This window comes from Carassius auratus, chromosome 22 (assembly GCF_003368295.1).
Source record: "Carassius auratus strain Wakin chromosome 22, ASM336829v1, whole genome shotgun sequence".
NCBI lineage: Eukaryota > Metazoa > Chordata > Actinopteri > Cypriniformes > Cyprinidae > Carassius > Carassius auratus.
In genome coordinates, this window is record NC_039264.1 from 32,739,095 (window position 1) to 32,883,273 (window position 144,179).

The 144,179-nt window shown below is 38.9% G+C and overlaps 5 protein-coding genes and 1 pseudogene across 6 annotated transcripts; all 6 read left to right on the forward strand.

Annotated features, from left to right (window-relative positions):
* The first annotated feature begins 39,124 nt into the window (after window positions 1-39,124).
* LOC113040592 (GTPase IMAP family member 8-like) lies at window positions 39,125-41,468 on the forward strand. Its single transcript, XM_026198894.1, has 2 exons — window positions 39,125-39,856; window positions 40,444-41,468. The coding sequence occupies exons 1-2, from the start codon at window positions 39,292-39,294 to the stop codon at window positions 41,466-41,468; spliced, it is 1,590 nt and encodes a 529-aa protein (XP_026054679.1). The 5' UTR covers window positions 39,125-39,291.
* Window positions 41,469-67,412: 25,944 nt separating this feature from the next.
* Window positions 67,413-70,657, forward strand: LOC113040593 (uncharacterized). The gene is made up of 4 exons (XM_026198896.1): window positions 67,413-67,782; window positions 67,822-68,668; window positions 69,386-69,504; window positions 69,699-70,657. Exons 1-4 carry the CDS (start codon window positions 67,413-67,415, stop codon window positions 70,655-70,657), a joined length of 2,295 nt encoding a protein of 764 aa, XP_026054681.1.
* Window positions 70,658-71,613: 956 nt separating this feature from the next.
* On the forward strand, window positions 71,614-73,571 carry LOC113040594 (major histocompatibility complex class I-related gene protein-like). Its single transcript, XM_026198897.1, has 4 exons — window positions 71,614-71,719; window positions 72,459-72,716; window positions 72,801-73,079; window positions 73,267-73,571. Exons 1-4 carry the CDS (start codon window positions 71,674-71,676, stop codon window positions 73,569-73,571), a joined length of 888 nt encoding a protein of 295 aa, XP_026054682.1. The 5' UTR covers window positions 71,614-71,673.
* A 3,332-nt stretch (window positions 73,572-76,903) lies between these two features.
* Window positions 76,904-86,448, forward strand: LOC113040595 (uncharacterized). Its single transcript, XM_026198898.1, has 6 exons — window positions 76,904-77,098; window positions 77,649-77,757; window positions 81,024-81,341; window positions 81,598-81,897; window positions 81,965-82,082; window positions 86,421-86,448. Exons 1-6 carry the CDS (start codon window positions 76,904-76,906, stop codon window positions 86,446-86,448), a joined length of 1,068 nt encoding a protein of 355 aa, XP_026054683.1.
* Window positions 86,449-90,953: 4,505 nt separating this feature from the next.
* LOC113040596 (SLAM family member 9-like) lies at window positions 90,954-92,622 on the forward strand (annotated as a pseudogene).
* A 33,533-nt stretch (window positions 92,623-126,155) lies between these two features.
* On the forward strand, window positions 126,156-138,507 carry LOC113040429 (uncharacterized). 2 transcript variants are annotated; one of them, XM_026198779.1, is made up of 4 exons: window positions 126,156-126,283; window positions 135,103-135,417; window positions 135,715-136,014; window positions 137,829-138,507. In XM_026198779.1, exons 1-4 carry the CDS (start codon window positions 126,226-126,228, stop codon window positions 138,137-138,139), a joined length of 984 nt encoding a protein of 327 aa, XP_026054564.1. In that variant the 5' UTR covers window positions 126,156-126,225; the 3' UTR covers window positions 138,140-138,507. The 2 variants fall into 2 exon arrangements, with proteins under 2 accessions (XP_026054564.1, XP_026054565.1); XM_026198780.1 differs by having other exon boundaries at window positions 126,167-126,283; window positions 135,246-135,417.
* Window positions 138,508-144,179: the final 5,672 nt, after the last annotated feature.

Here is a 144,179-nt window from a genome sequence, read left to right on the forward strand (position 1 = left end):
CTAGAGAACTGTTGAGACAGCTCTTTCAGCAAGCTTATGTGTAAGCTAGCGTGATAGTGATAGTGAAGTGACATTCAGCCTAGTATGGTGACCCATACTCAGAATTTGTGCTCTGCATTTAACCCATCCAAAATGCACACACACACACACTGTGAGCAGTGGGCAGCCATTTATGCTGCGGCGCCCGGGGAGCAGTTTGGGGTTCGATGCCTTGCTCAAGGGCACCTAAGTCATGGTATTGAAGGTGGAGAGAGAGCTGTTCATGCACTACCCCCACCCACAATTCCGTCTGGCCCAAAACTAGAACTCACAACCCTTTGATTGGGAGTCCAACCCTCTAACCATTAGGCCACGACTTCCAGAAGAAATAGCCCCAGCGGTAGCCCCTGTGTGACAGGCAAGACTTGGTTCAAATGCTAGGTTCTTAGCCGTATCCCTTTAAAGAAATCTTTCTTGATTCCAAGCCTTCAGCTCTACCTTGGGCCGAGGCCCTAACAATTAAGTTGGGTATGTAGCTTAGGCCTTTTGGCCGTATGGGGTACTGTTACAGACAGCCATCTAAACGTCCCAGGGGCAACTCCCATGGAAATGGTAGAGTTGGTACTTAGTGCTCGCCATGATTCTGGTCTGCACTCCCCTCAGCATGGCGGTGTGGGTATACTGTTCCCCAAAGTGCCCTCAAGAGGACGCAGTTTGAAGTTCCCTCGAAAGGGAACTCTCTCAGGTTACGTATGGAACCGTAGTTCCCTGAGTAGGGAACGAGACACTGCATCCTCTAGCCCCCTGCCATGCTTTGGGTGCAAGCTTCAGACGAAGAAGATAATGACGTGCTCTCCCGGTGCTGATTTATAGTCACGCCGGTAGTGACGTCGGAGGCTGTCGCCGGCCAACAAGTTGGTGTTTTTTCAATGTATGCTTCAGACACGGGTCACGATGAGGTGTTCCCCAAGGCACCCCCTAGAGGACGCAGTGCCTCGTTCCCAACTCAGGGAACTATAGTTACATACGTAACCTGAGACAGTTATACGGTGTTCTGCCTTGGTTTCTCCAGAGATTTTCGAAGTTACGGTTGAGATGACCTATTATTTTCTCAGGAAAACAACGAAATCGACTCAAGATGCTTATACACATAAAAAAGGATGAATATCCCCAAAATAGCAATAACAAATGTTCGACAAAAATCTAAATTATGGTATTTTGTCTTTGCACGGCAGACTTGTTCAGGTGGTTTCCTGTGCAGTAAACAAAAGTTGGTTCTCGCAAGATTGCGCACTTCTCCACAGACTTAACTGTCGTGCGACAACAGTCTACTCTCTGGACCTTATGTTGCACCTTTCGTTACGTCTACGTCATATGCTCAACCGCCTAGTGGTAAACGTGCCTGCTTGAGTGACAGGAAGCTGGACATTATAGTTTAGAAAGTTTTAAGAATCTACATTTCTTAAACCAACATATCTTTCACTTCAGAATGCCTTTATTAACACCCCGGAGCCATGCGGAGTAGTTTTATGATGGATACACTTTTTTTGGATTCAAAACAAGGGGCACCATTGATTGCCATTATACCGATTAGAACAGACAGGACAATTTTGAATATAACTCTGAATGTGTTCACCTGAAAGAGGAATGTAAGATCCCTTGAGGGTGAGTAAAACACCCCTCAGGAAAAACAAGTATTACTCAGTGGTTGCTTTTCCTAAGCTAATACTCCCTTCAAGACAAGATAAACATGGATATTATCATATTATCATATTAACAAAGACATATTCTAAAAAACACTGAATGTTCTACACAGCTACGTACAGCTATGGACTGTTATATATAATATCCTCTTCCCTTCATTAAACTCTTACTCTGTTTCTGTTACTCTCTCAGTATGAATAGACTTACACATGCTATTTCCCACATTCAAAACTAGATCTCAAAGAATTCAGAGAGAGCTCTCCATATCATGCACTGTTAGTTAGGGCACATTTATCTTTAAGCAAATTTGAACAGCATGACATGGAAAAGACCTTTATCCATTTTGCATATTTACCTGGAGATGTAAATGTTTGTACAGTACATTAAACCTTAAGCAAACATAACATTATCAGAGTGTTTAAATTTGACTATAGCCATAGTATTCACCTATGATGTCGGAGGATCTTTATTACTTCCTTTTTTTCAAAATTCAGCTGCAAGCTTACTCAGAGATTATGGAGAAATTGATGAAGTTGGTCTTATGAGTGACAGATGTTAAATTTCCTGTCACTCTGTTGTGTTATAAACACCCTGACAACAGTGTTAGCTAGTTTAACCATTAGTGGAACCATTCACTTGTGGATTGATGTGAATGCCAGCCAGATAGAATAATGCTCAGAATGCTTGTGGATTAAACATCTCCGATGACATTCATCGCCATTAATTGATTTTATTGGTGTAATAATATAAACTCCATAATCATCGGGAAGAAGGAGGCGGGAACCGGCGGACAATCAAAATGAAACTTTAATAACAAAATAAACACAAAACCCTCACGGATGACTGATGTGCACAAATAAAAAGCAAACACAACTAAAAGCTCAGGCCTGGTCCTCTCTCGTCCTTCACTGTCGTCGCTCCAGTTTTATATCCTTCCATCTTCTCTGTGGGACTCGAGACCAGTGGTGGGTTGCAGGTGTCGCTCATTTCCCAATCACTCCACCGGCCTTGCTCGTTCCCATATCCCTCGGCCCCGCCCCACTCGTCACATACCCCCATTGCCCCTCGCAGTCCGGGGGGTACTCCCTCTTTGGGGGGGGGCCGCTCACGGGGACCTGCGGGAACCTGGGGGTAGGACAGACGAGGCGAGAGAAAAGGAGATGGAAGGAGGAGCGACAGAGATGAGAGAGGGGAGAGAGAAAAAAAAATTCCGGTTCCCAGACGCACTGCTGCTCGGCCCTCACTGGGTGATCTCCACCGCAGTGCCTGGCGGTGGCACTGGATGGCCCTCAGCGGACGGCACGACGCTCCTCCGCCGCCCGGTGGACGGCGACGGCTCCTCCGGTTTTGGGCAGCCGGCAGGAGTCCCCCATTCCCTGCTCCTCCGGATACCTTCACGGAGGCAGCAGGCTCCGGCCCCCTGGCGAACGGCGCAGACTCCTACTCTCTCTCTCACGGATGGCAGCTGCCCCTCCACATCGCGGACAGCCGGCAGCTCGCTCGCTCGTCTCTGGCAACTCACTCCAGCCCACCGCCTCGAGCGTCCATGGCGGCACACTCCTCGCCTGCTCGATGGCACTGCGGATTCACCACAGTGGCGAGGGATCTTCCGCAGGGCATCCCTCCTTCTCCCGGGTTTCGGCACAACTGTAATAATATAAACCTCATAATCATCAGGAAGAAGGAGGCGGGAACTGGCAGACAATCAAAATGAAACTTTAATACAAAAATAAACACATAACAGCTCACGGACGACTGATGTGCACAAATAAAAAGCAAACACAACTAAAAGCCCAGGCCTGGTCCTCTCTCGTCCTTCACTGTCATCGCTCCAGTTTTATATCGTTCCATCTCCTCTGTGGGACTCGAGACCGATGTGGGTCGCAGGTGTCGCTCATTTCCCAATCACTCAACCGGCCTCGCTCGTTCCCACATCACTCGGCCACGCCCCACTCGTCACAAACGGTTTACAAGAAAAGGTAGGATATGGATTTAATTCCAAACTGTTAGTAGGTTCGTGACTTTATGATTGATCATGCTAGCTATGGAATTCGAGTCCACATGCGTTCCTATAAGTGACAACCTGATTAATAATCTGCATTACAGAAAAAAACACGATTTCGTATTGCTGCCAATGTATCTTGTCTTTACAGTGCTTGTCTACACCATAATTAAAATGTAACAGACTTTAATGGACAGTAAAAAAAAGCAGAACACCACATAACTCCAAACAAGCACCATAACATCATCTTGACACGGTTCTCATGAGATTGCGCACTTCTCCCCAGAGTTAACTGTTGTGCGACAACAGTCTACTCTCTGGACCTTACATTGCACCTTTCATTACGTCTATGTCATAATCTCAACCGCCTTGTGGTAAACGTGGCTGCTTGATCAACCAGAAGCTGGACATTATAGTTTAGAAAGTTTTAAGTATCTACATTTTTCTTTAACCAACTTAGAATTTCGCTTCAGAATGCCTTTATTAACACCCCAGAGCCATGCGGAGTAGTTTTATGATGGATACACTTTTTTTGAATTCAGAAACAGGGGCACCATTGATTGCCATTATACAGATTCATAAGTTCCCATCTATGTATATTAATACAGTAAGGTTATGCGTATTTGGCGTGCTGTCAGGGTGGAGGGCTCCGAGCTCGGGATGTGGCCCAAACCCAAAGTACTCCCCCCAAAACAAGAGAGCAAAAGGACAGCCACCAGACTACAAACCCCCCCAAAACGCAGAGATTTGGCGGGCTGACGTTTTTAGAAGCATGGTCGTTTGACCAGGAGATCTCACGTTGCCTCTGGCAGAAGCGGAGGACCAGGCAGGTCCTGTTGGTTAATAGATGAGGAAGAAGCGGTTACGATGTCGGGAAGATAGGCTCCACCGTCTGCCTGCGAGGTGTAAGATGTATTGACTAGATGCGTAATGTGTCCACTGGGAGGCTGAGGCTCGCTGGACGGGTAGAGGAAATAAATAGGTATTTACTGTGTCCGCTGAGAGACTAGTGCTTGCTGCACAGACAGAGGAAACAAATAGGTATGTACAGTGTCTGCTGGGAGACTGAGGCTCGCTGGACAGGTAGAGGAAAAATACATATATACTGCATCTGCTGAGAGACTAGTGCTCGCTGGACAGACAGAGAAACAAATAGATATTACTGTGTCCGCTGGGAGGCTGAGGCTCGCTACACAGACAGGGGAAACCAATAGATATTTCTGTGTCCGCTGGGAGACTAGTGCTCGCTGGACAGGCAGGGGAAAACCGATAGACATTTTCTGTGTCCGCTGGGAGACTAAGGCTCGCTGGACAGACAGAGGAACAAAATAGATGTTTACTGAGTCCACTGTGAGACTAGTGCTCGCTGGACTGATAGAGGAGACAAAAAAGTATTTTCTGTATCCGCTGGGAGACTAAAGCTCGCTGGACAGACAGAGGAAACAAATAGATATTCACTGCGCCCGCTGAGAGACTAGTGCTCACTGGACAGGCAGGGGAACCAAATAGATATTTCTGCGTCCGCTGGGAGACTAGTGCTCGCTGGACTGACAGAGGAGACAAGTAGGTATTTTACTGCGTTCACTGAGAGACTAGTGCTCGCTGGACCGACAGAGGAGACAAAGAGGTATTTTACTGCGTCCGCTGAGAGACTAGTGCTCGCTGGACGGACAGGGGAAATGAAAAGATATATATAATTTTTACGTTATTTTATATATATATATATATATATATATATTTTTTTTTTTTTTTCTCTCCTTTCTCAGGCGATTATGTTTGAAAACGGCAGGTTATGCAGAGCTGAAAGATCGATTAGGAGTTCAGACCCCGGAATTATCCAAGTAGCCGCTCCAGTGGCTAATGCAACTGAGAATGTGGGGCATCGAAGCTGACCATTAACCCTTGTTGAAATTCACTTCGCCTATTTGGGAAAACATTTCAGTGAAATGGCTTAACGTAATGAAAATCAGAAAAAATTTCTACTTTTTTAATATAGGGGGGAGGTACAGAAAAGGCTCCTGTGGGAGCAGACACTGCTGCGGCAATGGAGATATACTGAAAAGGCTCCTGCGGGAGCAGACACTGCTGCGGCAGTGGGGAGATACAGAAAAGGCTCCTGCGGGAGCAGACACTGCTGCGGCAGTGGGGAGATACAGAAAAGGCTCCTGCGGAAGCAGCTCTGCATTTAACCCATCCAAAGTGCACACACACAGAGCAGTGAACACGCACCGTGAACGCACACCTGGATCAGTGGGCAACCATTTATGCTGCGGCAGTTGGGGGCTCGGTGCCTTGCTCAAGGACACCTCAGTCATGGTATTGCCTGCCCGAGATTCGAACCCACAACCCCTAGGGTTAGGAGTAAACTCTCCAGTGGTTGGAGAGTTTACCAGTGGTTGGGCCACAACCAGTGGTTGGGCCACAACTTCCCCCTCCTTGGCTGTGGGAAGAGTAGACAGGTTAGTAACATTTGATGGGGCAACCTAAAAAAATGAATGCATAGCCTACTGTGTTGCCAGCTTAGCAATTGGTCGCCTAATTTGACAAATCCTTAAGCCTTGACCACATTAGTACATTCTTGTTTGGAAAAGCATCACTCCTCTTGTTTTAACCTTCAGGCCTTTTTTAAGCAGCCTCCAAAAATGGATACATTTGGAACACTGGTTTCACATTGTAGTATAGACTGTGGAAACAGAGGCTTCTGAAAACTATGAATATCATTTAGTCTGTAAAACATACCAATGGACATGATTATGGCAATAACATTAATTGCAGTTATGTGCTATTCACTTCCAAGCAGTTCTAAAGATATTTACTTGCATGCTTTTCATATTACAGTCCTAGAAAGACAACAGAATTTTACTCACACTTGCTTTCCTGCGGCAAAACGAGGGTAGTGGTGTATTAGATAAATTCTAAGTGATCAAGCCAGCAGATGGTGAAATATGTCCCTAAATAAATTTGTCCTGCCAGAATAATTGCATGAAACTTATGCCTGTAAAACCTCAGTGAGGTTTAAATATGCACGGTAAGGCAGATGATATCTTTGGACATTTCAGTGTGGATGACGACTCTGGAGAAAAAAAGCCTTGGCTTTGTGGTAAAAAAATAAAAATAAAAATTGCAACGTCATCCGACATTTGGACACGATTGAAGCATTTCTCCCTCTAGCGGCATACGTGCAGAACTTTCAAACTGGTCATGCAGCAACTGTTACCTTGACATGTTCACCATGGTAAAATTAATAATTTTAATGAATATAATGTATATAATGTATGAATACATCGTCACAAATCAGATGACCCCCAAAATAAAAACAGTAGGTTTTATGGGGCTAATGACGTAAATAATGGTTTAATAATTATTTCTCCCATAATTATTATAAAACACCATTTTACATAAATTGTGTTGAAGAATAATGTCAAAGTTAACAAAATATAGGTAATTCTGACCTCGCACCGATAGATCTGATTAGAATACATCACATCCGGTCGGGCATTCGCACACGGTCTAGTCGCAGAAGTTCAAATATTTGAACACATCCGAGGCTCAAATTGGATCTGAAATTTCCACATACGTATGTGATCAGAACTCGCGGCTCCCGCACTACTTTCTAGCCGCAAACCTGTATTTAGCGTCTTCACCTGAAAATGTATTGATTTATGATGCACGGTCTGCGCCGCTAGAGGAGGCAGCGTCAAAAGTCGTGGCCTAATGGTTAGAGGGTTGGACTCCCAATCAAAGGGTTGTGAGTTCTAGTCTCGGGCCGGACGGAATTGTGGGTGGGGGGAGTGCATGAACAGCTCTCTCTCCACCTTCAATACCACGACTTAGGTGCCCTTGCCCTAGAGTAAGGCATCGAACCCCCAACTACTCCCCGGGTGCCGCGGCATAAATGGCTGCCCACTGCTCCGGGTGTGTGCTCACAGTGTGTGTGTTCACTGCTCTGTGTGTGTGCATTTCGGATGGGTTAAATGCAGAGCACAAATTCTGAGTATGGGTCACCATACTTGGCTGAATGTCACTTCACTGCACTTTTAAACTGCGCCTCAGCTGGAAAAGCTGCGGTGAAAGGCTGAGCCACGGCGGGAAGTGAGAGAGGCTTGCTGCAGTAATAACTGAGGTGCGGGCTGGTTGAATGCCTGCTGCTGCTGCGATTCCAGCGCTCAAAGAGAGCCCGGTCTTGATCGGGTCAAGCGAGACGAGCTCGGGCTTTGCACGGTCTATTGGCCACGACGTGTGGCTTGGCGAGAAGAGCAGCTGTCGCGATGACGTTTGATGGTGCTGAACGGCCATGTTAAATGATCATGGGTGTCAGCAAAAGTAGCAGATCTGAAAAATGCTCGGTATGGATCTCCTTGCTGGAAGGAAAATTAGGTCTGTGATAAGATGACAGACAGAGCGAACCGGGATGCTTAAAACTGTCAGTGAACAGAGGTAGGTTCTGCTGTTATTTATACCTTGTCATGAGTTGATTACTGATTGGTCTCCACTAGTGTTAGTTAGGGGTGCTCCGATCACGATCGGCCGATCGTTATGCGCATCTCGTCAGTAAAGCCGGTTCTCTAATCAGCTGTTAATTCCATCAGGTGCGTGATTTCACTAGGGATGTTCCGGTACCAAACTTATCCCCTTGGAGCGGGGACTTTGGAGTGAGTAGTGCATGTGCGTGCCATTAACTAGTCGTTAGGAATGAACTTTGCCAAAGGAGCGACATAATTTCCTCATTATCTTCAGCTGAGATGTTCCCGTGACAGCAGATTCTGATTGAGTGCTGATTGAGAATTAGTGATGAACAGCTGCTGTTAACAAACAGAATCACAGAAGAAAAGAGAAACACAAGAATTACTACAACTGACTTCAGACACAGCCTTAGATGAAATCAACTGAAATAAAATACATGAAATCTCTCAAGATCTGATTAAACAACCCACAAACAGCATCACCAGCTCCACTTATTAATAACCAGACTGACTTTATTTCTGTCAGACGTCTACAGAAGATCTTATTGAGAATTAACTAAGGTTTAGATGTTGATTTATTGTTTCATTTGAAGTAACCATGTTAGAGATCAGTGTTTGCTTTAGTTGGGCTCTTGACCCTTGATTTCTGTCTTTGTCTTTTCTCTGGCTGTTATAACCATGTGTTTCTAAAACATGTTTGTTATAACTCAAAAGCCCAGAAAAAAATATTAACAGATGTTGGTTGTTATGCAGCTTCCTGGTGATGAAAACTGTCAATAATGGAGCTGTTTAGAGTTCAAAAACTGACAAGGTACCTGATGCATGATTAGCTTACTTTATTATAATGGAATATGTTTAAAGAGCCTGTGGTTTCATCGAAATCAGTTTACAAAAAAATGCTGAACATTTTATGCACATTCATCTTTTTTCTATGGCAGTAATTAGTCACACACAGACATCAATAATCAGAATATGAACCTCAACAATGGTGACACACACACACACACACACACAAAAAATAAAAAATAGCAATGCATGCTGGGCATTATTATAGTACAAAACTAATATATGGCTCTCAGCATGCTCTGCTGCATTTTATTGTAATTATGGTCACCATTGTTGAGGTTCATATGCTGATTGTTGATGTCTGTGTGTGACTGTTTGACACTGTAGAAGACCACACTGTTTAGAAAGTCTTTTATATTAAATAATTATCACAGAATTGCATAGCATCACTTTAACTATATTATCTACCTAATTAAACACACATTTCAACAGAAGTTACGCTCAGATCATTTTTATTATTGATGGTTTTCATCAATGGGGTAAGTAAAAATGCTAATGGCATTTCTTCTAGGTTTTTGAGATACAACAAACATGTTTTAGAAACATGTGATTGTAACACCCAGAGAAAACATAAAGACAGAAGACAAGGGTCAAGAGCCCAACTAAAGCAGACACTGATCTCTAACATGGTTACTTCAAATGAAACAATAAATCAACATCTAAACCTTACTTCATTCTCAATAAGATCTTCTGTAGACGTCTGACAGAAATAAAGTCAGTCTGGTTATTAATAAGTGGAGCTGCTGATGCTGTTTGTGGGGTTGTTTAATCAGATCTTGAGAGATTTCATGTATTGTATTTCAGTTGATTTCATCTAAGTCTATGTCTGAAGTCAGTTGTAGAAGTTCTTGTGTTTCTCTTTTCTTCAGTGATTCTGTTTGTTAACAGCAGCTGTTCATCACTAATTCTCAATCAGCACTTAGTTAATCACTTAATTACTTGAATGCAAAGTTTTAAAACTTACATGGTTTAAATCAAGGCAATCTGTTTACTCAAACGGTTTGAGTTAAGTTTACTGGTCAGGTTTTACAGTGTAGCATATTTTTAAAACGTATTTAAATATTAAATGTATGCTTATTTGCAACGGTTATGCTAACAACAATAAAAATAAAATAAAAAAATAAACATTTATAACAGTAAAACAGCGACATCTGCTGACGGACACATGCTGCGCTGTCACGGGAACATCTCAGCTGAAGATAATGAGGAAATTATGTCGCTCCTTTAGCAAAGTGCTTTCCTAACGACTACTTAATGGCACGCACATGCCCCACTCACTTCAAAGTCCTCACTTCAAGGGGATAGGGATGATCACTTCCATTTGGAATTTGTCCAGACTAGTACCGGAACATCCCTAGATTTCACATAGAGCAGCTGTTACTACACAGAGCCGTTGTTAATAGAGAAGATGCGCAAATCCACTTCATTTTCAGGGTTTTTTGGCGCATCTTCTCTATTAACAACGGCTCTGTGTAGTAACAGCGGCTCTATGTGAAATCACGCACCTGATGGAATTAACAGCTGATTAGAGAACCGGCTTTACTGACGAGATGCGCATTAACGATCGGCCGATCGTGATCGGAGCACCCCTAGTGTTAGTCAGGTTAATGAACTGCGACTGCTCCTTCCGAACTTTGTTATAAAACAGCATTTAGAACAGACAGGACAATTTTGAATAAAACTCTGAATGTGTTCACCTGAAAGAGGATTGTCAGACACGCCTAAGATGCCTTGAGGGTGAGTAAAACACCCTACAGGAAAAACAAGTATTGCTCAGTGGTTGCATTCTAAGCTCAGGAGACTTAGATGAGATTCTCATATATCTCTCACTTTTAGTATCAACAGCATCTCAGATGTTTCTCCTAAAATTCCTTTAGAGAAATAGAAGTAGACACAAATGAGACATGAGAAATATTTGAGAAATAAAGAGTCAAAACAAAGAATGTTGTGAGAGAAACATAGAATATCTCTTTAATGTCTTGCTACAAGACAATACATATCCAGACCAGATGGTGGATCAGCACCTAGAAAGGACCTCTACTGCCCTGAAAGACAGCGGAGACGAGGACAACTAGAGCCCCAGATACAGATCCCTTGTAAAGACCTTGTCTCAGAGGAGCACCAGGACAAGACCACAGGAAACAGATGATTCTTCTGCACAATCTGACTTTGCTGCAGCCTGGAATTGAACTACTGGTTTCGTCTGGTCAGAGGAGAACTCGCCCCCCAACTGAGCCTGGTTTCTCCCAAGGTTTTTTTCTCCATTCTGTCACCGATGGAGTTTCGGTTCGTTGCCGCTGTCGCCTCTGGCTTGCTTAGTTGGGGTCACTTCATCTACAGCGATATCGTTTGACTTGATTGCAATGAAATGCACAGACACTATTTAAACTGAACAGAGATGACATCACTGAATTCAATGATGAACTGCCTTTAACTATCATTTTGCATTATTGACACACTGTTTTCCTAATGAATGTTGTTCAGTTGCTTTGACGCAATGTATTTTGTTTAAAGCACTATATAAATAAAGGTGACTTGACCTCTCTATCAAGACTCCATTACAGGAATATTTTATTACTTAGTGTTTGCTCTTTCTATAAGACTTACTTGTGATTATCATGTATTTCTCATTTAAGTCTCAACAGTGTCTCAGATATTTCTCCTAAAAATCCTTAGGAGATATAATAGTGAAAGTGAAGTGACATATGACCCATACTCAGAATTTGTGCTCTGCATTTAACCCATCCAAAGAGCACAGATACTGCAGTGAACGAACGAACACATACACACACACACACACACACACACACACACACACACACACACACACACACACACACACACACACACACACACACACACACCCACCCACCCACCCCCACCCCCACACACACCCGGAGCAGTGGGCAGACATTTCTGCTGTGGTGCCCGGGAGCAGTTTGGGGTTTAGTGCCTTGCTCAAGGGCACCTCAGTCATGGTATTGCTGGCCGAAGTCTCAAACCTGCAACCTTTGGGTTAGGAGTAAAACTTTATAACCATTAGACCGTGACCTCTCTCCAAACATGACTCCACCCCCCCCCCCCCTCCCAGAAGGCCGGTGTCTAAAAGTAGACACAACTGAGACATGAATAATTCTGAAAGAAAGGAATCCATAATGGCAATTGGATATCTTTATGTTGTATTGAAATACTCCTTTTCAGCGGGTATGGGGTTTTTCACCTTGGTCAGGACAGTAGGAGTAGAATATGGTTTTCATGATGTTATGCTTGAATGTGTCAAATATTCTTTTCCCAATAATGTTTGCAGATGACACAACTTTAGTTTATTCTCATTAAAATTTTAATTCTCTGATTAAAAATGTAAATACCCGGTTTAACTGCATATGCTACATGGTTCAGATTAAATAAGTTATTGCTGAATACAAAAAAAAAAAAATCTAATTATATAATTTTTAGTGGAAAAAAATCATATTCCAAGAACCTCTCAAAAGTCAAATTGGAGACTGTGGAGATATCCCAAGTCTCAACATCAAGATTCCTTGGAATTTTTGTTGATGAGAACTTGAATTGGAAAACACAAATTGATTGGGTTAGCAAGAAAATAAATAAATCTATTGGTATAATTAGGAGGATTAGCAATCTCATTACTACAAATTGTCTTCTTACACTCTATTACAGTTTAATTTATCTATATCTTTCATATTGTAATATAGTTTGGGCAAGCACTTTTCCTTCTACACTTCATAGAATTTTGGTTCTTCAGAAAATTTTTGTCAGGATTGCAACCCGATCTGAGTCACATTCTTCATCTGTGCCTCTATTTCAGAATCTTCAGATACTTACTGTGTATGATATTAATATCACTTAAAAGCCCATTTAACTGCTGATCTAAATTTTTAGTATAGATATTATTCAATTTTTATGTTATGATCATATTTTTTGCATATTTTTTTCATTACTGTAATCGTCATTAATATTTGTTGATGTTATGTGTATGTATACATGTATGTGCATGTGTGTTTTGTGTGTGTGTTATGGTTACTTTTATGTAGTATACTGTTTTTATTTAATGTTTGTTATTATTTTTGTCATTTTGTATTTTAAGGTGCAAATATAAAATAAATAAAAAAACAGGAAACAACTGGACAGGTGAGAACTGAACAGAAGCAGGAAAATACCTGTAGCTGGGATTTGATCTAATGTTGTCTGATGTGCAGTTATGCCTTCACATCAATGCACTACACACAAGAATATGGATCTGACAGATGTTTAATCTATGCTCAGGATACTAAGGGTGATTCTCTTATAGGTCTTACTGAGATCTCAGCTTTGTCTTTAAGTTTGTCTTTCATTTTTATCTTAGGAGAAACGTTAAACTTTTACTAATATTGTAAATAATTAAACTATCATGTAAATAGCATTAACATTTCAGAATATCAAGGGCTACTTGTTGAAATGTTTAAATCCATCTTCAATTATTTTCATATTATACACCACATTTTCAAAAACACTAGAAAAGATTTATATGTGCAAAATGTTTAGTATAAAAGCAATGTCTTGAAAACAAAAAAGGAACACTAGTGTACCAGTTTTTTTTTTTAATTAATTTATTTTTATCCTTTGTTTAGCATTAGTCTTGTACAGCCCATTTTTGCATGTATGTAAATATAGTTGCAATAAAACACTGTCTACATAAAACAATACGATTTGAGAATATTTAGATATGAATCCAACTGAGAGAAAAAAAAGCTTTCCTTCATCAAATAGCAAACAGTGGAGCTCTGCAGCCATCAGGTGGTAGAAGTGATATTTGTTTTATTTTTAAAACAACAAAATAGCCTTATCCTCATAAATGAAAGTTAGAAATGTGGGTCTTATATAAAGTTAATTATTATTATTGTTTGTTTGTTTTTTCAGAAACTCATGTAAAATAAACATATCATAAATCCTCCAAAACTGCACAAATGTGGAGTAAAAAATGTAAATACAGTCATTTTTTTTTTAAGTAATTATTTTTTTCTAGAGACTCCAAAGGCTATAATTGTACACACCAAACGAAGACTGCATAATGGTTAAAATAGACACATGTGAGAGATCCAGTATCTGTTATGAGGAGAAATATCTAAGCACAATGTGTGATGTTGTAGAGATCTCTTTTAAAGCTTTAAAGGAGACCATTTTGAGTGTACTAAAGTTTTTGTCTCAAGATACATGTTTGAGAAGCAGGGGACTCAAGCAAATGTCTCCATTCAATCCTACAGTAACCTCATTTCCCTCTAGGAGCTCAAACTCAGTCTCTTAACTTCTACATGACTTCACTTACCAGTAAGTACCAGTAAGTTACTTAATATACTGACATTGCCACTTGCACACAGCACTTTCTATACTTTTTATTCATAGTAAATGCCCTGTACATCCTGTTTGCACATTCCCCTCTTGTACATTCCTGCTCATCTTAACATTTATTAAGTCTACGGTATACTGTCCTGTGCATTTTATTTTATTTTATAAGCGTTTTGTTTTATTCTTTTTTTTTTTTATCTTTTTCCATACCATATTTATATAACATTTTCTTTTGTCTGTATTCTTTAATAATTGCACTGTCAATGGAGCGGATCTGACTTATATTTCACTGCTGGTCATATGCTCTCCATATAACCATGTATGGGACAAATAAACATTTTGAATCTTGAATCATTATAAAGCTTGAAAGTGTCAGGAGAAATGGGCAGGATTCAAATGCGGGTTTACACAAGGCTTTATTTAAAGCAGAGGAGTCAGAGCAGATGAGTCACGTTCACTGGATTACTCGTAGTGACTGGATGAATAGTCGAAGCATATGAATCACAGCCGATGAGTAACGCTCCACGGTAATTCGTGTGACCGCTGAGACCGGAGTGTTGAGGACAGGAAGCTTCCAAGAGCTCTGCGCTTTGTAAGAACAGGGGGCAGAGAAATCAGCTAAACACACTGGAGCCTGAGGACAAGACACGACAAAAGTGAGTGCCAAGAACAGCTAGAAGATCCGAGCTATTGAAACGAGAAACAACAGTCTGACAATAGACAGAGAAACACAGGGAATGATAAAGGGAAAAAATTAGAAGAACATAGAAAAACAGGTGGCGAGCAATTAAGGTTCACAACACAGAAACAAGGAGGGTGGGGAAAACTCAAACAGGTAGACGCGTGAGCTGACAAGTGATACAAACACACACACACACACACACACACACACCAAAAAGGCAGGTGATTAGACCCGAGACCCGACAGTACCCCCCCTCCCAGGACCATCACCTTACGCTCTAGGAAGGGCCCTACCTCGATGCCGCCGGAAGTCCTCAATCAACAAGCGGTCCAGAATGTCCCGGGACGGCACCCAGCACCTCTCCTCTGTACCATACCCCTCCCAGTCCACAAGATACTGAAACCCCCTGCCGCGGCGCCACTCATCGAGTAATCTCTTAACCGTATAGGTAGGAGATCCATCCACAAGACGAGGGGGCGGGGGGGGGTGGGCCGACTACAAGCAGGATTAAGGGGGGAAGAGAACACCGGCTTGACCCTGGAAACATGAAACACCGGGTGAACCCGACCAAAAGTTGGAGGGAGCTTGAGCCTGATCGCCACCGGACTAACCACCTTGGTGATGCGGAATGGCCCAATGAATCTGGGTGCCAGCTTATGAGAAGGCGCCCGGAGAGGCAGATCCTTGGTAGAAAGCCAAACCCGCTGACCACACACATAGGCAGGAGGAGAGGACCGGCGACGATCAGCTGCGGTCTTGGTTCGGCCAGAGGTTTGGATCAGAATCCTCCTGACTTTCTCCCAGGTGTGATGGCAGCGCTGGACGAAAGCCAGGGCGGATGGAACCGCTGCGTCGGGTTCCTGTGACGGGAACAGAGGTGGGTTATAACCAACAGAACACTCAAAAGGAGACATACCTGACGCGGCCACCGGAAGAGTGTGATGAGCGTATTCTGCCCAGGAGAGCTGCTGGCACCAGGAACTCGGATTGTTGGATGCTAGACAGCGGATCATTCTTCCTAGATCCTGGTTGGCCCGCTCACACTGCCCATTGGTCTGGGGATGAAACCCTGAATACAGACTTGCAGAGGCCCCAATCTGTCTACAAAATTCCCTCCAGAACCGGGAGACGAACTGGGGACCCCTATCAGAAACCACATCCACCGGAAACCCATGGAGACGGAAGACGTGGTCCACCACCAGTTGGGCGATCTCCAGGGCGGAGGGCAGCTTGGGCAGGGGGATAAAATGAACAGCTTTGGAAAAGCGATCCACCACCGTGAGAACAACAGTGTTACCCTTCGACGGAGGAAGCCCAGAGACGAAATCAAGGGCAATGTGTGACCAAGGGCGGGCAGGGATAGGGAGAGGGGTTAGCAGTCCATCAGGAGGGTGATTGACCGGCTTACTTTGGGCACATGTGGGGCAGGCCAACACAAACTGTCTAACATCGGCGGCCATAGTAGGCCACCAGAAACACTGTCGGATGGCAGACAACTTTCTCCGAACACCTGGATGGCAGACTAACTTGGATGAGTGACCCCACTTAAGGACCTCAGAGCGCAGTGCAGCCGGCACCGGCAACCTGCCCGCCGGGCACTCTCCTGGCACCTGCACCCCTCGACCGGCCTCCTCAACTCGCTGCTCGATACCCCATGAAAGAGCCCCGACCACCACCCCCTCAGGAAGGATGGCATCGGCCGCAACCCCCCCCCCCCTGGAGCACCGAACAGACGAGAGAGGGCATCGAGTTTGGTGTTCTTAGAGCCCGGCCGGTACGAGAGGGTGAAGTTGAACCTGGCAAAGAAGAGCGCCCAACGGGCCTGGCGCGAGCTCAGCCTCTTGGCCGAACAGACGTATTCCAGGTTCTTGTGATCCGTCCAGACCAAGAAGGGCTGCACTGACCCCTCCAACCAGTGACGCCACTCACCCAAGGCCAATCGTACCGCCAACAGTTCTCTATTGCCGATGTCGTAGTTACGTTCTGCAGGGCTGAGATGACGAGAGAAGAATGCACAAGGGTGGAGCTTCCCATCGTGGAGGGAACGCTGAGATAGCACTGCGCCAACCCCGACGTCCGAAGCATCAACCTCAACAATGAAATGGGCCTCAGGATCTGGAACCAACAGAACAGGTGCAGAGACAAAACGGGACTTTAAAATGTCAAAGGCTACCTGCGCCTCCCGGTTCCATGTGAAGGACACCTTAGTGGAGGTTAAGGCTGTGAGCGGTGCAGCGATCTGACCAAAATTTCTGATGAATCGCCGGTAGAAGTTGGCAAAACCCAGGAATCGCTGCAGAGCCTTCCGGGAGTCAGGGACCGGCCACTGGGCAATCTTAGCGGGATCTGGCTTGATCCCCTCCGTAGAAATAATGTGGCCAAGGAACGTAACTGACTCAGCATGGAATTCGCACTTCTCCGCCTTGACAAACAACTGATTTTCTAGTAACTGCTGGAGAACCCGTCTGACATGCTGGGTGTGTAATTGGAGAGAAGGGGAGAAAATCAAGATATCATCCAAATACACGAAGACAAATTGATTGATCATGTCACCCAACACGCTGTTGACGAGTCCCTGGAAAACGGCTGGAGTATTGGTAAGACCAAACGGAAGAACCAAGTACTCGTAGTGTCCCGAAGGGGTGTTAAACGCCGTCTTCCACTCATCCCCCTCCCGAATGCGCACCAAGTGGTAGGCGTTGCGCAGGTCTAACTTGATGAAGATGCGAGCTCCCTGTAATAATTCAAAAGCAGAAGACATTAAAGGTAGGGGGTTCATGTTCTTAATAGTAATGTCATTCAAACCTCTGTAATCAATACAGGGGCGCAGGGAGCCGTCCTTCTTCTGAACAAAGAAAGAACCTGCATCAGCGGGAGAGGAGGAATGGCGGATGAGCCCAGCTTGAAGTGACTCACGTATATACTTGTCCATGGCCTTTCTTTCAGGACCCAAAAGGGAATATAAACGACCCTTAGGCGGAGAAGAGCCCGGGAGAAGATCAATGGCACAGTCGTAGGGGCGATGCGGGGGTAGCGAGGTGGCCCGGGCCTTACTGAAGACTGCCCGAAGATCATGGTACTCCGCAGGAACACCGGACAGGTGTTCTGTACCAATCAATAATAAACAGCTCAATCAGCTCGCTATGGCTATCAGCAATATGAAGGTTTAACTTGGGGGTGATGTGGGTGATGGTGGTGAGGGGACGGCCAGCTAATGACCATGCTGATACGGGACTAACCAAAGGAATAAGCGGTATTCTCCAACGTTGAGCAGAAGCAGCATCGAGGAAGTTCCCCTCAGCCCCTGAATCCACAAGGGCGAGTCCAGCGTGAGATTGACTCTGGACGGAGAGTTGGAACGGCAGCTGAGTCTGTGCAGCAGGAGAGCTTGAACTAAGAACCGTGCCCACCAGGACGCTCCGCCTCACTGGTGGACCCTGGCCCTTTAACGAACAGTGAAGAGCGAAGTGACCTCCCCCGCCGCAGTATAGACACGCCCCCGACGACGGACGCTCCTGCTTCTGTTGTGGTGTAAGCCGTAAATGACCCAACTGCATGGGCTTCTTCTCTGAGGGCTGTCGGCCGGCTGAACTGGCTGAAGAGGACTCTAGGAGGCGCCATGGGGCGGGAGTTTGCCGTTGTTTGTGGCGGCGGCTGAGACAGCCCTCAATACGGAGCGCAAGACTAATGAGGTTACACACACACACACCAAAAAGGCAGGTGATTAGACCCGAGACCCGACAGGAAGAGCCAGGATAAATTGTATTATGACTCCGACTGTGTTCGTCTGAAAGAAGAATGGCATATACACCTAAAATGGCTTGAGGGGGAGCAAATCATGGGGTCACTTTTTTGGGTGACCTATGCCTTTAAAGCAGGATGACGTAACAGTATAGCCCTTTTTTAATGCAACTCTGAAATTATCTGTGTTTTGAAAGCATTATACAAATACATCGACACAGGCTATGGTCATTTGGATGGGCTCCTAGAACTCAATGCAGCTCCAGGGGCTGAAACTCGGGTCATGTGGGGCTCAAGAAGATGAGTCAAACAAACTCTGTGCTGCCAGGGTGGGCGGTCCGGTTCAGGAGCAAACCCGTCCAAAGGACATAACGTACGGTGGCCATGTTGGCTGTATGAGACTAGCAATAAGCTAGATCAACATTAGAATATCATGATGATATTCTAACATTTCATCGTGTTGAGCTATATAACATTGAATCGTTTTTTGTAAATTTGATCACCTGTCTAATAAAGCACACGCAAGAGCCGTGTCTCTCTCAAGTTTACTTTTGTTTGCAAAGCTCTCGGCATCTCAAAAACTCCACACCGATATTTATCATCTTTTTTTTATTATTTTGTCCCGAAGTCTGCTTACCATGGTCCGTAATGATGGCTAGGGAGAGGACTATTTAAATTTGTGAATTTTACAGAATTTACAAATTCTCGGTAACATAAAGTAAGTACGCAATTGTACAAAATATATTACACTGTGCAAGTGTTTTTTTTTTTTGTTTTGTTTTTTTTTGGATATTCTAATACATCTTACATTTTGTTCCTTTAAAGTAAGATGTGGTGTTTAAGTAACCTGTTTTGAGAAAATTCCTGAACAGTTCAAACTTGTCCAGTCTTGTCCCTTGTGATTGTATTACATTATTGCAAAGGTTTCAATATCATTTCATCTCGGGTACTGGATAGGGACTCTGTCATCACATTGGGGAAACAGAGCACAGCAGCCCTTATATCACTCCTCTCCAACCGTTAATCACTTTTCTAGCAGAGGTTCGTCAAAGATTTCTGTCAGGCTGCCAGAGCAAGAGAAAAAATGGTTGCGGCAAAGTTTTAAAGTCTTATGCACAATTTAGGAGTTTAGAAAAATCACAAACTAGCTTTTATCAGAATTCTATGTGAATAGTGTTTCTTGAGTTGACAGTCCTTATATCACCTGGGTGATCAAGTTTAATCAACCAGAGAAGATTACAATTAAAAGCCACTGCACTTTAACTTGCTGCATAGATATTACACAGGCAGACATCAGATCAGACCACACTGCAGTGATAGCATCGTGCGTTGTATGGAATGTATGCCAAACACGGACTTGAACACAGACTTGTTCAACCTGTTTCTGAGTCGATAAACAGACCTTTTGATTTAACACGAACATACAGCCTTACAGTAATGCGAAAACGATTGTTTCCTGTCATCTGAAGTGCTTCACTGTACAAAAATTACAATTGTGTGAAGATGGCAGACGGGAGTGGATCATCATCACAGTCTGGTGAGTCTGTTTATTTCATATTTTTTATATAGAGCAGTTCTTTGAAAGTGCATATTGTTTATATGGCTTGCTATAATGGACAGCTTGTGTTGCGGTAATATATTTCTTCAAAACATCATTCTGTGTAATAATAATATTTGTTTGTTTATTTTAACAGAAGAAGATGAGGACAGTTCATTCCATAGAAGAGGAAGCAAACATCGACCTCCACACAGTGAGATTTGCATTTAAATAAAGAGAACTTAAAGATGTGACGTTATTTGAACTGCCGTTACTTGTTTTAAAGACGGAGCAGATTTATACAAGACATACTCTGGGTTTAAATGTAAAGCTGGTTCTTTGGTTATGCTTTTATATCAATATACTTTCATGTTGCAAGCAAATCTGAAAAAGAATAGACAAAAATTGAGTTGATATTGGATAAGTGCATGATCCAAGATGTCTTGAGTGGAAGATGTGCTTTATATGAAGCAGTTACTAAATCATAAAGCTGGTGTGCCCTACTCTACCCTTGAAATGTGTAGAAAAAAGGACCGTTTTAGTAACAGTATAGCATTAAAACAATATTTTGAGCCGATAATCCTACTTCTACCACTAAACCTACCCATAAACATTTCTTAAATCTACGTACAGTTATGAAGAAAAGCATAACAGACAGAGAAGCATAGTCAAATAAATTTATTTATTGTGAAAATGTCTAAAGCAGTACCAAAAGTAGTTCAAATGAATATGAGTTGCAGTCGCGATCCTTTCTGGCGATATATTAAACATTTTGTGTGATTAATTGATGAAAATAGGTGTGCATTTCCCATTTCAAATGTACAGTGACTGAAACATGACACGTCTCAATCTGTGACGAAGCAGGCAAGAGCCGATGAGCGTTCACAATCACAAAAATATGTTGTAATGCGGCTTGACCATGCAATTTTTTCATAACTAAATTCATAACGAATGCAGAATTTGACCTTTACGGAGAAGAATTTGATCATTCTTCTCAGCAGCGATTAACTTAACAGACTTGACTGAATTAATTGTAACACATGCATGTGCATCAGATAGACAGAGAGGATTCCCAGCAAACACAGAACGTTGTGAGGACGTCGCCAGTTAGTCGTCATTTGGTCAGCGTGACATTACTTTATGGCAACGTTGTGAGGACGTCGTGGTAAAGTTCCATTTTTTTAAATCTTGGCTAACTTCCCAGAAACGTCGTGGGCACGTACTCAAAAGAGGTCGCTAGTTAGTCCCATTGGGGATGTAGCGACGTGGTCAGCTGGTCTTCAGATAACTTTTAATATTATTGCACTAGATGTATTATTATTATTAAGATACCATTTGAACAGCATATTCTTTGGGAAATATACAAAAAAAATAATCAATCATGTTAAAATAATTATATATATATATATATATATATATATATATATATATATATATATATATATATATATGCCATCAGTTTAAGAACAATAAAATAAACAATTTACTTAGCAAATGGTGATAATGTTTGTTAATGAAAGAGAGTACGGGACAAATTAACATTTAAACCTTAAACTAGCAGCGCACGTCACTTTCTGAGTGAAGTGCGCAACGTGCGCGTGCCCATCATTTTGTAACGGTCAACTTCCAGCGGACGGACACGGAGGAAAGGTAAGTCCTATAAATCTACTTTTATTCATAGATTTTAACTGATATAACGTTAAATGCCATCAAAGAGGAGTAGTGTTTTGTATTTTTGTAGGTTTTCTCTTTCAATTTAATAAATAAATGCTCTGTTTGGTTAATTAGCTCAAAAGCAGTCTCAGAGGTGGTCTAAGGTAACGGTAACGTTAACTGTTAAAATCGAATATAACCTTACCTGTTTTAAATTATTTGAAATTTATCACTATAAACTATACAGTGTTAACTTTCTAATAATTAAATTTTTAACCGTAGTAACGTTAATTAGTTTGTTTGAATACCTGCTGCTCGAGCTTGATGATGCTCATGCTAGCCATGCTGTGAACTTGAATATAAACCGATAGAACGTTAAATATAAAGTTTAACGTTAATTAGACCGAGGCTGCCGAAATCATGTTCAGTGTAAGGTTATGTGGGATTAATAATTTCCCCTTTTCTCCCTCAAGTGGCAGGCTTGTAAATTCTGTCATCTGTTCATTATTGGTGTTGATGGTGTTTTTCACATGCATGCTTTTTAATGCTAGTTTAATTCTCAAATTGATCTGATACTTTCGTTTCACAAAAAGTAAACAAATTGTTCACTTTTTTAGGGCCTGACAACCACCAGTTGAGTCCATGATTCAGTGAGTTCCTTATAAGGAAATATATTTGTTACCACCTAGTAATTTAAATGTATTATTTATTGCTTTAAAATGAACACATATATTTATCATCAGGGGAAGAGACATTCTGGGCAGCAGCAACAAGACAACTATTACAAGTAGAGATGGGTTTCAAGAACTGGTACTAATTTGGTTCCTGACTTGTTCGGTACTGAAAACATTTACATAAGGTACATGATCAAAATCATCTCTGCGTGGATGGCAGCAAGGATCCAGGATCAAGAGATCATTCTTCATGGAGACTGTTCCACAGGAAGCAGTTTCTCCTGGGTGAAAAACTAAACCTGGTTGTTTCAGCATCACTCAGGCAAGACTAAATACTTTGTAAGGCCGTGCTGGAACTACATTTCTCGTTGTTGAAAGATTTGTGCAGCGGTATCCAGACATATAACGCCCCATCACACGGGGCGTCAACGCCTCTCATTTACTTTTAAATGAAGTGACATCAAGGATGGTGAAATTAATTCTAGAAATTAATTCTAAATAGAAGTTGAAGACTTCTCAAGCGCCAATGCAGCCGTCCTCCAGTCAGAACATCTAATGCAAATACCCTAGCGCAGAGGCAAGCCAATCGAGTGCATGCAATACCAGAAAACTAATGTGATTGGCTGTCACTATGAGAAGAGACAGTAATTCTGATCTGATATCAGTGTCGTTTTTTGCAAAAAAAATTTTAAATCAATGTAGAATTTTCTATACTTCTGTGTAGGGATGTCAATTTTCAATCATTTCCATGATCGATCGTCGTTTAAATTAACAATCAAATAATCGATTAATCGTTAACCTTAATGCTGCAAAGTCTATTGCAGTAACACCCAGTCACTGGTATGACAGGATGTGCAAAAGTGTGTGTGTGTGTGTATGTATGTGTATATATATATACATGTGTTAATTCATAGTTTTGATACCTTCAGTGTGAATCTACAATTTTCATAGTCATGAAAATAAAGAAAACTCTTTAAATGAGAAGGTGTGTCCAAACCTTTGGTCTCAAACTGATATATATATATATATATATATATATATATATATATATATATATATATATATATATATATATCAGACAGTTTCATCGGATGCACGCGCCTGGACCCAAGTTAACTTCCAGTCTGTGTTGTGTATATCGGTCTGGCTGCAGTGCCTTCTACAAACGCAGTTAAAGGCAAGGTGATGAGTAGACTGAAGTTGGGCTCAGGTGGTTGTGCTGCGGGATGTTTCCCATACATTTATTTATTTTTGGAGACAATTTTAAAACTGATCGATTTTCAAAAAGGCTTCGTTGAATAAACATGAGTAATGTTACGTACTGCACGTTTAATAATTCCTAACATTTCTATGTTTAAATATCAAAACGAGGCACAGGTGTTTTTATATCGCTGTATTTCTGAAGGAAGACTTGCATGTTATATGCCTGATAAAGCAGCGTGTGAGCGTACCAGCTCTGCTTCGTTTACAGCTGTTACTGGGGAAACCTCTATTTCTCGCACTTTATGTCTATGCTTTAAAACATCTGCTGGCAAAGGATGAATTTGCATTTTCATTAAGTCCGCCTGATCCACGCAGCAAACATATTTTGTTTGTTATCAAAAAATATCTACTCTAGAGGGACTTGGCTGTTGTTATTGATTCTATTTGGAAGTCTACCGGTTAGGTTAGGTCCACAAAAGCGCGCATGTGCAGTAACGTTTGTTTATGTTGTTGCCGTTGAAACCGTCTATATATATATGTGTGTGTGTGTGTATAATGTATGTGTGTGTAAAATACATTTCTTTTAAATTTATAGCACAGTAATGAAGGCAGCAACATGTGGTAGATGGGACAGAACAAGAATCTATCATTGTGCTAATGTATTATAATACGAAAGGGTATGGCTCCTATACAGTGTGCATCGCGTAAACACAACCAGTGCGCAGAATGATGCACTTGAAGCAACACAAAGTCACAGCGTGTAGCATTACTCATAGAAATATTCAAAACACCAAAGGAAGAGATATTGTTGTGTATTATATGTGTGCAATATTTTGAGCCTTTTCTTTTAACAGTTTTAAATATCAGTTATTGTGCGCTCTTGAAGAGAGTTTCATTGTTTTGACTGTAGTAACAAGGGCTGGGATGATACGCTAATCTGCCAATTCAATACTATCCCGATACTTGTGTGCCGATTCAATATATATTTATAATTATATATATATATATATATATATATATATATAATTTAGCATTGTGATTATAGTTATATAACTATTGCAATTCGTGACTTATCCAAATTGTCTGTAAAATGATGTTTGTTTCTGTAGATTTGAGGGAAAGATTAAAAACAAGGAGGTCTGGGAATGACTGAAGGGAACTGACAGCAGTGCGGGAAGGAAGTAATCACCAGAATGTAAGTTCTTTGAGAATGTGTGCATTGTTTATTACAAGTTGAGTTTTCATTTAAATGTGGCAATGTACACAACTGGTCAAAAGTTTTAAATATATTTTAAAAGTTTAATTTATTTCTATAATGCACAGCTATATTTTCAGCATTAATTACTCCAGTCTTCAGTGTCACATGATCTTCAGAAATCATTCTAATATGATGATTTACTGCTCAATACATTTTTCTGATTATTATCAGTGTTGGAAACAGTTGTGCTGCCCAAACATTTTGTCTACACTACAGTTATATTTATTTATTATTTATTTATTTTATTTATTTTATTTGGGGGGGGGGGGGGGGGTGTTTGGCTAATAGCAAGAATGCATAAAATTGAAAACCAGTGGTAGAGAAGACTTTTGTAATTTTACAAAAGATTACCTTTTTTTCAATGTTTTGAACTTTGTGTTTTATAAAATAATAATGAAGAAAAAATTCAACTTTCCAGAAATGCTAAGTTTTCTTCCCCATCATTTCTAATATGGGGTGCGTTTCCCTAAAACCAACTTTGTTCAAAAAGTTCCTTCGTTACCAATAGAGTTCAGTGGAACTAACAACCGTAGTAAGCTAACTGCAGATGTGATTGACATCATGTACGTCATGAGCAGATGCACACTTTGATCATAGCGCCAATAATGTGATTAGGTGCATGTAAATGCACTGATTTGTGATAATCAGCAATGTTTCCCGATCAGCATATCAGTATATGAAAAAGATCATGTGACACTGAAGACTGGAGTAAAGTTACTGAAAAATTCAGCTTTGCATCATAATTATTTCAATAAATATGTTTAAGTATATTCAAAAAAAGAGTATGAAAACTGTTATTTCTTTCTTTCTGTTTTCTTTTTTTTTTTTTTTTTACAATTTAAATTTTCTTTTTTATCAAATTAATCTAGCCTTTGTGAGCAGAAGAGACTTCTCTTGAAAACCATAAAGAAAAGATTCCAGATTTTTGACTGGTTGTGAACATACATGAGCAACATTAACAAGATGATCCTCCCTTTCAGCTCAGAGAAGGATGTTGACAGCAGGCCCAGGATGAAGAAGAGGAGGAAGAACACGTTTAACAATTTTCTATAAGCTTGCCATGTGTTATGATAAAAACAATGAACATGACTACAATAATATGCTAAATGTTATTAAAAGATTCCAGTTTGCAAGAAATCTGAGTGTGTGACTCTACACTAGAGGAACTCTTTCATGAAGAAGATCAGGTGCTGAGAAGAAGCCTTGTTCTACAGCAAAACACTGCATCAAGCCTCCTGTCCTTCCCTCAGAAGAGCCTGTCTTCTGCTGCTGGGGTAAGAAACACCCTCTTCCTCTTCTCTATCAGCTGTCCTGCACCTAACTCTGCCTCCTCAGCACTGTCTGAAAGAGTCTTCTCCACAGTCAGTAATCACAGATCACAGATTCTTCTGAGAAAGTCGATATGCTCATTTTCTTAAAAAACTTTGTTTTTTCGGGTGGGACAAATAATACAGGAGAGATGCTAGAAATCTCTATATTGTTCATTTTTCATATCTTTACGCTTTATGAATGTTTTTCTTCTGAGAAGCTCAAAAATTATGGTTCTTTGGTAATTGTTATATTGTTTAGTTTTATCCTCTGATAGTGAGCACAGAGCCCTGATCATGACATGCAAGAAAAAGAAAGAAATCATGTCCATGATTTACTAATTCGTTCCCTCTATGTACTAAAACATGCACGATTACTTTTACATTTCATTGATTTGCTAAATCGTATGCACAATTTACTAATTTGTTCTCTTGATGTATAAATAGTGTACACGTTTTAGCAAATCGAGGGAATGAAATAGAAAATCGTGCGCATGAATTAGCCTAAATTTTTTCCTGCATGTCGTGTAATTAAAGCACATCACCACCAGACATTTATACCAGAAGCCTCATATACGACGCTCACAGTTTTACTTTGTGCAGTATCTCTGTGCAGTATCTGCTGAATTGTTTCATATCTATTTATCATGTATTTTTTGTTGCACTAAATTATGTTGTATCAATAAGTTTACTGATAATTATTTTTAATTTTCATTAATAACGTCATTAACCATCTCCCCATCTTTAAGACAAAAATGTTCTATTGTTTATATTGTGTAATCTATGAATTGATGTGTTTAGTTTTCTGTGCTCATAACTTAGTAACATTTTGCATGGTTAAAGAACAGGTGCGATGTTCAAAATGTTTTGGCTTCGTATTTGTACAAAGTAGTGCTGAATAAATATTGATTTGTGAATGAATGCAGTGTGTTTTTGTCTATTTTATATTAGAATGTAATGTTTTTGTATTTGTTTGCATTGCATGTATGTAATTAATGTATTAACTATGAATCCCCTATAATTAGATTACAATTAGATTTCATAAGGTTTATTTTTTGCACCAGAGATGGATTGAGTTTATTAGTTCTTTATGTATTTCAAGGTAATGGTGAGGTGAAAATATGAATTACCAATATGATCCTGTAATGTCACGTCCTCATAACGTGCCAGTTTGGTCGTCAGGACATACTCATCACGTGCCAGCGACGTTACACTATAACGTCGCCGCGACGGATATGGGAATCACAAAGTTACGTCACTGGAACGTTATGTGGTACGTCGCTGAGACCAATATGGTATTTTATAGGAACATCCTCATAACGTGGCAGTTTGGTCGTTGGGACGTACTCATCACGTTCCAGCGACGTTCCACTATAACGTCGCCACGACGGATATGGGAATCACAGAGTTACGTCACTGGAACGTTATGTGGTACGTCGCTGAGACCAATATGGTATTTTATAGGAACATCCTCATAACGTGACAGTTTGGTCGTTGGGACGTACTCATCACGTTCCAGCGACGTTCCACTATAATGTCGCCACGACGGATATGGGAATCACAAAGTTACGTCGCTGGAACGTTATTTGGGATGTCGCTGCAACGAATATGGTCTGGTCCAGTTACGTCGTCACAACGTAACTGTGTTAGCTGGGTTATAATGGCAGTGCAGTGATTCAAACGATATCCCACAATATTTTGCTAACATATGCTGTTTTATAACAAAGTTCGGGAGGAACAGTCGCAGTTCATTAACCTGACTAACACAAGTGGAGACCAATCAGTAATCAACTCATGACAAGGTATAAATAACAGCAGAACCTATCTCTGTTCATTGACGGTTTTCAGCATCCCGGTTTGCGCTGTCCGTCATCTTATCACAGACGAAATTTTCCTTCCAACAAGGAGATCCATACCGGCGATTTTTCAGATCTGCTACTTTGCTGACCATGATCATTAAACACGGCCGTTGAGCACCATCAAACGTCATCGCGACAGCTGCTCTTCTTGCCAAGCCACACGTCGTGGCCAATAGACCGTGCAAAGTTCAAGCTCGCCTCGCTTGACACCACAATTGATCCGATCAAGACCGGGCTCTCTTTGAGCGCTGGAATCGCAGCACCAGCAGGCATTCAACCAGCCCGCTCCTCAGTTCTTACTGCAGCAATCCTCTTTCACTTCCCGCAGCGGCTCAGCCTTTCACCGCGGCTTTTTCCTCCTCCTCTAGCGGCACAGACCGTGCGTCATAAATCAATACATTTTCAGATGAAGACGGCAAATACAGGTTTGCGGCCAGAAGTAGTGCGAGAGCCGCGTGGAGTTCCGATCACATATGTATGTGGAAATTCAGATCCAAATTGAGCCTCGGATGCGTTCAAATATTTAAACTTCTGCGACCAGGCCGTGTGCAAACGCCCGACCGGATGTGATCTTTCGGTGCGAGGTCAGAATTACCTATATTTTGTTAACCTTGACATTATTCTTCAACATAATTTATGTAAAATGGTGGTTCATAATAATTATGGCAGAAATAATTATTAAACCATTATTTTTACGTGATTAGCCCCAGAAAACCTACTGTTTTTATTTAGGGGGTAATCTGATTTGTGACGATGTATTCATACATTATACATTACATTCATTCAAATTATTAACTTTACCATGGTGAACATGTCAAGGCAACAGTTAGGGCTACTGCACGACCAGTTTGAAAGTTAAGCACGCCTGCCGCGAGAGGGAGAAATGCGACAATCGTGTACAAATGTCGCGTGCTGTGGAAAGGAGGCTTAAAGTTTGTTAAATCAGGCCATGAGGTAGTCATCATCCACACTGAAATGTCCAAAGATATTATCTGCCTTACCGTGCATGTTTTAACCTCACTGAGGTTTTACAGACAAGTTTCATGCAATTATTCTGGCAGGACCAATTTTCTTGGGGACATATTTCACTATCTACTGGCGTGATCATTATACCCTCGTTTTGCCGCAGGACAGCAGTGTGAGTAAATTCTAAGTTTTTCTAGGACCGTAATATGAAAGCATGCAAGTAAATCTCTTTAGAACTGCTTGTAAGTGAATAGCCCATAACTGCAATTAACGTTATTGCCATAATCACGTCGGTTGGTATGTTTTACAGACATAATGATTTTCATAGCATAATGATTCTCATAGTTTTCAGAAGCCTCTGTTTCCACAGTCTATACTACAACGTGAAACCAGTGTTCCAGATGTATCCATTAGTGCTAGTGATGTGTCGTTCGTAAACAAATCGTTCTTTTTGAACGAATCTTTTAGGCGAACAAATCGTTCATGTTATCCACGGACTCATATTTCTCGTTCAGTAAAGTTCCTCCCTTCATAGCAGCGCGGCGCTTTAAGCAGCGCATGCGCAGCTCAGTGAACCGGGTAACAACCGTTCATCCTGTCAAAGAATTACTCAACATCGAGCCGATAGCCTTCGAGTATGAGATGTGACAGAGTATGTGATTTGTTGAATGTAGTAACGAATACGCCCTTCAATGAACGAGTTTCATATGAGTCTGAACTAGATCTAGAGATCTTATCGTTCGTGAGTGAAATGACTGAACTGGCACACTTGTCATTCGTGAACGAACTGAATGAACGGATACATGTCGTTTGTGAATTAAATGAACTGGCACATAGCTTATCTTGTTCGCGAACATTTGAATTAGAGTAAACTGGGTTAATTTGCTATTTTAGCATGTCAATCTCGAAAATGCAAAGCGCAGTTATAGGTACAGTACTGTGCACATACGCTCATCTTGATATTTAGCAACTCCACGTTTAATCCATAGACCGTAAAAGAAAGGTTAATCCCCGATTTATGGATGTGAATATATAATATACAAACTGTCTGACCAAACAATTAAAATGCTAATTAGGCAAGAAACCCTGTGCTTTGTTCATCTGAACAACTCAATTAGACTTCCTATATCGAACGCGATTATACACACATTTTAATAAAGCCAGATCAGTTTTTGTAACAAGTGAATGCGTTCCTTGACGTAAGACATAACACATAATACACTCTTTTGCCACCTGCTGGCATATTCTGTGTAAAACGAAGAAATTATCTCTGAACTAATCATTTTGGTGAATGAACCGAAAATGAACGAATCTCTAGAAAGAATCATAATTTCCACCACTAATTAGTGCTGTAATGACGCGTCGACGTCATCGTTTACGTCGACTACAAAAATACGTTGACGCGCGTGCAATGCGTGGACGCGTCACACTGTTTACATCTCGCATAATGGCATACGCGAATGAAGAAGTTGCATTCTATCACAAACAGAGACCACTGTTATTAAAAGTATGAGAATACTTTAAACAGAGGACAAATAAAATGTCTCTTTGTTCCCTTTGCAAAACTGATATGGTGTACCACGGCAGCACAACTGCGATGAGCGAGCACCTCAGAGGAACATCTAGGCGCTCTCCGGTGTCTCCATGCAATTCAACTGGTTACCCCGTGATCTGGTGACCAACTTCCAGGTTCCGGTCTGATATTCTTGCGCTGCGGCATCCTGAAAAGTTGAGATGTTTTCAACTCGATGCGGTGCGGACGCGCCTGAGAAGAGAGAAAAAAAAAAAAGGGGTGATAGGTGACCGGCCCCTTTAAAGACAGCGCGCCACGAGACAACAGTCACAAACCACCGAGCTACCCAGAATCAGCTCCAGATCTCTGGAAACCATGCTAAACCTTCCAGAACCATGACTACATTCTATGGTCATGATGCTAAAGAACATTTCATGACGTCTCAGACAATGGTAAATTTATTGCTACCGAGGTTTAATTATAACGCTGTCATAAACTCATATTTACAATAGTAAAATAATTTTTGCCTCTTATTTTATACTGCAAAAAAAAAAAAAAAAAAAACTTCCTCCACATTGGTTGAAAATGAACAAAGGTTGAAAATGTTACTAACCTGTCTACTCTTCCCACAGTCAAGGAGGGGGAACTCAGGGCCCAGTGGTTAGAGAGTGGACTCCTAACCCTAGGGATGTGGGTTTCGAGCCACGGCCCGGCCATGCCATGACTGAGGTGTCCTTGAGTTGGGCACCGAACCCCCAGCTGCTCCCTGGGCGCCGCAGCATAAATGGTTGCCCACTGCTCCGGGTGTGCGTTCACGGTGTGTGCGCGTTCACTGCCGTGTGTGCACTTGGATGGGTTAAATGCAGAGCTGCTTCCACAGGAGCCTTTTCCGTATCTCCTCACTGCCGCAGCAGTGTCTGCTCCCGCAGGAGCCCCTTTCGTATCTCCTCACTGCCGCAGCAGTGTCTGCTCCCGCAGGAGCCTTTTCTGTACCTCCCCCATATAAAAAAAAAAAAAAAAAAAAAAAAAAAAAAAAAAGTCATCATGTTAAGCCATTTCACTGAAATAAGCTGTTCAGTTTTCACAATAAGCGACGTGAATTTCAACAAGGGTTTATGATCAGCTTTGATGCCCCACATTCCCAGTCGCATTAGCCTCTGCATAATATGCCGTTTTCAAACATAAAAAAAAAAAAAAAAAAAAATTAATTTAAAAGTCTCTCAGTGGACGCAGTAAATATTTATCCGTTTCCACTGTCCGTCCAGCGAGCTCGAGTCTCTCAACGGACGCAGTAAATATTCATTCGTTTCCACTGCCCGTCCAGCGAGCACCAGTCTCTCAGCGGACGCAGTAAATATTCATCCGTTTCCACTGCCCGTCCAGCGAGCACCAGTCTCTCAGCGGACGCAGTAAATATTCATCCGTTTCCACTGCCCGTCCAGCGAGCACCAGTCTCTCAGCGGACGCAGTAAATATTTATCCGTTTCCACTGTCCGTCCAGCGAGCACCAGTCTCTCAGCGGACGCAGTAAATATTTATTCGTTTCCACTGCCCGTCCAGCGAGCACCAGTCTCTCAACGGACGCAGTAAATATTTATTCGTTTCCACTGTCCGTCCAGCGAGCACCAGTCTCTCAACGGACGCAGTAAATATTTATTCGTTTCCACTGTCCGTCCAGCGAGCACCAGTCTCTCAGCGGACGCAGTAAATATTTATTTGTTTCCACTGCCCGTCCAGCGAGCACGAGTCTCTCAGCGGACGCAGTAAATATTTATCCGTTTCCACTGTCCGTCCAGCGAGCACCAGTCTCTCAGCGGACGCAGTAAATATTTATTTGTTTCCACTGTCCGTCCAGCGAGCACCAGTCTCTCAGCGGACGCAGTAAATATTTATTCGTTTCCACTGCCCGTCCAGCGAGCACGAGTCTCTCAGCGGACGCAGTAAATATTTATTTGTTTCCACTGTCCGTCCAGCGAGCACCAGTCTCTCAGCGGACGCAGTAAATATTCATTCGTTTCCACTGCCCGTCCAGCGAGCACGAGTCTCTCAGCGGACGCAGTAAATATTTATTCGTTTTCACTGCCCGTCCAGCGAGCACCAGTCTCTCAGCGGACGCAGTAAATATTTATCCGTTTCCACTGTCCGTCCAGCGAGCACGAGTCTCTCAGCGGACGCAGTAAATATTTATTTGTTTCCACTGCCCGTCCAGCGAGCACCAGTCTCTCAGCGGACGCAGTAAATATTTATCCGTTTCCACTGCCCGTCCAGCGAGCACCAGTCTCTCAGCGGACGCAGTAAATATTCATTCGTTTCCACTGCCTGTCCAGCGAGCACCAGTCTCTCAGCGGACGCAGTAAATATTTATTCGTTTCCACTGCCCGTCCAGCGAGCACCAGTCTCTCAGCGGACGCAGTAAATATTTATTAGTTTCCACTGTCCGTCCAGCGAGCACCAGTCTCTCAGCGGACGCAGTAAATATTTATCCGTTTCCACTGCCCGTCCAGCGAGCACCAGTCTCTCAGCGGACGCAGTAAGTCCATCCAGTGAGCACGAGTCTTTCAGCGGACGCAATAAATATTTATTCATTTCCACTGTCCGTCCAGCGAGCACTAGTCTCTCAGCGGATGCAGTAAATATTCATCCATTTCCACTGTCCGTCCAGTGAGCACGAGTCCCTCAGCGGACGCAGTAAATATTTATCCGTTTCCACTGCCCGTCCAGCGAGCACTAGTCTCTCAGCGGACGCAGTAAATATTTATCCGTTTCCACTGCCCGTCCAGCGAGCACCAGTCTCTCAGTGGACGCAGTAAATATTTATTCATTCCACTGTCCGTCCAGCGAGCCTCAGTCTCCCAGCGGACGCAGAAATACCTATTTGTCTCCTCTATCAGTCCGCGAGCACTAGTCTCACAGCGGACTCAATAACATCTATTTTTCCACTGTTTGTCCAGCGAGCACTAGTCTCCCAGCGGACGCAGAAATATCCATTGATTTCCCTGTCCGTCCAGCGAGCACCAGTCTCTCAGTGGATGCAGTAATTATCTAATTCCTTCTAACTGTCCATTGGGCCTCAGTCTCCAAGGGGACACCGTAAATACATATTTTTCCTCTGCCTGTCCAGCGAGCACTAGTCTCTCAGCGGACGCAGTATGCATCCATCTCTTCCTGTTCTTCGTCCAGCAAGCCCAGTCTTCCAGCGGACGCAGGGACATAATTCGTCTCCCATATCTGTCCAGCGAGCCTCAGTCTCCCAGCGGACGCAGTAATATCTATTGGTTTCCTCTGTCTGTCCAACGAGCACTAGTGTCTCAGCGGACGCAGTAAATACCTATTCATTCCTCTACCCGTCCAGCGAGCCTCAGTCTCCCAGTGGACGCAGTGTGCATCCATCTCTTTCTGTTCTTCATCCAGCGAGCCAGTCTTCCAGTGAATGCAGGAATATAATTTGTTTCCTCTATCTGTCCAGCGAGCCTCAGCCTCCCAGCAGATACATTACGCATCTAGTCAATATATCATTACACCTCGCAGGCAGACGGTGGAGCCCGTCTTCCCGACATCGTAACCGCTTCTTCCTCAACTATTAACCAACAGGACCTGCCTGCTCCTCTACTTCTGCCAGAGGCAATGTGAGATCTCCTGGTCAAACGACCATACTTCTAAAAACGTCAGCCCGCCAAATCTCTGCGTTTGGGGGGTTCGTAGTCCGGCGGCTGTCCTTTTGCTCTCTTGTTTTTGGGGGGAGTACTCTGGGTTCGGGCCACATCCCGAGCTCGGAGCCCTCCACCCGGACAGCACGCCAAATACGCATAAACTTACGGTATTAATATACGTAGATGTGAACTCGTGAAATGCTGTTTTATAACAAAGTTCGGGAGGAACAGTCGCAGTTCATTAACCTGACTAACACAAGTGGAGACCAATCAGTAATCAACTCATGACAAGGTATAAATAACAGCAGAACCTATCTCTGTTCAATGACGGTTTTCAGCATCCCTCCTCCACCCCATTTCTCCTCACTTATAGATCCATCTACTCTTACCACAACCGGGGGGGAGTACTCTGGGTTCGGGCCACATCCCGAGCTCGGAGCCCTCCACCCGGACAGCACGCCAAATACGCATAAACTTACGGTATTAATATACGTAGATGTGAACTCGTGAATTGCATCCAAAAATTTAAGCACTTCAAATCTCCTCCCCCAAATTGACAGACTTTTCTTTTATTCTAAGACAGACAAGATTTTTGAGTAAACCATCATTTAATAAGAAAGAAATAATCTTTGTACAGTAATAAAATGTAATTTTTGTGTACCAATATACCCCTAGGAACTGTAATATTACAGTCAACTTACACAAAACCTGTTTGTTTTATTTCAGTGTCTCTGGGCAAAACAAAGATGAGAATAGTTTTGCTGGGGTCATACGCAGATGTTAAAGCCTTCTGTGGGAACACAATACTGGGAGCAAAGGTGTAACAATCCACTTACTCTTCATCAACAATTACAATAAGGGATTTTACAGTACGCTTCAAGGGCATAAGTTGGATCCATTTGTGACTGCAAATATCATTTTGATCAAATCAAAAAGAAAAACAACCAAAAAAAAAAAAACACATCATACTTCATAAATTGCTTAAAGTGCGTGTATTGACCTCATTTCTCATCTTCTAAACACCCTTTTTCATTGTACCCCCACCTAACTTACATTGCACATAACCCCGTACCTTTAAAACAATTACAAATTACATTACATAATCGACAAGGAAATTCAACACCATAACAGCCTTCAGAGTCCATTAGAACAATTCATCAAGTCCGTTTTTCCCAGTCTCTTCCAATTCAGACCACTTTAAAACACGTTCATTTTGCGGCCGTTTGACTCCACAGCGATTAGAAGCAGAACTCAGCGGTTCACACATTTAAATCCCCGCTGCTTACCACACAGGCATTTTGCGACCGCGCAAATCACTCGTGGAAAATATCGTGCTCGGACCAAAAGTCCACCACCGGGCCCATTATTGTCTTCATGCATGAGGAGCAGGAGTATGCAAGCGATGAAGACGTTGAGTCTCTCCAGCAGACCTGCAGATGTCCACACCATCATCTACAGAAGAATGGAGATCAGTCAGAGGTGCAGAAACTTCTGGAGAGCATCGAAAAGATGCTGGAGGAGAACGGAGGCCACCACCTGAAGATTCCTGATGAATCTCTGGTTGCAAAACGTAAATTAGCATGCTAAAAGTTTCTTCTTTAAATAAAAATTTGTAAAAAGTCTGTTTGTATTCCATTGTTATTTAGAGGTTACCGTTATAGTCAATATTCAGGTTAGTTGTACTAGTGAACTTTCTAGCTTACTACACTGGTGCACTTTCTACTCTATTCCGTTGTTGAGTTCTCATATAATAGGAGGGGTTTGACGACTGGGACATGATATGCTGAGAGAATGAAGCAATGATTCTGTTTAATTTGCTCAGTAAAGCATAATAGTTAAAACAGCTCCTGGTTTGAGACGTCATCATTTCCAGACCAGAGAGAAAGGGTTTCTTGCACCATATTTTTGTAGGCGAGTTTCGGTCATAGAGAGATAAAGTCCTGCAGAGTTCAGCTCCAATGCTAATCAAACACACCTGAACAAGCTCATCGAGTTCTTCAGCATTACAAAGGCTACAGTGGGTTTTTTGGGGGGATTGGAGCTAAATTTTGCAGGACAGGTGCTCTCTAGGACCGAACTTGCCAACCCCAGTTCTAGCTGAATGAGCAGGCTTCTACAGATATGTCTTATGCCAAAATAGAAATCCCTGCTCTGCCAGCAAGGAGACAATTTAATGATAATCTCAGCATTGAGAGAGATGTGTCAGCAGAATGCTGTGCTTTGTCATGTGCTTCAAAGCCTGAAATCTGAACAGGGTGTTAAGAGCTGCTCGCCCAAGCTGGGGAATGAGTGCCTGCCCTGGCTTGGAAGAGATACTTGGAGGGGGTGGAAGTCAAGACCAAGGGGGTGGTAATATTATAATAAGATCGCCTTTCTATGTCAGTAGGGGAGTGAATTCTGATTGGTAGGTTTTTGCACATGCTTACAGAAAACACTTACCAAAACAAAGATACTGAGTTGTTATTTTTCATGTTTTTGGGTTGGTAGATGCACTGGTGACCCAATAATAGCACCTAAACAAACAAAAAAAGTAAGATTTTCATGATATGTCTCTTTAAAATTGGTGAACACATTTTGTAAAAAAAAAAAAAAAAAAAATGTTTAGTGTGCTGTTTTGTGTAATTTATTTTATAATAATAAGATCAAATCATGACTTGGATTAAGCCTTTGAATAAACTGCTGCATTTGGATCCGCTCCCTTGCCTGCTCTGCACCCAATCATAACATCTAGTTAGAGTCAAGATGCAGTTCCAAGTCAATGAGAGGAATATTTAAAGAGGTGAATATTTAAGGGATAATTTACAGTTTTGCCATAAACAATTTTGGCTATTAAAGGTGCAATATGTCATTTTTACCTATTCAAATTCAAACAAACATATTCAAAACAAACAAATGCATAGTTAGATGACACAGTGACTTTGTGTGGAATCATGGGAGTTGTCATCGTCATACCCACAGCCAAAGCAACCCAACGGGACAGGGGCAGAAATCATGTTCACGGAAATCAAGGGGTTATGACATCATTGGCAGGTGACAAAATAACACTATGGACATTGTCCATGTCAGTAATTAAAATTGCTTATTTCTCTGGATTTAAACATTGTTCGAAACATTTGGGATAATTTTAGTACACAAGTCAGCAAAATATATAAAACTGTTCTAGTGGTTTTTGGATATTTTACTGCAAAAATCTTACATATACCAATATACGACATACTAATCAGAATCAAGTATTCCACAGAGCTATGTACTAATGGAGTGTTAATTGTGACATTACAAAATACAAGAAAATAGTAAATAGATTTTTAATATGTATATATTTTTTACCTAGTGGATACAGTTTCTGTTTATGTAATATGAATATTAAATTAATATTATTATTAACATTGAGTGGAACTATATTTTATTATGTTTGAAATAAATTGGTAGTGCTGTACCAACTGAATTAGGAAGATCAGGTGTGAGGGATGTCAATCCTACAAAGGCAAAAGACTGTAACTTAGATTTTTGTCAAAGATTAGTTATTTATATTTTTGGGACATTCAAGACATCCTTTATCATGAGTATAAGTATCTTATAAAATAATGGGTCATCTCAACCATAACTTCGAAAAGCCCAGGAGAAACCAAGGCAGAACACAGTATAACACCAGTTACGGCTCTTTCACTTTGTTTGGAGCGCTCAAGTTAAGTTACACCGTCCTGCCTTTTTTTTTTTTTTTTTTTGCCAATATCAATATCAATATGAAGTTACGGTGCCAGTGCAGGGATGTACTAGGATGGAGGGGTAACAGATAAATATAAGGATATTGCACATTTTTATTGCATAAGTGGGGAATATTTAACTGTTCATGAGGTAGATTGCCTGGGGAAAGAAACTGTTCTTCTGCCTGACTGTCCTGGTATTTGCGGCTCTGAGGCGCCGGCCAGAGTGATTTTCTGAGCCCTTTTCCTCACTCTGGATGTATACAGCTCTTGAAGGGTGGGCAGGGGAGCACCAATAATCCTTTTGGCAGTACAAACCATTCTCTGTAGTCTTCTGATGTCCGATTTTGTAGCTGAACCAAACCAGACAGTTATTGAAGTACATAGGACAGCTGAGTAGAACTGTTTCAGCAGCTCCTGTGTCAGGTTAAACTTCCTCAGCTGGAGAAGGAAGTACAACCTTTGTTGGGCCTCTTTAACAATGGAGTTAAACCTACAGGCAAAAACTTAAACCAGAGATGTTTAATCCTCAAGCATTCTTAGCATTATTCCCATTTGTTGGTGTTCACATCAGTCTGTTCTTTTAGATTGTGCTATTTCATACAAATCAATATAAAAGCAATTATGCAATGTCTAGCATTCTTTTACTTTACTGAGCATAGAAAATGAATTGGTATCCACTCATGTTTAACTTTTAGTCTGCTTGTTATAATTAAAAATAAAAAACACGTAATACAGTCACATTGCTAGAGGCAATATATGAGACAGCCCATGATCACTAGATTTTATCCAGGTGTTACTTTAACGATTCTGTAAACGGTGATCAGCAACCAAATATTGATAATGTGGAAGTTACTGCCTTTTGCCGTGGTGTGACTTCTCACATTTTGGAGAGAATATAAATAGTTCCTTAACTTCAAAAGAGGGGTGAAAACCAAGTTTGAGCTCACAATTTTTTATGTAGATAATTTTCATTACCGAAACATCTTATTGTTGAATTTCCAGTGTACTACCTATAATTAATTTGGCTGCAGAATTAAAAAAACTTTAAAGTCGTTTTTCTCAGTTTCACACTCTAGCGAGATAAGGTATTTTGCCTTTGTAGGGCAGAATACATACATGCACTCAAACTGTTCTATTTTGTCTCACACTATGTTAATGTTATTTATTCCTAGGTGGTGGGATAAAAACAGGGGGAACAAACTTAATGCCGAAAGTGTGCTTACATTTGGTCATGCTGGGAAGAACAGGAGCTGGAAAAAGTTCAACGGGAAACACAATACTGGGACGAGAAGCTTTTAGTTCAGTGAAAAGCTACAAATCTGTCACTCGAGAAATTGCTGCAGAAGTTGGTGAAGTTTGTGGATTTGCAGTCATTGTTTATGACACACCAGGATTTTCTGGTACAGAGAGTGAGGAAGAACTTGGGCAATATAAAGAGGTCCTCCAGAACTGTATATCAGGCCTGTGTGTGTTTCTGCTGGTTCTCCAGGGAGACAGATTCACTGAAGAAGACCAGCAAATCGTGGAAAAGATTGAGGAGCTGCTAGAAGAAAAACGCATTGAAAACACCTGGATTCTCTTCACCAGAGTAGATCAGCTGGATAAAGAAAACAAGACCATAAATAAAGTCATTAATGAGACAGAAATCTTGAAGAATCTTACTCAGAAATATGAGGGCAGATTCCACGTGTTCAACAACAAGACAAAAGTTCCAAGTGACCAAGTGAAATCTCTGATAACGAAAGTTTTCCAGAGGGCCTTACAGAGATGTGAGTCTATTATACCTATTTCTGAGGGAGGGTTCACATAAGGCAAAGTGGGATTAGGCTAAAAATAATACTAAAATAATATTTAATTCGTTTTCTCACAGTATCCACAGGTTTCCCAGTATGATAACGTTTAAGAAATGTTTAGCCTCAATAAAAAGAGTGGTCAAAACATAAAAAAATATGTAAAGATACAACAAACAAAAGTTGTTTAAGCATTAGTGATATTGCCTCTTTATCTGTATAGAAACCATAGAGTATGTTAAAGTAGTAATAGGCCTTTATCATACTTCTGCATTCAAATAGTAGCATAAAAATAAATGTTTTTTAAAACTTTGCTGCAGTCTCTATTAATGGCAGTGCCTATAGTAGGGAATTGTAGCAATATTTGTATTGTAACTCCATTTATCTGACATATATATATAAAATATTGATGTTTTGAAGTAACTAGTTAAATTTTCTGGTGCCTGTCCATGATGCATGAAGTAATTTCTTTACACTACTAATCGGAGCCAGATGTGATGACACGCAGGCTGTGATAAAGGTCTATTACGCAAAGACATACATTCCAAAGTGAAATACGTGAATGTTAATAATCTGTTTTATTTTTTTATTTTTTCATACAGTTTCCAAAAATCCTTGGCAAAGTATTCCAGTCAATATCCAGGACATCTCTGCTGACAGTCAGTCATTCAGAAGGATTGTGCTGCTGGGTAGAAGAGGTGTCGGGAAGAGTGCAGCTGGAAACACAATACTGGGACAGGACGTGTTCAAATCTACACGTGCCTCAAATGCAGTAACCCGTGAATGTACAGAGAAGCGCGCCACAGTTTCAGGCAGGAAAGTGTCTGTAGCTGATACACCTCCATTCTTTGGCACAGAGATGAATACAAAGCAGTTAATGACAGAGATAGCCAAAAGCATGTATTTATCCAGTCCTGGACCACACGCTTTTCTCATTGTGTTTAATGTGAATATGAAAATCACTGAACAGGAGCAGAAGATTCCTCAGATGATTGAAACGATGTTTGGAGAGGGAGTGTTGAAATACTCCATCATTCTCTTCACTCACGGAGATCTGCTGAGAGGAGAATCCATGGAGCAAGCCATTGAGAAAAACAATGCATTAAGACGTCTAGTTGATCAGTGTGGAGGCAGATATCACGTCTTCAACAATAAAGATCAGAATAACAGAAAACAGGTCTATGACCTACAGCAGAAGTCTAACACAATGATAGAACAGAATGGAGGAGGACACTACAGAAGTCAGGTGTACGAAGATGCTCACAGATTTAAACAAGAGGAAATAGAGAGGACACTGCGAGATGAGGAGTTGAGACAGAGAGAGGAAGAGGGGAGAAAACCACAAGTGAATTCTTTTCGCAGTGTTTTAATTGCGACTGCTGTCTGTGCTGGAGCTGTTGTTGCTGCCATTGCTGGTGCTGCTCTTGCTGGAGTTCCTGGTGTTACAGCTGCTGTTGGAGCCATTGTTGGATCTGCTGCTGCTGCTGGAGCTTTTGATGGTGTAGCCGTTTGGACAAAGAGGAGGCAGAGAGAGGAAGAGGAGAGAAAACAAGAGGAGGAAAATGAAGAAGAGTGGGACTTAATAGAATGAAAAGGAGACACGTTTATGACCAAGTTAAAAGGTCAAATTTCAAGAATGAAAGAAAGACAGAAGAGGACAGAACTGAGCTGCTACCAACTGCTGATGAAATCAGCCTGTGAGAAACACATCTTTGTTTATGTTTATAATATTCATCATCATCATCCTCACTAACCAAGTTTCCATCCGAGGATTTAAAATGTTTAGTGAAATGGCTGATGGAAATGCCATTTGTCAAACGTTGAAACAATCCTTTTCCGTTCTACATTCATACTTCAAATGTCTCAAAAATTTGTTTGCAAACACTTTTTGTTTAGAAAAAAGGCGTTAATGCAAATGAATGTGGTGTCACACAACAGAATTAGCCAAAACATGCAGTGTCCATGTGTTCGTGTTGCATTCTTTTCAATCTACAATCAGCCGTTGGGCCCTATTTTACCAATCCAAGTGCATGGTCTGAATCCTCTTATGCTAGTTTAACGATTGAAAAAATGATCTGTCCAAAAGGGTTGTACCTCTCTTAATGAGTCATTGGTGTGTCTTGGACATAACATGCATTAAACCAATCAGATTCTCATCTTCCATGCCCTTTAAAATCCAGTTGTGCTTGCACAATGGCCGATTCGCTATTTACACGTCCAAATTTGTAAGAGGAAAGTCTAAAGGCTTCTCTAGAGCAATCCTTTTAATTTTAATATTTAAAAATGTTTATGTGCTGCTGCACATCCTTGTGTGTGTAATAAGCAGAGTGTAAACACAATGTGACCCAACTATACGTAGATACGTATTACTAACGCACTCTTTAAATAACAAATCAAATACTGCACCATAGACATAGAGTTTTTGTTAGTCAAGGGGAAGTCGTTTTCAGTTTCCTCAAAAAAGCATTGCACCAACAAAGCAACTGAACACCTTGTTTTCAGACCTGCACACCCATGGGCGAAAAAGATGGGTGCGAGTGCATTTGCTATTTCAACAATGTGGTGCTGGACGTGAAAATGAAAACTGCGTCAGGCTGAAACTAGCAAATGCACTTGCACCCATCTTTTTCGCCTCCTCTCTGCATTGTGCCAGGTGTATGATAGGGCTCATAGCCTACAATGTATATAACATATTTTTGTTTCAATTGGATGGGGAACATTTAGTGTCATGAAAAAATGAAAATCTCAGCAATTTAACAAAAATAATTAAGGCATCTGTCAAATCAAGAAAAACTTATGGAGTTTGCCAAAAGGAAAGTAAAATCAAATCAATTTCACGCAGCTGTTTTAAGCTATGTGGCAAATGAAAATCACAGACATGACACAAAATATAATTCATAAAATACAATTCATATACAATTCCAAGTTCTGTCATGAAACTCTAGATAGCCCAGGCTGTTGGTACTTAACCCAAACTGATGATATCCACAGTGTTAACTACTTGGCACAAGCTGATTGGTTCATGTTGCATATGCAGCCAATAAGCTTGCTCCAGTGTTGTAATGTAATGAAGTAATATTACTTCATTACAGTATTAAGTATTTTTTTGGTATTACTTTATTTAAGTTTTTATATTATAAAGCCAACTTTTACTTTCAGTCCACTACATTTCATAATTAAAATGTATACATTTACTCCGATACATTTCCCTGAAGCATATTCATTACTCACTATAAATCGGACTATAAATCGCACCTCAGTATAAGTCGTATCAGTCCAAAAATACGTCATGATGAGGAAAAAAACATATATAAGTCACACCGGACTATAAGTCGCATTTATTTAGACCCAAGAACCAAGAGAAAACATTACCGTCTACAGCCGAGAGAGGGCGCTCTATGTTTTCAGTGTAGACTACAGGAGCACTGAGCAGCATAAAGTGCCCTCTCGCGGCTGTAGACAGTAATGTTTTCTGTTAGTTCATTTCTCTTGGTTCATGTCAAATTAATTTTGATAAATAAGTCGCACCTGACTATAAATCGCAGGACCAGCCAAACTATGAAAAAAGGACTGAAAATACGGTAGTCAGAATTCAGAAGAACATGGACTGCAGGAAAGCAGATTTGAAAAAGAAGTGGTCTGGCGTTTGCAAGTTAAGACTCCTAAAAAACACCTTTGCTCATGAGCACACACATGAGTGCACAACCACACAAATATCAGTATTCAACGTTTTTTTTACTGCCGTTTAAATGCATCCCTGTCCCCTCTGAGATACATACACTCTGTAAATACATCTAAATGCTATTTCATATTGCAGATCCCAGAAATGTTTTCTTATGTTGGAATGAAAGACACTAAGTAAGGGATGACATGCTTCTTATTCTTACCCAAAAATACAAAATGCAAGTAAGAGTTAAAGCTACTCAAAATGTGTATTAAGTTCAATAAATATCACATACCTTAAGACTTTTACTCAAGTAATATTCTAAATGGTGACTTCAGATTCTACCAAAGTCATTTTCTGGTAAGATGTCTGTACTTTTACTTGAGTATGGCTTTTGTGTACTTTATACACCACTGCTTGCTCCTTTATGTTTAAATGACTGGTTAGCATTCACTAGAGCAGTTCGCAGCAGTTCCTCTGAAATCCTCCACCTTCCCCAGCTCCACTATGGAGCCAAAAGAGTCTCAATAAAGATAAATGCACACACTACATTCACATATGCACACACAGGATTCATACATGCACACACATGATTCATAAATACACACACAGGATACACAAATGTGCACAAAATTACAAATGCACACACAAAATTTAAAAAGCACAGAAGATTCACAAATGCATACAAAATTCAGAAATGCACACAAAATTCAGAAATACACACACAATTCAGAAATGCAAACAACATTTACAAATGCACTCAAGATTCACAAATGCACAAAACAAGATTCAGAAATGTATTTCTGATGCACACACACATATATCTTGATTTGCAAACTGCTTTCGGTCTGTCAACTTCACTGCAACACACACCTTTTTTTAAAACAGGGAATGATCTGCAACCAATCAGATGTCTCCCTTCTTTTAGCCAATCACAAGAGTTAATTAGTTGATTCAGATGATTAGGTTAATAGCTCGTTTAGAGAACCTTTTCATGATATGCTAATTTTTTGAGATAGGAATTTTGGGTTTTGATGAGCTGTATGCCAAAATCATCAGTATTAAAACAATAAAAGACCTGAAATATTTCAGCTGGTGTGCAATGAATCTAAAATATATGAAATTTAAATTTTTATCATTACATTTTGGAAAATAATGAACTGTTATCACAATATGCTAATTTTTTTAGAAGGACCTGTACATTAACATTGTTATATCCATTCCATTCCATTATATCCATAGATAAAATTTTACTACTGGTGTTCATTTGCTGTCGGTATTTGCTTGCCTTTATCAATAAAGTTTTTTCACTCTAGGTTCAAGAGTCTCCATGTTATATGACATTTGACGTTTTCCCCTGTGTTTGTTTCTCCCGTGTTTGACTTTGGATTGTGTATACCGATAGTGGTAAGGATAGTGTGTTGAGGGAAGTTGGATCTAATCTGTGCAGGACATCGGCTCTCCAGGGCCGAGTTTGGTGAACGCTGTGATAGTGTGTCTGGAAGGGTATCAGAGTGAATCAGACAATTTAAGATTCAATCAGACTGGTGTTAAAAACAACCCAAAAGAGCCAAATTCCACAAAGAGGCCCAGGACAACAACACAATGTCATAAATCTGTCCACGATACCCTAGAGCCAGCCAGTCTGAAGCAAGCCTAAACAACCAAGTCATTCACAGAACAGCTTGCAACATTAAAACAAAAGAACATTTATTGCACTGTAAAAAAATACATATATTGTGAATTGTATATTGTGTATTGTATATTGTTTTACGCAATAAAATTGAGGCAACTATTTGCATCAGCTCTTAAGCAATGGCAACTCTACTTTTTCAATTTACAACCTATAATATTAAGTTAATCAAACATAAACCTTGTTGTTTTTATAGTAGCCTAATATTTACCTATTCATACTTATAAACCACATTTTCTTTATATTAAAAAGTATTTAATCTGTATTTAAACATTTATGCATTTTTCTACAATAGTGTAATGAAACATTTTTAAGTGGCATCTCAAAACAAAACATTTATTCACTTTAAAATGTTACAGCTTATTAGCCTGCACAATGCTAGCATATTGACTGTTTTTAGTACTTATAAAGCACATAGTATTAATGTATTGATATATTAACAACGTACCTAAACTAAGCTGCAGTCCATAACTTTTTTTGGTTAATGATGATCCGAAATCAAAGAGCAAGTACATGATCAGCAAGTGTTCACAACAGTGCAAAGGGTAGGTTTTGAAGGAAAATGAAAAGATTGAAATTCAATTATATTCCAGTCTTAAACATGCTTCTGATTACAGAAACCCTGGGATTACACAAGATTTGTATTTTTAAGACAACAAGTTCGAAGGGAGCACAATTAGCTTTTTGGGCTAAAATAATTTCTTAATATGAAATTCGAATGGTATGACAATTAGACAGTAGCCTGTAAAGAAATTTAAATCTACACGCTAATACAACGCAATGCTGCTGTTTTTAACATTAATAAATTTAGATTAAAGTATAACAATAATTTACAAGGTTTAATGTGATATGAGCTAATCGATCGTTAGATTAAATCACCATTGCTAGCATGATTTATTGTAATGCTTTTTTCCCCAATTGGTCAGAACAAACATGGCAGACTGGTTACTTACTTGTTCAGATGAAAATAACTGGTGAAAATTCTTATTTGGGTCATACTTCCAAGATGTAGGCTAGAATCTGTGAGTGTGAAGTACATTAAATATGGAGACAAACTTACGGACTGCAATTTTTTTTTTTTTTTACTTAAAAACTATTCATTTATTGAGGGAAAACTTAATGGTGAATGTGTCCTCTAATTCTAAAGTGTTACCACACATCCTTTTCAGATGAATGTGTTCCCCTTTACATAAAGCTGTTTATAGGCTTCATAAAAAAATTAAAATAAAAAAAAAACACTTAGTTTATATGAGGGACTCGTTCAGGATAATACTTGAACTATTTAAAACAGTGTTTATAGTGTTTCGAACATCGTTAAAATATCAAATTCAATTTCTTTAAAACATTATATCAGCAATTAAAAACCAATAGCATTCAATAGTGTTTTACAGAGTAAATGCTGAAACTTAAAATGTATTTTCTGCAGTTCACAATATTTAATATACTTATACAACAAACTTTGGTTAGTTCATCCAAAAAAAGAAAATTCTGTCATCGGTTACTGACATCTTCTGCATCCCACAATCAGCAGAAGTGAGAAAAAAGTTTTGAAATCTGGATATTTATCTTACAAAACTGCATGTATTCGCTACAGAGGGTTTTTATTCACCCCACGGACCGTGTGAGGGATGTTTTATTACAGATGCACGCACTTCTGAAATGTTGAAAACAAACATCCGCTTACCCCTATTGAAAGGGTTGGATGAGCAATGACAATATTTAATATAACTCGATTGGATTATTCTAAAAGAGGAAGGTCACATACACATAGGATGCTTTAAGGGTGAGTAGAAGATAGATGAATTTTCCTTCTCGGGTGAACTAATTTCAGCAAAGCGCTCAGTGTGTGTATGTCTTTTTCACCGTTGTCTGTCTAAGTCTAAGACCAAAGGTGGTTATAAAAGTGAACATCATTTTAGGCTTTGTGTTCCTCCGTGCCCTTGTTACAACACGGGCGGATACACAAAGCCTTTGCATTGTTTTCTTTGGGATGAAGCATGTCGAGTCAAGGGAGCTGACCTACCGCATTGTGAGCGCATTTTGCTGGGGACGCTTCGCTTTTAAATTTACTCCAATTTTAGCCTAAAATAAATTTACATACACCCACCATGAAGAAACATGCAGCTATCCTCACAATAGACAGAACACCTGATACTTAGTTTGGGTACATGACACACTAGCTGCACATGACATCCTAGCTCAACAGAAGTTGTAAGCCATACTAGTAAAACCCAGGGAGCTTTGTTCTGTTTTGTTCTTCTTTTACCACCACCCCCACCCCCTTTCTTTAGTAGGTGAAACACCTAGACCCCCTGCAAGGGATAAAGTTATGATATTATAGGAGAATATATTTACTATATTTTGGCTGGAAGGAACCACTGATGATGGTTTTCGATGATTAAAGCCTTTAGAATATAAAGCAATAAAAAAGGAGGATAGAATCAAAGGTTGAGTAATGTAGAGCTGAAATTTAAAAAAAGGAATAACAAATGAGAAAAAAACATACAACTTCTGTGCTCCAGAGTGCCAGAAGAAAAACAAGCTTCAGGTACAAAAGATACTTCCTATTATTGAAATACATTAGATCGAAAATAGTGCTGAATGACACAAAAAAGGGAAATTCATGTCTTTGACTGTGTCACGAACTGCCATGAGACTCGGTTCAACAGACAGAGAAAACAACATCGACAGAAGCTGAAAACCGCAAAGGTCGAACTTAATGAAATAATCCACATGTAGCTGATGATGGTCATTCACATCAACACAATAAATAGGCAGTTCATCTGGCTGACAGTAGAGTTTCTCATGACTTTACTACACATCAGTCTCTCATCAGCTCATCTGTCATTGTATTACTGAACCAGTTCTGAAGAGTTTGTCTTTTCATATGTTTTGTGGACTGAAACCGTTGAAGATGTTCCACATAATTTGGGTCTGTTTGTGGCTCTGGCATCTTGTTGGTGAGCTTGAAATGTGCTTTTTATTTATTTATTTTACTTTCTAAATGTCCTTCATATAAAACATTGCTTCATATAAAACAATGACCTGATTCTCATCTGAAGTTAAAAGAGTTTTCTGTTTGTTTTCTGTTTCTATTATTCATTTAAAAATCTAAATTCCAAACTATTTACTTTAGTAAAGGATCAAGTTATTTTAGTCTTAAACTCTTTCTTTTTGTTCTTCAGGTGTGTTCGGTGAGTCAGTCTCAGTGATGGAGGGATATCCAGTCACTCTACACACTGGTCTTCTTAAAACGATGGTTGATGATGAGATTCAGTGGATGTTCGGATATAAAAGCATAGCTAAAATGTGTGTAACAGATGGAAGAAGCACTGTAAATTATGTTCTCATTTCTCCCGATTCATATTTTATTCACAACAAGGATTAAATTCTTAATCCACCATTTTGCATCTGTGTACGTTTCTCTTCAAATGTAAATTTCAACTGTTTACTGTAAACCATTTTAAAGTTATTTAAAAGTCTTCATTTGTGACCTGTTTCAGATAATTCTTCAAGCATGATTGGTGATATAGATGAAATATCAGTGATGGAGGGATATCAGTCCACTTTAGGCCCTAGTCTTACTGAAACAATGCTGATTCAGTGGAGGTTTATACCTACAAACACTTTAATAGCTGAAATCAATAAACAGACCAACAACATGACTGTATATGATAATGTTCTTGATGGGAGATTCAGAAACAGACTGAAGCTGAACAATCAGACTGGAGCTCTGACCATCACATACATGACAACTAAACACACTGGAGTTTTTGAAGTACAGAGCAACAATGTGAGAAAGATTAATATTTTCACTGTTAACGGTTAGTTAAATATATGAATCATATATATGAATTAATTATCATTGTTTTACTGTTACATGTTTAGATACAGATTATATATAGAGAGAGAGAGAGGTTTTTGTGGTTGGTTGGTTGTTGTAGTCTTTTTTTCTTCTTTTTTTTTTTTTTACTCTGTATATCTGATTGTTTTTAAAATGTCTTGGTTTTTTAGTTTTTTTTTTTTTTTTTTTTTTTTTTTTGTCTGCTTGAATATCTTCATTCATCCTCTTTTATATTCATTTTCTCATGTTTCCAGTTCGTCTGCCTGTTTCTAACATCATCTCAGACTGTCCATCATCATCATCATCAGGATCTCATCCCAATTCCATCATTAACCAGACTCAACATCTGGACATAAGCAAACTCTGTCACACATGTTCAGGTATAGCAGAGCTGATATTAGTTGATGTTGGTGCTGATATTAATATTTATTGACTGAGCTGATCTCAGTTTGATGTTTTTATTCCTCAGACTCTGAACACTGTTGTGGTTGTGGTGTGATCCGATTGGTCCTTTCTGCTCTGGTGGGCGTGGCTACTGTCATTGTTCTGGTTTATGACATCAGATCTAGAAGAGCTGAACCAAATGGGCGTTCGACTCAGTGCCAGCCCGTCCAACAGGTGTTACAGACGGTCGCCTAGGGCTCTGCCATAAGGGAGGGTCCTGTAATTGTGAGGTTTTTAGGTTTGTTTGACTTGAAGAGACTCAGACAGAGTCTTTAAAATACCACAAGAGCTATAGAGAGCAGACGACTCTGCATGCTTGCTGTACTTTGATGTCATGCATTGATCCTTCGGACTCTGCGAGGAATACATTTACTACTGTAGCATGAGTGTATGGGTATTGCATTGGCTTGAGCCTGTTTACAAACCAGTTGTCCAACAAAGAGAACAATTAATCACAAAATCATTATTTAATATAGTATTCTATACAGTGATAAAGGCTATGTTGATTAGCATTACATTATAAATATAGTTTATTCATATAAATATACCCAACATGGCTTGAAGGACAGAGATAAACCATTTACTTGCAATCATATATTTGTTGTCTTCATGTTTCATCGGTTTAAATGTCTCTATCTGTGCTTTATTCAGCTACAGTGAGTTTTACTTATGGATTTACTGTGTAATTGTCCACTCTGGCTACCATTATGAATGAAACAGACATTGCATAACGTGTGTGTTAGGATGTACCAGCAGCCAGGTGTAAATAAGACAGAAGGGAACAAATTGCACAGTTCAGAGTGGTTTTAATCCCCAGGGTGCAAAAATAGTTCTCCAGAGTGTGCAATGTAGCAATAGTCAAAAACAAAGCAAAAAATAACAAAACAAAAAAATTATTTACAATATACTAACAAATGTAAGTTTGGCTATGCCAATATCTAGACCCAAAATTACAGGTGTAATTCAGCCTCTCCATACAACCCTCTTCTCCCCTGAAATGGCTGCCTTTTAAAGCTTTGGCTCCTCCTATATTTGGAACATACCATGTCAAGGGGGGGAATTCTATAATTTACAATCAGGTGATAAGATAAAAAGTCTCAGGTTACAAATGTAACCTTTGTTCCCTGAGAACCGGGAACGAGACAATACGTCATCAATGCAATGGGGGAACGCCTCAGGTGTGACAGGTGTCTGAAATCAAATATCAACTCATCAGCTTGAATGATGAGCGTGCGACCTGGATATAAAAAGGGCGCATTGAAACCATGACAATATCCTTTCGTCTGAAGGGACTGTTTGGCAGGCAGACCCTGAGGCATGGCTGGGAGACGTATTGTCTCGTTCCCTGTTCTCAGGGAACAAAGGCTACATTTGTAACCTGAGACGTTCCCTTTCGAAGGGAACTTCGACAATACGTCATCGATGCTATGGGGAACGAAATACCCACGCCGCCATGCTAAAGGGAGTGCATGCCCAATGGCAGTGACAACTGTCAGAACCAGCAATGAACGCTAGAACCACTCACCCTCAGGTCACACAGGGCTGTCAGTGACAGCACTCCCTACGGTCATAGCCCAGGCTATATTATTTCACAGAAAACCTCCATAAACATAGTTTAGTGAAAGGTCTACCTGGGCCTGCTCAAGGGCCTAGGACTACAACTTCAGCTTCTTAGAAGGGGTCCCTTCTAGGGAATGTGGCCAGGGAACCCGAGGGAACCCCAGCCAGTCACTATTCAGGGGAATGTGCCACCTAAAATGCCACCAGGCAGGCCTGACCTTGTGTCACTACATAAGACACTACAGACTGGCCACTTCCTGTCTGTCCGAAGACAGAGCCTCTGGACACTTGCCTTAAGGAAGGCATCCAACCCGAGGAACTGTGGAGCAGGCAGCGAACCACTCGGCCCGGATCTCAGAGACAGGATATCCTGGAGAGTATGACTCAGCATAGTGCTTTACAACCCTTGCCAGCGAGGGGAGTTTCTCTACTCGACCCACGAATCTACCCAGTGTTTGTGTTTCAAAACACAGAGGAGGCCTGTGAGGGCCTAAGGACTGATCTAACTGGGAGGCCTCATGAGAGGCCTACGACCGACTGACCAGACTCAGGAGACCACATACTCATATTGACCCTCAGTGAGGGGAGCATAAGATCTACCTGGTAGGCAACCAGGCTGCAGCAAGATAAAGAGGTTCCAGGAGGGAACCCGTAGCAGAGAATAAAAACTTGAGCTGAGCCAGGGCGCAAGCTCACCTTCGGTAGCTGCCTGATAAGGTCTGCTAAACTGAAAGTAAGCGGCCACTAGCTTACAAAACCCAGCACCACTGTGAAACTACTCTCAGGGAGACCTGGAGAGGCTTACTACCTGACAACCGCAGTATGTGGGAGTTCACCTACAGAGAGGCCTGGAGAGGCCTACTACCTGTTACCAGATAACCACCTTAAGTGGAAACTGAAAGTAATTTGGAACTCAACTCCAGGGAGGCCTGGTGAGGCCTACTACCTGACAACCACAGTATGTGGGAGCTCACCTTCAGAGAGGCCTGGTGAAGCCTACTACCTGATAACCACAGTATGTGGGAGCTCAACTTCAGGGAGGCCTGGTGAGGCCTACTACCTGACAACCACAGTACATGGGAGCTCAACTTCAGGGAGGCCTAGTGAGGCCTACTACCTGATAAACACAGTGCAGGAAAGCTTACTTTCAGGGAGGCCTGGTGAGGCCTACTACCTGACAACCACAGTATGTGGGAGCTCAACTTCAGGGAGGCCTGGAGAGGCCTACTACCTGAAAACCATAGCTGATAGTGAGCCAGACTGGCAGTCCAGTTGACTGTCTTTGGGGCTTTACCTTCAGGGAGGCCTTATGAGGCCATACTCTGCTCAGCTACTTACCTCAGCTACCAAACTGCATTACTCTATCACCCCTGAATGCAGAGAAAGGGGCAGGCCTTGGCCAACATCTCCCATTTAAGGGAGGATGCTGAAATCTAGGGGAGGAAGCCTAACACATAATGAATGCGGCAGCTATACTTAGCAACACGCCTCCAATATCCCTAGTATAGCCTAGGCCAGCTACAGAGGCGGCCCGGATGAGGGCCGACCTGCAAGCATAGATCTACCTGAGGGCTCGGAGGACCCACAGCCTACTTGATTGAGAGGCTGTGAAACACTCAACCTACTGAAACCTTACAGAGCTCAGGGGAGCGAGTACTCAGGATACCAATGTCACAAACCGATAGGCAGGACATCTATCTGAAGATCTATCTGAACCGCCAGCATTAGTCTAAACCTAAAGCAAAAAAGTTTTTTTTTTTTAGGAAGACCAACTACTCTACCCCTGGGTGGCTAATAGCCCTGAGGCTAAACAGAAATTAGCGGTGGCCCACCATGCATATAAAATGTTATGACAGGAAGGCCATCACATCACAGAAGCCAAATCTTCTTTAAGCTCCTTCCTAATTCGTTCTAGCCACCAACTGGGGGAGGCTTCAGGGCCCTAAAGTCCATACTTTAATTGCTCCTCTAAGAATGACCCCCTAGGTCTATACAGGGAACAAGGTCTGTAGAGAAATACAAATCAGTGTTAGTTATATACACAGAATTTTACAAACCAAAAAGTTCACCTGCGGCGTGCGGAGTGAAGACTCGCCAGAGAGTTCTCCATGAATCTGGGGTCCACCACTTTTACATGCCTAAAAGATGCGTTCACATTAACCAGTTGCTACGGCGGGCCATCAGACCATAGTTCTCATTATAAGGCCCATCCCCAGGGCTGGTGTAACGTAAACGCCTGGGGAGTCAAGAAGAGGGAGAGGGCTGGTAGAAAAGGCCCTCCAGGGAGATCAAACCCTACTTCTGCTGAGCGTTGCTGCGCTTGTGCTGAATGACCTCTCTTAAGTCCCTCTTCTTGCGGGAGGCTTGCCTCCTCTGTGTCCTACTCCTCCATGGAGGGGGCGCACAAGAGGCAACACTAGACCTCTGGTCCTGTCTATGGTCCTCAGACCAAGACGGACCCGGTCCTCCCTCCTGCCTGGGCTGGGGCCTGGATCTCAGCGGTATACAGGTCTTAAATGCGGCTGAGCGCGCCTTCGCTCCCCTAAACTTTCCAACCACCGCCTCAACGGAGGTGCGAAAAAGTTTAGCAGGCGAAACTGGTGAATCAAGCACAAATTTTACCAACTTGTGGTCGGACCACACCATGTCCTAGTACATACCCCAGATATTGGGTCTCAGCCTTGGCCAGGGCACACTTATCTGGGCGAATGGTCAATCCAGCAGTCTTTATCCTTTTTAACACCTCTTGCAAATGCCCTAGGTGTTCTTCCCAGCTCTGGCTAAAAATAATAATATCATCCAAATAGGCTGCAGCAAACATTTCTGTCCCCTGGAGAATCTGATCCATCATTCTCTAAAATGTTGCTGGAGCCCCATGAAGCCCAAATGGAAGAACCTGGTACTGAAAGTGTCCAAACGGGGTCTTAAAGGCTGTAAGCTCCTTGCATTCTGGCTTCAATGGAATTTGCCAATATCCCTTGCAGAGATCAAGAGTGCTGAGGTATTTTGCTCTTCCAAGTCTTTCAACCAGTTCATCCAGTCTTGGCATGGGGTAGGGGTCAAACTTACTGACACTATTGAGCTTACGAAAGTCCAGGCAGAACCGGAGCGTGCCATCCTTCTTAGGTACCAGCACAATAGGGCTGCTCCACTCGCTGGTGGATGGTTCTATTACCCCCAGAGTCTGCATGGTCTCCAACTCCTCTTTCATCACTGTCAGCAGCCTTTCAGGCACACAATAGACGGGCTGTCAGATGGGTTTAGGGGTCATTCAGGATGATAGAATGACAGATCAGGTCTGTCCTACCAGGTGAGTCCATGAAAAGCTGGTCAGGTAAGCATCCCATTAGCTGTTGTCTCTGGTTCTCAGTCAAGTGATCAAGATTCAACTCACTCTTGCCTGGATGTCCAGGAATGTATTGCTCCTCAGCCTCCTCTTCCTCTTCTACTGCTCTCACAAACATAGCATTATCAGCCACTAGGACTGGCGTGCCCTAGGCCATATGACGGAGGTATGCGGGAATGCCATTTTTTTAGCATGTTGATATGGAAGACCTGCAGGGGCTGGCTCCTTGAAGGAATCTCAATTTCGTAGGTCACTGGACCCACTTTCTGCTTCAATTTATAGGGACCTTGCCACTTCGCCAACAACTTGTTTTCTGATGTCCTCGACGGGTCATTTCTCGCTCCTGCCGTTCGTCCCGCTCTTGCTGATACCGCATGAAGGACTCAAACATGTGTGCAAGAGTCGTAATTGCAGAATCCCCTCCAGCTGATGAAACCTCAGCAGGTTGCACACTTGCCTCCAAGGTACCTTCTACAGCACCCTGATCCATGTCCTGAACTGCACCTTCCTCAGGCTGACTCCTTAGTTTGGGAGGCATGTCAGAAGAGGGAAAAAAAATCAATAAAAAAAAATCCCCACTTGTTGCTCAACCGGTACTTAATCCCACTTCTGACACCACTTGTTAGGATGTACCGGCAGCCAGGTGTAAATAAAGTAGGGAACAAATTGCACAGTTCAGAGTGTTGCCCTTGTTACATCACGGGCAGATACTGTACACAAAGCCTTTGCATTGTTTTCTTTGGGACGAAGCACGCCGAGTCAAGGGAGCTGACCTACCGCATTGTGAGCGCATTTTGCTGGGGAGGCTTCGCATTTAAATTTACTCAAATTTTAGCCTAACATAAATTTACATACACCCACCATGAAGAAACATGCAGCTATCCTCACAATAGACAGAACACCTGATACTTAGTTTGGGTACATGACACACTAGCTGCACATGACATCCTAGCTCAACAGAAGTTGTCAGTCATACTAGTAAAACCCACGGCAGCTTTGTTCTGTTTTATTCTTCTTTTACCACCACCCCCACCCCCTTTCTTTAGTAGGTGAAACACCTAGACCCCCTGCAAGGGTTAAAGTTATGATATTATAGGAGAATATATTTACTATATTTTGGCTGGATGGAACCACTGATGATGGTTTTCGATGATTAAAGCCTTTAGAATATAACGTCCCCTTGGAATTATAAGGTTCTATCTGCGTTCTGAGCAGTTTTGAGATATTGAGCTTCAAAGTTTTTTGCATTACATATAGGAAAATGTATATGGGGAACAAGTTTCTTTCAAACATGAAAATAACAGGGACCCTAAATGTATTCTAAATATACAATATCAAAATCCTCTCAAATTTGTAAATGGGGATTTTTGGAATGGGTCAAATACAGATAGAACCTTCTAATTCTAAAAAAAACACTTTTCACTTAGAATTATAAGGTTCTATCTGCCAAAACATTATTTGAACATTTAATATAAACTTAATGTTGTAACAATGTCTCAACATGTGTTAGAAAGTAAAATTGTATCCTTTCTATGACATTTATTTTATATTTTTAGCACTTCCATGTATTTAGGACATTTCAAATTAAGCAAGGTAGGTCTAAATATTTTGTCGAGTGCAGATGTAAATTTTTAGTAACAATTTGGTGGGTTATTAAACACATTATTGCAGAAATTGTTACTTTAATCTTTCTTTTGTTTAGACAGAAAGAAGCTACAGTAATGCATCTGAGCAGGACTTTATTCCACCTATAGTGGGCCAGGTAAAATGGCTTTCTCTCTAGACATCAGTATGGCTGAAATAACATGCTAATGTTTATTGTTGTAATTAAGACCCAATCAATTAAATTGTTGACTATTTGACCTTTAAGGCTTAATATTGACATTTTAAGACTTTAAAAACTGCAACAAAAAAAAGACATGTTTCAGCAAATTAATTCATAAAGTTTAATAATCATTGAAAAATGATTCACTGACTATATATATATATATATATATATATATATATATATATATATATATATATATATAAAAATCACAAAAAAAAATGTCAGACTCATTTTTTAAAACACAGAACTATTATACTCTCTGTGACTCATTTTTTAAAACAGACATATAATACTCTCTGTCTGAGACACTTCTCCCGTTTCTTCTTTTCTGAGTAGCCCCCAGGTCTTTAATTTGTAAACTGGTAGGTGCAGTCACTGGCTCCCCACTGGTTTTTCTGGTAAGACCCTAGGCCCTGCTGCATCTAACTTGTCACCAGCCTGGAGAAAAAAAAAATACATTTGAAAAAATACATATTTAATCATAATATTTAAATACATTATATATATTTAGCATGGTATACCACTGAGTAGCTACACAGTCTACAATCATTCTTAAATCATTTTAATACTGAGGTAACTGCTTTAACGATCTTTCACATGTTCACATAACGATCATAACTTACTGATAACACACTGTTTTGAGTAGGATAGGTTCGCTAGTTTTTTCAGTTATTTATTGTAATTTTTTTTAATCTTAGTGCTTGCCTCTTAATATCAGGAACTATAAAGCTAGCGCTGCTGGCTAGTGTGGTGTCTAACTATGAAAACAATCTTCTCAGCAAGACCTAAAAAAAATTCCACTTGCCTGGAATTCGAGCTGCGGTCCTTGACAAGATCGTCAATAAAATTGTAGATCTTTAGGTTTCTTAAAAAACTTTACCTTGCGTGCCATAATCCTCACACTGCGATCTAAAGCCGGTGACACGACATATAAAGTTGATCCTGATTGGTCCTCTTCTGTGAATTCAAAGTGCTGATTGGCTCACGCAGATGGAACCTTATAGAGCCAAGTTAGAGTTCGTCTTTGTAGATAGAACCTTTTTGTTTTTTCAATAAAAAGTCCCAAAATGTACACAACTTCAAAAAAAACTATCACATAATGTAAATAAGTTGTCACAGAATAAGGATATGTGAATAACTCAATTTTTAGAACCTTATAATTCCAAGGGGACGATAAAGCAATAAAAAAGGAGGATAGAATCAAAAGTTGAGTAATGTAGAGCTTAAATTTTAAAAAAGGAATAACAAATGTGTAAAAAAACAATACAACTTCTGTGCTCCAGAGTGCCAGAAAAAAAAACATGCTTCAGGCACAAAAGATACATCCTATTATTGAAATACATTAGATCGAAAATAGTGCTGAATGACACAAAAAAGGGAAATTCATGTCTTTGACTGTGTCACGAACTGCCATGAGACTCGGTTCAACAGACAGAGTAAACAACATCGACAGAAGCTGAAAACCGCAAAGGTCGAACTTAATGAAATAATCCACATGTAGCTGATGATGGTCATTCACATCAACACAATAAATAGGCAGTTCATCTGGCTGACAGTAGAGTTTCTCATGACTTTACTACACATCAGTCTCTCATCAGCTCATCTGTCATTGTATTACTGAACCAGTTTTGAAGAGTTTGTCTTTTCATATGTTTTGTGGACTGAAACCGTTGGAGATGTTTCACATAATTTGGGTCTGTTTGTGGCTGTGGCATATTGTTGGTGAGCTTGAAATGTGCTTTTTATTTATTTATTTTATTTTCTAAATGTCCTTCATATAAAACACTGATGCTCAGCAGCAGCTTGAGTTTCAGTCGTGACCTGATTCTCATCTGAAGTTAAAAGAGTTTTCTGTTTGTTTTCTGTTTCTATTATTCATTTAAAAATCTCAATTCCAAACTATTTACTTTAGTAAAGGATCAAGTTATTTTAGTCTTAAACTCTTTCTTTTTGTTCTTTAGGTGTGTTCGGTGAGTCAGTCTCAGTGATGGAGGGATATCCAGTCACTCTACACACTGGTCTTCTTAAAACGATGGCTGATGATGAGATTCAGTGGATGTTCGGATATAAAAGCATAGCTAAAATGTGTGTAACAGATGGAAGAAGCACTGTAAATTATATTCTTAACGGGAGATTCAGAGACAGACTGAAGCTGGACAATCAAACTGGATCTCTGACCTTCACAAACACCAGACCTGAACACTCTGGAGTTTATCAACTACAGACCTACTGTCTGAGAAAGAGTTTCATTCTCACTGTACAACGTGAGTTAGCTGTTCATTTCTGCTGATTCATATTTTATTCACAACAAAGATTAAATTCTTAATCCACCATTTTGCATCTGTGTTAATGTTTCTCTTCAAATGTAAATTTAAAATGTTTTCTCTACTAAACCATTTTAAAGTTATTTTAAAGTCTTCATTTTTGACCTGTTTCAGATAATTCTTTAAGCATGATTGGTGATATAGATGAAATATCAGTGATGGAGGATATCAGTCCACTTTAGTCCCCAGTAATACTGGAACAATGCTGATTCAGTGGAGGTTTATACCTACAAACACTTTAATAGCTGAAATCAATAAACAGACCAACAGAATCACTGTATATGATAATGTTCTTGATGGGAGATTCAAAGACAGACTGAAACTGGACAATCAAACTGGATCACTGACCATCACATACACCAAAATTGAAGATACTGGAGTTTATGAAGTGCAGAGCAACAATGTGAGCAAGTGTTATCTATTCACTGTTAACGGTTAGTTAAATTTCCATTTTACCTATTCTCTTTATTCCAGCTTTGTAGTAAATATATTTTTGTTTGTTTGTTTGTTTGTTTATATATTTGATAGTTTTTAAATGCTATACTTTTGATCAGTCTTGGCTCCTCAGGTTTTTTTTTTTTTTTTTTGTCTGCTTGAATATCCTATTTCATCCTCTTTTACATTTATTCTCTCATGTTTCCAGCTCGTCTGCCTGTTTCTAACATCATCTCAGACTGTCCATCATCATCATCATCAGGATCTCATCCCAATTCCATCATTAACCAGACTCAACATCTGGACATAAGCAAACTCTGTCACACATGTTCAGGTATAGCAGAGCTGATATTAGTTGATGTTGGTGCTGATATTAATATTTATTGACTGAGCTGATCTCAGTTTGATGTTTTTATTCCTCAGACTCTGAACACTGTTGTGGTTGTGGTGTGATCCGATTGGTCCTTTCTGCTCTGGTGGGCGTGGCTACTGTCATTGTTCTGGTTTATGACATCAGATCTAGAAGAGCTGAACCAAATGGGCGTTCGACTCAGTGCCAGCCCGTCCAACAGGTGTTACAGACGGTCGCCTAGGCTCTGCCATAAGGGAGGGTCCTGTAATTGTGATGTTTTTAGGTTTGTTTGACTTGAAGAGCCTCAGACAGAGTCTTTAAAATACCACAAGAGCTATAGAGAGCAGACGACTCTGCATGCTTGCTGTACTTTGATGTCATGCATTGATCCTTCAGACTCTGCGAGGAATACATTTACTACTGTAGCATGAGTGTATGGGTATTGCATTGGCTTGAGCCTGTTTACAAACCTGTTGTCCAACAAAGAGAACAATTAATCACAAAATCATTATTTAATATAGTATTCTATACAGTGATAAAGGCTATGTTGATTAGCATTACATTATAAATATAGTTTATTCATATAAATATACCCAACATGGTTTGATGAACAGAGATAAACCATTTACTTGCAATCATATGTTTGTTGTCTTCGTGTTTTATCAGTTTAAATGTCTCTATCTGTGTTTTATTCAGCTACAGCGATAGTGTATGCTTTTGTCCATATTAGGGATTTCCTGGAATATCATGCGATTTATGACTTCTATGAGTTTTACTTATGGATTTACTATGTGATTGTCCACTCTGGCTACCATTATAAATGAAACAGACATTGCATTACATGTGCACTCAATAATGCTGATTTAAAAAAAATTGTAGTAATAATAATAATAAATGTTTTCTCCATTGTAAAGGAGTTTTTGTCTTTCTTAGTGGAGGCATAAGATTTCCTGACAACAATTAAGAATTACTCTCAGATTTTTAATCATAATGTATTCCATAATAAATCCTTCAACTCTGTGTTCTTTATCATTTTTTGGCAAATAAAGAAAGTTTGTATTGTTACAGATTTTGTGTGCAAATTTTGTTGTTACTGTGTAGATTTTGGAAATGACTGGATATTGCCTCTCAGAATAGTCTCTCATAACATCATGAAGTCTTGTTATACTTCAGCGCTATTTTTAAGTAATTTTGAAATGAAAGAATGATTGGGAGCCTCCATTTCTAGTCATGTATGCATTGTTTGTGTTTATTTTGTTTATGCTCTGTTTTTGTTTCATGAATAATTCTTTTATATTTTTATTTTTGTCTGTCTGCTGATGCAGCAGTTTATTTAACAGTCACCAGCATGCATATTTTCACTTACAGTATATTGTCTATTTCTTCTGTCTCCTACTTTGATGTGGGTTCTTTCATATATGTTATACGTGCAGCAGCAGTATTTCTGTATGCTCACTGCCTTACTGTCTGAAACACTTTTTAGTTGCAGTTTTTTGCACAAGACACAACAGATTGACTTGCAGGTTTGGCAAGAGCCAAAGATCAAACAGGATTGATGCTCACATTTCTAAATAACACAGCAGTAGATACAGATAACAAATCCAGTATTTGATTATTCTGATAAGGACAGAATTATTTTGAAAATGTAAGATGAGCAAAAGCTTGATGATATTCATGATGTTAAAGGAGACAGACGTGTGAGTGGAAACTAACAGATGTTGAGGTTGATAATTATTACAGTTCATTCATTAAAATGTTCTGATATTTTTAAGCATCACTATCTAATAGATGAAGAAGATGTTTCAGAAATGTGTTTGGTTCTGTTTGTGTTTGTGGCATCTGTACGGTGAGTTTGAAATGTGTTTTTATGGTTTCAGTTGCTTCTTTTCTGATATCATGTAATAAATTACTGGCTAAATTAGTCAGAGAGGATTAACATTAACAGTTTTTGTCATTGTAACTCCACGCCAGCAGAGGGAGCCCTCACCGGAGTACTGACTGTTCACCACTCCCTCTGCTTCTACAGTCATTTCCTGTTTGGGACTATTTAACGTGTGTTAGCATGACATTTTACTGTGAAGTATGGCCAGTTAACATGCCTTACAGAGTGTTTTCCTTGTGAGTATTCTGACTGCCTGTTTGATCATGATTCTGCCTGTTATCTTGTTCACGTCTCTAGGATTGCCCCTTTGGATATATTGCTTGATTGGACTGATGTTTGTGTTTGACCTGTTCGCCTGCCTACTCGTCTCTGCCTATTGGATAACCCCTGTGTATGTTGAAAGATCGGACTGCCCTTACGGTATTGACAGATTGCCTGGTAACACGACTGATTGTAAGATCTTCCTTTAATAAACTCCTGCAAATGAATTCACATTCTGCCTCAGCCTCTTCGTTACAGTCATATAGAAATGAACAGTGACATCAAGTTTAAATTTAGGGCTAAACTAATTGGTTATGGAATGATTAAATGATATATTAAAAATAAAAAAAGGAAGTTATTTTATGCTTTAATCTCTGAGCTTTTCAGGTGTGTTTGGTGATGCTAAAGTAAGTCAGTGGTAGAGGGAGATTCACAGATTCACTAAACACTGGTCTTACTGAATCTAGAATCCACTGTTCACACATCCGTCAAACAATGAGTTTTATGTGTAAATCTACAATATTCTCCATGTTTTGATGAACATGTCTGTCATTACAGTTCATGAAGACGAGACTCAAGATGCTGTAAAACTCTACAAACACACTGGACTGATGAAGGTTAGAGTCTCTGTGTCATTTTAGTGAAATTTTTCATTTATTCTACAGTTATTTTACAGTTCAAAATAACTGCATGGCACTTAGAAATAGTATAATACAGTTTCACTGCATACTGCAAACCACTTCACTAAACCATTAAACATATATTTGGCATTGAGGGGTAAATTGTGTGTTGAACAGGTTTTGTGGTTTCAACAGTCAATCATGTTGCTTGGTTTTATTTTTTGTTGAGTTCTAAAATGTAATGTAATTTTTAAGACACATATTCCATCATTCTATCCAGTGATACTCCATTTGATGCTCTGGTCCAATGCATTATCAGTCCTCATGATGAATCTGCAGGAAATCTCTGTTATTTATTTAATAAAATAAAATAGACTTTATATTTACTTTAGTTTTACAGTACTTATATGATTGCCATCAATTCGTAGCAGTGAATGAAGAGGTATCATATAGATCACAAGTGCAGTATGGAGTACCTCAAGGCTCAGTACTAGGGCCATTACTCTTCACACTTTACATGTTACCCTTGGAAGATATCATCAGGAAAAATGGTTAGCTTTCACTGTTATGCTGATACTCAGCTGTATATTTCTTCACAGCCCAGCGAACCATACCAATTTGAAAAAACTAACGGACTAACTAACAAAAAAATATCTAACATAGTCGATATAAAAAACTGGATGATGATTTTTTTTTTTTACTGCTAAATTCTGAAAAACAAAAACAAAAAAAAAACGAGGTGTTAATTATGGGACTTTGCATGTAATAAAACTCTGCATGTAATAACCTAGAAAGCTGTCTAAGACTTGATGGCTGCTCTGTCAATTCTTCATCATCAATTAAGGAACCTACAGTTGGTGTGCTATTTGATAGCAATTTTTCCTAAGAATGCCATGTTTCTAGCATTTGTAAAACTGCAGACCAGATGGTGGATCAGCACCTAGAAATGACCTCTACAGCCCTGTTCAGGCGCACTGCTGGTGCATTAATATTTTTAAGGAGCTGAAAATAGACTGCGCCATAGACCAAATCAATCCTGGTCTAAAGTCTAAAATCAATGGCGCAAATATTTAAAAAATGCAAAAAATATATAGAAAATGCACCTCTAGGTGGGTCCACAGTGCGCGTTGACTTTGCTTATTACACACAGGGATGCACTTCACACAAACATGCCAAATATTAAAAACAAAAGGATTACAATGTAAAATTATATTATTGTGTAGGCTACATAAATATAAAAATATCTCACCCTTAAAGGGCATGTGAGATGACACTCTGATTGGTTTATTGAACATTACACCCATTACTTATTAAGAGAATAGGGACAACCCATTCCAAAAATGCGCCCCGGCACACAGACCGTTTTTTACGTCATTAAAATACCAAAAGTGGATCTGGAAATGCCCTGAGCGCACCTGCGCCGTGCGCTTTCGACTTTGTTTTAGATAGTTAAAATAGGGCCCCTATCTCAGACGACAACCGGGACAGGACCACAGGAAACTGACTTTGCTGCAGCCTGGAATTGAACTGCTGGTTTCGTCTGGTCAGAGAAGAACTGGCCCCCGAATGAGCCTGGTTTCTCCCAAGGTTTTTTTTTTCCATTCTGTCACTGATGGAGATTCGGTTCCTTGCCGCTGTCACCTCTGGCTGGGGACAATTAATTTACAATATCGTTGACTTGATTGCAAATAAATGCACAGACACTATTTAAACTGAACAGAGATGACATCACTGAATTCAATGATGAACTGCCTTTAACGGTCATTGTGCATTATTGACAGACTGTTTTCCTAATTAATGATGTTCAGTTGCTTTGACTCAATCCTCTTTGTTTAAAGCGCTATATAAATAAAGGTGACTTGACTTGAATCTGATCATAATAACTGCATCTCATTTTTACAATATAATATATTTGTTCTCATTTGTTGTTGGTTTTTCTGTTTGTCTGTCCATTAGTCAAACAGTTATATATACTGATCACTCCAATAATTAATTTCCAGTACAACATTTTATCTCAGTTTCATTTTTCCCATTTACTGGGTTCTCACAGACAGAAAGTCCTTATAGATGGTAAACTCCCAAAGTGAAGAATAGTACATAATATCAAATACCAAAAGAGAAAAATCTGTGATGGTATTATCACAACTTTCCTAAATAGGAGAAAATGTCATGAGAATGATTTCAGCAGTCAGAAGAGAGAAAGATGTCACATTTTCTCTCACTCCCTCAGAAGCTATATTACAAACTTTGACAGATTTAGGATGTTTATAGCAAAGGAAACCCGTCATCACAGTATGTGAATGTTTCTCTTCTCGACGGTTCATCTGCTCGACACTTCAGATCCATTTTTGTCTTATTTAATTTTTAAGAGTACATTTCCTAAGCCTTGTTAGCCTGCTGTTATAAACATAGTTTACAGTTAAAATATGAGAAAATTATATTGTGCAAGTGCATCGAAACATAACATTTTCTTAGTTTATTACGACAAAACATTTTTTAAAGGGACAGTTCACCCAAAAAAAAAAAAAAAATTATTTCTTTAATTACTCATCCTCATGCCAGTCCAAACCTGTAAGACCTTGCTTCGTTTATCTTTCGATCACGAATTAAGATATTTTTGATGAAATCCAAGAGCTTTCTGACCCTCCATAGACAGCAAGGGTCCTACCAAAGTAAGACACAGAAATGTAGTAAAGATGTAACCTTATGTTTAATTCATTATTTTATTTTACATTTTGTCAATTCATAGGTTATATATATAAAAAAAAGGAAAAGGAAGAATAAGACATTTTGGTGAATTTGTTTAGTAAGATTTTGGTGTATTTTCAAAAGTCTTATGCAAAGTTTTATACATGTTTTGTTAGAAAGCTCCTTTAAGGCAGGGGCGCGCTTGAAAAAAAAAAAAAAACCAAGCGAGTGGAGCGACAGTGTTGTGTGTTCGGCTGTTCATGCTGTTATGCCGATGCTTCTGATTAAAAGAAGAAACGTGAATTATCACCGTTGTAACCCGTGTTTTATTTATGGATCTACGTTGAAGAGACTGGAGTAGGTGCAGACAAAAATAAAGGGTTACAGACTGGTGGCAGCGGTGTTCAAGTTCAAGAGTTTCTGGAAGTTTCTCGGCTGAAGCATTCGATTAGGAAGGCGCATTTTTTTTTTTTATGCACCGTGAAGGGTACTGGTGAGTGCACAGTTGCCAGTCGTTAGATTAATTAAAGTGGATGCCGTTACTAATCGCTTCATTACAAGATCAACAGCAGCTGTGCAGTGAAAATGTCTACCGATTCTCGCGTGCTCCCCGCACGTGCTGCGTCCTCTAATGAGACGGATAGTGATGAAAGTGCACCTACAGCGGAGGGCAGAGAGCACGCAACTTCTGCAAATCGCACTACAAGATTGCTGCACTTTAAAGTCGATCTACCACCGTGTTTTCATGGAGACGGTAGGGACAAAGACAGTTTTTCTTTATGGAAAGCCCTTATGGTGAGTCCGCCATTGCCATGGAAAGATTTAGACGGTTTGTAGCTGGTCTTGATCCCGTCCTTCAAGCAAAATGTCATGAACATGGTGCTACTAGCCTAGAGGAAGCTTTAGCTATTGCTTGCAAGTGGGAACGGGCACAAGAAGTTCTCAGACTTACACCTCTGCCCCCTCTGAGTCAAAAGACCAGCCTGTCACCAAACTCATCTACTACCTTACCCAGTGAATCGCTTTCAGCTATGGTGTCCACAAAGACCACAGCATCTGGGGAAATTTCTTCTGAAATCATGACTGCGGTGAAGCAATTGACGGCTGATGTTAAGGCTCTCAGGATGGAAGTGAGTCAAATGAAGAGGCAACACGCTTTCACCAGTCAGAGAGATTACTCATCTGAACGTGGAAGAGACAAGCAACGTTACTCTCCACTTTCATCTCCTAGGAGATATCCATTGTCGCCGGCGTCTTCTCCACATCGTCAAAATGAGCCTTACTCATTCAGCCACCGAGACCGTGACAGACATCGGGGCTATGGAGAGCATCACGTGAGTCCATCTTCTCCTTACCGAGATTGTCATGTGAGCCCATCTCCACATCATCAAGATCGTCACATCAGTGCTTCTCCACATTACAGAGATCGTCATGTGAGCCCATCTCCACATCATCAAGATCGTCACATCAGTGCTTCTTCATATTACAGAGATTGTCACGTCAGCCCCCCTCAACCTCATCGAGATTATCGCACCAGCATGTCTCCACATTTTGCTGCTCAACATGCCAGCCTTACTCCTATTCGTCGTAACCAGCCTGTCAGCTCGCCCCCACCTCACCGTGATCGTTGTGGCAGTCCAACCTCTGATCATCGAGATCATCGCTTACATCACGAATCCCATCATCAGGATCATCATATGACAGAATGGCCCTCCAACAAGTTCTCTGGTGAGAGATATGGCCCACGATCTTCTACTGACCATCTACCCTCGTCTGGTGATCATCATGTCAGTTTTGTTGGAGAGGATGTTGATCTTCAGGGAAACGGCTGGTAGCAGGTACCTAGGGGCCGGGTATCTGCTGAGACTATGGTTGGGCCCAAACAAACTGAACGGGTAAATCCTGTCATTCCAACGCCTTATGTTTTTGCAATCATTGAGAACATTGCCATGCAAGAATTTTTAGACACAGGTTCAGAAATATCTTTAATCAGTAAAACACTGAGAATGTCAATTCCCTCTTTAACAAAAAAACCTATTCAGAAATCCTTTCTTTTGGCAAAATCAGTAACTGGTGACTATCTTGACACTTTGGGTATGTTGCCCATTACTATTAGGCTGGGTGAGGAAGTGTTCTCACATGATGTTCAGGTGGTTAGAAATGCTACACAACCAGTTATCCTTGGGTGGGATTTTCTTAGCAAACATCATGCTGCAATTGACCTCAGAGAAAATCATTTAAAATTGTGGAACTGGACTGTTCCTCTTTTGTGTTCGCAGGAAATAGTCCCTCTAAGGAGTAGTGCAGTGACTTTAGAGCCCATTCTGATCCCTGCTAGGTCACAGATGAACGTTTTGGTAAAAATTCAGTCCAACATTGGGGAAAAAGAGTACGCATGTAATTATGTTGGACTCTTAGATCCTGAAATTCAGTCAGTACCAGGTCTTTTTGTGGCACGTACAGTAACCTCTGTGAAAGCAGGCGTGACTTGTGTGCGAGCTATGAATCCGACAAACAAGGATTGCCATGTTTCCTGTGGCATAAGGCTAGGTGCGTTTCATTCCTTAGTCATGCAACCAGGGGAAGAATATACAATGCTGGAACCCAAAGTAGCTCAGATACAGACTCAAATTGAGCCCTGTCCAAAACCCAATGTAGACTTCAGTCAGTCTGCATTGGACAGTGCAGAACGGACTCAGCTAGAGACTCTGATTTACAAATATTCAGATGTTTTCAGTGCAAATGAGTATGACTATGGTCGTACTGATTTGGTCAAGCACACCATCCGTACTGGGGATGCACAGCCCATTAGGCAGAGGGCTTACAGAACATCGCCACATGTTCGAGCTGAGATAGACAGGCAAGTTCAGCAGCTCCTTTCCAATGATGTAATTGAGGAAAGTTGTAGTCCCTGGGCTTCTCCTGTTGTCTTAGTGAAGAAGAAAGATGGCAGTTATAGATTCTGCATTGATTTCAGAAAGCTTAATGCAGTCACTGTAAAAGACTCTTACCCCTTACCTCGTGCCTCAGATGGTTTAGACAGCTTGGCAGGTGCACGCTGGTTTAGCACAATGGATCTGTCCAGTGGTTACTGGCAAGTTGAGCTAGACCCCAAGGATAAGGAGAAAACCGCTTTCAATACAGGCAGTGCTTTATATCATTTCAAGGTAATGCCGATGGGTCTTACGAATGCCCCTCCAACTTTTCAACGATTGATGGAGCTGGTGCTTCGTGGACTTCATTGGAAGGTTTGTCTTGTTTACCTTGATGATGTACTGGTGTTCAGTCAAACTTTCAGTGAACATCTTAACAGTCTTGAGGAGGTTTTTAGTCGTTTCCGTTCAGCAGGTCTGAAATTGAAGGTTAACAAATGTCATTTTGCACGCAGTGAAGTTTCCTACTTAGGTCATGTTGTATCCAGCCAGGGTCTGCTACCAGATGAAAAGAATCTGAACAAGGTCCGGTCATGGCCTACCCCCAGGACGGTCACAGAGGTGAGAGCGTTTGTTGGTCTATGCTCCTATTATAGGAGATTTGTCAGGAGTTTCGCTGTAGTGGCCACACCCCTTCATGCACTGACCCAGAAAGGTGCTGTCTTCAATTGGTCAAGTGATTGTGAGGAGGCTTTTAGGTCACTGAAGCAGGCCCTTACTAGTCCTCCCATTGTAGCTCACCCTATATTCACACAACCTTTTCTACTATACACTGATGCTTCTCATGATTGTGTAGGTTCAGTGCATGCTCAGATGCAGGATGGGAAGGAACGCGTAATTGCTTACGCCAGTCATGCTCTCACTCCATCAGAAAAGAGATGGTCAACTTATGACCGTGAACTGTGGGCTGTGGTGTGGTCTGTTCGACATTTTAGACATTTCTTGTCTGGGGTGCCATTCAAGATTATTACAGATCACAAACCATTGTTAAATCTAAAAAAGGCAGCAGTTGATAATGATCCGACTGGTAGAAGAGCACGCTGGATACTTGAAATGGATGTGTATGACTTTACCATTCAATACAGAGAAGGGAAGCATCATAGTAATGCTGATTCCTTGTCGCGGTGTCGAAATCAGTGCAGTGTGTAATTCCCAGCCATACCACTGCTGAAAAGGTCTCCTTTTCATCTGAAGTGCCACTGGGTTGTGGGGTTCTTCCTGACGTGGGTCCGACACTGTCAGTTGATTTGACTGAATTACAAGCTCAGCAAAAGGCTGACTTTTGTCTTAGTACTGTCATGGACTGGAAAGAGAATGGTAATCAAAGGCCCCCACTAGGCAGACTGAAACATTCCCCTGCCACACTGAGGAAACTTTGGCATGAATTTTTCAAATTATCAGTCCAAGAGGGTATACTGTGTCGTAGAGTGAAATCATCTCCTCATAGCCCTTATGTTTACCAAGTAGTCTTGCCTGAGGTACTCATTCTAACAGCTCTTAAGTGTTTTCATGGGGAGAAATTTAGTGGTCATTTGAGTGCTGAGCGTACTTTGTTGAGAGCTAGGAAAATGTGCTATTGGCCTTACATGTCCCGTGATATTCAAAAATTCTGTGCTGAATGTGTATCCTGTCAGTCCTGTGCTTCCACCACTCCTCATGAAAGGGCCCCGTTACAGTCAATTCATGCAGAACGACCATTTCAAAGAATTGCCGCTGACATCACTGAGCTACCTGTTACTTCTCTCGGGAATAGGTATGTTTTACTTGTGATGGATTATTTTACCCGTTTTGTCAATTTGTACCCTCTGAAGGATCAGCGTGCAACAACTGTAGCACAGTGCATTTTTGAGGATTACATTAAGCAGCACGGGGTCCCTGAGATAATCCATACAGACCAAGGTAGACAGTTTGAGTCAGATTTGATTAAACATTTGTGCAGACAATTAGGCATTGAGAAAACCCGCACCTCACCCTACCACGCCCAGTGTGATGGTATGGTCGAAAGACTGAATCAAACCTTGAAAGACCAACTCGCCAAGTACATTTGTGAAAGTGGGGGTGAATGGGATAAATATCTGCCTCAAGTGGAACTGGCATATAACTCCAGTATTCATTCTAGCACGGGGTTCTCTCCTTTTTTTCTTGCACATGGCAGAGAACCACGGCTACCTGCAGATATCATTCTGAACTATAGTCCAGCTGTCACTTCCTATACACCAGGCACCCCTGCAGGCTATGCTCATGATGTGACCATGCGTTTGTCTTATGCTTTCAAAGATGCTGCTGTGCGGTCCACTGCAGCTAAAGTTAACCAGAAATGGCAGTATGACAAAAAGACATTTTTCCATCCGCATAAGCCAGGTGACATTGTATTTTTGGATGACCCAGCTCAAAAGCAGAATAAACTGGCTCCTAAATGGAAAGGGCCATACAAAATTCTGAGGCGAATGGACAAAGATAACTGCCCTGGGGTAACTTATGAAATTACTGATCCAAGAAATCCACAGTCGAGAAGGTGGGTGGTTCATCACAATCGCCTAAAACCTTACAGGGGTCCTTGGGAGTTGCCTGCAACTCCTAGTTCAGGCTGTGATCCTCCTGTGTTTGGTAGTGCTGAGGCCCCTTCTTTAGTTCCCCTCACTGCATTGTCAGGTGCTTTACCCTTTCGACCCTCAACACCGCCGTATGTGCCCAACCAAACTATACAACAGACTACTACCAATGCAAAGACTGAACGTTCAAATCCAACTGCTTTGTTGACTGAACCTGAAAGTGTGCCAAGTCCCAGTGTCCCGGCCTCTATGGCCCCGGAGAGGGCTATATTGCCTTCTGCAGACACACCTCAATTATCCCGTAGTGGCCGTGCGGTTAAAAAACCTGAAAAGTTTAAAGATTTTGTTTGTTAAGGAGTTATGCACTTATTGGTTGTCTGTGCATTGTATTTTTCACTGTATTTTCACTGTAATGGATAATCTATATAGGAGAAACGAGGACATTTCCTTGTTAAGCTAGGAAGACTGTAACCTTATGTTTAATTCATTATTTTATTTTACATTTTGTCAATTCATAGGTTATATATATAAAAAAAAGGAAAAGGAAGAATAAGACATTTTGGTGAATTTGTTTAGTAAGATTTTGGTGTATTTTCAAATGTCTTATGCAAAGTTTTATACATGTTTTGTTAGAAAGATATTTGGTGCGCCGGCTCCTTTAAGGCAGGGGCGCGCTTGAAAAAAAAAAAAAAACCAAGCGAGTGGAGCGACAGTGTTGTGTGTTCGGCTGTTCATGCTGTTATGCCGATGCTTCTGATTAAAAGAAGAAACGTGAATTATCACCGTTGTAACCCGTGTTTTATTTTTGGATCTACGTTGAAGAGACTGGAGTAGGTGCAGACAAAAATAAAGGGTTACAAAGACATCGAAGCTGATGTAAAAGCAAAGTAATGTAAGATTGCGATATATAGTAATCATTTATTCATTTCTTTTTCTTCCTCTTTTAAAAGTTGAACTGAATATTTTTATAGTTTTAAAATGTATAAAATACAATTCAAACTAGTAAAATGTGTTTTTTGGAGACAGTTCAAACAGCTGCAGCCTTAGTTTCAGTCGTGATGTGATTCTCATTTGAGGTTAAAGTGTTTTTTGTGTTACTGAATGGAGAAGTAGGAGGAGAGAAACCACATACGAGTCTATCAATTCCCCAATAACTGGTAATTGCAAAGTTACATGTAGCTAGTACGTATAAAGTGGGCTATCAATGCAAGTAAAAGCCTCGTACCTAAACATCTGTATTGAGACCATATTTTTGGACACTTCTTGAGTAACCACTTCTTCTTTCTTTTGTGCTGAAGTCTGGAGTTTTTGCAGCTCGTTTTTGACAGCTACAATTGTTTGAGAGTCAGTTGCGTGGATGTTTGTCCATAATGAAGTTCATTGTTTTTTTCATCTGCGTACCTTTTGTTTATTCAGGTGAGATTCATTTCATACCATCAATTAAAGGTTAAAACTTCTAGCCATAGAAGCTAACATGGAATTAAAATGGAAATAAAGATTTATCTGTCAACAAAGTCTTGAGCTACTTCTGTGTTGAACACTGTGTTGCTTTAGTTATATCAATATATTGAATGAGATTTTTTATATGTTTAGTTTTAATGTATAGTTTTGTTTATTTTTAGTGATTTCATTGTGATTTGGTAATTGTAATAGCTGTTATATATAATTAACAGAAAATATTATAGTTTTAGTTATTTATAATATCACTGGTTGAACATAGGAAATCATTTTTTGTAAGTTTTCTGAAAAAGAAATAAAAAAATTAAGTTTAGTTTTAGTTTATTTTATATTTTTATCTAGTTATATATGAACGACTAAAGTTATGAACATTGTCATTCACATTTTTCTTTAAAACATAGATCTGAACTTACATGATTGTGCATTTAAATCAGGAATGCTCAAATTGCTGTAAAATTAAAGCCATATGTATAACCAAGTTATATTCCAAATTTGAAGTGGATCCCACAAAAATTTAACCATTTTCACATGGTGAATTTTGAGTTTAAGGCTTTCCAGTGATGCCTAATTCATGATGGAACTGCAAAAGTATTGATTTGAAATTAAAATAATTAAATAAAAATAATCTGTATGACAAGCATTAATTTTAATGTGTAGTTTTAGTATGTTTGAGAGCTTTATGTCTTTGTTTGTTCAGAACTTCACACCTACATAACTTCATACACTGGAATAAATGGACATACAATCCCAGAGTTTTTTGCAGTAACTACTCTGGATGGGCAACAGATTGATTATTATGACAGTGAGATAAAGAAGCTGATTCCCAGACAGGACTGGATAAAGGAGTTGGCATCTACAGACATGTGGAATGAAGACACTGAGATCAGAGAAAGAGTACAGCAGATTTACAAAAACAATATTCATCATCTAATGGAGCGATTCAATCAGTCACGTGGTGAGTTAAAATATGTTATACTACAGTTTCAAATGTCAAAGATATACATTAAAAAGGAGCAGTTCTTATGGCTTTTCTCTTCAGGTGTTCACACGTATCAGAGGATGTATGGATGTGAATGGGATGATCAGACTGAAGACTCACAAGGTTTTGATCAGTACGGTTATGATGGAGATGATTATGTCGCACTAGATGTGAAGAAGCTCAGATACATCACAGCTGTACTGCAGGGAGTAATAACAATGAACAAGTGGAACAATGACAGAGCACAGCTTGAAATACTGAATCAGTACTACAAACATGAGTGTGTTTACTGGATAAAACATTTCTTGATGTTAAGAAAAGTGGATTTGGAAAGAAAAGGTAGCTTTTCTTTCAAAAATGTACTTTTTTTAACAAGTTGACAAATGTTTTATGATAACTAATGAGTTTGTGTTTCTATTTTTTCATAAATTGTGTCATTTAAACAAAATGTAGATGCATTTATTTAACTGATCTTATCTGAAGAAGCAATAACTATTAAGAATATTTATCTATTTCTTTTTTTTAGCACCTGAAGTGTCTCTGTTACAGAAGGATCCCTCTTCTCCAGTGGTTCTGTGTCATGTCACAGGTTTTTACCCATCAGGACTAACTATCACCTGGTTAAAAAATGGACAGGATCATGATGAGGATGTGGATCTTGGAGCGCTACTACCAAATGAAGATGGTACCTTTCAGAGGACATCTGAACTCATTATTGAACCAGAAGAGTGGGAGAAGAACCAGTTTGTTTGTGAGGTAGAGCACATGGGGAGGACCTTCCGGAGGATTCTGACTGAGGATGAGATCAAGAGTAACACCAGTAAGTTTTAATAGTTGTTTTTACACATTTTTAAATGCTTTTTATTCATATTTTATCTAAGTAGCTGACATTAGATTTTTGAGGTACATTTTTTCAACTAAAACTGAAATGACTAAATTGTTTGATGTTATAGAGAGATGATTATTAAAACCCTTTTACTCTGCTAGACACTGAAAATGCATTGAAGCTCTTAATTTTGGGTTTTCAAAGTGCATGGATGTTTGTCCATAATGAAGTTCATTGTTTTTTTTTTTAATCTGCTTACCTTTTGTTTATTCAGGTGAAATTAATTTTATAGCATCAATTAAAGATTAAAACTTCTAGCCATAGAAGCTTACATGGAATTAAAATGGAAGCTCGTTGAAGCTCTTAATTTTGGGTTGTCAAAGTGGTAAGCTCTAGGCTTGTGTAGTTTTAGTTTGTTAAATTGTTGTAAGCTTTATATCCCAATCACTGAACACATAATTCAGCCACACTTCTGCTATTAGCTTTCATCCAGGCTCAGATGTAAATTCTGTTTAAAATCTATTTATTGACTGACCTGATCTCAGTTTGATGATTTTTATTCCTCAGACTCTGTTCACTGTTGTGGTTCTACTGAAGCTGTGATCCGATTGGTCCTCTCTGCTGTGGTGGGCGTGGCTACTGTCATTCTTCTGGTTTATGACATCAGATCCAGAAGAGCTGAACAAGATCAAGCACAAGTTCACACATCAGGTACATGATTGATGATTTAATTTCCTGCATATTGTTTATGTTTTGCATTAATATTTATTAATTTATGCCTTTATTAATTTTTCCAGAAAGTATTGAAGTCTAAAGCAGATGCAGAACTTTAAACTGAAATGTGAAGGTTCTTCAAGTGTGTTTTTGTTCTTCTAGTGTTTTTGTCATAAATACTGATGAATATTTGTGCTTGCGCTCTCTAGTGTCAGATTTTAAAAATTCCAATATTTCTCTCAGATACAGATCTTTCTTTACTGTTGCTGTCAATGTTTCGTCTGTATTTGCCTTTATCAATAAAGTTTTATCACTCTGAGGTTCAAGAGTCTCTACATGATTTTTATTATTATTATTTTGAAGTTAAAGGACCTCAAGGGTGGGAACCGAACTCCGTCACCGTGAGAGCTTTGTAATTAAGTTTAATTGTATGTCGACACACTAACCAGAACAGTCTCTCCATGTTTCATTACATTTATTATGCACCCCCGGGAGGAAATCTAACTTTGTGTATTTTAACTATTTCAGCAGTGTTATCCATATTAAACTTTACATTCTTAAAACGTTATTTAAAATATTAGTTGTAAATTATTACATTATAATTAAGCCAGTTAGTTTTCTATTTGCTTTTCTATCCACAATAATAAACAATTAACTTGCTGTTGTGTGTCCTTTAACCAAAATACTGATCTGTGAAATTTTATAATGTACTGTACTGTACTCAATGTAATAACATAATAACGTCCTCTGACAGGCAACATTAAAGTCTTTGAATATCTGTAGTCTGGTTTGTGTCTGCGTTTCATCTGTGGATCTACAACATCATCTGGTGTCTCTCTCACGGTTCATGAATTCACTGTCTCTTTCTTGGCTTGTTTAGTGTGCAGGTGTGTGTCTGTGGTCTTTGATCACGACTGATTAACAGCACCACCTGGGTCCCATTTTGTGTGTCTATTTAACCCTTGTGTTATGTTGCGGGTCAATTTTACCCGTTTAGATTTTCTAGTTCTTGGAAATACTGGTTATCCTATGTTTTTTTTCTTGATATTTTGTGACTTTTTCTCATTTATCATCATGAACATGCATGCAAAGTTTCAACATGCTGGTGTTTTTTGACATATGCAAAAAAAATTACTATTACGTTCGTGATGTTCGCGGGTCAATTTGACCCGCATATTTTAACGCTCTAAGGAAACTGTACTGACCCATAATAATACAATTTCTGGTTATATTTTGTTATTTTATTTTTTTACTACTTTATAAAGCTAAAAAATGAGGATTTCCAAACTTATTTCAATGCAGAAAAAGAGAAAAATATTTTGTCAACCACATATGGTAAAAATTACCTATTATTTATTTTTTCAAGCTACCTGGAATAATATTAAACCTTTTTTCTTTTCTTGATATTTTATGATTTTTTCTCATTTATCATCATGGACATGCATGCAAAGTTTCAACATGCTGGTGTTTTTTGACATATACAAGCAAAATCACTATTATGTTTGTGATGTTCGCTGGTCAATTTGACTCTCATAGGCAGCTATTCAAAAGAACTGTACAGATACAAAATAAAAACATTTATTTAATGTATGTCAGGGCATCAACTCCAGTTATAAATTGTACATCTATCTAAAAGTGCTCTAACCCTAACCAAACACACTTCAAAAAGCTAAATCATGGTGTTCACAATTAATGGCAAATTACAAATGACAAACCTGAGCTACCCAGAGAGATTGTGAACATGGAGGGCAGAAACATGCATCTGGAGTCAGACCCACAGAAAATAAAGGAGTGAACACAGATGAATGGAAAAAACAAAAGAGATGTGAGGTGTGCCCATCCAAGCGCGACAGCAAAACCAGCACCATGTGTGTGAAGTGCAAGAAATTCATAAACCAAAAGCACACATTTTCTGTGTGCTCATCATGTCTAATGTAACTTCTAGACTTTATGAAATGAGTTTACAAAACAGCCAACTTAAGAAAAGTAAACATTTTCATTATACAGCTACATTTAATTGTTCAGTTATGATGTTCTAAGAAAAAAAAAGTTACACAAATATATATACAAATTAAGTCAGCATATACTGTTTATTTTTGCAAATTTTGTCAAAACAAAACAGTTTTAAAAAAATGTTTAAAAAACGTTTTCATTAAATCATATCTTCAGATATATTTCTGGGGGAATATTTGACAAATGTTGATAATAAAAGTTTACAGTTTGTACCTGAATCTTTATTGTTTTTCATAGTGTGATTTTTGAGGAATTGTATTGAATCCAATTAGGGTCAATTTGACCCGCTCCATAAGGGGTGTGCACAGAAATCGAACAGTGCACAAGGGTTAAGTGCAGTAACTGGTGTCTCGTGTTGTCAGATCGTTGTGGTTCTTCCTTGTGTTCTGTCCTGTTCTCCTGCTGTGTTGGATCACAGAGGATCATCACTGTTGTCCACCGAGGTCCCTGCGTCACCCACCATCAGAGCTTGTGACTGTCGCCACTCTCCTTCTGTGTTGTGGACTACATTACTATCTGTTTGTCTGACCATTTACATATCTTGTCATTAAACTGCCTTGCAGCTGACGCTTCCGCCTGGAATGAGTTCACCTCTTGTAACATGGTGAGGATGAGTCAACAAGAGGAAAGCATCGCCAACACCGGTCACGAGATACAAGCTCTTGTGGTGCAGATGTCTGAGCTCACCCAACAACTTCATTCACTCATGCCCGGTAAAAGGATCAAGCCTGGTAGTAACTATGAGGCTACTATCTGGTGGGATTTCCGCCAAGAAGACCTCATTGACACACCTCCCGGTAAGGTGGTCAACCCACACACATGACACTGGGGCACTACTGGACTCTAGGGCTGAAGGCAATTTTCTGGATTATAAACTGGCACAACAGCTCCACATCTCCATGTTTCCCTTCACTCACAAGATTTCCGTTAATGCGCTAAATGGAGAGCAACTCCCTTTCATTTCCCATATTACCAGTCCCGTAACCCTCATCACCTCTGGCAACCATTCCGAGAACATTACATTCCTCCTTATGGACTCATAACTGGCACCCATAGTCCTTGGTCACCCCTGGCTCACTCTACACAATCCCAGTATCCAGGGGTGCTGCACAAGATCCCGGGCCCTATGCATAGGCAGTTCCCAATGCCCCCCACCCCCTTGAAAATATATATTCCAGACTTTTCAAGGGCCCTCTCTTCCTTTGGGGCCCTGGTAATCAGTACTGGTTTTACCCCCAGTCCGGCGCCCCTGCCAGTATCGATTGGGTACACAATTCTGTGTCTGTGTCACATTCCCATGTCATAAGTCTTGTCTTGTGTCTGCTTGTTCCTCTGTGCCTGTTTCTGTGTTCCAGGAAAGGGCAGTGAATTTGTCTACCGCACCCGAGGAGTACCAGGACCTGAGGGAAGAAGGATGGATCTCTGCGACCGTGTATCGATTACCGGGGGCTGAACAACATCATGGTAAAGAATACTTATCCTTTTCCGTTGATGTTTTCAGCCTTCGAACGGTTACAGGGAGCATTTTCACAAAATTGGATTTACGTAATGCTTATTATTTGGTCCGCATAAGGGAGGGCGATGAATGGAAGACCACTTTTAATACCCCTAGGGGGCACTTTGAATACTTAGTGATGCCCTTCGGGCTGTCCAACTCCACAGCGGTCTTCCAAGCACTCGTTAATGACGTGCTGAGAGATACGGTTGACCAGTTCATATATGTTTACCTGTATGTCATATAGATTTTTTTCCTCTTCTCTCCAGGATCAAGTTCAGCAAGTCAGACGAGTCTAGACTTTTTGTCCAGCTGGAGAAATACGTTTTTCATGCAGAGTCTGTTCCTTTCCTAGGGTACATCGTCTTGTCTAACAGAGTGCGAATGGATCCTGACAAGGTTAGGGCTGTGATAGATTAGCTAAGTCCAGATTCCCGTAAGGCCCTACAGAGATTTCTGAGGTTCGCCAATTTCTATCAGCGTTTTATTCGCAAATACAGCCAACTAGCCGCACCTCTGACTGCATTGACCTCCCCCAGAATGACGTTCAGGTGATCCGATACAGTTGAGGCTTTATTTGCCAAACTGAAGAGTCACTTTGTTTCGGTTCCCACCCTCGCTGCCCCTGATTCATTGCGTCAGCTCGTGGTGGAGGTCGACGCATCAGAGGTGGGGGTAGGAGCAGTACTTTCTCAACATTCTTCCTCAGACGACATCCACAGTTTTGTCTTGGCTTGCTCAGTTTGTGCCACTGGTAAGACTTCCATTCGACCTCCAGATGGGTTACTTCAACCGCTGTCAGTCCCTTCGAGACCCTGGTCCCACATCGCTCTAGATTTTTTTATCACCCTCCCAGGATAAGACAGTCATTTTGACCGCCGTGGACCAGTTCTCGAAGATGGCTCATTTTATTCCCTTGCCTAAATTACCCTCCGCCAAGGAGACAGCGGTTACTGTTGTAGATAACATCTTTCATTTACATGGCCTCCCGATAGACGTGGTTTCTGATAGGGGGGGACCCTGTGTGTCCAATTTGTGTCCACATTTTGGCAAGAATTTTGAAAATTACTGGGGGTGAGTGTCAGTTTATCTTCGGAGTTTCATCCCCAAAGCAATGGACAAAGTGAGAAAGCCAACCAGGATTTGGAGAGAGTGTTGCGATGTTTGGTTTCCAAGAATCCTTCCCCTTGGAGTCAGCAACTCTCGATGGTGGGTACGCCCACAATTCGTTACCAGTGTCATCCACGGGCCTTTCTCCATTTGAATGTAGTTTAGGTTACCAGCCACTAATTTTTCCCAGTATGGAATCCGAAGTCGCGGTCCCCTCCGCTCACGCCTTCATCCAGAGGTGCCGTCACACCTGGAGAAGAGCCTGAGAGACTCTGCTCCAGGGGCGTGGTCTTTGATCATGACTGATTAACAGCACAGCACTGGATCACCAAGGATCATCAATGTTGTCCACCGAGGTCCCTGCGTCACCCACCATCAGAGCTTGTGACCGTCGCCACTCTCCTTCTGTGTTGTGGACAACATTACTGTCTGTTTGTCTGACCATTTACATATCTTGTCATTAAACCGCCTTGCACTTGCATCATGCCTCTGATTCGTTACAGTCTCAGTCTGAATCTGAATCAGAAAATACTTTAATCCACACAATTCTAGCAGGTGATCTGTTCCTGCTCCATAAAGCCATTAGAGAAACTCTGAAATCAGTCTGAAAGGAGAAACAATTGAGACATTTGATAAGAAATGAAGAACAAAAGAGTTGAAGACAGTTACAGGGGAGAGCAGAGCTAAAATGTTGAGTGTAAAATATGATCATTATTGTGTATTCTGTCTATCACAACATACACTGCTCAGTTTCTCCAAAAGAGAAGACAAAGGTTTGTGTTTAATCAAGAGTTTCACGAGTTATTATACTCAGATTCACTAAGATAATAAAGTCATTATGAGAAAAATGAGAAAAACTATACATTTTCATTTATAGTTGACTGTATGTTCTCAGTGATGTTCTCTTGTGAATTTAGTTGTAGCAACACAAGCAAATGTAATAAATGTGAATCCGTGCTGCTTTTGTTTGTTTAGTTTTTTTTTTAGTAAAAATGGACCCTGTGAGAGTTTTTCCTTTAGTTTTATCAGTACAACAATCAATTCATCTGGGTTGATCTGTCAGGGTGGATAAACAGCTTATGTTTGTGGTCACTGTGTGTCAGTAGTTTGTTTGTGAAGCGTTTCTTCATTTTCTCTCTGGCTAACATTAACCTCACTGTTTTCCACACAAAACATCTTTACAGTCAAATAAAGGGGGGCAGGGCAGCCTAGAGAGTCTGACTTGTAACCTGGAGGTTGCAGACTGAACCCCCAACTGCTCCCCAGGAGCCGCAGCAATATGGCCGCCCACTGCTCTGGGTGTGTGTTCATGGTGTGTGTGTGTCCACGGTTTGTGTGTGTTCACTACTGTGTGTGTGCACTTGGATTTGTTAAATGTAGAGCACAAATTCTGAGCATGTGCCACCATACTTGGTCACACGTCACTTCACTTTCACTTTCAAATAAATCCATCAACTGTCAAATAAAGCCAGAAACACACTGCATCGAACTGCTGTTTGTCTCATACTGCCCGACTGTCTTAAACACTTATTAGTTGCAGTTTCATGCACACGACTCAACAGGTTACAAGAGCCAAAGGTCAAAGGTCAAACAGGATTGATGCTCACATCACTAAATAACACAGCAGTAGATACAGATAAATCCGATATTTAATTCTTCTGCTATTAGTTTTCAAACAAGGACAGAATTCATTTGTAATATGAGCAAAGGCTTGTTTATTTTCATGATGTTAAAGGAAACGTGTGAGCGGAAACAGATGCTGAGGCTGATAATTATCACAGTTCAGTCGTGAAAAATTTCTCACATTTTTAATCATCACTATCTATGGGCTATTCAGAGAACAGATGAAGAAAATGTTTCTCAAATGTGTTTGGTTCTGTTTGTGTTTCTGGCGTCTGGATGGTGAGTTTGAAATGTGTTTTTATGACTTCAGTTGTTTCTGTTCTGATATCATGTTATAAATGACTGGATAAATTAATCAGAGAGGATTAACATTAACAGTTTTTGTCATATAGAATTTTAAATTTAAGTCTAAACTCATTGGTTTGGGATAGATTAAATGCAATGTTAAAAATAAATATTCTAAAGTTATTTTCAAGCTTTAATCTCTGAACTCTGTTCTCAGGTGTGTTTGGTGATGCTAAAGTGAAGTCAGTGATAGAGGGAGATTCAGTCAATCTAAACTCTGGTCTTACTGAACTGAATGATGATTGGATTCAATGGTGGTTTATAAATGAAACCAATTTCATTGCTGAACACAATGTTCCGATGGACAGATTCATTGTGTATGATGATGTTCTTGACGGGAGATTCAGAGACAGACTGGAGCTGGATTATCAAACTGGATCTCTGACCATCATGAACATCACAACTCAACATGCTGGATGTTATAAATTAGAGATTAACACTTTCAGCAGGCCTTCTTATTGTCTTTCTGTCTACTGTAAGTTAAATTTCAGTTTCACCTGTTTTATTTATTACTGCTTTAAATATGAAGTAAACAAATATCTTTAGATATTTATATGTATTTTATTTAGTCCTTTTTTCTAAGGCATCTAAGTTTATGTTTAAACCTCTGCTGTATTTCAGATTATTGTTAAAAGCTCTAATTTTGATCAGTCTTGGTTACTCTCAATATTTCTTCTTTGTTTGCTTGAACATCTTCATCTTAATTTCTCTTTATTCTCTCATGTTTTCAGCTCGTCTGCCTGTTCCTGTCATCAGCAGAAATGATTCACAATGTTCATCATCATCATCATCATCACAGCAGAATTGTTCATTGGTGTGTTCAGTGGTGAATGTGGGTCATGTGACTCTCTCCTGGTACAAAGGAAACAGTTTATTGTCCAGCATCAGTGTGTCTGATCTCAGCATCAGTCTCTCTCTACCTCTGGAGGTGGAATATCAGGAGAAAAACAGCTACAGCTGTGTGATCAACAATCCCATCACAAACCAGACCACACATCTGGACATCAGCAAACTCTGTCAACCATGTTCAGGTACAGCAGAGCTGATATTAATGATTATTGACTGAGCTGATCTCAGTTTGACGTTTTTATTCCTCAGACTCTGAACACTGTTGTGGTTCTACTGAAGCTGTGATCCGATTGGTCCTCTCTGCTCTGGTAGGCGTGGCTACTGTCATTATTCTGGTTTATGACATCAGATCAGGAAGAGCTGAACAAGATCAAGCACATCTTCACACATCAGGTACATGACTGATGATGCCATTTCTCACAAACTTTTTTTCATATTTATGCCTTTTTTGTTTTCATCTTTTCAGGAAGTATTGAAATCTAAAGCAGAATGCTGAATTTCAAAGGTTCTTCAAGTGTGTTTTTTTTTCTTCTAGTGTTTTTGTCATAATAAATAGCCTACTGATGATTATTTTTGCTTGCACTCATTTATTGTCATACTTTCAAAAATCCAGTTTGTAATGTTATATTTATATTTCCCTTATAACATAAAACGAATAGAATAATAAAGAGTCACAAATGTCATTTTACTGTTGCTGTCCAGTTGTCATTTGTATTTGCTTGTCTTTATCACTGAAGTCTTTCACTCTGATGTTCAAGAGTCTCACCATGTTTTATAACATTTATTGTGTCTAGCACCTCCTGGCGCAAACTAATTATATGTGTATTTTAATAGTTTCAGAAGTGCATGACATAAAGCTTTGAGTGACATTATAATATACTCTGAGAACACAGGGAAGTAACTAAACGCAACATATTGGTGCTCCGTTTCCACCAACAAGCAATGATAAAGTCTTTAAATATCTATATGAATTGTGTCTGTGTTTCATCTGTGGATCAACAACATCATCTGGTGTCTCAGTCTGAAAACTTGTATATTGTGAACAGTATTTCCCATTTTGGACTCAACAGTGTCTGGAAATCAAGTTCAACTGAGTTGTCAATTGTTTGGTCTTTTCTTGTTCTACTAGAACTTTGTCCTTCTCCTCAACTGTGATTTTCTTATCCTGAGATGGACTGCATGTGATCTCTAATCATGTCTCTTGGTTCGTAGTAAGAATAATACAATTAATAATAATAATAATAGAATAAACAGAGATGTTTTCCACTCAAAACCTGTGAGTGCTGATGTGACTTCATGTTGATTTTGTTCTCTGAATGACAACACACTTGTATTGATATGGCCATATGTACAGCAGATGTTGTGATTCCAACTGTGCTGTGAGCTCCAGTTGATGGAAAACCATTTCAGATTAAGTTGATTTAACACAGTGGAGTCATTCACATCTTGAAGGAGCTCATCTAGAGATTAATTTGGAAGATATCTCATGACAAGTTGAAACTCTTACTTTAAAGGGTTAATTTGATGCGATTTAAATTTTTCCTTTCTCTTTGGAGTGTTACAAGCTCTTGGTGCATGAAGAAGATCTGTAAAGTTGCAAAGACTTAAGTTTCAAATCCAAAGAGATATTCTTTATAAAAGTTAACACTTGTCCCCGCCCCCTAAAACAGCTTGTTCTAAACTATGTTTGGCCTTCCACGATATCTGCTTTGTCATGCCTGTGGCTGATTTGTGGTGGTCGCTGAGGAAATACATCAACTTTGCACTGTGGATCACTGAATCGGTTTTCACTGTGGACAAAGTGAGCCAGCCCAGGTCCAGCCCGGGGTCGTCACATGTGGTTCCTGCAAGCCCAAGGTACACTCCTTCGTAGAATCCCCATCAAGCTGGCCACAGCTCACTCAAGGCCGCACGCTGTTTCATTGAGAAAGCGAACCTACTTTGTTTTTGTCTTCCAAAAGAGGACACAACTAGAAATAATGTTTATATTACATTTATAATGGGTTTTATGTATTTGTCTCATCGCTCTAATTATGTTAAGATTCGTAACATTTCCATCACACGCTTGAGGCATTTGGCCAATCACAATGCACTGGATAGCTGGCCAATCACAGCACATCTCGCTTTTCAGAGCGATGAGCCTTGTAAAAATCGATGTGTTTCAGAAGGTGGGGCATAGAGGAGAAACAATAATGTACAGTACATTATGTGGAAAATAATGTTTTTTGTTGTTGTTGTCGTTGTTGTTTTACCTTAAACCAAATAAACATATTTCATTACACCAATATGACACCTTTAATACATATTTCACATTTTATGGGTCAGTTTATTTCTGTTGAAAACAACGGAGCTCAAAGTGACAATGTTGAGAGTGTGAATTAATTAGCCAAAAAGTGCTAGATGGTCACATGCATTAACACATAAAGATAAGCAGCTATTTTAAATGAAATTGGAGTCTCACATCATTTTAATACAGAGCAGCTTCATATCAGCTCATCTGTCATTTTATTACTGAACAAATGTTCCTCTAAGTAGCAGCTGATTTGCACAGAGAAACTCAATCATGCTTGAGGTGTAATAGAGATTTTCTTGAAGTTGATCCATGTTTAAAAGCATAGATATCTCCAAACCTTTCTCGACTCTTTGTCTATCAACTGTGCCATGCATGTAGTGAGCTCTTTTGACCTAGCATGGTTTTCCAGTGCCCTTTCTGTTCCTAAGATGTGTTTTAATTGGGAACTGGTATAGATTTATTAATTTATCTCCCCACCTCATATGCAAACATTTGCTCAAAATGCCCTTTAGCAGCTGATTATCTTTATCAACTCTGAAGTTACTTTCTTTAGCAGCTTGACTAAAGCGAGTGAGAAACTGCTGAACAGTGTCATGTTGTATTTGTCTCACTAATGCAGGGTTTACTCTTAAGCAAAGTAAGCATTTAGAGCAGGGGTCTTCTACCAGGACAGGCTTCCATTAGAGTGGGTTTTCATTCTCCAGAGGGGCCGATAGATCATTTAAGCTTCCCCTGATTTTCATGTTGAAGGAGAAACTCGGCAGGACTTTATGTCCACGTGATTTATGTTTAGTAGATCTGAATATGGTGCATTTCTAGTCTATTAAAACAGTCTTTTTTAATATGGTCACATCACCTCAGCATTTGCATGTGCTTATTTTGGTGTTGTCTTCACGTGTAGAATGAAATTTGCGTCACATCACTTTCACAGACTTTTACAATTACTGTTCCCTCCTGGTTGAATGCCCCCAACTCAATTCAAGCTACTGAGTACTTAGCCATCTTCAAGAAGCAGCTAAAAGCACATCTCTTCCACTGATACTTGGCCCTCTAACACTAGCACTCTCTATTTTGTGTATATTCTATCTTCTTGTTTTCTTTTAAATTAAAAAATGATCCTCTAACACTAACATTTCTAATTTTTTCTATTCTTTCGACTTTTCTTTCTCTGTTAAAAGAGACCCTCTACGCTAATATTGGCTGTTCTTTTTTCAATTCTATCTACTTATTTTATTTTTTATTAATTACAAAATAGCATCTGCTAAATGCCTATACTGTATGTAAATGTAATAAGGGTCAGACCATGATGACTAAAATCTTCCTCCAAGTTGTCTCACACACTCTAATAGTAGCTGTAAGAAATAATGCAGTGTTTAAACAAAGTAAGCATTTAGAGCATCATATCTGCGTCATAATCAGTAGTTGGTGAATATTAATCATATGAAGATATCAGAGAACACTTTTGTCCTCACATTTCTAGCGGGTGATCTGTTCATGCTCCATTAGAGAAACTCTGAAATCAGTCTGAGAGGAGAAACAATTGAGACGTTTGATAAGAAATGAACAAAAGATGAGCTGAAGACAGTTACAGGAGCCAAGCACACTCAGGATCAAGTTGAAACTCTTGCTTTAAGATACATTTCACATATTATGGGTCAGTTTGTTTCTGTTGAAAACAACATTGATGTACTGGAAGTTGAGGTCTGCTGGAGCTCAAAGTGACAATGATCAGAGTGTGAAATAATCAGCCAAAAAACAGTGCTAGATGGTCACATGCATTAACACTGCACTTGATGAGCAGTTATTTTAGATGTTGGTGGAGTTTCACTTCACTTTACTGCAGATCAGCTTCACATATCAGCTCATCTGTCATTTTATTACTGAAACTGTTTTTTGAAGAATCTGTCTTTTACGATTTGTGGACTGAAACCATTGAAGATGTTTTGGATTGTTTTGTTCGGTTTGTGTTTCTGGCATCTGGATGGTGAGTCTGAAATGTGTTTTAATAACTTCATTTGTTTCTTTTCTTATACTATGTAATAAATGACTTGTTAAATTAATCAGAGAGGATTGACATTCACTGTTACAGGGGGCATTCAAATTCTAAGGGTGGTCAAACACAACACAACAGAAAAATCTAAACTCGGCAGGAGACAAAGTTATTTATATGACCTGTTTATATGAGAAAATCAAGCAATCCTGCAAACCATTTCTATACAGGGGACAACAACAGCGAACATCACGTGTTGTCATCTTTAAACTACAATATGGCGTAAATGCAGCATAATTAAACTAAAAAGAGAAAATGACTGGCATGAAACTAGTTAGAAATTGAACGGTAAAAGTTATAGAAAGTATAAAAAAATGTATAATTTAACTCTTAAGAGTGTGTTGAAAGTCTGTCTTGAGCTCTAGGAAACCAGTAATGATGCAGCTTTGACAGTTAGAGATTAAAAAGGGGGGGGGGGGGGCATAAACCGTAAAGCAAAGAACTATCTCAGCATATAAAAGGTTCTTCAGGATGAGGATACCGTTCTAAAATGAGCTGTTTCTATGTATAAAGAACTTTTAAAGAACCATCTTTTTAAGAGTTTAGCTTTCCAAAGCATTTTATAAAAAAAACATTACACCATCTCAGGCCTCAACTACGTCCTTATAAAGTTTTCCTAAAATGGCTACGAGGAAGTTCTTCCTTTGTTATCTTGAAACATTGTGCCAATGTTTTATTGACAATGTTGTACAATCTGATACCTCAAAAAACATCCTCAAAATGTTGCAGTAAAAATGTTCCAGCTTTGTTAACGTCACATTACAAAAAACGTTTGTAAAGGACATTTTACAAATGTGGCTGAGAGAATGTTCTTCCTTTGTTATCTTGGAACTGCCACAGTATCTGATGGTAGAAATCCCACACGATGAACGAGTAACCAAAATAACTTTTTTACACACATCTTTACACTTTACACTAGGGGTGTCCCCGACTAAGGATTTTCATAGTGAAATCAGAATTTTCGAATCTTGCCGATATTCAACTGATAGTCGAATCATATGTTTTGGGGCGGGGCAAAATACATTAACAAGAGTCAAGTAAGACATTCGACAGCCATAATTACTGATGTTAACAAACAGGGAAAATGTGTAACGAACCTTGCAGATATAAATTAGGTAAATAATGTTTTATGTTTTGATTAACAGACAGCTAACAATTAATGTCGGTGAAACCATAACAATTAGCAATATTTTAGTGTAATAATATGCAATCGATCTCATTATAACATTAGTCTTAAACATTAGAAGTTAATATTCTGCATTTCTGCGCTGAAGATGACCAGTAGAGTGACGCATTTGATTGCAAGTTTTTAATCAATGATATTCAACTCATAAATTCATATAGAATATGCTTTGTATATTAACATAATGTTAATATTAAGACTTATAGGCTATTTGCAAAAAGGGCCCGAATGCACATGAACATATCTGCTGGGCTATGAATGAACTCCTTTTGTGGACGCATCCTTCACGAAACAATGTGTAGAAACACAGCAGCTAAACTCTAAAAATTCATAGCGTTTTAGTATAATGGTCTTCTCATTATAATAGTATGTATATAACAGTCCCAGTCATAGTTATTAATATTCTGCATTGTAATTAGAGTTGCTCGCGCTGTGCGCTGAAGACATATCATCGTAGTACTACAACGAAGCGCGACTCAAAACCAAATGCATTTTATATTAGGTAAATAATATGTCCACAATATATATACACTGGCTGAAATGTTTTGAAATCACGTGTACCCTACTTGGTCAAAAAAATCCAGTCTCTGTCTGTGTCAGTTTGAGTCTTGGTAAAGTTTTGAATCCCTGCCTCCAAGATGCTTATCTGTCAGTCACGGATTATAGAACGTGAAACATAAATCTATAGAGGTGGTTAGATTTATTCACGCACTTTAAAATATTAATTTGAAGCTTCTTTTCAGATTCTTACAGCTTTATAATAATAGGTTGTATATTAAATTATTGGGATAAAACCAGTATGTTCTATGTGAAATCAGACATTTGAGCTCCCTCATATAGACAAAATGGCATAATCAATAACACTCTGCGAATAGTCGACTGTTAGATTGGTAGTCGAATCAGGCTCCTCGAATCAAAGCATCTATTCGTCGACTATTCGGTATCATTTAAGATGGATACCAGCTGCACTCTTTCTTTTACTGTCTATGGCTGCACTGGCCATGGCCACCAAGTAAGGAGAAGAAGAAGTGGAAGAGTATGAAGAAACCAACAGCAAAGACGTTAGATAAAAGAAGCATCTAACGAGTTAAGCAGTAACTTTAGCTGCCATGTTCTTTCTCTCAAAGGAAAACGATTTTGCCACTACATCAAATACTTTTTTCGTTTCAATAATCATACCGTCTCAAAATCACGTACCACAAGGATTTAAGTTAACATATTTCACTGGTAGAAATCATGCAAAACAACTTTATATCTTCATAATTTTAGTCACCGAACATAGTACACGAAGAAAAACTTCCACCATGTGAAATTAAAGGCAACAACTGTATAGTTCTACAATCCAAACAACACACTGAATGCTTTCTTAATAAGCATTCAGGATTTGTTTTAGTTTTTAAATTTGGTTTTAAATAAAAAAAGGTCTTTACCAGTGAGACTAAATAAAAGTAGGCTATATGAATAAAGTATTCCAAAATGTTAAAATCAAATAATGTTGGTGCGAATAAAACAAAGATGCAAAGTGTTTCATTCATCCAATAAAAAAATTAATAAATAAATAGGGTAATGATTCACATCTATATTTTTTTACTTGAGCCAATGAAAACTATTGGCTCAAGTTAAAAAAAATATATGAATTAAACACTTTTTTTTCAGTGTGCTACTGCAGGTAATTTTTTTTATCAAATTAAGTCGATGTGATTTTAGGGTAAAATAAAAATAATCATCCTATACAGAACTGACATTTACCTCTGGCTTTTAAAACATGTATGCAAGTTCTACTTTAAAAAAAAAAAGAGGATATCCGTTTTGTCCCTGCATTGTCTCCTCTTGTACAGGGCTCATGCAGCTTCAGTGAACAGGAAAGGGACTCTTATAATTTGTGCGGTCGGCTGTTTGCTTCCTGCTGAATGGCTGCCCTTGTCCTGCGCACAGATTTCGAAATTCTTCCACACAAATGACATTATAGCGAATGATTACTATGTAGTCTGTGCATGCGGGCACACTTCTGGAAAAATTGGCCGAAAAAAGACCAGGCCGTTCCGATCAAATTGGATCTCTGACCATCACAAACACCACAACTGAAGATACTGGACATTATGCACTCGTGATAGAGAGAGGACTGATAATTCGGTTATTAAAGACTCTCAGTGTTTCTGTCTATGGTGAGTAAAGAGCAGATTCAAAAGAGCTGAAAGCTGCCTGACATCGTGGACCATGGATGGCCACCAGAATCACTGATGGATGGCGGCTAGCGATCTCCAAACCACTGGATGACAGACACAAACAACTGACCCCCCGGACAACCTCTTGGGACCTCTCCCTCTTGCACAGCCCTCCATTCCCGCTGCTCTATATCCCAAAAGAGGGATTCCACCGCCACCCCCTTGGGGAAAATAGTGTCAGGAGCCACATCCCTCACAGGACTCTCAAATAGACAAGAAAGGGCATCAGGCTTGGTGTTATTGGAACCCGGCCGATACGAGAGGGAGATGTTAAACCGCCCAAAGAAGAGTGCCCAGCTGGCCTGGCGAGCATTACAACCTTTCGGTTTGGCCGGATGAATCGCCTATAGAAGTTTGAAAACCCCAGGAACCGCTGCAATGCCTTCCAAGAGTCAGGGGTTGGCCACTCGGCTACGGCCTTACACACTTCTCTGCCTTGACATAAAGCTGGTCCTCCAGCAGCCGTTGTAGCACCTGACGAAAGTGTTGAGTGTGTTTCTGCAAGGAGGGGGAGATGATAAGGATATCATCAAGATACACAAAGACAGATCTGTTTACCATGTCTCTCAACACATCATCGATCAGGGCCTGGAAGACAGCTGGGGCAATGGTAAGCCCAAAGGGTATTCAAAGTGTCCCTTAGGGGTATTGAAGTCTGTCTTCCACTCATCCCCCTCACAGATACAGACCAAATGGTAGGTATTGCGGTGGTCAAATTTAGTAAAGACCTTGGCTACATGTAACAATTTTAAAGCAGATGACGTGAGAGGATGAGGATAATGGTTTTTTTATAATGATGTCATTTAGTCTCCGGTAAGTGTTTAAAAAGATGTGTGAGATCTTAAAGAGAAAATCAATATTTACATGAGACAACAAAATAAAACTAGGAAACCTCAGGCTGTTAAAAGCATAGAGTCCATAACACCTTACCCTATACCAGTCCGAATGAATTCCAGTGTATATACAAACCAAACAATAATCCAAAAGCTTGTGTCTGGTAATGTAAGTAAGAACAGAACCCCACAGTCAAGGACTGGTGATCACAAGCACATTTGTTAGTGTTTGCTTCCCATGCAGCCTCCTTTATGCTGATTTACTTCCTGATTCGTGTCTGGCTCTAGGCTGAAAATTGTTGGGCTCTGGTGATATGAGAATCCATAATTAGCACAGTGCTGTTAAAGCCATGCATCTGCAACCACATCTGCACCCAGCTTGGCTTAGAGGGTTGATCTCCCAAGTGTGAGTTGAGTTTTTGCATACATATTTTAGCTTGTGAGAGTAGTACATGTACTGTGAAAGTGCACTGATATTGCCCTAGATACAGTAGTCTCAGTTTATTTGTTTATACTGACACATACAGTTGCATGCACTCACCAGGAAGTTGATGAGTCATGCAGCAAACACCAACATCTAGGGATTTTGAAGCTTTAACCTCTGTCAAACTCTGTTCTACAGGCATGCGTAATTTTACAAATAAAATACCAGTGATGAGGGGAAGTTCAGTCACTCTGAGCTCTGGTCTTACTAAAATGAAAGATGATGATCAGATTCAGTGGAGGTTTGGAAATGAAAACACGTTACTAGCTGAAATCAATAAACGGACCAACATCATGACTGTGTATGATGATGTTCTTGATGGGAGATTCAGAAACAAACTGAAGCTGGACAAACAAACTGGATCTCTGACCATCACAAACACCAGAACTGAACATGCTGGATATTATGATCTTCGGGCCAAATACATAAAGATCAACTACTTTGTCACTGTCTTTGGTAAGTTGTGGTTTCTCCTGTTTTTTTGATGACAATTCATTCATCTTTTGGTTCTTTTAGCTGTTTTATGATATTATTTCAGTTTTAAATTTGTAACTATTTAGTGTAGTTAATCATTGTCAAGATATTGAACAGTAATAATCTGTTTACTCCTGTTTCTGTTGTTCTTCATGTGTGTGTTTGGTCATACAGATGAAATATCAGTGATGGAGGGAGATACAAAGATCACAACTGAAGATGCTGGAGGTTATGAACTAGAGATAACTGGAACAAAACCGTCATCAATAACATTTGATTATTCTGTCTTTAGTAAGTAGCGACTGTTTTTCCTGTCCTTCAAATATTTTTGATATTAATGTTTAATAATGTTTATTGAATGGGCAGGAGGGTACAGTATTTCAGAAAGCAGGTTAACTGACATAACCACTGGGTATGTTTAAAGTTAAGTAAGTGGATAACCTCAACTTTCGGTTCAATAAATGGAGGTAACTTTCAGTGTATGTACGTTACCATAGCAACTTGCTCTCTGAAGAGAACCTGCTCTGGAGTAGGTTCTGTTTCAGAGTTAGCTTACTTTTAGAGCTAACAGCGCATGCATGCATGACCTATAAAAAAAAAGTCATTAAAATGTTCAGAGATTCTGTCTATGGTGAGTAGACTACTTATTTATTGTTGAATAATTTTATAGTTTCAGATGACTATACACAATCAACACATTTATATAAAAATATGATTGTTGATCTGATTTGTTTATGTTTCTCTTTATTATCTTATGTTTTCAGCTCGTCTGCCCGTTCCTGTCATCAGCAGTAACTCTTCACAATGTTCTTCTTCGTCATCATCTTCATCATCATCATCATCACAGCAGAATTGTTCACTGGTGTGTTCAGTGGTGAATGTGGGTCATGTGACTCTCTCCTGGTACAAAGGAAACAGTTTATTGTCCAGCATCAGTGTGTCTGATCTCAGCATCAGTCTCTCTCTACCTCTGGAGGTGGAATATCAGGAGAAAAACAGCTACAGCTGTGTGATCAACAATCCCATCAGAAACCAGACCACACATCTGGACATCAGCAAACTCTGTCAACCATGTTCAGGTACAGCAGAGCTGATATTAGTTGATGTTGGTGCTGATATTAATGTTTATTGACTGAGCTGATCTCAGTTTGATGTTTTTATTCCTCAGACGGTTGTGGTTCCGCTGAAGCTGTGATCCGATTGGTCCTCTCTGCTCTGGTGGGTGTGGCTACTGTCATTCTTCTGGTGCATGACATCAGATCCAGAAGATCTGAGAAAAAGGATCAAGCACCAGGGCCAGACTCTGGAAACAAATTGGCTCTGGACTTTCTGGCACAGAGCAGCCCACCACACACAACACCATAAACCCACCAGCTCATTATATATATATATATATATATATATATATATATATATATATATATATATATATATATATATCATTGACATGAATGCATAACTGTCATACTTTTTATATTATAATTGGTCTTTCCTTGTGTAAATGACAAACAGTAAATAATTTAGAAGATTTTTTACACATCTCTTTTTGATAGACAGTTTAATATCACCATTTCAATCAATAAATTATGCAACATCCCTGTTAGGGTACATTGGGACTCAATTTGAAAAAAAAAATAAACAAAAAAAAGGCATGAATGAACATGCAAAGGCCAAAAAAAAAAAAAAATAGATTATTATTTGTAATTTTTTTTTTACCAGTCTTTGTACAAAGATGATTCCTAACTATGTTATAATAGAATGATTCAATATACCATTTTCTTTCTGCAAAATGTGTTAAAAATGGCCATAAACCATAAAAAGGTTATCTATAAACTAAATCTAATTTTGCAGCAACATTTAATGAAAAAATAAGTGTAATAATGAGAGTAATAATTGACAAGATTTTTGTAATAATATATAACATGTTATAGGAATATTGAAATATAATTTCTTTCCCTATTCATTTGTTGCAACAAATGAATTATGCACATGAATTATGCACATGTGTCTCCCAAAATGCATAATAAACATGCTTTTAGTCCCGGCATCCTCATATGAGGACATGTATGAAATGTCCTGTTTCACAATAGAAAGTCATGTTTTGATTTGAAAGCCCATAACTTTTCCCTTTGATGTTTATTTTATGACACACAGTTTAAAAATGTTTAGATTTAAATTATAATAACAAAATATTATCATATTTCCATAAGAGTGTCACTACATCAGACATTTTTGAAGACCAAGGAGAGGGAGTGGTCATGGTAAAACATCCAGTCATTTGGTATCTCTGAAAAGCCCCGAATTTGTAGGGGCAGCTGTGGCCTAATATTTAGAGAGCTGGATTAATTACCAGAAGGTCGCCGGTTCAACTTACTAATACTAGCACTTACTTTTTCTTTTCTTGCCTAAATATTCTTGAAAAAAAAAAAGAAACAAAACTGGCTACGTGTTCTGTGCTAGACTAACTGAGACTTGTCATGGCACTTGTATACTGTTGTTGTTCTCTTGTTGACCTGACTGCTTCTAGTGTTCTCATTTGTAAGTCGCTTTGGATAAAATCGTCTGCTAAATGATTAAATGTAATGTTGGGGGTGGTGTTGGCGCAGTAGATAAGACACATGCCTTTGGTGTGAGAGACCCGGGTTCGAATCCACTGTGAGACACCAATGTGTCCCTGAGCAAGACACTTAACCCCTAGTTGCTCCAGAGGCGTGCGACCTCTGACATATATATAGCAATTGTAAGTCGCTTTGGATAAAAGCGTCAGCTAAATGAATAAATGTAATGTAAATGTATTGGTGACTTTGTATTGGTCCTTCAGAAATCATTCTAATATGCTGATTTGCTGCCTATTAAGAAACATTTCTGATTATTATCAACAGTTGCGCTGCTTCATAATTTGGTGGAAAAAATGTTTAAGTGTAATATTTAATAATGTTATCATATTTGCATTTTTTTAATCAAATAAATTCATCCTTCAGCCTTAACAATTGTTTATCGTAAAAAGTTTACTGCAAATATTACTGAATTGTCTCTTCATCTTTAGCTGCTTAGCTGTTTCTCTGAAAGAAAAGAGCCAGGTTAACTCACATGAGCTTCAAACAGTGTTTCTGCAATTAAAAACCACTTACTTCTTATGAACTCATAAAAAAATTTAAAAAAATCATCAAATTTTCCAAATTCAGAAATAAACACATTGATCTCATTTTCAGCTGAATAAATCAGGACACTATTCTCAGTAACATTCACAGCTTTGTATGACTGTTGTGTGAGTGTATGCGTTTGTGAGTCAAAGGAAAATGTTGGTCCAGACTGTTGGTCATGCTATTCTGAAAACAAATCTGAGCTGGTCAATCTAGTTGACCCGTCTGGTTTTTCTTGTGCAAGCAGTGTTGCGGAGACAGCATTTCTTTCTTTTGTGTTTCTAAATTAAATATTGCTGCAATTTTGTCTTCCTTGTGCAAACTGATGTTTCATAAAGTTTTCTCAGTCTTCATAGAATAAAACTGCAGACTGTGTTTTGCAAAATTGTAACAGACAGAAGGTTAGTTAACTCATTATTGACATAGAAGTACGATGGGGCAGAGGGAGAGATGATAGGTGAGTTACTGAGCCAGAAACTTGAGATGAAGTTATAAACTGATGATCGTAATCATCTTACAGGGGATTCAACAAACTGGCAGACTGAGTGATGGGGCACAAACCTCAATGAAGATGCTGGAGGAAGACTTGGAGGAGAATCTGAAAGGATAGAAGCATTCTTCGGGACTGTAGCCTTCCCATTCGATTAAGTATTCCAGATTTTCTTTGACCAAATAGATGGATCCATCCTGCATCAGCAACGGGAGAGGGGGTTCCTCGGTCTGGTCAGGCTCTGTGGAAACAGGAGAGTTAAAGGTTTTTAGTAGTGACACATGCGGGGTAAATCTTATACCGTGGTGGGAGTTGAAGTTTGTAGGTGACGGGATTGATCTGTTTCAAGATGGTGAAGGGACAGATTAATCTGGGACATAGCTTCCTACAGGGAAGGCGCATCCTGATGTCCCGGGTGGACAGCCAGACCTTCTTACGGGGTTGGTATGTGGGGGCGGTCGCTCTGCGAATGTTGGCTGTCATCTCCTGTCTGCGCCCTGCCCATTGAAGGTGATGATGAGCCTCGTCCCAGAATCTTTCACTCTCCCGGAACCAGTAATCAACAGTAGGGACATCTGATGGATCTCCAGACCAGGGAAAGGGGAGAGGGGGCTGGTAACCGAGTACGCATTGAAACAGTGTAAGACCCGTGGATGGCTGGCAGAGGAGTTTTGGGCAAAATCGGCCCAGGCCAGGATCTGGTTCCAGGATTCCTGGTGACCATTATAGAAGGTTCTCAGGAAGCGACCCACTGCCTGTATCTTTAGCAGTGAGAGTCAAGTCAAGTCAAGTCACCTTTATTTATATAGTGCTTTAAAGGGTGGGTGAAATGCTCGTTTTCACTCAATATCTTGTTAATCTTGAGTACCTATAGAGTAGTACTGCATCCTTCATAACTCCAAAAAGTCTTTAGTTTTATTATATTTATAAGAGAAAGATAGCCTGTACGATTTTTCCCGGAAAAAACACGACCGGCTGGAGGCGTGACGTGTGGGCGGAGCTAAAGAATCACGAGCGCGAGTAAGCTTTTTGCGTTGAGAGCGTTTGGAAGTTGTGACATTACCGTGAGGGAAAAACCATCATCCAAAACAAACCATGGCTTACAGTCAGATTCAGCCGTTTATTTATGATCCAGAATCAGATCCCGAGGCTGAAACTGAACGAGAGCAGCAGCAGCAACGACTCGCTCTGCATACTATACTTTGTAAATATGTAAAATCTCATATATTTCATGAATAGGCACATGTTGATTAGGTCAAATGGATAAACCCTGACAAAAGTCCTTGATATTCACAAAATTAATGATATATATTTTTTTTAATATATGATTATTTAAATAAAAATCATGTAAAGGCTACACCTATGATGTTTGTTTATTTGTTTACTTATTATTGAACATGCAGGTATTTTCATTATTTCATGTTAGTTAAATGAAAATAAAGAAATAATTTTTACATCTATATAATAAAATAGGTATACCTGAAAGAAAATTACACATTTTTCAGGCCTATAGTTTTCAATGGTTGACTGTGATTTCATATAATAATGTAAATTCATTACTTCTCTGAATTTCAGCATTATAATGGAATCATAATCTATTAGTCTTAAAATGTATTAGGGTCCTTGACCAATTAGAATGAAACGCAAACTGGATAAAGGGGCCTCAATATTTTGCCCCTTACACGACATAATCTCATAAAATGAAGAAAAAGATGATCTACATCAAGTAATGCCATGTGTTAGCTCTTTATCTTTCCATTCTTCCTTTTGTGTGACTGACTGGAAATTTTGACAGATTTATCCCCTATCAAATTAAGATCTACTGTCAGAGGTGTAAATTACTTGAGTAATTTACTTGATTACTGTACTTAATTATTATTTTGGGGATTTGTACTTTACTCAACTACAATTTAAACTGACTATTTGTACTTTTACTTGATTACATTTCTGAAGAAAAAAAACTGTATTTTTACTCCTTACAATTGTATTTCATCTTGAAAAGTACATTTTATTTTTATTTTATCTTATGCACATTAAATATGGTAAACAGAAGCTCAAACGTGTGGCCTGATGTCGGGAACGAATGATCATTGTTTTCATGTTTAGTGATGTCCTTTTCAGGTGGTGGATAAGTTGTATTTACAATATGTCGTTATATGAATCATTAAGTGGGAATTAGGACTGTCAGTGAATATCTTTTTAATTTTAATAATTACATGCTTTTCTCATTAATTAATCTTATTAGTCACAAATAATTATTTATCAATATCTGCTAAGAAAAAAAAAACTCTAAATGCCCCAAATAAACATTTAAAAGATTAATTGATTTTAGAAAGTGACGTTGAATAGACAACACAAATAAAGTGGCCTTTAAAAACGTTAACGTTGTATGTTTTAAATCTATAACTCTCTTCATTAATTAAACACATTCTTGTATTCTGTCTGGAATATATTTCTAGCCTCTCCATCACATCTTGCTCTTCAAAGGGATAGTTTACCCAAAAATGACAATTCTCTCACCATTTACTGAAGCTCTGTCATGCCCGATGTTTATTACTTTCTCTCTTCACATGAACACAATCAAAGATTTGTAGTCCATATAATGCAAGGGGACAGGACCACTTCAGAAACCACACAAAGTGTACATGACAGTCAAGATTAAAATATTGGTATTTGTATTTTTCTTACATATGCCTATCGTTTCACTTAAGAAGACAGTGATTAATTAACAGGGGTTAAATAAGTTAATGTCATATTCATTTTGTGCATATACACTTATATTATATAGGATAAATAATCCCCCCCCCCCAAAACTCTTAGTTTGTGTTCATCTGATAAATGAAAGTCATATAGGATGGCATGAGGGGTGGAAATGATGGAGTTTCCTTTTAATCCCTTTCCCTTTTTTTTTTTTTTTTTTTGGTGTTCCACTGGGTTTCATTTCAATTGTTGTTGTTGAACTAAATATACATGTTTTACCTGTGTCATTGCATTTTTTTTTCGTTCTCTCCCTTTAACCATTCTTCTGTATTGTCTGTCAGAAAAAAAAAAAATACTTCTACTTATTTAATACTTGAGTACAATTTAAAGTTGTCCTTTTTACTTTTACCCAAGTATGATTTTGACCAGATACTTGTACTTTTAATTGAGTAACATTTTCACTGAGTACTTGTACTTACACTTGAGTAAACTTTTTGAGTACTTTTTACTCTATTATGAAAGCAAAAGTCAGATAACAAGACCAATAAACTTGATTTATTAACTTATTAACACAGTAACAAGGTTAAAATCTCTGTAGTCTGCTTCGTGTCTGTGGATAACAACATCATCTGGTCTCTCAGTCTGAATCTGCATGTTTTCAGGATCCTCTGTCACTAGTTCTGTCTGATTGATTCAGCTGGGTGTCAATTGAATTTGCACTGAAGAATTTCTACACAAAAGTGGTACTTTGACTCTTGACTGCCCCACCAAGAAAAATATTTGTTTGGCTGACCAAGTTTTTGAAAAATTATTAAAAACATACTATAGTTTTTTCATGGCACCAAGTAACATAATTTTGTAAAGTTAGGGCTCTTACGGTATAATATCTACAAAATAAATATGCAAAATTTCACCAAGAAGGGCTCACATGACAGGGGGTGATTTCTTTGTGTCTGACATCCATGTTAGAAGAAGTATTGTGACAAGTGCTGTTGATTTACACTCTGATATATAGTGGATTTTTTTCAGCATAACATACCTCAACCAGATGGTAGAGATGGCTCATTCAACTTGAGTTAAGTTAGGTACTCCTCTCAATAAAATGTAGTGTCTCAAAATGTGCTCAACCATTTGGTCGAGCAGGCAGTTAAAGGGATAATGTGAACAGCATGTTTAATTATCTTGCACAGATCACTCACACAGAAACACAATTTCACATGCTCAATTTATTATTTTTTTTGCCTGCACAATTATCTTGCATTACTGAAAACATTAGTGTCCCCTAGTGGCATTCATCAGTACATCTCTCTTAAAAAAAAAAAAAAAAAAAAAAAAAAAAATTATTTAACTCTCATCACCACAATATTTACATTTTAATTATTTAAGAAGGTCATGCGTTTTTTTTGTATGTGATATTAGAGCTGCAATTCCTAGGAACTATCTGGTCTTTATTTTGTAGCAGATGTTCAGCTGAGGGTAGCTTTGTCCTCAGCTTTTTACCCATTAGCAATTAGCAGTCCTGCTGGAGACTTTTCACACATGTAGCTTAAGATTGCAATGAGAGAGGATCTTGTTCTGCTTCAGCAGATGCTTCCCAATCTGCACTCTTTTCGGCTAACCCATTTAAATGTGGGTAATGTGGACTTGATGCTACGTGTTCAAAACTATACTCCCTTGCAAACTCTTTGAATGTTAGCCCAAAGAAATGAAGTCCATTGTCACTGACTACCGTGACCGGAATTTCATGTCTCACAAAACTTGTTTTCAAATTTGAGATCACGTGCTTTGCAGAAGTGTCTGTCAATAATGCAAACTCTGGATAGTTGGAATAGTAATCATTGACAACCAGGTAATCTTTCCCATTCAGTAGTAACAAATCAGCTCAGACTTTCCTCCATGGTTCTGATGGTTTAAAATGAGGTAAGAATGTTGACAATCTCTGTACTTGTGTCTCTACTCATACTGTATAGGGCCAGTACATCACATCTTGGCCTGACGCTTACATTTCTCAATACCCATATGGCCTTTGTGTATGAGCCCCAGTCATTTGTTGTCTCTTTGTACTAAGGACTACTATCCCATTCCTTTTGGAAGAACTCTGTCAACGAGAGAAAGCTCATCTCTGAAATGCTGATATGGACTTGGCAGCATCTCGTCTCCAGGTGAGTTGATTTTACAAATCACTTCCTGTAAAACGCTGTCACTTGCTGTTGCATCAGCAAATTCAATCCACTTCTGTCTTGACACAGTCCACATGTATTTGAATATAATTTGCTGTGCTTCTTTTTCCAGTGTGACAGAGGCTAGCTCTGCTAAGAGCATTGGCCACTATCAGTAGTTTACCTGGAGTTAACTCAAATGTCAAATAGTACTTCTTAAAGCGCAACAGAAGCTACTGAATGTGTGGTTGTGGGTCACCCAGGGCTTTTTTTTTAAATCGCAGTCAGGCGTTTGTGGTTAGTCTCTTCAATCACTTCCCTGCCGAAAATTATGCCTTATGTAGGTTATGTTTTTCAATCTGTGCGTAATTTCTCTCTGCTGCTGTCATTGTGCGTGATGCATACGCTTTCGGAAAGCACATAGTTCCATGTTTTTGGAGTAAGACTGCTCCTAGTCCATCTTTGGATGCATCGGTTGACACTTTGACTGATTTCTCCGGATCATAAAATTCTAGCAATGGCTACATTTTGAGATTGTTCTTGAACTTTTCCTATTCTTGTGTATGGTGGTGCTACCACTGTCATGCACTCTTTTTCTCCTGTGCATTGCTTTTGTGTTGGCAGAAAGCTTGGGTATGAATTTACTTATGTTATTGACGACCCCCAAATCCTATCTGTAACTCTGTTTTGTCTTTAGGAACTGGTATATCAGCTAAAGATCGTATTTTTTTCCAAGTCTGACTGTATTCCTGCTGTGGAAAGCTTATCTCTGAGGTAAATCTCTGTCACTCCAAATTCAAATTTTTGCCAGTTTAGTTTCAGTCCTGACTTTTTTCGTCATGTTCATTTTGTGTTCTTTCCCATATTATTTTGTCATCCAGGAATACTCCCACACCTTTTCTGTGAAATACCTCTGGTGCTAAATAGATACCAAAAGGTAAGCAAGAAAATAGTGTCACCCAAATGGTGTATTAGGAGACAATTTGGTAGAAACCTGACAATGCATCCAGTTTAGAGAAATAACATGCACCTAACATTGTGCTTGTTATGTCAGTCTTTATTGAAAACTTGTAGTGATCTCTTTAATCCACTTTTCTGAATATCTTGGCTCTAAGCAAAGTCTTAGATCTCCACCATATTCCTTTCCCAATCAAAGATTGGATTTTCAGATCTCAACCTTTCCTAAAGGGCAACTGTTACCTTCCTGGCTTCTGTCATGCACTTTTAGCTTTTTTTCCCCAGTCTATTGAATTTTCTTGCTATCCACTCATCCTTGGTGCAAGCTTCCTCCGCCACGGCCTCCATGAAGAAATTCTCATCCTCACCATTGCTGTTGTTGGTGTACTTGCCTCTTTCTACAACTCAAACTTTTTTAGGTAAAGCAGAATCTTGCAAAATGATTTTTCCACCACATTTGCGACAGTCTTTACTACAAGGCAGGCGTTTCTGTGGTGCATGGTTGTTACCACATCAGTAACAATGCTTGTTGTCCTTACATCTTGGTTTGCAGTGTTTTTCTTTACCAGTTTTCTACGCACATACGCACACAAAATCCACTGATGCTGCAGCCTCGCTTTCTGCATCAAAGGATTTAAGTTGTAAATTTCACTCCTTCTGAAGCTTGGCAGATGTTAATTGCTTTATCCCAAGTCAATTCAGTATCCCTGAGTCTTCTTACTGTCTTATCCAGGATGCCAATAACTATTTGATTCCTGATCATCGAATCAGACAAACTCTCAAAGTTGCGCGATTAGCTTTTCAGATGTAAATCTGTCACATATTGTTAAACGTTCTCTACTTCTTTCTTCATCTAATTATGAAAAACTTAACGTTCGTATGTTTAATTTTTCTTTGGTGCACAATAGTCCTCAAAACGCCCACATTATACTTATCTTGCTCTTCCTCAGAGAACTGGAACGTGTTGAGGTCATCTATTGTAGATTGGCCCCCCACCCGGAAAAGCAGCACAATCGTCCTGCAGTCATTCTCCCTCTGCAGTCCTGTTGCTAATAGGTACAGCTCGAAGCTCTGCTTGAAGGATTTCCAATTAGCATGGACATTTCCACTCAGATTCAGCTTGTTTGACTGTCAGATGCTATTTACATTTATTTTGTAAACTAACGATTTCTCCTGGTATCAAGTTTCATTTATCTTGCACAGATCACCGACACAGATATTTCACATGCTCTGTGTATTGTTTTATTCACCTGCACAATTATCTTGCATTATTTAAAACATTAGTGCCCTCCAGAGGCACTCATCAGTACACAGCATTTCCCTTTTTTGGACACAACAGTGTCTGAAACTCAAGTTCAACTGAGTTGTCAATTTTTTGGTCTTTTCTTATCCTCCCAGAGCTTCATCCTCCACCTCAACTGTGATTTTCTTCCCCTGCGGTGGACTGCATGTGGTCTCTAATCATGTGATAATATCATCAGAGATTTTCTTCATTCCCTCAAAACCTGTGAGTGCTGATGTGACTTCATGTTGATTTCCCTTTTGAATGACGACACACTTGTATTGATGCGTGCCATTATGTACAGCAGATGATGTGGTTCCTCTTGACTGTGCTGTGAGCTCCAGTTGATGGAAAACCATTTCAGATCAAGTTTATTGAACACAGTAGAGTCATTCATACCTTGAAGGAGCTCATCTAGAGATGAACTTGGAACTGGTCTCACCATCTTTATCAACTCTGAAGTCACAGTGTTTAGCAGCTTGACTAAAGTGAGAGAGAAACTGTTGAACAGTGTCATGTTGTATTTGTGTCATTAAGGCAGGGTTCACTCGTAAGCAAAGTAAGCATTTAGAGCAGGGGTGTCAAACTCAGTTCCTGGAGGCCTGCAGCCCTGCAGAGTTAAGTTCCTTCCCTAATCATACAATGGCTGCATCCGTAATCTGAAAAATGATGCCTTCGGAGGATGCATTCCAATGTAGAAAGGCATCAAGGCACATCCAAAATCAATGTTAGCTTCACTTCCTGTCTCCTGAGATTCCTTCATCTGGCCGATTTTTGAAGGCAGCATAGATGTATCCTTCGCTGCCTTTGATATCCCACAATTCTGTGCATTCCATTTCATGAAAGTTAAGCTGGAAAGTTGCGGTCGGTGGTCAGTTTGTGTGTAAATGTATGTTTCTGATCAATGTTTCCACTCATGTAATTTCTAGTGAGAAATTAATATTGCAGTAATTACATTTCCACTTAGTTATTACCAAATCCCTCTATATGTTGCTGTAGATCATTAAACCATTACTCTGTCTCAGAAGCAGGACATGATGTTTAAATAGGGTTGAATCTAAACTCTGCAAGGCTGCGGCTCTCCAGGAACTGACTATAACGACTGATTTAGATCACTGGTTCTTCACCACTAGAGGAGTTTGGTGATCCTAGTACATAACTTCAGCTTCCGCTAATTTTTCTGTCGGAGGAGCAACTTAGCAGAGCTTGTTCCAGTTGTATTGTGGTCAGTAAATCTTTATATGGCATGTTTCCAGTCTGGCTCCTCTGCCTCGGTTGTTGTACGCCCTTTTAATATGGACACATTACCTCAGCATTTGTCTGTGCCCATTTTGAACTGTGCCCATGATGATGTCAGAACACTTTTCTACACACAGTCCTAGCAGGTTCCTGCTCCATAAACCATTAGAGAAACTCTGAAATCAGTTTGATAGAAGAAACAATCGAGACATTTGATAAGAAACAACAAATGAGCTGAAGACAGTCACAGGAGAGAGCAGAGCCAAACACTCTCAGGATCTCAAAACAAGTTGAAACTCTTGCTTTAAATAACCATTTAAAACATTTTGGGGGTCAGTTTATTTCGAAAACAACATCACTGATGTACAGGAAGCTGCGGTCTACTGTAGCTCAAACTGACAATGATCAGAGTTTGAAATAATCAGCCAAAAAACAGTGCTAGATGGTCACGTGCATTAACACTGCACTTGATGAGCAGTTATTTTAGATGTTGGTGGAGTTTCACTTCACTTTACTACAGATCAGCTTCACATCAGCTCATCTGTCAGTTTATTACTGAACCAGTTTTGAAGAATCTGTCTTTTCTTGTGATTTGTGGATTGAAACCGATGAAGATGTTTTGGATTGTTTTGTTCTGTTTGTGTTTCTGGCGTCTGGATGGTGAGTCTGAAATGTGTTTTTATAGCTTCAGTTGTTTCTGTTCTGGTAACTTGTAACAAATGACTGGTTAAATTAATCAGAGACGATTGACATTCACTGTTACAGGGGGCATCCAAATTCTAAAAGGGGGTGGGGGGGGGTGTTCATTACTTACATCCACCAACAATAAACGTAAATCTGCCAGAGACCTAAGAATAACATGTAAATGATCCTTAAACGCAAAGTGTAGTTATACAGCTATGACTGTATAAAATGCATCTCCTACTTCTCTTATAAATTCTTCTGTAATTGAAGTGCTCATTATTTCAGTTCCCTGATTCTGGATTTCATAGCTAGTGTAAGTTGTATTACAATAAATAGTTTGCATATAATTTTTTTCAGTTCAGGATCTTTTTTTTGGGGGGGGGTATACTCAAATACTGATAAAACTAGCCCATTGCTACTATCTGACAAGCTACTAATGGTGCTCTTCCCTTGTGTGGTAAGACTTGGATTCTGGGCGGATCAGTACGGCATGGCACGGCTCAGTTTGCATTACCACGGCAGTATACTACCGCTTCTGAGTGGCAGGGATTATTCACATGCACTTATAGTTGTGCCGCCTCTACTGCTACAATTCCTGAAAAACATTTCAATTACGCCTCGTCCTAAAGCTCTCACTGGATCTGCTCCTCTGCTACCAACAAGAAGAACATCTGTACTTCCTCAACAGACAATGAAACAGACACTTTTTGGTTGTTAAAAAAGGTGCGCTTGTTCAAATGGTGGCGTTCGATCCTTCACTGGCTGTGCTGATTTAAATCTAGCTGTACTTTTGTGTTTGTGTCGCAAGTCCAGTGAGGTAGGTAGTGATTCTCTCCGGCCAATCCATGATCAGCAGAGTTTACATTTTTCATTTTCTTATGTATATTAAATACTGTTAAATATAAGGAAACCTTTTCACGCATAAACATTATTTAACCTATTTAGTTCCTTTCAGTCCACAAAAAAATTCATTACATGTAATGATATTACAGAACAAGAATGACAAAAATAAGCTATGGACGTAAAATGACATAAGTCTTTGAGACAATTTTTTTATTTATTTTTTATTTAAAGAAATACTTTAATAGCAACGTTTCGATCGTATGATCTTCATCAGGCATCTAAATTGTTTTTTTCCATTGTATTTAAAACAACATGACAAATCAGGGCAGGGCAGAGTGAGTTTAACTCCTGATCATCCTGAGGATGTGCGGGTAGAACAACAATCTGGTGTCTGTACTAAGTGGAGAGAACCTTCAGGACATACTTGTGCCTTAGTTTCAGGACAACCATGGAGTCGCCAGGCCTGAACTCAAGAAAAGAGGGGCTCACGGATAGTGCCTGTAAGACTCTTACTCCCATAACTGATGCTAGCACCATTAGCAGAGCGGTTTTCAGTGACAGAGAACATAAGTCGGCAGTCTGAAGTGATTTGAAGGGCGGGTCTGGCTCGGGTTTGGGGTGCCATATCATTCTGTCCACTTAAGAGAGGAGGTCCCGTCTCAAGGGGATCGGCCATTGTTGGCTCCTACACAGACTCTTTTACAACATATGTGAATATGAATTTCTTCCTGCCAACTATTCCCACCACTGCCCCCTGCTCATACCAATCAGGGTTCGTCCAAGGGGCCAGGGTTGCACTTGCCTGGCTCACCTTGATCAAGTGGTGACCTTGTCGCCAGGCATGGTATGTAGAGCAGGCCCAATTGCTCAATCTCAATCAATCAGACACATATTTTATAATTCTAATAAAACCATCAGGGGCAGGGCTTTTTTTCAGTTAATACCACACTTCTGAGGACACTTGCATGTCTTCCAGAAGGCAAAATAAGTGCAATTTACCCTTATATCTAGGGAGGGAGTAGTGCTCTCAAGTCAAGGTCAAGGCTAGATGTGATACAGTTGTGCCCATAAGGGTTTATTGGGCAAGCGCACATTTATATTGCTTCATTTTTGTAATGCTGAACAACAATAATTACTGTATTTGCATTATTGTAAGGTTATGTTTGGGGTTGGGGTAGGTGTAGAACACAATCTAATAGGTAGTACATTTAATTTATTGTTACTTTCTGGCCATAGCTGTATAGCCACAACCTTTTAGTGGGTTAGCAGTTTACCAAGCTAGCTTAGATAGTTTTTTATCTAGGGGAAGAACCAATTCTGATTCCAAAAAATATTCTAGCGTGGTTTATGACAGTGGACAAAAGCATTTCTTTCGTTTGTATTTCTACATTTCATGTTGCTGCAATTTTGTTCTAACTTGTGTTGCATAAAGTGTTCTTAATCTTTGTAGAATATAAATGACAACAGTAATGTACAGCCAGGGCCGACCTTAGCTGATGCAGGGCCCGGTGTGAGGATACGGAGCAGGGCTTCCTTCAGTCCATTTGTGTTCTGGGGGGCGAGTCTGTCTCCCTTTGGGGCCCGGTATGACTGCACCAGTTGCAGCCCCGTAAGGACGGCCCTAAGAACAGCAATCTATTTGACATGCTTGAACTAGACGAAATTACTGGCAACATGGACATTATTTTCTCTAATACATTAGAAGCTGTTGTACCCATCAAATTGAAAAAGGTTAGAGAAAAACATACTGTGCCATGGTATAACAGTAATACTTACTCTCTCAAGAAAGAAACTCGTAGTCTTGAATGCAAATGGAGAAAAACTAACCTGGAAGTTTTTAGAATTGCATGGAAAAACAGTATGTCCAGCAATAGACAGGCTCTAAAAACTGCTAGGGCACTTGTTGTTGTAACCAAAACAATCCAAGGTTTTTATTTAGCACAGTGGCTAAATTAACAAATAAATAGACGCCACCTGATTCAAATATTCCATCAATGTTTAATAGTAATGACTTTATGAATTTCTTCACTGATAAAATAGATAACATTAGAAATACAATAGTGAATGTAGATTCTACAGCGTCTAACACTTCAGTTTCATCCATCGCACCCAAAGATAAACTGCAGTGCTTTACAACCATAGGACAGGAAGAGCTAAATAAACTTATCACTGTATCTAAACCAACAACATGTTTATTAGATCCTGTCCCCACTAAATTACTGAAAGAGTTGTTACCTGTAGCTGAAGAACCGCTTCTCAATATCATTAACTCGTCGTTATCTTTAGGTCATGTCCCAAAACCATTCAAGCTAGCGGTTATTAAGCCTCTTATTAAGAAACCACAACTAGATCCTAGTGTACTGGGCAATTTTAGGCCTATTTAAAATCTTCCATTTATGTCTAAAATTTTTGAAAAAGTTGTGGGTGCTCAATTGAGCTCTTTCCTGCAAAAAAAAATAAAAAATTCAAGGGCAGGCTCTAAGATGGTTTAGATCCTACCTGTCCGAACGCTACCATTTTGTTTATTTGAATGGGGAGTCCTCTCATTTATCACCAGTAAAATATGGAGTGCCACAAGGATCCGTCCTAGGTCCCCTTCTATTTTCAATATACATGTTGCCCCTTGGTAATATTATTAGAAAATACGGGATTAGATTACAATTTGCAACTATACAGATGCACTGCTACTTCCTCTACAGTCAAAAATCTGTGTGTTATATTAGACAGCAACTTGTCTTTTGAAAATCATATTTCCCATGTTACAAAAACTGCATTCTTACATCTTAGAAACATTGCCAAGCTATGAAACATGTTATCTGTTTCTGATGCCGAAAAGCTAGTTCATGCATTCATGACCTCTAGACTGGACTATTGTAATGCACTTCTAGGTGGTTGTCCTGCATCTTCAATAAACAAGCTAAAGGTTTAGTCCAAAATGCAGCAGCTAGAGTCCTTACCAGGTCAAGAAAATATGATCATATTACCCCAATTTTACAGTCTCTGCACTGGCTACCTACAAATTATAATTACTTACCTATAAGGCCCTAAATGGTTTAGCTCCTGCGTACCTTACTAGCCTTAATACAATCGATCACGCTCCCTAAGGTCACAAAACGCTGGACAGTTCCTTTGGTAGTTCCTGGGATGGCAAAGTCCACTAAAGGAGGTAGAACTTTTTCACATTTGGCTCCCAAACTCTGGAATAGTCTTCCTGATGATGTTTGTGATTCAGACACAAAAACGCATCTCTTTCACCAAACATTCAAATAATGTATCTCTTAAATTGTGACTGCAGTTGTATCTGATCAAATGCGCATTCTTATTCTTTAGCTTGGGTTAAACTAATTAATTTTACTTTGTTGGAACAGCAGCTATGCTAATTTCTCTATTTGTTTCTCTGTTTTACCACGGGTAACTTGGATTTACACTAGCTCCAGTCTGGATCCAGAAGACCTGAGAAGAGATGATGCTGACCATCAGAGGACTTCAGATGATGCTAACCTTGAATCAACAAACAGAACTAACAAATATTGCTACAATTGTGACTGCATCATATAATAATTACTGTTAATAATGTTCATCGTCTGGATGACTACGTCTTGTATTCATTTTTTTAAAAATCCTGTCATATGCGCACAAACTGACAGTCACCACTTATAAGCTACTACTAAATATTGTAGAAATGTAATTTTCTGTAAAGTTGCTTTGTAATGATTTGTATTGTAAAAAGCACTATACAAATAAACTTGAATTGAACATGCACACAGTACAGAACATTGCACACACAGAATTATGTTGAATGCTATTTACAGTTAAACACAGCTTGTGGACTCAACACAACATTATATCTTTCTGTATTCCTCTTCCTAAAAGAATGAAATCTGAATCTCATTAGTGCTGAACTGAGTCAGAGAACAAGAGACTGGAGGCTGTTATTATTGTCATTTTATTATTGAGCCAGTTAAGAAGAGTTTTTCTTATATTCACAACACATTTAAATTTCTCAGTAGAAATAATGAAAAAGAAAGAAAGAATGTCATAACGGTTTACTTTTTTTACTATATGATAAATAATACATTTTCAGGAATCAGCACCAATCTCGGTTGAGGCAGTCTGTCATTTCTTACAGTATTACAATTAAGTTATTTAAAAGTATGATAAGACTGTTTCTGTTTGATTTCAAGGTGATGCAGATGCAGATGCAGTGAAGTCAGTGATGGAGGGAGATTCACTTATCCTACACACTCGTCATGGAAAAATAATGGAAAATGATCGGATTCAGTGGTGGTTTGAAAATAAAAACACTTTAATAGCTAAAATCAACGTAACAGCCAACAGAGTCACTGTAAATGATAATTATGACCGGAGATTCAGGGGCAAACTGAAGGTGAATCTTCAAACTGGATGTCTAACCATCACAAACATCAGAACTGAACATGCTGGACTTTATGGAGTACAGAGCAAACGAATGAGAAAAACCTTCACTGTTATTGTCAATGGTGAGTTTTATTTTCAATATGAATGTTTAGTCATTGCACATAAAATTGCATTAAATTATTAAGTACATGACGTACCATTTATCTATTTAATCGTGCATCATTTTTGGTTGAAAAAAACACCCCCAAAAGATTATTTACAGACATTATTGTGTTAAACGAGACATTACAAAAAAGTAGCTTTAGAAAGAAATATTTTGATTTATTGTTGCATAAATAATGATAATAAATGGATAAATAGTAATGCATGATGTAGTCCATAAGTGCAGCTGTGCCACTAAAATTCAATATACTGAGGTTAACATAAATTCTGGTGCCTTGCTTGGTCCTCCTCAATCCGCAATTTGAACTACTTTCCTGATTTCTAACACACACACACACACACACACACACACAGACACACACAGAGAGAGACACATATGACAGCCCTATTTACACACTCTGCTTTCGATCAGTCTTAGATCCTCTGGATTTTTCTGCCACTTCTTGAATATCTTCATTCATCCTAATTTATCTTTATTCTCTCATGTTTTCAGCTCGTCTGCCTGTTCCTGTTATCAGCAGAAACTCTTCACAGTGTTCATCATCATCATCAGGATTCAGTCCCAACAGCAACCAGACTCCACCTACCAACATTAATGAACTCTGTCACACATGTTCAGGTATGTCAGCACTGATATTGAGATGATAAATGCATCTACTTAAAGAAGGCCAAATAAAGTGCTTTTGCTTTCGCCAGCATCTCCCTGACATGACTGCTTCAGCATTAAACTGTGTTACTGAAACCACGCCTTCTTTCTTTTGTGTGAACATTTGGGTGGCTTTATGAAAGAGCCTGTCCTCCAACAAAAAATGACCATATAGGTTGTTTGTGCAAGCACCTTATTAAGACCTATATTTACGTTTTAAAGTTAAGCGGCCTCTAGCAGGCGTAAAAATAATGACAGTATCGTGTTGCGGCTGTCATCATGAAATGACATATAACGTCATTACCAATCAAAAAGCAAGTTTATTTAAATGCAATGTGTGGACTTTTTACACCGATCTCATAGTAATTCGCAGGCTTATTCGTTCGAATGACCACACCTAATCCCACTCCTATACCTAACTCTGACAGAAATCATGCTAAATTATGATTTATTGAGCATACACATTTTACGTGCACGTCTGTTCTCTGGGATCGAAGCCATGATAGCATGATTACATATCAAGGTATAATGCAATAATCTACAAATGCAAATCAGAGTGCAAATAAAAGAGTACAAAACATTAACATGAAAAAGACCTTTTGTCTATAGGGGCGCAATTGTAGTATACGCTCTGATGGGTTGTATTTCAGGGATTTGGACAAATGACCTATACGAGCATATTAGTTGGAGGACAGATTGTTATGCAAATATTTCCATATGGTGATGTAGACATGTGGTGGCATGTTTGAATGAGCTATTTTAGTGGGGAGTGGCAGAGTCTTAACTTTGATAAAGAATATCTCTTTGGATTTGAGACTTTAGTCCTTGTAACTTTACAAATCTTCTTCATGCACCAAGAGCTTATAACACTCCAAAGAGAAAGGAAAAATTTATATGACCCCTCTAAATAATATGCTAATTATTTACAAATATGTCTTATGTTATCTAAAAAAATAGCATATCATGAAATAATCAAACAGTTCCTGAGTAAATGTTTAATAAATAGCGAGTTAATATATTATTGATCAATGAAATGTCAACATTTTAATATCTCAAATATCTGTGCATTTAAACAATGATCAATTGGTACTTAGGGGCCCAAAGTGTACCAAGAAAATATCCCCCACACTATTCTGCTGCTGAAGCCCATCTGTTTCAGGGTTCAACGTGTTGTACATTCAGAGATGGTATTCTGCATACCTTGGTTGTAACCAGGGTTTGAAAATGAAAAAAAAAAAATTCCCCGAGCAGAATCAATATTTTTACGTTTCTGTTCCTGCGTTCCTCTGATATTATTACCATTCTGAAACCGGTTCATGTGGAAGAAATACCAGTTAAAAACATATTTGTTTTTTTAAACAATATTATTTGCCTATAATTTGCCTTATAATAATAATAATAAAATTATAATAATAATAATAATAAAGTACAGCGTTTTCTTTACTCAAAAAGAAAAGGAAAAATCACCGCTTTGGTTTAACCATCGCGCCGACACAACATAATTTTGCTATATTGAAGACTGTTCATTACCAAAATAAAATACAGTAAAAAAATAAATAAATAAATAAATAAAAAGTTACACTGCTTTTTTGTACAAAATGTTGCATTCAGCGTGATCGCACCTCACTTTGCTGATAATGTCGATGTGAAGGATAATGTTTTATGACGATGAAAGTACAAACACTATATAATAAATAATATTTTAGCATCCAGATAAGTCGAGAACATGGAAACATTTGGATTAAGTTTAAGTTTAAGTTTGTTTATTTCTAGAGCACATTTACTTCCGGTTTTTAGCCGACCAAAGTGCTGTACAGTAATCACGACAAAATACATAATAAACCAGCAACATCACTATCAACAATCAAATATAGTGCATTAAAATGTATGTTCAAGTAAATACACATTAAAAGTAATCATGACAAAATAATGAACCAACAACGTCACTATCAACAATCAATTATAGTCCATTAAAAGATAAGTTCAAGTAAATTACACATTAAAAGCTAATCCAAACAAATATGTTTTTAGCGCTGTTTTAAACTCAGATAAAGTGGAAGCCATTTTAAGATGAATAGGAAGATTGTTCCATAAAGTGGGGCCCACCACTTCAAAAGCTCTATTTACCCTCTTTTTCAAGCGGGTTCTAGGAATACGAAGGAGGGATTTGTTTCCTGATCTCAGTTCTCGCTTTGAAGTATATGGGTGGAGTAAATCTGATAAATAAGATGTTGCAAGATTATTTAAGGATTTGTAGACTAATAGTAAAATTGTATAGTCGATTCTATATTGGACAGGTAACCAGTGAAGGTATCTCAAAAGAGGTGTCACATGATCAAATGTTTTGCCACCTTTCAAAAAATGTGCTGCTGCGTTCTGAACAACTTGTAATCTAGAGATTTGATTCTTGGAAATCCCATAATAAAGAGAGTTGCAATAATCTAGCCTGGATATTATAAAGGCGTAACAATGGAAGGCTACATTATGTTTCCTGAAAATGGATCCCAAGGGGAGTAAATATAAAGAAAACAGAGTGGGTGCAAGAATAGATCCCTGTGGTACGCCACAGGATGGCTTGCGTAAAGATAAAGTAAAATTTCCAATTTTAACAGAAAAAGTTCTGTTTGTTAGGAAAGATTGAAACCAGTTTAACACTACTTAACCCACATAGGACTCCAGTCGGGAGATGAGAATTCCGTGATCGACAGTATCAAAAGCTGAAGACAAGTCCAGCATTATTAAAATGACAGAAGCTTCCGGATTAGTAATCATTAAGATGTCATTTAAGACTCTAATAAGGGCCGTTTCAGCACTATGTAATGATTTGAAACCTGATTGAAAGATCTGATATATATGATTTGTGGATAGGAAAGACTGAAGTTGCAGAGAGACAATTTTTTTCCATCACCTTAGAAATAAAGGGAAGAACAGACATGGGGCAAAAATTTGCTAAGACAGATGTATCAAGTGTGGGTTTCTTTAGCACCGGAGTCACAGTGGCCCTTTTTAAGCTATCAAGGATAATCCCTGACTGCAAGCATTTATTAAGTAAAGTTACAAGGCCAGGTCCTACAATATCAATTAATAACTTCAGATAGCGGGGGTGCATAGTGTCAAGGGGACTAGAAGAGGTTTTTAGTTTTAAAACTATTTCTTTTAATGAGTCTAAGGAAATAGAATTAAAAGTAGTCCAAGAAGCCAATGGAGTCATTGAAGTCAATTTATCATCACTGGTATCTTGTATTTGAACTTTTAGATTTATAATTTTAGTAATTTAGAAAATTTTCACATAATGCTTTAGTAGGATTACGGAAAGTCTGTACAGGGGGATGTAATACTGAATTGATAATCGAAAAAGAACTCTAGGAATTTGATGATGCTCCTCGATCAGATTAGAAAAATAAACAGACTTGGCCTTCTTAACTGCACTCTGATATGTCCATAAACATTCTTTAAGTATGGTAAAGGATATTTGAAGTTTGTCTTTCTTCCATTTTCTTTCTGCTTTCCTACATAATTGTCTCAGGGAGCGGATATCTTGATCTAACCAAGGCTCAGTTTTACGTTGCGGCTTTAGCAACCTATAGGGTGCAACAGCTCCAACCATACAATGTATAAGGATTCAAGATGTTGCTCAACATCTAGATCTAATAATAAGGATTCATAGGACACTGAAGAAGTGATTTCATGCCGAATGAGAGAGGCATCAGCTTCGTCTTAAATTAAAATGTATTTGTTTTTGGATTGATGTTTTTGTCACGGTGGGTGCAGTTTTAGTGGGACACCGTGCCGGTTCCAGGGTTTCCCCTCGTGTATTGTGTCTGGGCGCAGTTACTAAATGAAGAGATAAGTGTCAGCTGTGCAATAGGAGGAGAGTTAACGGTGACTGGGATGCGTATCGACTATGTGGATTATAAAAGGGGCATTCTGACACGAAGATGGAAAAAAACGGAGCGGACAGATTCATTCCGCAGGAAGGTGGGGGAACGGAACGGAGCGGAGGGATTAATGCCGCGGGAAGGTGGCGGTGATGGAGCAGACGGATTAATGCTGTGTGAGGTGAAGTGGAGTGAACTTCACTGACAATAACAGCTCATTTGGAACGGCCTGCAAGCGTCATCAAAGAAAGTCAACGATGGTCGCGCAGATTATGATATAACATAAATATATAGGACTACATTCATATTCATAGCGGTCTCATGTGCCTTGTTCCCGCGCACAGCCGTATAGGAAACACTGAGGTAAATAAAGAAAAATGGCAGAGCCTCATCTGCTTCTAGTCGCTTTTACATTAGTAAAGAATTAGCTTTTACATCGTTAGTTGACCGTTCTGACTGGTGATGACTTGCTGCGCGCAATGACAGTTGGGGGATAATCGCTCTCCACTTCCTGTGAAGTGATGTATTGATGTTCCCTCCCTGGGCTGTGCGCAGTGCCCTTCGAACTGAACATGTTTGCTCCCATCGGATTGGAATCTCACTTAAGATGGCGGTATACCTTGTGAAGTCCACTTCGCAGTACACTTACGGTCGAATGGAACGCACCTTTAGTCTCAGATCTATAAAGTGAAAGTGATAAGGATCGAAGAGTGGCTGAGCATCCACATCATCTATGCAGCAGTTAAGTGGCTCTTTGATAGTCTTACGTGCAGTCCTTTATCTTCAATATTCATTGGATGTATCAGTCTGTGCACAGTGTTTCTAAATTGGTCAAGATAGTGACTGAAACCTCTTTGTAATGGGAGAGGATGCTGGCTGGGGCCGCGAGTCGGAGCCTAATTCACTGTGAGATTGCTGTGTACTGCAGTGTTTAGTGTTTAGTGAACACGTGTGACACTGAAGTGATTTACTGTATGCACGAGTGTGGGTGTATAATTCCGTTCCCACCTGTTGGCTCCCTGGGCAAATCTGGCTATGTCACGATCATCAGCTGGAGTGCCCATGAACTCCAATAGAGGGCACTCTACTCAGGACTCTTGTATTTCCATTCCCAACTCCATTTCCCATAATCCCATGCTTGGGGCTAATCACCACCAGGTGTTCCCCATAACCACTCCCCTATATATGTGTTTGGAATCTCAATGATTGCGAAGTCTTTGTTAGTTCTGTCTGGCATTTCCGAGTGTTTTCCCTGTGTTTTTTCTTTCCGTGTTTGATCTTGGATTGTTTGTAGTGATTGTGATTCTCTGCTTAGGCATGTAACGATTACCAGTTTGACGATAAATCATGATAAAAATTCCCCCACGGTTAGTATTACCGTTTCATCTTTTAATTATCATTAAAACCGTATAAGATTACAGAGATTTGGACAACTGGCGATTCAATGAATACTGTCCAGCATAGTTATCAGTATCTAATAGAATTATTAAAATGAATATATTAATTAATTATATGAATGTACCTCAATTCCAGTCCTCGCGCCCCCCCTGCTCTGCACATTTAGTTTGTTTCTCTTATGGATTCAGACATTTATTCAAACGTAATTGCCCTGTAAAGTGAACATAACAGTATATTCCGTCATGATTCCAGTTCGAAGCAAACATACTGTAGGCTAGGCTATATTTTCTATTCAAAGTGCACTGAAGAGTGCGAGACAGAGTATGTGAGCGGAGCGACGTGATTTTGTCTGGAGCTATGAGCGGATTTTCTGAAAGTCGGAGCATTGAGGTTTTCACTTGCTCATAGAACGCTCCACTATCGCTCCATCACGAGCACAAATTATGCCATCTCACGCATTAAACATAATTAAGGACGAGTGTGTGAGGTTAAAGCATGTTGCTGCTCCACTCCGCTCACATACTCTTTATTGCGAGACGTGAATTTAAATGTCCGTGTGAAGATGCTGCGCAGCGCAAATCCATGAATGAATGTTCAGAGGTGAGGTAAACTTAAACAGAGTAGGGAGCAAGGAACTCTGTTCATGCACGGAGCTCACTTCTGATGAGCTGATGATCTGAATCAGGTGTGTTAACAGAGAGATGTGTGAAATATGCAGGGATAGGGGCCAGGAGGAACGGAATTGAAAACTGCTGACATTCTTAAAAGCAATGTTGTTGTGATCACTGAGATTTACTAAGCAATTGTCATTTTGACATCGCTTTCCTTTTATTTAAAGGCTGAAATGTGAGGTTTACTTTTTTTTTTTACTTTTTCAAAGCTTTATTTGAACATTTACATTAGATATCTTGAATGCTATTAAACTGTTGTCAGTCAAGTTGTCATTTAAAATCCGGACATCATTGGTTATGCAAATAAATTATGCAAACAAAGTCATTTTATTTATTCATTTTTAAAAAAAATTAATCTAAAAGTTGGTTAAGTGATTTATGTACTTTTGTTAACTTCTCCAGCACATTATAACAATACTGTGATAATACTGATAAACGTGATAATTTTGGTCACTATAATCGTGATAAGGAATTTTCATACCATTACATCCCTAGTGTATATATTCCTTTTTATGTAAATGTATAGACGGTTTCAACGGCAACAACATAAACAAACGCTGCTGCGCATGCACGCTTTTGTGGCCCTAACTTAACTTCCGGTAGACTTCCAAATAGAATAAAAAAACAACAGCCAAGTCCCTCTAGAGTAGATATTTTTTTGATAACAAACAAAATATGTTTGCTGCATAAATCAGGTGGACTTAATGAAAATGCAAATTCATTCTTTGCCAACAGGAGACGCGTTAAGGAGCGAGAAGGAGATTTCCCCAGTAACAGCTGTAAACAAAGCCGAGCTACGCTCACAAACGCTGCTTTATCAGGCATATAATATGCAATTCCTTCAGAAATACAGTGATATAAAAATACCCGTGCCTCGTTTTGATATTTAAACATATAAATGTAAGAAATTATAATTATTAAATGTACAGTATGTGCTCATGTTTTTTAACAAAGCCTTTTGGAAAACGATCTGTTTTAAAATCGTGGCGAGTCTCCACAAATATATAAAGGTATGGGAAACACATCCCACAGCACAACCACCTGAGCCCAACTTCAGTCTACTCATCACCTTGACTTTAACTGCGTTTGTATACTGCACTGCTAGCCAGACCGATATACGCAACACAGACCGGAAGTTTACTGAATGAAACCATCTATAGGGGTTAATTTTTCTGTTTTCTCCATTTACAGAAGGGCTGCATGTGCGTGTGATCTGTTGAATTCATCTTACACTATCCTCAGATAAATTCTAAGGGCAGTGCATTGCCATTGCGACTTGCCTATGATGAGTTCACAACTGACAGGACATTTCACTCGTTGGCTTCAGCGTCGCATTTGCATATGTTGTACTACTGGAATTCGTGATTGGTTGACAGCATTATATTTCAATAATATTTCAGCATAATATATTTCAAATATTAAATGGAACGATAAAATAACATTATTAACTGGTTAATGGGCATTTAAAATTTTCGATTCTGTTCGGAATTATAACATTTGATTTAGTTTCTGGTTCTGTTCCTGTCAAAATTGTGTTTGTTTTCGTTTCGTTTCCCGTTTTTGTTCGTTTCCATTTAAGTTTCGTTTTTGTTCCTTGAAGCAGTTCAGAGCCCTGGTTGTAACGAGTGGTTATTTGATTTACTGTTGCCTTTCTATCATCTATAACCATTCTGCCCATTCTCCTCTGACCTCTGACATCAACAAGGCATTTTTGTCCACACAACTGCCACTCACTGGATATGTTCTCTTTTAGTATTAGTATTTTTTTTTTCATGTCATTACATTGTTTAAAGAAGTGGTCCCCAATCCGCATTTTAGATGTCTCCCTATTCAAACAGACCTGATTCAACTCAACAGCCCATTAATGAGGACTCCTAGAGAGACTTAGATCTCTGCAGAGCAAAATTGGGCGTTTATCACCTTGTGGGTGTTTTCAAACTGCTGGGTGTTTCTAAATCATGCAATCAAAATGATCCCCCTTACCCAACCCCACCCCTAAACCTAACATCACTATGACGTCAGCCAATCAGGTATCATGGTGTAAAAATACCCTGATCTTTCAAAAAAACTTGCAGTGTTGGGGGTTCTCCAGGACCAGGAATGGGAACCACTGGTTTAGAGCATTTAAAAAAATACAATTATATTTCATTCACAAGTTATGCTATGTCCTTTGTAAAGGACATTGGGACTCAATTTATTTAAATGAAATAAAAAGACATTAATGAACATGGATAGGCAAAAACAATAGATATATTTTTTTAATCAAACTGTGTACAAAGACAATTCTCAACAATGTTACAATAGAATTATTTGATATCCCATTTTTTTCATGCAAAATGTGTGTAAAATGGCCATAAACAGGTTTTCTCATTATATACAGCATAATGTATATATAAACTAAATCTAATTTGCATATTAATGTGATCTTGGGGTAGCTTACAGGACATCCAGACTGTGGCATGTATAGTTTCAGAGAAATTCACTAAAATATAATGTCCTCATATGAGGATGCAGGGTCTCAGGAGGCTATGGGGCACTCTGGAGTAATGAATTTAGTGTGACGGTTCATTAAAAATGGATCTTTCTGCTGCGTTCTGGAATAATTGTAAAGGTTTGACAGAACTGGCTTGAGGAGCTGCCAAGAGAGCACTGCAATAGTCCAGCCTGGACAGAACAAAAGCTTGAACAAGAAGTTGTGCAGCATGTTCTGAAAGAAAGGGCCTGATCTTTCTAATGTTGTACTGTATAAAGCAAATCTGAAGGACTGGGCAGTTTTAGCAATGTGGTATTAATATATCTAATAAATATTAATAAACTGTTAGTAATTATTAGAGGGGAGGTTGACTGCTTTTTTTCTAGGGTTGATTGTGTTTATCGGCAAATATGATGTTCTTGATGGGAGATTCAGAGACAGACTGAACAATCAAACTGGATCTCTGACCATCACAAACATCAGACATGAACATGATGGAGTTTATCAACTACAGACCAACCGTGTCATAAAGAGTTTCATTCTCACTGTCTACAGTGAGATAAATATTGGCCCTATAACCTTTATATTTCAATACCATTTTAGAAATAAAACATCTAAATCATAGGATGACAAATATCTTTAATCTATGACAAATAAAACAAAGATATTTAACATTTCAGTTTGATGTTTTTATTCCACAGACTCTGTCCACTGTTGTGATTCTTTTGAAGCTGTGATCCGATTGGTCCTCTCTGCTCTGGTGGGCGTGGCTGCTGCAACTGCTATCATTGTTCTGGTTTATGACATCAGATCCAAAAGAGCTGAACAGGATTTTTAATTACTCATTTTTAATGTCTTTCTACATTATTCCTTAAAGACTGAAGCTTCTTCAGTGCTGAATAGAGTCAGAAGGAGACTTAGAAGGTTGTTAGTTTGAATCTCAGCAGTAATGTTGATGTCACACATATTCACTCTAGATGTTCTATTCTATTCTATAATAAACATTGATATCATTACAGCAGTATTTTCGGTTCCTGGCATGTTTGTGTACATTGGCTGTGTTTATAAGAATATTAATTATATGAAAATAGTTTTTTAGTGGTTATGAGCACTGTTTGAAAGCTTTCTAGTCTATAATCCATTTACATTGTAGAACCTTTGTCAGCCACACACACATTGCAAAGTTTCAGGAACCTGGGGTGGCCAGCCAAATTTCTGCCACCACGTAGACACCCCTGAGCAGGCACGTGCACAGGTAGGGCTCAACCTGTGCAGAGCACATGCCCTTTTTGCCCTTACACTCCGAAGTGCCCTTTTTTGGTGGTGTTTTTTTTTTTTTTTTAATCAATGCTATTTGGTCACCCTTTACGTCTGTCTGTCTGCTTTACAAATATTTAGCAAATAAAAGATCTTAAAACGAGCTTGTGTAAATCTTATTCGATCCTCAAGCTGTCAGTAAGCTGATAACTCCGCCCCCTCTATATTCACTGAATCAACTGAAGTTGCACAGCAGCCGCACAGTAGACAACAGCTGAGCTGAACAAAGTTTTGCGAAGGGTAAATAAATATCTTGTTGTTTGAATAAGTACTACTAAACACTATGTCTATAAAGGCTCATATTTTATTTATTTGATGTCTGACTGACTCACTGACTGAGACATGTGGGACGTCGCCTGAGAGAGAGGGCTAGCATTTGCCATCTAGTCATAGCCAATACATAGCCAACACTTAAAAAGCCTGTGCATACAGTAGCATTTCGTCTTTAATAAAATGCGATTTTGGCCAAATGAATTTTACCACAGGAAAAACTGAGCGCTCCGTCTATATAACTAGTTTGTAACCTGTAGATGAAAATGTAATGTGATAGCGGCCGGGGCTGTCGCCGTTTTAATGACAGACAAAAAAAAATTAACATTTGCACACATTCGCTGGTTAAAAACTATATATTGATAAGTAATACAACAACATATAATTAGTTTTTACCATCGGAAAATCATAACAGGTGCGCCCCCGCGCTGTTTCCTGTTTCATACTGGAACTTACACAAAGCGACGAGTGATCCTTGTCACCTAGATAACATATATTTTTAAGAAATTTCTTCTTTGATTTATGATTGCTGATACACTTAATTTATTAACATTTAGGATAATCATGTTATGGTATACTCTCCGCTTGTCCTCACATGTATAAAATGTTTACTACAGTAATGTAGTAGTAACTTTTTTTTTTTTTTTTTACAGAAGATCACTGTGAAATCTATATTTTATCATGCAGAATGTAATTCATGATTCATTCCAAGGCTTCATTTATTTGATCCAAAATACAGCAAAAACAGTAATATTGTGTAATATATATTTTTTTATTTTAAATAACTGTTTTCTATTTGAATATATTTTAAAATGTAATTTATTTTTGTGATCAAAGCTGAATTTTCAGCATCATTACTCCAGTTCAGTACTCTTCAGTGTCACGTGATCCTTCAGAAATGCTTTTTACTGCAACTGTACTTTTCACACTATTTTTATTTATTTTTTTCATTGCTGGCTTATTTTAGGGAAAGTGTAGTGAATAAGAGACCTTCAAGAGACCAACATCCCTGGTCCACCACAGAATCAAATTTTTGCCAGGTAGGCGGATACATGTTGGATATTTTATAGCAACGGTATGGCTATAGTTTCTTATAATCTGGAATTGAGTTGGACATAATTACTTAAATTATATTTCAAAAAAGTTTGTCAAAAATACTTGATTCATTGCTCACCTTCCCCTCTTCTCAATGTCATTCATAATCATGTTAACCAAATAATACAAATTAGCTTATAAAACCAAACAGAAAAGCTAAAAAAGAGAATATATATATATATTTTTTTTCTTTGCAGAGTTCATAAAAAAAGTGCATAAAGTTCAATAAAAAAAGATTTTGGTTTCTGTTTGGTTTTATAAGCTAATTTGTATTATTTGGTTAACATGTTTATGTATGAGTCCAGTATTTTTTTTTCTCTATAAATGCAATTTAAAAAAAGAGAGAGTACACAAGAGCTGTTGTAATTAGGTTTAACCTGTTAATTGTCACCCCGTCCCGTATACGGGACGCCTACGTTGACTATACTATATTACAATCAAATCGAATCTAATCTTGACAAACTATATATCGTTGGAAAGCTCTAAGACTCCCAAATATATATTTTACCAATATTTTTTGTTAAAAATTATGTAGGAAAAGTAATAGATGAATTTATGACAAGAGTGCACCCTCAGAAATCTACATTACAAAAGGAGCTTTGACCTTTGTTTAAAAAAAAGACTTCCTCGTTGCCTTTTTCTCTATCACATTTTAGAAATCATCAGAAGTTATATATCACTTGAAAACATAAAATCTCAAAAGTCATCCTTCAAAACCCATTTTAAAATCAGACATTGCATTACCATGTAAATGGTACATCAAAATCATGTTACAAAATGTTTTCAGTCATGAATTATAAAAATTTAGGTTTGTATCATGCACATTAATCTCTATCTTCAAAAACGTGAGTGACAGTTAACAGGTTAAAGAAGCCCTTAAAACCCTGTTTATCTATATTATCTAATTATCTAATATTATTATTATGGTTGTTATTAATCGTGAATAAATCTAAAGCTTTCGAGACTATTATTTTGTGTTAATGAATTTGTCATGAAGATTTGACCATTTCTTCCTTTTATGCAGGCTTACTAAATAATCTTGATATCAAAAAAAGAGAGGGGGGTGCCCTTTTTCAGTTTCAGAACATGCCCCTCAAAAGGTCTGTGCACGGCCCTGCCCCTGAGCTTGTAACGCACATATCACAGCATATCCTGCATGACTAATTCAAATTGACAAACAAATTATTATTATATATTATTATATGGAATTTTATTTCAAACAAATAAGGAAAATTAAGTGAGTTCATTCCAAGCAGCTTTTAGTTTTTTAAGCTTTTAGTTCTTCTTTGCATTCTTTTAAAGCTTGCTTTGTTTTCCACTTAAACAGGTTAATTACACAAATAAATTGTTTAGTGTAGCCTAACTCTGGGCAAAATCAGCAGTTTGATTAGCCTTTTTATTTTATTGTAGACAGTTTTTCTAAGTGAAGCAACTTTTGCTGAAATCTCCATAAGAGCACACGGTTATCTGTCGATCATTTGCGCCTCAGCATTGCTTAATGCGTTAGAGAGTGTTTGAAAAAAACCAAACTCAGTAAACACATTATTAATGAATTATAATACTGTATATCCAGACACGCAGATGAGTCCAACAGGCGAACGCAAAATTTTTCTTATAGCCTATTTCTGTGGGTAAAACGCTTAAATGCATTGAGTTCTTATTATAGGCTTATTTACTTGTCTGTACATAGAATGCTTTATTAATGATGTGTTTACTAAGGGGACATAGGGTGCCCATTTTCCACTAGTTGATATGATTCTTTATGGTCTTAATGAAGTCTGTAACATAGTTGGCAATGTTACCACCACCCCCATCCTTAAATATCCGGAACCCGATCTTCCATTCATAGTGGAGGTGGAGTCTTCTGACTCTGGAATCAGGGTGGTGCTCTCACAACGCCATGACCAACCTGGTAAATTGTATCCCTGTGCATTCTTCACTAGAAAATTAACAGCAGCAGAGAGAAACTGTGATGTCAGAAACAAAGAACTCCTGTCCATGAAAGCAGCCATAGAGCAATGGAGACACTGGCTCGAGGGAGCAGTCCATCCCTTCCAGGTGATTACTGACCAAAAGAACCTGGAATATATCAAAGTTATCGTCTGTAATCATTGCCCTGATTACCTGGGATATCATGGAGGAGACATAGTGAGAACAGCTAAAAAAACAGCCCCTGCTAACTGCCCACAAAATCTTTGGCACCGGGTAATGCAATGGGTCCACACCAGTGATGCACGGGTCAATGTATAAACAAACCGCACCCGACCAATGTTTTCAACTAACCTGACCGCAAAAAAAGAAAAAGAAAATATTGTACCCGATCCGCTTCCTGACCCGCATTTTTTAAAAGTATTAAATGCGTCGCCCTTTATATTAATTTAATTACTTAAATAGACTATAGCTTACAGGATAATAAGCGTTATGACCGCACACATAAGCCTTGCCACAAAGAACCGGTTAAAGTAATGATTATGAATGTGTTTAAATTAGCAAGGACTCATTGTTTAGTAATAAACTGGTGTTTTCTGTGTCGCTGCTAAGATGAAGTTGACGATGCAGACATGCCATGAACACCAGAGAGAAATACACATTTCATATGGATTACATATTCAGAGAGTAGCCTATTTGTTTTGGTTTGAATATGTTCGTTTAAAAGTAGACATTTCAAGCTTTCTGTAATATGTTGCCTATATTTCTTTTTAAACCCACCGACTAAAAGATTAAGACACTACCTTCCCAAAATATCACCCAAAGTCTACAGCTTTTTTCTTAGCTATTTCAGAATCAAGAAAAATGACTGGGACTAACTTGTTCCTGCAGTCGAGCGATATGAATGTGTGTGATGTACAGCATGATAAATGCTCGTCACTTCTGCTGCCCAAACTTTGTCAGCCTGTGGATCATTTGGTTTATTGTAAAACGATTGCGCTGATTTGCATGTTTCTTGATGATGCGCTTTTTTCTGTGGCACTCACATGCACCATGTCGCTTCACGTCGTATTCTCTACCATGTCCCACTGAAAAACTGCTTTTGCATAAAATGCAAAAAGCTCTCTCTGCTTCGCCATCTACAGGTCTTAACCAAGAGTAGGCTATGTAGCGGTCCTTTCGCTATTAAAAGTGCATCTTCTCTTTTTCGTGGCCACACTGGCCATGGCTGCTTAACCTGACCGAACAATTTGAGATTCTTGTGGAGGCGTTCGTGCACCAGTCAACAGTTTGATTGACGTACAACTCAGCCTATCAACTAACGTTTTTTTTTTGCTCTCCTCTGAACTATTGGACCTAGTTAACAGTACGGCTATGGATGTATCCGTGTATTTATTAGGCAGGGTCGAATGAAAAAGCGGGACAGATGCTCAATTTGAATGAGGCGGGACAAAGGGTAAAATTGATGTACAGTACAACGTAAAGTGGGACAGGTGGCCAGTTATTCAGCCAATAAAGTGTAGGCTTATGTATTTCTCAATTGTGTCTAGTACTAAATGAATTACAAAGGTATTTCAAACGACCCGACCGACCGCGACCCGAATATCATTAAAAATATTTTTGGATGACTCGTAATTTCGGATCAACCCACACATCTCTGGTCCACACATCTGTCAGCTCTGGCTACCCTGGAATATCCCGCACATTGCATCTGCTACACAACTCATTCTGGTGGTCCTCAATAACTAAAGATGTCACTGCCTATGTCAAAGCCTGTCAAGTCTGTGCCCAATCCAATACCCCCAAGGAATTGCCATCAGGACAGGTCATGGGTAGCTGCCAGCAACATTCTGGATCCTTCCCGCAAAGAGGCCTGTTACCGAGCCAGACCCGATCGACCGGCACCATGACCACGGGGATATCCTTGCCAAGTGCCAGAAGGCACTCATAGGGAGGGGGATTCTGTTCACCACTCCCTCTGCTTCTACAGTCACTTCCTGTTTGACACTGTTTAACAGAGTCAGGGTGTTCCCACTTTGTGAAGTATTGCCAGTTTACCTGCCTTACCAAGCGTTTTCCCATTGATTATTCTGACTGCCTGTTTGTGTATGATTCTGCCTGTTCTTGCTTCTTGAATTGCCCCATTAGATTAACTGCCTGATTGGGCTGATATTTGTGTTTGATCTTTTTGCCTGCCTACTCGTCTCTGCCTTTTGGATTCCCCTTGTGCATGTTGAAAGATCGGACTGCCATTGCGGTACTGACTCTCTAACTGGTTTAACGAGTCTGTTTATAAGATCTTTCCCTAATAAACTTCTGCAAATGGATTCTAATACTAAGACTTGTTATAGCACTTGTATATCACTGCTCTTTTGTTGATTTCGATTGCTTCCATTATCCCCATTTGTAAGTACATTTGGATAAAAGTGTCTGCTAAATGTAAATTTATAAAATACGAACATATGCATGTATATATTTAATAAAAACATGTTATGTTTATATATGAAATATTTTTTATATAAGATATATAAATATGTATATACATGTAAATATTTTTACTTATATACAGATAATAAATGTGTGTGTGTGTGTGTGTGTGTACTCTGTATGTGTGTGTGTTTACAAAAACTTTTATTTTGGATGCAATAATTGGTGATTAATAATCTGACAGCATTACTATAAATTTGTGTTGTCAGATGATTAATCCCCATTAATCGCATCCAAATTAAAAGTTTTGTAAACATATGTGTGCACTGTGTATATATAAATACAAACATTTATTTATATTCTATATAAATATATTTAATAAAAAAAATATAACATATTTTTCTTAAATATAAACATTCATGTGTTTGTATTTATAGATACATAATAAATATACACCGTATATACACATATTATAATTTTGTTATGGAAAATGTATTATTTTCTGGGCAGCTATAGATGGGGACCCGCCTGACTCCATATTTTGTTTTGTTTTAGCTCATTTAACACTGGTATTGATTCAAACTTTGACCTAAATTGTGTCAGACAAGCTGTTTGCTGATCGTCTGAACTTTGCCTGTTCCTTTTGAGTTTGAAAACACAAGATCAGCAAAACTTTGTTTATTTTCTGTGATGTAAAAGAGGATGGACATCTGAAAGTAAACTGAGATGAAGGTTAGGGGAGGATTCGCACAAAACCAGATAAATATCACAGTTAACTCATATTTAAGACATTCTGAAGGATAATATTGTCAGCTTTTCAGTGAACTGATGAGGGAAATGGCAATAAAATTAGTTTTGTTCTGTTTGTGTTTCTGGCGTCTGGATGGTGAGTTTGAAATGGGTTTTTATTCCTTCACTTGTTTCTGTTCTGATATAATGTAACAAACTAGTGGTTAGATTAGTCAGAGATAATATATATATATTTTTTTTTTTTACCTTTAAATCAATTCAAGTGTGAACTTAGTAATAAAATAAATATGAAGCTCAAATACCCAACAGCATAAATTTTAGTGTGACATTAAAGATTAAAGTAAAATCATCTTCATTTACATTAATGGCCAAAAGTGATGTCTGGAGGGGATTGGTCTGTCTGTTTGTTTATTTGTTTGTTTGTTTGTTTTTCATCTCTGCAAGTGTCAAACTCTGTTCTATGTTTTGTCTATATTTTGCTTTGTGACTGAGTTTCTGTCTCCCGCGTCATTGATTTAATCCCAGGTGTTTCCTGTGTTTCCATTGATTCCAAGTGTGTCTAGTCTTCCCATCGCCCTGTCCTGTACAGAGGTGGGAAGTCCAGGGGCCAAAGAGTAAAAGTCCTGCCATATTTTTGTTCCACCCATGAACTCATCAGCCGATTTCATCAGTGGAGGAACCAAGTCATTCCTTCCAAGTCACAAACGAGTCTTGAGTCAAATCCCAAGTCCTCAAAGAGTTAAAGTTAATGAGATAATTAAGTGACTAATTAAATGAAGATGCATTAATGATTAACACCTGCTGTTATTGAGAATTACAGAGGATCAGATGGTGATGTTTTATGTACCCTATGCCAAGGGTACAAAAGCTGTAACCTTGAGGGTACACTCTCAGAAAATAAAGTGCATAATTGTACCTTTAGGGGTACAATAGCTTGTCACTGGTGCTGTACCCTTGTGATTTTTACCTTAAGAGACCAGTTTTGTACAGAGGTGGGAAGTCCAGGGGCCAAAGAGTAAAAGTCCAGCAGCTGATTTCACCAGAGGAACCAAGTCATTCCTTCCAAGTAGGGCTGGGCGATATATCGAACGATATGATCATGCGCATCTAATCAGTAAAGCTGCTTCCGTGATCACCGCTAAAATCTCCATCACCTGCTTATAATTGGAGTGGCATTTAATAGACAGAGCCGTAGATCGCTGACAAGCCACGCCATATCGCGTTCATTATCGCAGATGAATCGCCTTCGGTAATGAACGCGATATGGCGTGGCTTGTCAGCGATATACGGCTCTGTCTATCAGAGGTGGGACTTTCAAGTCACAAGCAAGTCTTCAAGTCATATTCAAGTCCTCAAAGGGTTAAAGCTAAAGAGATAATTAAGTGACTAATTAAATGATGAGTGTGTATTAGTGATGAACATCTGCTGTTAAAAATCAACATCACTGAAGTAAAGAGAAACACAAGAACTACAACTGAATTTAGCTACAGCCTTCAACTGAAAAAAAAAAGTAAAAGAAAAAAACACTATGCCACCATAATTGTGGTCAAGGTTTGCTTTAAGTAGTGTCTTGACCCTTTTAGTAATTCAAACCAATTTGATTCAAAACAATTGCAATATTGTTTTCTCAACAAACATGTATGCATTGCTGAGTCGAACCTTGCCGTAACAGATGATCTTATGCTTTTTCTGCTTATAGCTCATGATGACTGAACATCATGAAATTGTGTTTATCTTTGGATAGTAGACTGACACTCAGCTATTACTGAACTGAAGTAAAAAAATAAAATAAAAAAAATTCATAATGCTTCAATGTTGAAAGACACAAAAGGAGACAATCAGTTCAGGTTTTTAGACAAACACACTTATCACACGATCCTCAACAGTGGTGACAATTTTTCATACTCCAGTGCATGACGGGAGTTTTTACCCAGCATGCAACATTTTGTTGATTGTCACCACTGTTGAGAGTCATATGCTGGTTCTTGATGTCTGTGTGTGTCTACAGAGTATAGTTTTTCAAATTTTGTATGCACTTAGTAGATTTAAAATTCACTTACTTTATTTTTTTTTACCATAGTGTAGTTTTACTGGGTTGATTATGCTAAACTTAAATAGAGCTAATGTCAATTTGATTGTAATTTGACCACCTATCACATACAGATTAATTTATTCTCTCTGCTTTATAGCACCTCATGCAATGCTACATAAAGAGATCTAACATGACAGTCAAGGGTCAAGAGCCCCACTAAAGCAAACGCTGATCTCCATTATGGTTGCATCACTTTAACCAATAAAACATCAACATCTGATCCTCTGTAATTCTCAAGAACAGCAGGTTTTCATCATTAATGCACAATCATCATTTAATTAGTCACTTAATCACCTCATTAACTTTAACCCTTTGAGGACTTGGGATATGACTTGAAGACTTGCTTGTGAATTGAAAGTCCCAACTCTGGTAAAAGCTGAATGTCAGTCAACAATCCAAAGAAGACTATCTCATGATGTCCAAATCAACATGAGATAAAAGCAGAAAAAGTATAAGATCATCTGTCACTACAAGGTTTGATTCATCAAGGGGGTCTGAGGTCTCACCCTCTATGCAGATCCTCTTGTGGTCCCAAGGGAAATTGTTGTCTCTCAGAGCAACATACATCCCAGGGAATCAGAATCAGGGAGCAGACATCCTGTCGAGGCAGTGGCTGAGGTCCAGGGAATGGAGACTCCATCCCGAGGTGGTGGAGTCAATATGTCAGAGGTTAGGCCCAGTGGAAGTGGATTTATTCGCGTCTCGAGAGATGACTCACTGTCCACTGTGGTTCTCCCTCACAATTCCAGCCCCACTGGGGTTGGATGCCATGGTACAGACATGGCCGATGCTGCGTCTGTATGCCTTTCCACCGATCGCTCTGCTCCCTGGAGTTCTAGAGAGGGTTCGTCGCAACGGCATCAGTTTATTATTGGTAGCCCCATTGTGGCCAGCCCGAGTATGGTTCTCAGACATAATATTACTCCTGGAAGGCCCTCCATGGGAGCTTACCATCAGGAGGGACAGGCAGAGGGCTCAATACTTCACCTTCGGCCCGAACAATGGAAACTGTGGGTCTGGCCCCTGAGGGGGCACAGTACCAAGAGGCCAGCCTGTCAGCAGGAGTAGTGGAGACCATACTCAGCTCTAGAGCTCCCTCCACGAGGAAATTGTATGGCCTAAAATGGAATGTTTTCACTGTTTGGTTCAGAGAGCATGAGGTGGACCCAGTTAACTGCCCAGTGGCTTCAGTGCTGGAATTCCTCCAAGATCGTTTCTCAGATGTTCTTACACCATCCACTCTCAAGGTGTACGTGGCTGCCATTTCGGCTTTCCACGCTCCTCTGAGTGATGGGCCTCTAGGGAGACAGCCGTTGGTCGTACGTTTCCTCCGTGGGGCTTGGAGGATAAGACCTGCGGCTCGTACCAGGGTTCCCACTTGGGACCTGGCAGTGGTTCTCGGAGGTTTGGTTGAGGCCCCCTTCGAACCGCTGGAGTCGGCTGAGGCCAAGAACCTTTCCCTTATGGTGGCTTTCTTGTTGGCCATTACTTCTCTTAGGAGGGTAGGAGATCTCCAGGCACTCTCTATATCTGATGGGTGCCTGGAGTTTGCTCCAGGCGACATCAAAGCCATCCTACTTCCTAGGCCAGGCTATTTGCCCAAGGTGCCCTCTAATGGGGCACGGCCTACAGTTCTGCAGGCTTTTCATCCTCCACCTCACGTGACGACAGATGAGGAGAGACTTCATTTGCTCTGCCCTGTCAGAGCTCTGAAAATATATATCCAGAGTTCCTCCTCATGGCAGAAGTCGGACCAGTTGTTAGTTTGTTTCGGGTCGCCCAAGAAGGGGCTTCCTGCTTCCAAACAGACCATTAGCAACTGGGTGATTCTCACGAAATCGTAGTTTCAAAGATTTCATATATGACATTTAAAAAAATGTTTGTATCAACAAATTTTCTTTTTAAGCATTAAGAGCCGGGTCTGAAGTGTCAGTGACCACAAATTTAAAAAAGTTTTACTGACAATTTAACAACTTTTTGAACATATTTTCCAAACATGTCCTTAAAAATCTCATTACCGTAACACTCTGAAAAGTCCAGTGATGTGGGGAAAATAATACATTTTCACATTTTTAAAAATGGTTTTATAACAGTCATGCACAGTTACTTGAAACTCTGGAATAAAATATATTTTTATAATAACATTTTTATGTGATTTTGAATTATTTCTCTCATTACCGCAACACCTTCTGCATTTTGCAGCCAATTTTTTTTTTTTTTTTTTTTTAGTAAAATCAGAAATATTTTCAAAATGATGTTGCAAACCTGAAAGAACACAATGTATAGATTCTGCACATACATTTAAAAGCAGACTACTATTTTTCAATTTCTTAAATAAATCTTAAAAGAACACATGTTGCGGTAATGATACATAGGTTACGAAAATGAGGTTCATGATTTCGGTAATGATAATAGGCATATTAAGTATGTGGTGTAGTCAAACAAATAATATTTAATGTAGAAAATAAATTAGATAATATTGGCATAAATTATTTTGCAGTGCTTCATAACTAGATAACATAGGGTATAAACACCAGAGGCCATTTAAATGTTGCTCCTAACTCCACATCTTTAGGATTCTTCGACTCTTCTTCAAGTACTTCATAAAGTGTTTTTATGTAAAAATCAGCTTTTAAATCTGTGAAAAGTTAGTGGTAGTCAAGAGGACACCTAAATCACAAAGACCAAATCCTAAACAATCCTAAAATGGCTGTTTCCACAGCAATCCAGTTTGGATTTCTTTTACCTTTGTACTAAATCTTACTGTCATATCAGCCATAATAATTCTAGTCTGTTAATTAAAAGGCTGCTTATACATATAACAATTATTTATAAGATGCAGACATGTAGAAGCTGACAATTAGCTGAACATATGCTTGTTTAATTAGTGACACTCTAGTTCAAACTTTATTTGAATATTGCAACATTTTTATTTTGAAATCTTTATTTGATTATGGCAACATGATATCTCATTCTACAATATTTCTATTATAAAATAACTGACAGAGACCCATCCCTTATCAGCCAATCACTGTGGGTGTAGTTAGTAATCATGCTGACATCATCCATACCAAAAAGGTCATCCTCACTCTTTTTCTTAGCTTAAGATTTCTCCCCATTCCTTAGTAAAATTCTGTCACAGCTGCTTTATGAATAGGTTTTATGAGAAGCAGTTTAAAGGGCACCCTGTGGTTTTCCACAAAAATAAATACTTAATAGTGTAATGTTAGAAAACAAAGAAGACTAATATTAGTTTTGTAATTTTAGTTTTATTATAAAAAAATTATTCACAATACATTATTACAAAATAATGTTTCTTATTTTATTTTATATTTTATGTAATAATCGTATAATTATGTAATAACTATTTATTAATAGTCATTGACAGTGGGAATGTAGTCTTTGATAACTCGAGTGGATTTTTTTCTTTCTACTGAAAGAGTTGGTTCTGGTAAAGAGTATACCCAAGTGTGAACCTAAAGTTTTTCCAAAATCGCTCATTCCTAAAAAGATGATTCACAATATATTTTTCTTTTTTCCTTAAAGATGTTCTCATTCAATTTAACCCTAACCATTCTATAATAATTGTTTTTGAATTAGAATTTCAAACTGCTGCATTTTTTCATATTTAAATACACTGCCATTCAAAAGTTTAGCATCAATGATACAAAATAAAAAAAGTTTTTTTAAAGCCTCTTCTGCTCATTAAGGCTGCATTTATTTGATCAGAACTACAGTAAAAACAGTAATATTATGATAAAGTGATTGTTATCTTTTTAATATACTTTAAACCAGAATTTTATTTTTGTGGTGACAAAGTTGAATTTTCAGCATCATTACTCCAGGTTTCAGTGTCAAATGATCCTTTAGAAATTATTCTAATATGACATACAGCCAAGTATGGTGACCCATACTCAGAATTTGTGCTCTGCATTTAACCCATCCAAAGTGCACACACACAGCAGTAAACACACACACACACACACACACACACACACACACAAAATTCTGTTGCTCAGTATAAAAATCATTACACTTATAGAAAGTCCTCATAATGATAGATGCACCAACATTTGTGTAGGCTTCCCAACAATTTTTGATAACTACTCCTGCTGTAACCTCTAACCCATAATGTCTCTCTCCTTCCTGGGATTTGGAGGGTTGGTATAAACGTTTTCTCTGAAATTGATCACCCTAGCCTTTGCTTAAGCTTTTTTGTTTTGTTATTAAATAATATTTAATTTAATAACTCATTATATACATTTAACAATAGTCTGTATGATTAAATTCTCATTACCGAAAAAGAGGTTCCCTCTACCGCAACTGGCCTTAAATTGTTGCGGTGAGTGAAAATGGTGTTGCGGAGGATGAGGTGTCTTAGCATGTTTTGCTAACAACAGAGAAGCCATGATGATTTACCTAATTTTTACTCTGTGTATATAATCAGTCATTAATGAAGTATATTTTTATAGAAAATTTGTAATCTAATATTTTTCTAAATGTGGAAAACTACCCGTTTCGGTGATGATAATCAATTTGTTTTGTACACGTTCTGACAAGAGAATTTTACACTTTTAACTGGAACAATATGAAGATATCTGCCTACCTTGTTGGTATTTCGAAGGTTCTGCCTCATGTGTTGCTTAATTTAAAATCAAGATTTATATTTAAAAAAATTCGTGTGCGTAAATGACCCTCAAAAAATATTGCGGAGGATGAGAACATTAGTCATGGACACTTTATATTTCCACTATTGTATCATTATTATTATACATGAATATTCAGTCTGTCATTTTTCTGTCATGTGAAAAATTATAGAAGAATATCCATTTATTTTTTCAGAATATTTTAATTGTAATTTGTTTAAATTACAACATAACATAAGTTAAGATACAGCTGGACGCATTGCGTTAATGAGAATTTCAGCAGAAAATGCAATAAAAAGCAAAAATAATTAATTCCTATGTTGAAATTACTCTTTGTGCAAGGCAGAGAACAGTATTGTCTTTATTATGGTGTTTTTATATATTACTAAATTGCATGTTTAATATCTAAAATCACTAGTGACATGGCGTTTCAACTGTTTCGTGAGAATGACCCAACTGGATTGTCCAAGCTATATCTATGGCCTACCAGGTGCGCAATTTGCCTTCACCTCTGGCTGTGAGGGCTCATTCTACCAGAGGCATGGCATCCTCTAGATCCCTCCTCTCAGGGGCCCCCATCCAGGAGGTCTGCGATGCAGCAGGATGGGCCACCCCTCACACTTTTATTAGATTTTACAGCCTGGACATTCCATCGACACCTGGCACCCTTGTGCTCTCGTCCTAAGTGTGCCTGTGCGCAGCTTCACACTAGGACAGGCAGGGCTCATTGTGGCATAGTGGGTACTCGTTCCCCCAAAGTGTCATTCGACGCAGTTCGATGTTCCCTCGAAGGGGAACGTCTCGGGTTACGGCTGTAACCCTTGTTCCCCGAGAAGGGGAACGAGAACTGCGTCCCTTCGCCACACCTCCCCCTGCCTGGGAGCACATGCTTCATCACAGAAGCTGTCTCTGTTGTGTGCCGGCGTCCTTTTTATAGCTTCCGCATATGCCGTCACACATTACGTCATGACGCAACACCAATCTAGATTGGCTCAGTTTCATTCATACTTCAGAGGCGCTACGTTGAGGGGCTTCCCCAAAAGTGTCGTTCGACGCAGTTCTCGTTCCGCTTCTCGGGGAACAATGGTTACAGTCATAACCCGATAAGTTTTCCCTGTGTTCAGTTTAGCTTCTTGTATTGTTCATTTCTAAATGTGCTCTGTGAGTTTTCCTTGTTGTAAATGAACTTCTCTGGATTGATGTACTCTTCGTGTCCCTCCGTTCCCTGCTCCACACTCCACTCAGTAGTGCACCCCTGACAGCAAGCTGGAATGAACCATCAACATATAAGGAAATATATTATATTTTTAAATATGAGGAAAGAAAAAAAAAACTAAAGCATAATCAGATAATAATATTTTGTTGGTTCTCTCTTGTTTATGCATGTATTTCTAATTTCTTTCTATGACAGCCTATGTCCACAAAATTTGGCATGTTTCATTGTATTATCGTTAATAAAATGATTGACTCCAAGAAAAAACACTGAATTTGCATACAAAATCTGTAACCAGTTTTAAGCAATCTTAATAAAGTTTGAAAATGTCATTTTTAGTAGACATGACATGACTTTTGGCCACTACTGTACCTATTGTTATAATACATACAGTATAGACCCAAAGTCTGGACACACCTTCTCATTCAATGAGTTTTCTTTATTTTCATGACTATGAAAATTGTAGATTCACACTGAAGGCATCAAAACTATGAATTAACATGTGGAATTGTATATGGTATTATATACATAACATAAAAGTGTGAAACAACTGAAAGTATGTCATATTCTAGGTTCTTCAAAGTAGCCACCTTTTGCTTTGATTACTGCTTTTCTCTTGATGAGCTTCAAGAGGTAGTCACCTGAAATGGCCTTCCAACAGTCTTGAAGGAGTTGCCAGAGATTCTTAGCACTTGTTGGCTCTTTTGCCTTCTGTCTGCAGTCCAACTCACCCCTAAACCATCTCGATTGGGTTCAGGTCCGGTGACTGTGGAGGCCAGGTCATTCTTGGTCAAATAGCCCTTGTCTTCAGTGTGACTCTACAATTTTCATAATCATGAAAATAAAGAAAACTCTTTGAATGAGAAGGTGTGTCCAAACTTTTGGTCTGTACTGTATATATATATATATATATATATATATATATATGTGTGTGTGTGTGTGTGTGTGTGTGTGTGTGTGTGTGTGTGTTTGTGTGTGTTCACTGCATACACTGTGTTCTGCAGATGTGTCTGGTCAGGAAATTAAGTTATTGAAATCGGGAGATTCAGTCACTCTGAAATCTGGTCTTACTGAAATGAAGGATGATGATGAGATTCAGTGGAGGTTTGCAAAGGAAAAAACTCCACTAGCTGAAATCCTTAAACAGGTCGGCAACCTGACTGTATATGGTGATGTTCTTGATGGGAGATTCAGAGACAGACTCAAACTGGATCATCAGACTGGATCTCTGACCATCACAGACATCAGAATGGAACATACAGGACTTTATGAACTGGAGACCAAGAGTGTGATGAAGAGATTCTTTCTCAATATCTTTGGTGAGTTAAATTTATGGCGCATCATCTATGCACCTGAATAAAAAAACAATCAAAGAGTAAGGGAATACTAGAATAATCAAATATCTAAATTAATAACATTCTGTATTTTAAAGTCATTTGAAATTGGCGTCAGTATAAAAATCAGTCTTTTTTATTAATCCAAACACCATTCCTCTTCTTTTAATTCATTTCAAGTTTACACTTCAAAAGTTTTTCTTCAGTAAACCATCAGATAAGACTCTGAATCTGTGATGAACCCTGTTTCTGTTTGTTCTCTGTGTGTTTTTGATAATGCAGATGAAATATCAATGAAGGATGGAGATTCAGTCACTCTAAACTCTGATCTTACTGAAATGAAGGATGATGATGTGATTCAGTGGAGGTTTGGAAATGAAAACACTTTACTAGCTGAAATCAATAAACAGACCGACAGCATGACTGTATATGAAGATGTTCTTGATGGGAGATTCAGAAACAGACTGAAGCTGAACAATCAAACTGGATCTCTGACCATCACAAACACCACAACTGAACATGCTGGAGCTTATGCACTAGATATCAATAATGAGAGAAAGATGTTCCTTCTCGCTGTCTATGGTGAGTTAAATATTTGTTCCACCAGTTTTATTTTTTTATCACCATATATTTTATTATTCCACACACCGTTTTGCTTTTTTTCTGTCTGTTCTGTTGTTTTCTATTATTATTCTTTTGGAGATTACATTTAAAACTAATTACTTAAAGGGTTAGTTCACCCAATTTGCAAAATTATGTCATTAATAACTTACCCTCAGGTTGTTCCAAACCCGTAAGACCTCCGTTTAACTTTGGAACACAGTTTAAGATATTTTAGATTTAGTCCGAGAGCTCTCAGTCCCTCCATTGAAGCTGTGTGTACGGTATACTGTCCATGTCCAGAAAGGTAAGAAAAACATCATCAAAGTAGTCCATGTGACATCAGAGGCTCAGTTAGAATATTTTGAAGCATCGAAAATACATTTTGGTCCAAAAATAGCAAAAACTATGACTTTATTCAGCATTGTCTTCTCTTCCGTGTCTGTTGTAAGAAAGTTCAAAACAAATCAGTTTGTCATATCAGGTTTGCGAACTAATCATTAGATGTAACCGGATCTTTTTGAACCAGTTCACCGAATCGAACTGAATCGTTCTAAACGGTTACGTGTCTCCAATACGCATTAATCCGCAAATGACTTAAGCTGTTAACTTTTTTAATGTGGCTGACACTTCCTCTGAGTTCAAACAAACCAATATCCCGGAGTAATTCATGCACTCAAACAGTACACTGACTGAACTGCTGTGAAGAGAGAACTGAAGATGAACACCGAGCTGAGCCAGATAACAAACAAAACATTGACTCATTCATGAGTCAAGAACCATTTCTGTCAGACGCATCCGATTCGAGAACCGAGGAGCTGATGATACTGCACATGTGTGATTCAGCGTGAAGCAGACCGACACACAGAGCGTCTGAACTGAACTGATTCTTTTGGTAATTGATTCAGAAATTATTCTGTGCTAATGTTATGAGCGTGGGTAAACCGAAGGCTTGAATCAAGGGCAATCATCACCAATGACGCCATTACGTCGTTCGCAAAAGAACCGGTGAACCGTTATCTTCAACCGGTTTATTGAATCGAACTGTCTGAAAGAACTACTGGTGTTTTGAAAACCGATGCAAACGGTTCTTCACTCGTGAACGAGTCAGTCTGTTGTTCGTTATCTGGCTCGGCTAGGTGTTCATCACAGCAGTTCAGTCAGTGTACTGTTTGAGTGCATGAATTACTCCGGGATATTGGTTTGTTTGAACTCACAGGGAGTGTCAGCTACATTAAAAAAGTTAACAGCTTAAGTCATTTGTGGATTAATGCGTATTGGAGACGCAAACTGTTTAAAACGATTCAGTTCGATTTGGTGAACTGGTTAAAAAAGATCCGGTTATATCGAATGATTTGTTGACGAACCTGATATGACAAACTGCTTTGTTTTGAACTGTCTTACAACAGACACAGAAGAGAAGACAATGATGAATAAAGTTGTAGTTTTTGCAATTTTTTGACCAAAATGTATTTTCGATGCTTCAAGCCTCTGATGTCACATGGACTACTTTGATTATATTTTTCTTACCTTTCTGGACATGGACAGTAGACCGTACACACAGCTTCAATGGAGGGACTGAGAGCTCTCGGACTAAATCTAAAATATCTTAAACTGTGTTCTGAAGATAAATGGAGGTCTTATGGGTTTGGAACGACATGAGGGTGAGTCATTAATGACATAATTTTCATTTCTGGGTGAACTATCCCTTTAAGTAAACAAACATGGATTTCAATTGCATTACTCTGTCACAACCCCTTTTCTGTTTGTTCTCCGTGTATGTTTGTTTGATCCAGATGAAATATCAGTGAAGGAGGGAGATTCACTCACTATAAACTCCGGTCGTACTGAAATAACAACGGGTGAAATGTTTTTTTGGTTGTATATGAATGAAATTGCTTTAATAGCTAGAACCAAACAATGGGACGACAATATCACTGTGTATGATGATGTTCTTGATGGGAGATTCAGAGACAGACTGAAGTTGGACGATCAAACTGGATCTCTGACCATCAGAAACATCACAACTCAACATGCTGGACGTTATGTGCTCCTGAAAGAGAGAGGGTTATTTAAAGCTCTCAGTGTTTCTGTCTATGGAAAGTAGAGAGCAGATTCAAAGCAGCTGAACAAGAGCAAGCACATATTCACACATCAGAAACATAAAGGATGATGTTATTTCTTAGATTATTTATATTTAACCTCTGATATTGATGTGGTTAATTTTCAAATGCTCAGATATGCTCAAAATATCAAATGCAAGTATTTGTCTTGGTCAATACTGAAGATTACCAAAGATTCTCGCATTCAGTAATTTTTTATATTTGATTTCAAATGTTCCTCTCTTGCAGTGTTATTATTGTACACTTTCAGTTTAAAGCTTTGTCTATTTATCTGTCAGATCAGACACACAGATCTCAGTCTATTTGACATCTGTATTTGCTTGCCTTTACCAATAAACTGTTCTCGCTCTGAGGTTCACGAGTGTTTCCATTTTTTATTACATTTATTATGTTGAGCACTTCCTGGAGGAATACTAAGGTAAGCAGTACATATTCATTTTTACATTATTATTAAGCTTATACTTATGAAATGTCATTTTTACTTTTTTTATTAGTATTATATTGTTATTTTTGTAGACTTTCTGAAGCAATTCACATATACAGCAAAACATTACAAATTGTATGATTGTACTGAGAAGTGTAGCTACTGTACATTCAAACAGCAAAAGAAAAGAAAAGAAATCCATGATAGCATTTCCACAACTTTCCAAAAGAGGAGTAAATGTAGAGTATGAATGTGTTTTAATACGTTATTTATATTTTTTTAAATCTAAGATTACGGGATTAAAGTCATAATATTTCAAGAATGAAGTAGAAATTACGTTTACGTTGAAAGAGAGCAAGGAAAGATGTAGCTGCAAATCATTTAATATTGGTCAACTGTTTTATAATTTAAATGTTAAATGACCGACAGCTATATCCAGTGATGCAAACTACATAACTTTATTCCCCCTTAAATATGGAGATTTTGAGAGAGAGAGATTGAAGTTACTTGTGTACCTGCATCTGTCACTCGGTTCAAACAACAAAACTGAGGCTGTATTCACACCTGTCTTCAACTCAAGTTCAAGTTTTTATCTGATCATCAAAATGCTTAAGTACTGTATACATACAGCATGCATTAAAGTCACCATTCAAAAAAAAATGTTAAACTCTTATGTTTTTAATGGAATACTATGTTTATTATTAATAATTTATCAGTGTAACTTCATTATTATAATTTTTTATATATTCATGTGCCCTAGTAATCTTTAATCAAAAACGTTAACCTCCCCCTCCCCCTCTTCGGATCACGAGCTATGGTACAAGGGCGGAGCTAGTGGCGTGAGGGGTAAACTGAACTCTGAGGGAAAAACTGAAGCTGATGCTTCACTTTAGAGTAATCAATGCATCGACTAGTGCTGACGCAAGCCACGGGGGAGTACACTACCCTTAAAAGTTGAAAGGATATTAGAATATAACCACAACATTACTCTTAGGACATCGCAAACTATTTTTTTTTTTCATGTTATTCAGGCAGTGTCTCTTTCTCTTGCGTGCTCTTAGGTATGTGTTGTGCTGTTGATCATCCTTGTCATCATCTTCCTCAATAAATACAAAAACTCTTCATGTTAGGGTGTTGATGGTGAATCCAGTGGAGAGAAATCCTCTCACAACTAACTGTAAACTGGCATTTCGATCTGCCTTAAATTTGTAACCAACGCCCCAACTACCAACGATCCAGTCAATTCCCGAAGGACGAAACCAAGTCCCGCTCTCTCATTTCAGATGTCTTTTCACTTGGATAGACGTGACAGTACAGAAAAAAATGCTACTTCTGTTTCATTGTGCCTTTAAAAAAAGGGGTGGGCAGTATTGGTAAACCACAATACTGGTTATTTTAGATATTGGTCACCTCATTGCACCACAGAGAAGCTTCACATCACATCAGTGCACCAGCCATTTCTTTGATGGCCTTGTCTTTTTTGTATTTGTAAACTGAAACCTTTGAAAATGTTTCACAAATTTTGGTTCGGTTTTTTTTTGGCATCTGGTCGGTGAGCAGTGGTGGACAGTAACGGAGTAGCTTTACTTCGTTACTGTACTTAAGTACATTTTTCAAGTATCTGTACTTTACTGGAGTAGTTTTATTTTGAGTAACTTTTACTTTTACTTCACTACATTCCAAAGCATAAGATCGTACTTTTAACTTCACTACATTTCATAAAACATATCGTTACTCCCTATAATATATCACATGCTCCAACACGCAGAAGTGGTGTCTGATTCATCATGAACGAACTGAGTCTTTTCAAAATAAACTTTAATCAGATCGCGAATCGCACCAAACGATTCGTTTACGAATTAGAATGATCCGATTGCTGCTGTTCTGGAGTCGACCACTCACTTCATTCAAATGAACCGTTAAGTGCGAGTCTACAGTAAGAACCGGCAGATCTTGTGAGCGCGCGTGCGTCTGATGTTGCTAAAAGTAAGTTATTAATGTCGAAATTTAGGATTAATTATTGTAACTGAAAATCATATTTAGGTCAAAATTGTCAGTTGTTTGGGAACTAAATCCGCTGTAAAGAGTGATCTGTTTAAGCCCACTGAAATGCTGACATGCAGACACATCAGCGTCTCTGTGTTTTAGGTTAAAAAATAAAATAAAATAACCTTAAACTAACACAGATTAAATAAAATAACTCATGCATGTCCAAATTCCCCGCTACCGTAATATTAACAGTTTTATTAAAATGCTACCATGACATCTGTTTTTATATTGTGTATTAACAGTAACGTTATACATATATTGTTTGGATTAACTAGACGAGTAACGTTAGACAGACATGAATGTTTATTCATAACAGTACTGAAAATAAGTAAATATTGTAGCTGATGCTAAATGTCTAGCTAACAAGCTTGCTGGTGCTAACTTGAGGTAATTTTTATAAATAATGTCCAAATATTTTTATTCAACCACCTATATATATATGTATATAGATTACATCTAGGGACAAAAGAAAGGATGTGATGTTCAGAACATGGTAACTAGTAATTATCAAAGAGGGGAAGAGATGCACCCCATTTGGCCAGGGGTGTTTTTATACCACAGACAAGGTTTGAGAAGGAAAAAATCATTATGAAAATATAATTATATTTTCCTTAAAATGTTCTTCCTAACTTCAGGCCTTATTATCATGTCATATATAACTGTGATGTTCTGTAAAACCACAAACTTTAAAACACTTTCACAGATCACAGATTCCAAAATAATATTTGGTAGCACAACTATTAATAGTTCTAATAATAAATCATCATATTTCATGATTTCTAAAGATCATGTGACACTGAAGACTGGAGGAATGATGCTGAAAATACAGCTGCACATCACAGAAATAGATTATATTTTAAAGGATATTAAAATAGAAACCATTATTTTTTATATTTTATTTTGATAATTTAGAATTATTACTGAAATACAACCTTTTTTTGTTCCAAACAGTTCAATGAACAATAATAAATGAAGTACCTGGAGCTGACAATGAAGTAAATGTATAATAATTAGCAAAGATGATTAATTTAGCGCTGTAAACGCACGTGTGAGGGGCGGAGACGCGCCGCGGAGCGTCAGACGCGCATGAGGACCAAACACAGCAGAACGGTAGGAAACTTCACTCCTCTTATTATTTCTCTTTTACTATAGCGATTTATTTTTAGACACGTGATCTGAGTCTTTCATAGATTGGTAGAGTTATTAGAGTATAGAGTTATTAGAGAAATTGAGTTATTTCGCGACTCTATTGATTCAGATCGGCACTTCGGAGCCTGTTCGCAACTCGGTTGATTCAGATCGGCACTTCGGAGCCTGTTCGCGACTCGGTTGATTCAGATCAGCACTTCGGAGCCTGTTCGCGACTCGGTTGATTCAGATCGGCACTTCGGAACCTGTTCGCGACTCGGTAGATTCAGATCGCCACTTCGGAGAATGGTCGCGACCAGGGACGTACTGGGACTGAAATTCAACCCGGGACTTTAAGACGGAGAGGCCTTTTACGCGAGTGCCCTTGGTGCACGAGCAGGATTTTTTGCAGTTATTTTCATTCTAATAGTGTTTTTATGGTATAAAGACAATCAGATTACGCTGAAGACCTTCAAGAAACTTTAGGATAACACCTGCCTCCTCAGGTTGTATAAGCAAGTCCACTGGTTATATCCTCATAAGTCACCCTCTCCTTGTAATACCTGTGTCATACCCATGTCATTATAAAAAGTTGTGTCCTGATATGTCACAAAAACATGCCCAATATATACACACAACCTGTAACCAAAAGGACCACATTTACAACTGAGTTTACATTTTAAATTAGAGGATGCAGAAAGCTTTGTAAATGATTTTGGTTTGTATATATATATATATATATAATAAACACACACACCTACACTCACTGGCCACTTTATTAGGTACACCTTGCTAGTACCGGTTTGGACCCCCTTTTGCCTTCAGAACTGCCTTATAGATTCAAGAAGGTGTTGGAAACATTCATCAGAAATTTTGGTCCATATTGACATGATAACATCACACAGCTGCTGCAGATTTGTCGAATCTCCGTTCCACCACATCCCAAAGCTGCTCTGTTGGATTGAGATCTGGTGACTGTGAAGGCCGTTTGAGTAAAGTTAACTCATTTACATGTTCAGCAAACCAGTCTGAGATGATTTGAGCTTTGTAACATGGTGCATTATCCTGCTGGAAGTAGCCATCAGAAGATGGGTTCACTGTAATCATAAAGGGATGGACATGGTCAGAAACAATGCTCAGGTAGGCTGTGGCATTTAAACGATGCTCAATTGGTATTAAGGGGCCTAAAGTGTGACGAGAACCCCCACACCATTACACCACCAGGCTGAACCGTTAAGACATGGCAGGATGGATCCATGCTTTCATGTTCTTTAAGCCAAATTCTGACCCTACCATCTGAATGTCGCAGCAGAAATCAAGACTCATCAGACCAGGCAACATTTTTCAAATCGTCTGTACACTGTAAAAAAATTTGCCGTTAAATAACAGTAATTTTCTGGCAGCAGGGGTGCCAGTAAAGTACTGTTAATTTACAGCTCTTAACCATTAATTTACCACTCTTATTTTTTAACAGTATTTTACCGCAAATTCTACCATGGAAATTAACTCCACTCCCACTGCTTCAAACAGTTCTAGTTTTTAAAACTAGCATTCCTACGATGTTAGTACTATGAACTTATTTCATTTGAGTCCACTGAGAAGGAATATTTCTTAATGTAACGATGCAAACACTTAATGTGCAGTAATAAAGTAACTAAATCCATGACTTTTACTCAAATCACTGCAGCTCATTGTCATCTACACCGCACATGTATGTGCTGAAGTACCTAACACAGAGATCATCACTGTATCAGCAACTCCACATTTACTGCCTTTATATAAAGCAGCAGAAAATCAGAGTTTGTGGCTCATCATTGACTGAAGCACTGGCTCTACTCTCCAGCACAATGGTGAACAACAAAACTACATTAAACTAAACGATCTCTCTTGTGCAAACACACATTAATACAGTCAAGTTCAGTATTTACTCTCATTATCAGTGTATGACTTTGCCTAATTTTTTTTCTATGGATGATCACAATTATTTTAGTTAAATTAACTTTTTTTTCATTTGGAAAAATCTGACGTTTACATTTTTACAGTATATTACTGTTTTTCCTTGACTTAACGGCAACAAACTGTAGAAAAACACTTTTTTTGCTGGCAACCATTAATTTACGGCAAGTAACAGTAGAAAAACAGTTATTTACTGGCAGCAGGGGTGCCAGTAAATAACTGTTTTTCTACAGTTTGTTTCCTGTAAATTAATTACAGTTTATTACTGTTAAATTATGTTTCATGCTGCACTGTTAAAAATCGCTGTAAAAAAACGGCCAAATTTCAACAGTAACATACTGTTTTTCATTAAAACAGTGCATTCTGGGTAATATTCATCATTTTCGAGAAGGTAGCCTGCTGCTATATATCGTAAATTAACAACGTTCAAAGTCGACACTCAGCGGCTGTGTTTCAAATCACACCCT

What these genes read in the sequence shown, in the direction of transcription:
- LOC113040429 (XM_026198779.1), top strand. Translation starts at nt 126,226, where the DNA reads ATGAGGGAAATGGCAATAAAATTAGTTTTGTTCTGTTTGTGTTTCTGG. An exon ending in ATTCTTTCTCAATATCTTTG is followed by an intron (nt 135,418 to 135,714) that starts GTGAGTTAAATT and finishes TTGATAATGCAG; the next exon opens with ATGAAATATCAATGAAGGAT. An exon ending in GTTCCTTCTCGCTGTCTATG is followed by an intron (nt 136,015 to 137,828) that starts GTGAGTTAAATA and finishes TGTTTGATCCAG; the next exon opens with ATGAAATATCAGTGAAGGAG.
- LOC113040595 (XM_026198898.1), top strand. Translation starts at nt 76,904, where the DNA reads ATGAGTCAACAAGAGGAAAGCATCGCCAACACCGGTCACGAGATACAA. An exon ending in ACACACCTCCCGGTAAGGTG is followed by an intron (nt 77,099 to 77,648) that starts GTCAACCCACAC and finishes TCTGTGTTCCAG; the next exon opens with GAAAGGGCAGTGAATTTGTC. An exon ending in GGGGGCTGAACAACATCATG is followed by an intron (nt 77,758 to 81,023) that starts GTAAAGAATACT and finishes CTCTGTTCTCAG; the next exon opens with GTGTGTTTGGTGATGCTAAA.
- LOC113040594 (XM_026198897.1), top strand. Translation starts at nt 71,674, where the DNA reads ATGAAGTTCATTGTTTTTTTCATCTGCGTACCTTTTGTTTATTCAG. An exon ending in GCGATTCAATCAGTCACGTG is followed by an intron (nt 72,717 to 72,800) that starts GTGAGTTAAAAT and finishes TTTTCTCTTCAG; the next exon opens with GTGTTCACACGTATCAGAGG. An exon ending in AGTGGATTTGGAAAGAAAAG is followed by an intron (nt 73,080 to 73,266) that starts GTAGCTTTTCTT and finishes TCTTTTTTTTAG; the next exon opens with CACCTGAAGTGTCTCTGTTA.
- LOC113040592 (XM_026198894.1), top strand. Translation starts at nt 39,292, where the DNA reads ATGCCGAAAGTGTGCTTACATTTGGTCATGCTGGGAAGAACAGGAGCT. An exon ending in CCAGAGGGCCTTACAGAGAT is followed by an intron (nt 39,857 to 40,443) that starts GTGAGTCTATTA and finishes ATACGTGAATGT; the next exon opens with TAATAATCTGTTTTATTTTT.
- LOC113040593 (XM_026198896.1), top strand. Translation starts at nt 67,413, where the DNA reads ATGCTGGAACCCAAAGTAGCTCAGATACAGACTCAAATTGAGCCCTGT. An exon ending in AGATGGCAGTTATAGATTCT is followed by an intron (nt 67,783 to 67,821) that starts GCATTGATTTCA and finishes TCACTGTAAAAG; the next exon opens with ACTCTTACCCCTTACCTCGT. An exon ending in GAACTGTGGGCTGTGGTGTG is followed by an intron (nt 68,669 to 69,385) that starts GTCTGTTCGACA and finishes GTATCCTGTCAG; the next exon opens with TCCTGTGCTTCCACCACTCC.